The sequence below is a fragment of the Leiobunum rupestre genome, chromosome 7 (assembly GCF_980474605.1).
Source record: "Leiobunum rupestre chromosome 7, qqLeiRupe1.1.hap1, whole genome shotgun sequence".
NCBI classification, from domain to species: domain Eukaryota; kingdom Metazoa; phylum Arthropoda; class Arachnida; order Opiliones; family Sclerosomatidae; genus Leiobunum; species Leiobunum rupestre.
This window is the reverse complement of record NC_143390.1, coordinates 5849418-5974382: the sequence shown is the minus strand read 5'-3', so window position 1 is coordinate 5974382 and position 124965 is coordinate 5849418. Positions and strand designations below refer to the sequence as shown.

The 124965-nt window shown below is 34.1% G+C and overlaps 4 protein-coding genes across 8 annotated transcripts; 2 read left to right on the top strand and 2 right to left on the bottom strand.

Moving 5' to 3' along the window:
* Nucleotides 1–18931: 18931 nt before the first annotated feature.
* LOC149934189 (cx9C motif-containing protein 4-like) lies at nt 18932–40246 on the bottom strand. Of its 4 annotated transcripts, none has more exons than XM_090153992.1 (3): nt 39637–40240; nt 37999–38143; nt 18932–19485 (listed from the first exon to the last, which is right to left on the bottom strand). In XM_090153992.1, exons 1-3 carry the CDS (start codon nt 39698–39700, stop codon nt 19446–19448), a joined length of 249 nt encoding a protein of 82 aa, XP_090010118.1. In that variant the 5' UTR covers nt 39701–40240; the 3' UTR covers nt 18932–19445. The 4 variants fall into 4 exon arrangements, with proteins under 4 accessions (XP_090010118.1, XP_090010117.1, XP_090010119.1 ...); XM_090153991.1 differs by lacking the exon at nt 18932–19485 and adding an exon at nt 36925–37153 and having other exon boundaries at nt 37351–38143; nt 39637–40246; XM_090153993.1 differs by lacking the exon at nt 18932–19485 and adding an exon at nt 37029–37153 and having other exon boundaries at nt 39637–40237.
* Nucleotides 40247–44216: 3970 nt separating this feature from the next.
* Nucleotides 44217–77788, top strand: LOC149934187 (uncharacterized). Of its 2 annotated transcripts, none has more exons than XR_016482322.1 (16): nt 44217–44355; nt 48956–49028; nt 49873–50428; nt 53098–53553; nt 54403–54556; nt 56843–56987; nt 72438–72478; nt 72726–72804; nt 72873–73018; nt 73076–73225; nt 73364–73480; nt 73547–73614; nt 73678–73812; nt 73898–74241; nt 76195–76361; nt 77119–77254. XR_016482322.1 is itself a non-coding variant. In XM_090181002.1 (16 exons), exons 2-16 carry the CDS (start codon nt 48962–48964, stop codon nt 77670–77672), a joined length of 2670 nt encoding a protein of 889 aa, XP_090037128.1. In that variant the 5' UTR covers nt 44217–44355; nt 48956–48961; the 3' UTR covers nt 77673–77788. The 2 variants fall into 2 exon arrangements, 1 of the variants encoding a protein (XP_090037128.1); XM_090181002.1 differs by lacking the exon at nt 76195–76361 and adding an exon at nt 77607–77788 and having other exon boundaries at nt 77119–77264.
* LOC149934188 (uncharacterized) lies at nt 58597–60478 on the top strand. Its single transcript, XM_090153900.1, has 2 exons — nt 58597–58825; nt 58947–60478. Exons 1-2 carry the CDS (start codon nt 58786–58788, stop codon nt 59246–59248), a joined length of 342 nt encoding a protein of 113 aa, XP_090010026.1. The 5' UTR covers nt 58597–58785; the 3' UTR covers nt 59249–60478.
* A 6314-nt stretch (nt 77789–84102) lies between the features above and the next one.
* On the bottom strand, nt 84103–94937 carry LOC149934186 (BOS complex subunit NOMO1). Its single transcript, XM_090181090.1, has 10 exons — nt 94712–94937; nt 93877–94105; nt 93191–93561; nt 91389–91584; nt 89794–90836; nt 89409–89724; nt 88316–88707; nt 87125–87383; nt 84739–84849; nt 84103–84619 (listed from the first exon to the last, which is right to left on the bottom strand). The coding sequence occupies exons 1-10, from the start codon at nt 94879–94881 to the stop codon at nt 84152–84154; spliced, it is 3555 nt and encodes a 1184-aa protein (XP_090037216.1). The 5' UTR covers nt 94882–94937; the 3' UTR covers nt 84103–84151.
* Nucleotides 94938–124965: the final 30028 nt, after the last annotated feature.

The following is a 124965-nucleotide window of genomic DNA, read 5'->3' as shown; positions in this document are numbered from 1 at the left end:
GAATTTTGAACGCATGATACCTTGCTTTTTCTCATAACACCACTGATAAATTCTGCACTAGTTTTTTTTTTGTATTACAACGACCTCAGAATTGGCGTACTGTTTACTCAAGCACATCAAAATGCTAATTTTTGTAAATTTAAAATTGTAGTCTTCTACCTGTTGGTAGGTTGTTCGCTGGTCAATAGTGTTTCAACAAAGGTTAAATTTAAAATCTTAACTGCAATTCGCAATAACCATTGATGTTAAACCTGTTTAATTGTTAGTAAACACAGTTTTCGACTGAGTTTGTAAATCACATCGCGTTTTCATTCTCACGTTGTTGAGATTTTTCACGTTAACTAGCTAAAGATGTGTACGAAAATTACTATACCCGAAATCTCTGCTGCCAAAGGCGGGGATTTTTCGGCCTCCACAGTAAAATATAGTCCGCTAAATAAAGTGATCTATGTGAAATATTATTTGATTAGATTTTTGTGAAATTTATTGTACGCCACTAATATGAACTAAGTGCTTGAAAGGGCTTGTAAAAAAATTAAAATTTTCATAAAAATATTTTATCACTTAAAAATTTAATTTAAAGTAACACCAGTAAGTACCTCAACTACCGCCATTCCTAATAACATCCACTTCTACATCAAATAGATCATGGCAACCCTGTTTTAGAAGGTTTTACAACTAAGGACTAATAATTTAACAGAAACCGGCTAAGTCTATGTAAATTTACTTAATGATTTTTCTGCGAGAGCTTGAGTGCAAATTATGTGGTATATTTTTTTCTGTAGGTGCTCTTATTTGAAAATTGCGCCTTTAAAAAACGAAAGAGGACTAAGGCCATCTATTGATCAGCTAATGAAGTAGCTCGGAAGTTTAATAATGTTAAATGTCAACCGCTTTAGTTGTCTCAGGTAATATTGATTTCGAGTATAGAGTTATATTTTTGGAGTTAAGACTTAGTCATTTCAAATGGTCAAGTTATAAAGCACGACCATTTTAAATGACTGAGGCTTAACCCCAAATTGAACTTTGTATGTACAACGTGTCGTGGAAACTATTCACGTGTAAAATTGTTGCCTCGTGTGAATACTCTCTCGAAGGTACCCTACCTTCGCCAAGGTCTGGGCCTATTGGTTAATCCGCCTGTACAAGAAATCTAAGTTTGAAGCCGGATTTTAAGAAGCTTTTTCATTTTGTAAAATCTCCCTTATCTGCTTGTTTCAACTAGATTCCTTCATTAAGAATATCTCCTAAAATTGGAAAATATTTAAGGAACAGGTCTTATTTTGAATAACTTGGTTTGAACAGTTAACCGAACGTCGACCTCTGAAGAATATTAAATTATTTCGAAGTGAATGATTAAAAACCGAATTATTTTGAATGTCGCTATTTTCGTTTTCTCTATGGGGTGCTGATTATCCCAAGATCTCGGATAATCGTAGTCAAGATCTGTTCAACTCATGCAATATTTATTTAATTTTTCTACGATATTCCTCATGCTGAGTCTTCGTGATGCATTTGGTTTCGTGTTATATTGTCCTTATTCGGGTTAAAACACGAACCGCGATTATGTGTATTTTAAGTGGAAAATGTTGGTAATTTTTCCACATTGGAAATATTCGTGATTTATTCCTCTGAGCCATTTGAAGTTAATTCTGGTCTACGGGTCTCACCAATAACGTTGTCTGAATACTAGAATGAATATTCCAATTATAGAACTTTTATTCAAATACACCGTTTTCAAGTTCAATCTATTTGGCAAAAGCGACATTATTTACAAAAGTGTGTCAATGAGAACGTTTTCCAAATAGATGCCACTCACGAAGTAAAAGTTAGTAGGGCAGAATGGAGATTCTAAATTCTGGAATGAATAAAATTGGAAAGTAGAAAATCACCCGGTGAGAATAGCGATATCTTACGAAGCTTTGGAGAAGTCTAGCGAGCTGATTAATTTTAAAAGCTAAAAGGTGCTTAAAAACTCAAAAAAACTGGGCTTGGGCAGTTCGCGGGATTTCGTTTATGGGTATGTTGCATAGCACCACCCAGGGGCGTAGGAACGTTCTAGAAGTTGGAGGGGGCAAAGTGAAACGAAAAGAGGTCTGGAGAATGGTTTTTAATTTTTAATGGAGTGTAGCTTCTACGAATGCATGTGTACTTTTTACTACTACGTAAATTGGCGGGAAAAGAATGAAATATAAACACAGTTGAGGTTCTATAAGCTTTATATGCTTTTTAAATGAGAATTTGAGCCTTTTGAAGATTTCAAATTACCAAAAAGTTGGAGGGGGCCAAAACATTAGTGGACCCTCCCAGCAAAATTCTAGGGAGGGGCATTGCCACCCTGCCCCCCCCCCCCTGCTTCCTACGCTCCTGGCACCACCAACACACATCAGCAGAAGCTCGAGTTTTTTGTAATTTGTGGGAGCTATGGAACGTTTTGAGAGTATATTTTAGGCAACGGACTTAAATTTTAATTTCATTTCGGGCTTTAATAAAAAATTATTGTCATTCATCACTTCAGGTTAAAAGTCAGAGGACCTAGTTTGAAAATTATTAGTCATAGCAGTATATCGAAGAAAATATTACTCATAGCAGCGAAGATTAGTTATAGCAGAATAGCGAAAAATATTACTCATAGCAGCGAAGATTAGTCATAGCAGTATCGCGAATAAAATATTACTCATAGCTGCGAAGATTAGTCATAGCAGTATCGCGAATAAAATATTACTCATAGCAGCGAAGATTAGTCAAAGCAGTATCGCGAATAAAATATTATTCATAGCAGCGAAGAAAATAAACACAAATATTTTACATACATACACATTTATTCAATAATTTAACGAACACTTCAATATAAAAACATGTAATTGGCGATATACATTTTAATTACAACAAATTTAAAAGATATTTCAATTACATACCGTGAAAGTCCGCCTTTAAAGCTAATTTGGTTTAAAGCATAATAATTACAACAAAGTTTTTGATCGGAATTCAAAATTCGTACCGATAAACTCCGTCTTTAAAGCTAATTTTGTTTTATCAACTCTCTGAAAGTTATTTTACCCTGTACCCCTATATATTCACAGACTGCACTAGTATTTCGACATTTCAAATATACAGTATTTGTCAAAGAATCCATATTTTGAACGAATATATATTTTTCTTAATCATTGAAATGCTTTAGCGAGTAATCTTGCTAGCGAACTTGTCTAACTAGATCAACATAAATAGCAAACACTGCAGCAGATAATATCTATAAATATTTCCGATCTCAATAATAATATTCTTACAATATTAGAAAGCTTGTCTAAAGACTTTCAATATCACATTAAAGAATGGCTAAAGTTTTATATATCCTATAGTGTTCCATAAATATTTATATTGAAAGCCTTTCGAAATGTTTGTGTTTTTCTAAACGATTCCGATTACAATTCTAACTTAGAAATTTCTATAGAAACATTTTGTAAAGGTTTTAAAGCCTTTTCCGTAGATGGTTATTTACAAAACGTTTGCTGTATTTTTAGCTTTTCAGTCCAAGTTTCAACTTTCACTTTTGTTCCTAGAAAATTAAAATATTGATGTTAGCACAATTATGTATGATGCATGCAGATAAACAGTTACTAAGTACTCGTGTAGACAAATGAGAACGTGCTAGTTGGAACATTTCTCTGTTAAATGTTTAGTCTTTTAAAATGAGAAATCAAGAGAAAAGTGTAAATATTTTAAATATTATAAAAATATAACTTAATTTTTGAGTATTCCTTTAAAATAAAATAAAAGTTATTTGTGTTGTCTAACGAATTCAACTAAATGGATAATTCCACAGCCCCGCAGAATAAACCTCTTGGTTTTCATTCGAATTAAATTACTGCAAATTACTCTTTGACAAAAACGATCAAGATATTTGTTCGTCACTTAAATAATGAGGTCTACAAATGGTAGGTATAATCACGGAAATTCACGACGGAATGTCAATGCGAATCACCGAAAAATGGTGATAAATTACTGAATATTTTTTTGGAAATCAGTAATCAAGCGTACAAAATGTTTTCCAAGCGGATTGTGAAATGATAGTTACCCTTGGTTGCATGTTGCTGTATTTGTGTAAGGCGTTATCGACTCTTCCCCATAGATCGTATACGTCTCCCGTCAGCTTGACGACACTCGGGACCAGCTCTTTACCAGCACCTAACGCGAGTCTTTTTCTCCACCAGTTGATAACGTTGACACCCATCTTGAACTTCTCTCGGTTATTAATAGCCACAGCGGCCGTTGCTGCTGCCGCTGGAGCCGCTACTGGTTGGTTGCCCACCAATGGGAAGAGGTTGGGAACCATGTTGCCCACATTCTGAACTACGGTGGGCATCATGGAGACGAAAGAGGCCATTCCCAACATCATCAACATAGGATGCATCATGGCTCCGAGAATGTCCATGCCGGGAGCCACGGAAAAGAAGAGTCGTGGTTTCGCAACCAGCATATGTTTCTTGGTAGTTGTGGAACTCGCTTCAATTCTCAGTCGCGATGTAGGAAACATATGAGCTCGTCTAGTGGAAAATAAAAAATATATGCGATGTATTAAATTACTGAACTATGACGGTTCGATGTTGGACGCAATTATGTGCCAATCTTTGGAATGAGGCTACCCAAGGACGCGTACCGTATCTATCCTAATACACCCTACACGTAGGCAAGTACGCATGCAAAAATGTCCTACACCGCCGTTACCTTTGAGCTTTTCTGTTGTAATGAGTATGAACAATTAATTTTTAAATTTTTTCTAAGTAATTGGGATTTACTTATTATTTTGAAGTTGATTATTGGAGGAGACTTTCTCTCTTGTCATAAGCAGTCCGTAATGTTACTGATTCACTAACGGATGAAACACTTAATTTTAAATTAGTATTTAAGTATATGCTTATGAACCAAAAATAAAAAAGAAATATGACATAAATATACATTTATTCAATAATTTAAGAAACGATTTGTGTAAAACAAATAATATGATTACCGGCTTACAAAATGGTTGCAGCAAAGTAATGGCCACCTTGAGGGTTTATTTTGATTAAAATGAAATGTTATGAGTATTACTATTTTCGTTAATTTTAGGATTTGTTGCTTTAACGTTTTAGTTAGTTAACACCAAGAACCCATAAATGTAATCTAGATTCTATACCACAGATACTATTTTCTTAAGGACACACACTTTAAATTTTCAGATCACTTTCAAATGACATTTTCAAGTTTTTCTCTCTAACGTTTTGGGCGATATCTTGCCCCACAACTGAAATTAATACTTCAGAAATTGGGTGACAAATTACGATATAGGTTTCTAGGCTAACTTGAGCTAAATATGACACCAACAGAGTACATGAAACTGCTCCTATTTCTAAATTTCCATATAGTTTCTTCGCATTGTACTTTAAGAAAACAATGGTGCCTGGAATTTCGTAAGGCTATACATTTTCAAAAAACGTATAGTCAGTCAAAGTTTTCAGCTGTTACTTTCCATCCTGAAACGAAAATAGCACGTAATTAACGGACGTAAGAGAAAGCACTATTAGGCAATTTTTGGTGTATATGTCACAATTAGACTTTCAGTTTACGTAGAGACACGTAGTGGTCAACGCGAGAAGCTTCTAAGCTGTTGGATTTGAGTCCGCTATGCAGACGCTCTGTGGTTTATCGTCTGCTTAGCAGACAAAAATCCAATAATTTTTAACTGAAAAGGCTAATGGTGGCAAACGACTATTGAGATGACAATATTTCGTTATAGCTTTAGGTGAATGACAGAAAAGTAATTACCCATCGCTGTAAGTTGTGGTATTTATTAATGGCGTTTTCAACTTTCTCCCACAGATTGTACGCGTCTTCCGACAACCTGAGGACGCTGGGATCCATCTCTTTTCCGGCAATTAGTCGCTTTCGCCACCAGTTAAACAAAGTCATTCCTGTTCTGTACATATTTCCTCGATTATTATTAGCAGAGGCCGCCGCAGTTGCAGCAGCGGGCGCCGCTGGAGCCGCCGCTGGTTGGTTGCCCACCAAAGGGAATAGGTTGGGCACCATGTTGCCCACATTCTGAACTACGGTGGGCATCATGGAGACGAAAGAGGCCATTCCCAACATCATCAGCATGGGTTGCATCATTGCTCCGAGAATGTCCATGCCGGGCATGGGAAAGAAAAGTCGAGGTTCCGCAGCCGTTAAATCCTGCTTTTTGGTGGAACTTGCTTCTATTCTCAGGCGCGATGTCGGAAACATACGAGCGCGTCTACGGTAAAACGAATGAGAAGAATGAACAGAAATATTTAGTTTAAAGGCCAAATATTCAGATATTCCCAACGAGGTAATGGGTCCAATAATCGTACACATTTTATATTTCCAGAACTAAAATCCGTTTTCCAGAAGGAATTTCATTTGTTTCATGTGCAGAGGCTTTTTCAGGCCTTTCTAACTGAAATCTCCAATAGGGTGTGCTTTCGAAGTACGCGTCGGTGGGCCCTTAATGTGGCCCTTCTTTAGGCGACGATCCCCATAAATTTTCCCATTCTGCCCTCCCAAAACTTCCATCGTTGGTAACAAAGCCAAAACAACACGTATCCGAAAATTTTACATGTTAATGAGCCTGATACCAAGTGAAAAAAGGTTCAATTTAACCGTTGTACCATAGCAAATTTTATTTTAAAACATCAAATTAACTCCATTAACTAAACATGAAAATGTGATCTTTGTTGTGTACCATTGCCATAAGTAACAAAGAATGGTAAATTGCGAAAAATTTCAAAATAAAACGTTAGATGTTGTCAGATGTGGAAATATTACTTTCCCAAATATCTTCGGCGCAAATGAAAAATAGTAAATAAATACTTCTTATAAACAATAGTTATCTCATTAAATTCCAATTGCACAGTTAAATTATCTTTAACACTTTTAAATTTTTTCTAATTACCAAGTTTTGGAGTATCTCGTACCATAGACTACAAAAAGGTTTGCTCGTACGCACCGTGGAGAAATAAAAATCTATACCTAGGGGTCTAAACAAAAGCGACATAATACGGATGAAATGATGACTATTTTTCCAATAGGTAAAATTATTTAAAGTGTTGCTGGATAAAAGATTAAAGCACACATATAAAATAACTTATATCCACTATTACTGTAATTGAAATGATGTAGGCTTAGTATTTCTAAAGTATTTTTGACGTGCCTTAACATTGATGAAAGATAAACCTATAAATGAAAATGATTAAGGTTTTTGTCAACAGCAAACCCTAAGACAACGTGTAAAATTTTAATTTGAAAGTGATGAATTAAAGCTCTACTCATACCTGTTGTTGGTGTGTTCAGAAGGAACCTCTTCATCTTCTATCGCGTAATCGTCATCGTCATTTCTCTTAAAGTTGGGTACGCCGTTCGCGACTTGTAGTACCAAAACGAAGGCTACCAACGTTACAACGAAACTCTTCATTCTATAATTATAAATTCTAAGTGAAATTGAACCAGCGACGTGTTAACGAAATTAGAATCTCGTCCAAACGAAACGAAAACAATAAATCAATTTCGATTCTTAAAAAGTTGGCGAATCAGTCTCTGAATAGCAACGAGGGCGATAATGCTGCTTCCATCTGTCGAAACGACGACTAATCTGGCAAGTTTTGTATCCCCTTTCTTTAATGGAACCGCTGCTCTCCGAAATTAGAACAGCCTTCTTCGATTACGGAGTAAGCTCCCATAATAGCGCCAGAAAATCCGACATGGGAGGGTATTCTACATCCCATTTAACTACCGAAGACGCTATATTGATATTCAGCGAATTAGCTTAGTGGCTTCCAGCGGAGGACCTACATATCAAAGAAAAGTAGGAGCGAAAATTTATCTCGTTCTTAGAAAACGCGGATGGAAAATTATTTTATTTTCCGCTTAGAGCCAGCAATTGACCGACACCATTCCGCTAAAGCACAGAGAAACCACTAAGCCTGTCATTCCGCGTGAATTGAATTACCGTCTTTACTCTTTTTCTCGGCGATGGGAAATAGCCAAAGGTCATTAAAGGGATTCTACCCAAAACGTAAACGCAACACTATTACCGGTATATCCTCGTTACGTCTAAGGGTGTCGTGATAAATGCTAAGTTTATGACAAACACGGGTGTTGCGCTTGGAATACTAAAACGCCCCTTGCTGATACTACCCGTAGATAAAATATGAATTTCAAACGAGAAAAGAATCAATACATTGTTCTTCCGAACAGGACAGCTTATATTCTTATATGTTGTTACATTTTTTATGAAGGCTTTATGTTAAATAAACGGTTTTTTCCTAGTTATTGTCATAAGTAACGTAACAACAATGAGTATGGAAATTAAGACAAATTATCGTGAATCAGATTTCCAGAGTTATTGTTCAATCATTAGTTCAACAAAGAGCCCCCTAGTGACCAATGCTAAATATACTACTTCCAAGGACGATAATATACTACTTCCAAGGACGATAATATACTACTTCCAATGCGAAATATACTACTTCCAATGCGAAATATACTACTTCCAAGGACGATAATATACTACTCCTTTTGGTTGGGCGAGAGAGTCAGTGTCTTATGAGATTATTAAAATTATAAGTATTTAATTTTAATAGTTAAAATTCATAAGTGAATATTTTCTCGGTTTCAAAATTATTCGGCAATTATTGAAAAGGGAATTATCTCTACAAAGTGTTAGATTACGATTGTCAATGATAAAGTTGTAGATAATGCTCTAAAACCCTTCAAAAATTAAAACAAATTCTATGGCAATGAAATCTACCACTTCGGGAATTTAAATGTTGGGCCAAAAAAACTTTCCTTTATTTTTGGTAATGTTACTCTTCCATTTTATTAAAAACAGGTTATCTATTCAATAACTACGGAAAAAATGTAAACTTTCAAAAGTTAGAAACATTTTAGAAAAGGGCAGCGCTTTTTTCAGTACATTATATTAATCACTCAAATGTTACATTCATTCAATTAAAACTATGAATATTAATTTACTCTTTATTTAATCTTTATAATGATAGTTTTTTTTTAATAATTTAAATGTTTCATTTAATAAAAAAAATTGCGAAATGAAGTTAAAAATTGTAATACAAAAAGTTGATGTATTAATTAACAGCTACCGGGTTGTGATCAAAGTTCTGGCAGCATGCTTGGTCGGGGGCCAGACAGTTTACTCTTAAATTGACAAATTCTTATTATTCTAAGATGTTACCCAGAACCTACAAATTGTATAGCGCCAATAATTAACGTTTTCTTTTATATTTCGAGAAAACATGCCAGGTAAGATCGTTTAATTTTTTAATTTAGTTCTTGAAACTTTAATTAAAGCTAACTCTAACCATTTAATTAATTTAATTAATAATAAACACCGAAAACGGTGGTAGACAAGAAATAAATTATAACAAGTTCCCGATAGATGGCGTTACTATATTAATTTTAATTCTTATTAAAAACCGGATAGGCAAGTATTTCTGTATTCTAAAAAGCAGTTTACGTTCTCAGTAACCTAAATACTTTCTTGATGTTTCTGTCACGAACGCCAGTACATTTCGCCCAACTCGCCTCCGCCTCCTTCGAATAAGTGCTTGTATTTTGTAATTTTATTGCCATTGTAATAGCGAAGTAATTGGGTGCTTAAGGAACGATCGTTTCTATATGTCCGCACCGCGTTCCTAATTTATTTGCGCATCTGTTCTTGAGAAAACACTGATGATCACATTTAAATTACAATGTCTTTATAGAACGGAAACAAGCTCGTCATCGAAGATCAATATGTGTATTTCTCACGAATTATGTACGTAGACGTAGGAAGATTATGGTGACCATGATGATTGTCAATGAAACGGGCCTGGTTGATTTCCAAGATTTTAATGAACGCAATGTTTTAAATGCAACATAGTTTAAGCTCAGGCTGCAATTCGCAGCACGGTGACAATGGATTCTTAGACATTCCTAGTGTATTAACATATAATTTCCTGCTAGTTTAAGTTTAATTGCGTGCCTCGCCTCCCCCAAACCAAAATCCTCGCTACGCCACTGCACCAAAGATTTATAAATCACTAGTTGAAAATGACAAAATTAACAAAGGAAAGAAACAAATAAATTTTAATTTGGAAAGGGAAAAGCTAAAGCAGAACCTGCAAAAACAGTTACAATTTTAAAAGGCCTCCCGATACAAGCCAAAGATGGGCGTATATCTGAAAGACTAGAAAGAGAAGCGATTTTGGTCATGTCCGGCGGCAGTTTCATCGAAGGAGCGGAGTTCCTTCCTTTCGTGTCGCGATCTCGTCCTTCAATTTAACTAGATTCGATTTTTTTTCATGGCCTCATTATTAATGTACGAGAGCTATAAGAAACGAGTTCGGGAAGACCCTATAGTTCCTTGTTACTCAACAACTTTCCGGAGATGGGAAAAATCCGATGGCGGAATTGCTTGATAGCCATTACATCACGATTTAATCGAAAAATCACCGTTTTCCTCTTTCGTTGGAGACTCAATGGCGCCGGTAAAGTTTGCTTTTGAATGGAGAGGCCGATAAATATTAATCTTCAAATACTTGGTTTCATTTAGTTTCAATAATTTTCTAAATACAACACCTGTTTCATAGAATAGAGAGGTTAAGCCAACGCAAGAAAAAAGGTATGGAAATGTTTAGAAGTGTACAATCTACACTCCAACAAATTTCCTCTTTTCGAGGGTTTTCTTATCGTGTTATTTTAAGTTTACGCCATCAGTGAAATGTTTGAATTATCTCAAAAATACACAAATTCTTTAAATTGAATTTCTCAAGTAAAGCAAAAATCAAATCTTTACCCTACTAGAAAAGCGAAAGTGCAATCTGACCCCATCAGGCGTGCAATAATTCAACGTAATGGTAAGATCAGACCTTTATCTTTACTTGAGAAGTTCAAGAACGTATCACCCTTTGAGAATACTATGGGAATTTTGATAAGTATTGACGATTTGAATTTAAAATGCGACGAATTTTATTTAAATCAACGGCACGCTATAAAGCATGGTTAGAATTAATCATATGATCTACATGAAATGGTTCGAAAGTGGCGATCTGCTAATGAGCATTAACACAGGTTTCTGGTCGAAAGTAACTCAGACCTAGGAGCAACAAACTCAGCACCCCACACAAGGAGAACGCAACCCGTCAAAAGTCGTGCATTTTATTGTGTACATTATTCATTGGTTAGACGCTTTAGGGCCTGCTGCCGTCGGAAGGGGAAAATCCGGAAATTGTCTTCCCCCCGCCCGTAAAACGTTCAGCGTAAAGGCTCGTCCTATGAAATTTGTACACAACACTGCGTTAGCGTGTTTAAAGGCTAGCTGCGTTCTCGTTGTGTTTGTTGCTCCTAGCTCAGACTTAGAACAATTACAAGCATAAGGTTCTGATGACCGTTTCAAGGCCTAGACAAAGACACTAACAAAGTCGTTTTAAGACTTTAGTAGACCCTGAGCACGGTGATTATTCAGCTTATGGCATAAAGCTGCTAGGCTTTATAACAGTATCTATTTCTTTACATCTTGCCAATTATCGCCATCTCGCAGTAAATTGTAACTCGCTGTACTGCTCTAATTTGTTATACACTCCAAGTTGTAGTTGTTTATATCAAGTTTAGTGTTCTTTGTTGTAGTTGATTTACTATCAATAGATCATCAGATTCGGAGTATTCAACATTGAAAGGGACATATAAGACACGCATATGCCAACGCCAAACGCCTGCGTTAAAGGAGGTCTGAACTTAAACAAAAAATCGTCTGCTATCACGCGCGACGACTTGTTATAAACGTAACTAGCTCCAATCATCCTAGCTTCCGTTAAACCTGGTAATAGAAATGTGAAATTCGTTGATCCACCAAAAATATGGAAGTCCCCCTTAATGTTAGAAATATGCAAATAGGGGAACGCCACTTGTTTCGTTTCTATCCTGTTAAATAATTGGTGTGTAAATTTTAAGGTCAATGATAAACGTTTTAAGAGCATATTTGAATATTAATGTTTGTTAATTTGTATTTAAATTAAAATAAGGTGACTTTTAACGCAATATTGTTTTTTAATATAACAGGTTTGTTCGAATTCGAGATTGGATCTTAAGTTAAAACTCAGTGCCAGTTTCTCACCTAGATACCAACTTGCGTGTATTTTATATGTAACAGACATTTTGACATCGGTGTTATTTCAAAACATATTTCCTACCTTGTTAAATCTATCACCCTGGAACGTCATCAAAATTCGTCTCGTGGGTAATTTAGATTGAAAAAACCAATGCTCTATTGTTGAAAAACTATATATAAAGTTATATTTTTTAATAAATTCTGCTCTTCGCCCATGATTTCATAAATTGTAAAAATTCCTTAGAGTGAAATTTTTAGTTCTCGAGAAAAAGGTATCATTGTTCAATCCCCCAAAAAACTAAAATTTTAAATGCCGTTATCGACCTAACGGTGATATTTTAAAATTTTCGAAGTTGCAACATTCATATCAATAACTTTCCAAATAGATAAAATTATTTATTATTACGTGGTTTTGAATAACGGTTAAGTGTTTACAAGATACGAGGCAACCATTTTTTGTTTAAAGTTACCATTTTTGAAATACTCTTTCGGTATATTTGCAGATCGAAATGCTATAGCTAGTTTTCAATCTTTGATTTGTATCTTTTGTTTCAGTAATAAATACAAAATTACCAATACGCACGCTCGATGGTCTATTTCAATATATTACGTAAATGACGATATTTGTAACAAGTTTAAGGCCAGCTAAATTATACATTCGTCACCCGCTGGTTTCAAGGGGAAAATAAAACATCGTCATTTGTATATAACGTTGTTCCCGTCTCCTTTTCTTCAGGCGTCTCTCGTTTTTTTCTGGAAGGTTAAAAAATAATACTTCCTGGTGGGTAAACACGACGAATGAAGGCAATAATCCCATAAAAATCAAAATATTCCGACGAATTTTCCTCTTTCTTTCCCAGAATAACTGAAGTCTCTCGGCGGGAGCTAACAAAAATTTGCCGAATAATGATGAAGTCGGCGCGGCTCATCTCATTAATCTCGCTGGGTCTCTCAAACAAACCAGCACAGCGACATCGGCTTGATAACCCATGAACTTAAAAAATAAATGATAATTATGGAAAGGTAAAGACTTTTTTCGTACCAAAATGCGATTGTTATAAGTTAATAATGCCTCTAATTAAATAGTCATATAAGCCCTTTCAAGGTGGAAGAGAGTAGAGGTCTATTTGGACAAACATATCTGCAATAGGCAGCATAGTCATTTGACTACTAAGAGGCATCAAACACTTATGCGGTTGTTTGTAGGTAACTTAAGGTAAACGGTAAATTTTCGTTCGTTCTAGTTACAGCAAGAAAACTACCGTTTGGTTTAGCGTAACTTGCTAAATAGTCAAACCATAAGGTCGATTTTTTGTTTAATAGATAAGGTGACCTATGCGAATATTGTATTTTTCAAAATATGAAAGATTTACACAACATTGTATAAAAATATTGATTTTAAAAGACAAAGTCTATACTAGTATAAGCTAAATAATAAATAGAACAAACATAAAATCTGTCTGTAATTATTCGTCTCTGATCGATTCCAAAAGTCAGTGGGAAAAAATGACTTTCCCGTTATTTCGTAAATATTCGCTTCCCCTGCTTACTTGACTTTAATACAAAACAGAATCACTTTACAAGCTGATAAACGGCCTATGTCTTGGTCCTTTGGTCGAGGGGTATGATTCTCGCTTAGGATGCGAGAGGTACCGGCTTCAAATCCCAGATGAACCCTTTGCGCGGAATTATATTTATTGGGAAATTGTTCTTATATTGACGACGCGGATAAACGGCTTCTACCTTGGTCCGTTGGTCTAGGGGTATGATTATCGCTTAGGGTGTGAGACTTCCCGAGTACAGATCCCGGATGGAGGCCTAACACGGAATTATTTTTATCGAGAAATTGCTCTTATATTGATGACGCAGAGCAATGCTCACTGTCGTGGTCCGTTGGTCTAGGGTTATGATTCTTGCGTATAGTATGAGACGTCCCGAGTTCAGATCCCGGACGGACCCGTTGCACGGGGTTATTTTTATTGGGAAATGTTTCTTATATTGACGACGCTGATAAACGGCCCCTATCTTGGTCCGTTCGTCGAGGGGTATTGTTCTTGCTTAGGGTGCGAGGGGTCCCGAGTTCAGATCCCGGACCAACCCATTGCAAGGAAGGATTTTTATTGGGAAATTGCTCTTATATTGACGACGCGGATGAATGGCTTCTATCTTGGTCCGTTGGTCTAGGGGTATGTATCTCGCTTAGTTTGCAAGAGGTCCCCGGCTCAAAACCCAAACGGACCCATTATATGGAAGTATTTTTATTGGGAAATTGTTCTTATATTGATGACGCGGAAGAACGGTCACGGACGTCCCCGTTGGTCTAGGGTGATGATTCTCGCTTAGGATGCGAGAGGTCCCGAGTTCAAATTCCGGACAGACCTGTTACACGACTTTTTTTTATTGGGAAATTGTTCTTATATTGACGACGTGGATGAATGGTCGCTGTCGTGGTCCGTTGGTCTAGGGTTACGAGTCTCACTTAATTGCGAGAGTTCTCGAGTTCAAATCACGGATGGACTCGTTGCACGCCTTTTTTTTATTGGGAAATTGTACTTATATTGACGACGTGGATGAACGGTCGCTGTGGTGGTCCGTTGGTCTAGGGTTATGATTCTCGCTTAGGTTGCGAGTGGTCCCGAGTTCAAATTCCGGACAGACCCGTTACGCGACTTTTTTTATTGTTAAATTGTTCTAATATTGACGACGCGGAAGAACGGTCGCGGTCGTGGTTCGTTGGTCTAGGGTGATGATTCTCGCTTAAAATGCGAGAGATCCCGAGTTCAAATTACGGACGGACCCGTTACACGCCTTTTTTTATTGGGAAATTGTTCTTATATTATTCTTAATTAAGGCAATAAATGTGTTTAAATGACTTTTTCGGAATTGGGTTGACTATTAGAGAATGGGTTTTCGCAGATCGGCTACAAGTCTGTTCAATTTCAGAAAATACGATGAAGACGTTTTGGTATCGGGCTTGCCTCCGATTTAGTAGAATTCGAGATTGAGACAGAAAAATATGTTAAGCCCTAACTTACATGGTTTATGTGGTTGTTCGGTTTAATTTGGGATATTACAGCAATATAAAAATATGATAATACATGACTTGGTACAATGAAGCCAAGGATAAACGTTTATTGAAACTTGATATATTTTATTGAAACTTGATATATTTTATTGAAACTTGATATATTTTATTGAAACTTGATATATTTTATTGAAACTTGATATATTTTATTGAAACTTGATATATTTTATTGAAACTTGATATATTTTATTGAAACTTGATATATTTTATTGAAACTTGATATATTTTATTGAAACTTGATATATTTTATTGAAACTTGATATATTTTATTGAAACTTGATATATTTTATTGAAACTTGATATATTTTATTGAAACTTGATATATTTTATTGAAACTTGATATATTTTATTGAAACTTGATATATTTTATTGAAACTTGATATATTTTATTGAAACTTGATATATTTTATTGAAACTTGATATATTTTATTGAAACTTGATATATTTTATTGAAACTTGATATATTTTATTGAAACTTGATATATTTTATTGAAACTTGATATATTTTATTGAAACTTGATATATTTTATTGAAACTTGATATATTTTATTGAAACGTGATATATTTTATTGAAACGTGATATATTTTATTGAAACTTGATATATTTTATTGAAACGTGATATATTTTATTGAAACTTGATATATTTTATTGAAACTTGATATATTTTATTGAAACTTGATATATTTTATTGAAACTTGATATATTTTATTGAAACTTGATATATTTTATTGAAACTTGATATATTTTATTGAAACTTGATATATTTTATTGAAACTTGATATATTTTATTGAAACTTGATATATTTTATTGAAACTTGATATATTTTATTGAAACTTGATATATTTTATTGAAACTTGATATATTTTATTGAAACTTGATATATTTTATTGAAACTTGATATATTTTATTGAAACTTGATATATTTTATTGAAACTTGATATATTTTATTGAAACTTGATATATTTTATTGAAACTTGATATATTTTATTGAAACTTGATATATTTTATTGAAACTTGATATATTTTATTGAAACTTGATATATTTTATTGAAACTTGATATATTTTATTGAAACTTGATATATTTTATTGAAACTTGATATATTTTATTGAAACTTGATATATTTTATTGAAACTTGATATATTTTATTGAAACTTGATATATTTTATTGAAACTTGATATATTTTATTGAAACTTGATATATTTTATTGAAACTTGATATATTTTATTGAAACTTGATATATTTTATTGAAACTTGATATATTTTATTGAAACTTGATATATTTTATTGAAACTTGATATATTTTATTGAAACTTGATATATTTTATTGAAACTTGATATATTTTATTGAAACTTGATATATTTTATTGAAACTTGATATATTTTATTGAAACTTGATATATTTTATTGAAACTTGATATATTTTATTGAAACTTGATATATTTTATTGAAACTTGATATATTTTATTGAAACTTGATATATTTTATTGAAACTTGATATATTTTATTGAAACTTGATATATTTTATTGAAACTTGATATATTTTATTGAAACTTGATATATTTTATTGAAACTTGATATATTTTATTGAAACTTGATATATTTTATTGAAACTTGATATATTTTATTGAAACTTGATATATTTTATTGAAACTTGATATATTTTATTGAAACTTGATATATTTTATTGAAACTTGATATATTTTATTGAAACTTGATATATTTTATTGAAACTTGATATATTTTATTGAAACTTGATATATTTTATTGAAACTTGATATATTTTATTGAAACTTGATATATTTTATTGAAACTTGATATATTTTATTGAAACTTGATATATTTTATTGAAACTTGATATATTTTATTGAAACTTGATATATTTTATTGAAACTTGATATATGTTATTGAAAAACCTGTTTCGGGATAAATATAGGATAATCGGCAGGACAGTGGCGTAGCTAGAGGCGTGTAACATGAGGCATGTGTCCCCCCCCCCAAAAAAAACGTTTAATAATAATAATCAGCTAGGCTTATACCAAAGATACCGCTATAGGCCCAAGTCATCTTGCGACTTTTATTTCCATTATTTCGGGTGGCCGGGTTACAATGCGTTGGTGGGTGGTGGCAAGCCCTTCATGCCAACAGCTTCTTACACTTACTATTATCGTTGACCTCTACAAGTTCTTATGGAAAGGGGAAATCGCAGAAGTCGAGGGAAATCCCTTTTAACTAGTGGGAAGATTGCGTGCAAACTCTACGCGGAAGAAGTTGTTACTATTTTTTACCCAATGCCTCAACCTAATAACGAACCCGGCTCCTCTTGCTGCGAGACGAATGTGCTAACCACTGTCATTCACTTTGGTGTAAAAGGTGCACGAATTTGAGAAGATGGTTAGTGAAGTTGCAAGATAAACAATTATGAAATATTTTTTATAAAATTCGAAATACACGTTTTGAAGTCTAATAATTGTGGGCTTATTTTATTCCCATGTATGAGCGAAGAAACATGAAAATCAACTCTTTTATTGAAATTATATTATATAAACTTAAAATTCTTCTGAAGAGAGAAGGCGAAGATTATCCTTATTATACGGTTGCCGAAGATCCTCCTCCAGTGGCCCGACACCAGGCTTGGAAATAAGCGGTGGTCACTGGGTCAAAGTTTATTAATTGCTCGGACCAGTTTTTTTATTCACAAGCTAGGGGTTCACTGGTCCAGCGTCCAGTTTATTAATTCCAAATTATCTGGCGTATTATTAACCAACTGGTCTACGTGACCACTTAAATAATTCAAGAGTTGGGAGTCACTGGCCAAATAGACCAGTTTAGAAATAAACCTTATTTCCAAGCCTGCCCGACACCCTTTTTATACGGGGCATATTCAGATGACGCTATCCTAGCTTAGCTAGCATCTCCAATCTTATTGGCTGAAGTCATTAATTATTAGGGCACTATATCTCGAGCAATCGGCTACTTGACCATCCGAGCCGGATTAACACTTTTGGGGGCCGGGTGCAAAGTAGATTTTTTAAGCCCCTAAAACAATTGTTGATTTTATAAAATGTCTTTACGCTTGCCCAACTTGTTGAAATGTTGCACTAGAATAGTTCAGCCAATGCCTAAGAATGAGTTCATTAACTCTTTAGTGGGATAGAAAACGGATCCACAGCTGAAGCGGGGAGGCAACATTTCGACAATATGGCCAAGGTTATTTTATAAAAAGAACTATTCAGACCTTACTTTTTAAAATAATAATAAAGAAATAATTGAAAATTATTTATTTCGAAGACAGGGGCCCACAAACCTCGGGGGCCCCTGTGCCATGGCAAAATTGGCACATGCCTTAATACGGCCCTGCCCTCATACTCCCCTCATAAATTGACACAGGACGGTGACTGGCGAAAGGTATTTTACGAAACCCACAAGGTGACTGTATTTTTGATATTTTTTACTAAGGTTAAAAGGTGGTGACGAATAAAAAATCGCCACTTGGAAGATGAACGTTTTACCACGGAGAGTTTAGTTTTAAATACCCTTCAATAACTAATAATTATGAACTATGAACTAATAACTACCGAAATCGTATATACTTTAATTATTCTTGACTGTACAATGAATGTAAGGAGGTATATAAAAATATTGCACTGTTTGGTCATTAATTGGAGACATAAATCCCTAAAATACTTATATGGTATAACACGAACCGGCGTGTGCTAAAATAGATTAAGTTAAAAAGAACCAGTAAAGTTTCAGTACTGATAAGGAAGTGGTTGGGGTAGTTGTTCGTATTTTTCCCAGCCGGACTGAAGTAATTTCCAGGCATTTTTGATCCTCGGGGACATTCGGTCCATGTCGCTTCGCCAGCGGAAGAAGGAGGCGTACTTGGGAGCTATGGCCTTCTGGACCATCTGCGGAAACATCATCAGAGCCGAGTGAAGGCCGAGCATCAGGAGAATGGGCTGCACAGCTTGCCCCATTCCCGCCATCATAGGGCCGAACCACATTCTCGGGGCTGCCTCCAAATCATCCGGGTTTTGTCTCAGTTGCTCTTGGAGCCATTGTCGCTCGAAGTCCGCGGAAGACGGCTCCACAAAATGCCGTTGCAGAGTTTCGGCGATGATCAAGTTGAAAAGGCACAGAAGCAGCAGAATCATCGCTGATAGTTTTATCGGATTTCGGTTCGCTCGATTGCTCAATATCAGCATTTCTTCGGATTCGACTTTATCGAAATCTGACCACTGAAATAAGATAGAACAAAATAGAGAAGTTTAAATATTTTTATTTAAAATTTAAGTTAAATAAATGTAGAAGTACGGAGTGCTGCTCTTAACGCCACCACGCTAAGGATATACCTCAACTTTAAAACAAGATGTCACGGACATTTAAGTACACACACTCCCCCCGATGTATTAACTATATTCTAAATATTAAATTTCAATTTGAACAAATTTCCAATCATCTTGTACGTTAACTTAATAAACCCAAGAGGAATTTTATTGGAACAAAATTTCGAGTTACTTGCTTTTGGAAATAAGGTAGCGAAACGCGATCACGTTAATTTAAATAAATTTTTAGACAAACCGAATTTTTCGAAATACCTGGTTTTTAGACAAACCGAATTTTTCGAAATACCTGGTTTTTAGACAAACCGAATTTTTCGAGTTTCCTGGTTTTTAGACAAACCGAATTTTTCGAAATACCTGGTTTTTAGACAAACCGAATTTTTCGAAATACCTGGTTTTTAGACAAACCGAATTTTTCGAAATACCTGGTTTTTAGACAAACCGAATTTTTCGAAATACCTGGTTTTTAGACAAACCGAATTTTTCGAAATACCTGGTTTTTAGACAAACCGAATTTTTCGAGTTTCCTGGTTTTTAGACAAACCGAATTTTTCAAAATACCTGGTTTTTAGACAAACCTAATTTTTCGAAATACCTCGTTTTGGAAATAAGGTAACGTAACGCGAACGAGTTAGATGGCGCCAGTATCAATTTCTTAAGAAAAATTCAAATTCAAATGTCACAATAGTGCGTACGTGGGTTGTGGGAGGTAGTGGGGTCCCGCGAATTGGCCAGATATCTCACTTAAAATTAAAATTTCTTAATTTCAACAAAAAACGTAGTTCAGAAAAGATCAGCACTAACTAAAAATATAATATATTGATATTCAACCAAATCGCTCTTAATTTAAAAAAGGGGGTAGATTTTAAGGTGAAAATCACAAAAAATTACTAAAATGGGCAAATGCCCCACTTCCGGGGCCCGATCTCACAAATGTTAAAGATGCAGACGAGGGCATGATATTTCCAATCGATTGAGGCATGATTGAGGTATCATGTCTCTTTGTACCTCTTAAAGTACCGATAGAAACCGTGTGAACACCGGCGGCGGCGGATACAGTACCTGAAACTAATACACACAAATCCCCCAGGATTGTGTTTAAAAAGTTAGCTTTGTGCTACGAACACCACCTAGCGGAATAGGTTGTTTTCATTAATTAATCTTTAACAATGTGATAATAAATAACAAAATTAATTTGTGAATTAAATTTAAATTGAGCAATAATATTTTAAGGATTAATACATTACTTAAATCTCCGAAATTATATTTTTCTAACTGACAAAAAAGGATATACAGCAAAACTATCCTGAGAGTTGCAACGCTATATAAAAATTGAATCGTAATTTAATCAAATTAATTAATTTCAGTGGGCTTATTACTGTGAACAAAGGTTAGGTTTATATAGGAGCACCTAAGCATACTAGTGTGTGTAGAAACTCTCTCGCTTCATTACCTAACGTCATAAATTAATAATTTTTTCCATAAGTGTATCAGTTTGTCGATGTAATTAATAATAACTATGTGTGGAGTGACGTAGAATTGATGTCATAAAACAGATTATCCCGGCACGGCTTTCTCGGAAATTGAGACAAAGAGCGCGTGTTAGGTCTGACGTAATTATGGAAATGACTCTTAGTGAAAATTTAACATGATAGGGAGCTGACACAATTACGCTAACTTCAATAAAAAATATCAATTGATATAATCCATTAACAATTGCCTGTAGCAATATAAACAGCTGAATTTGATCTCTTTCACATGGACAAAGTACCCTTAAACGATCCCGCATGGTTTCTTACCTCTTGGCCAAAGACAAAGGCTTTTGTGTGGCTTAAGTTGATTAACCGCGATTGGGATGAAAGGATGGGTTGTTCCTCTCCCATTTACATTTCAAATGTAGAACGCGACTTTCGCCTCGCAGGGATCTCGTACATCAATTACAGAAACAAAGACCGAAAATAATGATTCCTTGAGTATGGGAATTAACACAATGATTTCATTTTCACTTCTTTGTTAAATCCACCCAGTTTTCGTTACATTGCCATTAGAACGCGAATTAGGATAAAATTCCTCTTTGGCGTAGATTTCATTTCGTTTTAAAACCGAGCGGTCCGACATATATAAAACTCCCGTTTCTTTCTAGAAGAAAATGATTTTATGAAATCTTGAAATAAAATGGAAAATCCCGAAATCTGGGCGAAAATCACGTCTAAAATCTCGAAATCAGTCTAAAAACCAGAAATTAACACGAAAAATATGCTCTGAAATTTCGAAAACCATTTAAAAAAACCAAAATCAACACGAAAATCGTACTGTGAAATCTCAAATCCTGTCTAAACAAGGTGTCCAGGATATTTAAGTACACACAATCCCTCCGATAATTTTCAATTATCTTGTACATTAACTTAATAAACCCAAGAAGAATTTGATCGAAAATGAATTTTTCGAGTTACCTGGTTTGGGAAATAAGGAAGCGAAACGCGAACGAGTTAGATGGCGCCTGAATCAATTGGTACCACATTCAAATATCACAATAGTGCGTACGCGGGTTTTGGGGTCCCGTGAAATGGGCAGATATCTCCCTAAAAACTAAAAGTTTTGGATGCAATCGAAACCGTAGTTCCGAAATGATCAATACTAACTAAAACCAAGTCAGTCTTAATTTAAAAAAATTTATAAACATTTTAAGTCAGAAATCACCCCCGATCTCCAAAATTCATAACGGGCTACCGTGGGCATAATATTTCCTTTCGATGGAGATATACCTGGCCCTTCTAAGCCTAATTATTGGAAAGTCATGTGGAATACGGCGGCATCGGCATCGGCTACACTGTACGTGGGCCCAGTACACGCAAATCCCTTAGGGACTGGGTGTAAAAACCAGAAATCAACACAAAAACTGTGCTCTGAAATCTCAAAATCAGTTTTAATTTCTGAAATCACTTTGAGATTAAAAATCCCTAACGCCAAATTTGCCATTGTCAGCCCCTCGTTTAAAACAGTTACTTAACAAAATTTAAATTATCTCGACTTTCAATTAAAAGCGAGTATGAACTTCAACAGAAGCTAGGGTGGTTTTCGTCAGTTACATTAAAAAAATATCGTAGCTCGTTTTAACAGATAATTTTTCGATTTATTTCAAACCGCCTTTAATAGACATTTTATACGGAGTACCATAAATGTCCACAGAATATTTAAAGGTCAACAGAATCGTTTGAAGAATTTGGTTCCAGTGTCAGGTAGCTCCTCGCCTTCCGCCACGTTTCCAAAACCCGTGATTATGTAGTTCCACCTTCAAAATTCAATCGATTCTGTTGCCCTTTAAAGAGGCAAATGGAAGCTCAGAAAATTGGAATTTTGATTTCTATAAAATGTAACACCATTCGATAGGAATTTGGCTAATAGGTGATCTAGAAAATTTGGCTTTTAATATCTCTTAAATCATTAGATTCATTGCTTATTACGTGCAACGAATTATTTATATACAGGGTTTCCATACTTTTTTTAGCCGTAGAAAATTATCAGTGACGATGGTCTAGAATTTAAAATTCTAAAGTAGTTTTACTAAAACAATCAATTTAGTTACGGGCATTTTAAAGGTTTCATTCCGTTTTAGTCGCAGACAATTTATTTAAAACCAACTCTACTTTAATATTGCTTAAATAAATATCGCATTATCTAGAGAACTGTTTCCAGTATATGAGACAGGATCGACTTAATGCTCCGAAATTGTAGTTACTAAAACTTGTACAAAATAAGCTGTAAACTTCTAGTCTTAAATTTGCGGATAGTTAATTTGTTCCTGGTCACGTGTTATTTTAATAATATCATAAGTAACATAATAACAATAAGTATGACACTATTTTTATCATGCTAATTTCCTGACCGAACCTTTTTCCGACACTGACATTATCGCCAAGTTCCGACTTGGAGTTTGACGGAGTTTGACTCGAACAGAGTAGCGCGTTATCGTTATTTTAAAGATGAAAAAATTAGCGAATAAGTAGATTAGTCCATTATAAAAAGGGATAATAAAGCTAAACCCTAAACAAATTTGAAGAAATTTAAAAACTTACTAATAGCTCGTACCGATAGGTCTTCGAGCAAACAAAATTTGTTTCGGGCTTAGCTTTATTATCCCTTTTCATCTAATCTACTTATTCACAAATTTTACCATCCTTAACAATGTAGTTCATAGGTGGTTCCTTTTAACTTAACAGTAGTATATTTGGCCTTGGGCATATTTAGACAGTACGGGTCTCTGTGCTCGGAACTATTTCAAAGAAAAATTGCACACAGTCTACGCGTTCTCTCTACACGTTTTCATATACAGGTTTAATCTCTCTACGAAAACTTTGTACGTCTAAAGATAATTCAGCCATTCTTGATTAAAGACAATGTGAGATACGTTTTTCTCTACGTGTTGTAAGAAAGACCAAAATAAGCGTTCAAGCTTAAATTAAATATTATGATTAAGAAAAATTGTTAGTAAGACAGTCCACTAATTATCTTTTATTAAAATATTGATATTTCAATTACTAATCATTTCATTATATTTCAAATATATTTATAATTAATTCGTAAAGTTATAGTTTTGAAATTGGCTTAAAGAAATCCAAACCAATTAATAGAAACCAAATCAAAGACACATAAACAGAAAATAAATTTGTTTTGAAATAATAAAAGAGAAACGTTTTTTACCTGAGCAAAATTTGAAGCGCTGTCGTCTTCTTAAACGAAAATACAACAAACGTACGAAACGACGCCAAGAAATTAAGGGAAAAGCGAGATCATCGTCAAATTCGCCGAAGATTTTCGGATGAAATTAAAAATAAAATCGTTCGAAGAAGAGCCTTAATTCACGAGACGAGAGAAATAAGAACAAAATAGTCGTCTTTTCTTATTGGTATTTCTCGAAAATGGGTTACTAGGAATATTCAGACGCAAAAAGAAACGTTTGTTTGAGACACTCTCGAATCTAGGCCTAGGTCGAGGCTCTTCGCTTCGGGGGGAACCAGCCACGATAAATTCTAATTGAGCCTCCAGGGAGGGGGTCGCGGCCGGCGAGGATGCGAGTGCCGCCTGGAAACATTCGATACTTTTATTTCCTCACTGACTCTTTTCCTGCTTAAAAGAACTTTTTGGTTTTTCCCATTATAATAGACTATAAACACCGCGATTCCAGGAGTTCATCAAAATTGGAGTGCTCGACTCCGAAGCAGTCTATCCGATACGCGGACGTGATACGTCATCCTTGAAAAATAAAAATAAACCACATTCACACTTTGCCTTGATATCGATTCTAAACGTTTCGAAGGAGTTGTATGAACCAGGCTAAATCGTATTAAACCGATTCAAACCGTTTTTTACCGCTTACGTGTGAACGTAGCAATAATGTAAAGAAAGGGGAGAGGCGAATCAAAAGAAAGTCCAGTCTTCTGCCCCGTTAGTTTGCGGGTAAAATTGAAGTCTTTCTTACTTTGTTTATTTTTTATATTTATCTTGATTTTCATTGGTTGACATTCGTTTTCCAGCGACCATTTAGTTTCGCCTTTGCACGATAGGTAGCGCATTGGTATAGGGTGAATTTTTAATTGAATTCGAAGTTCAGAAGAATTCAAACCATTTTGGCTTCTTTCACTGCATTTTATTTTATTTACACTTGTAATGTCTAAGAAAGATTTTTACGGCCGTGATGAAGCTCGTAGAAATGGGCGTGTCTTAAAGCGGGAAATCTCACGAGAAAAACTCTCGCGCCTCGCTACCCTCATTCGAAAAAAACTCGTCATAAAGCCTAGTCACGGTTATTATATTATTAGCTTACCTGATTATCTCTTTTATAACCATACAAATACCTGAAATATGGTATCACTACACTTCTTTCGCGAAGAACATTATAATTACTTTAAAATATTAAGTACGATAACAAATTGAGGTTTTTAAATCCATCGTTTCATAAGCCTATTTTGCGCGGGAAGATCGCCTATTTGTTACCATGACGACGCATTCTTTTCGCGTCAAGCCTCGAGCCAATGAATTAGAAATGTCGTGTTACGTCTTACACTTGACGTAGTTAAGCCCCGCCGTTTACTCGACGCGCTTTCGTATCACCGTCCCAATAGAACCTTAGACATTCCAAGTGTATACCTCTATAGTTTCCTGATTTACCATAATGAACGCTTTGTAGCAACATTCTACTGTCGGGAGAATGACTTGAGACGACCATGCTAGAAATATTCCCCCTCTCCGACACGAGAGGGGGGAAGCCAGAGAAATCGGATAACAAACTAGAACGATTTTTGAAATTTTGTCGTGGGTTCCGATTAGAACTTTTAAAAAACCCTGCCTTTGGCGAAAGTTACGCCATCGGTGCCAAACTGGTGAGCTAACACTCCATTTTGCCTATGATTAAATGGCCGACTTTAGCTCGACGCTAACGCGGTTTTTTATAAATCTTTAAAGTAACTTATGTTTAATTAAAGTTTTAGAATGGCTCAAAACTGCGTAATCAAATCGTGTAAGAGTACATACTCAAAATAAAATATCTTTTCACAGTTTAGTGTTAGAAATAGTTTTCTTTTTACCATGATTTCCAATCGCTAAGAACGCACTAGAAAACGCGTTTCTTTCAAATCATAAAAAGAAAAAATGAAGAATAGTTCAAAATTCCTGAATTAAATATTTAAGGAGTAATTACTCAAACAAAAACATATCTTTTCACGGGTTACTGTTAGAAATAGTTGTTTTACGAGCAATGGTTATGGGGGAAACCGGTGCACAGTAATAGTTTATCGCGAATATCTACGTTAGTATTGTATGTACGGCTATAAACCCAATTATGAACATTTGGGTCCGGCTATTTCCCACAAAAACTGTTCTATGAACATTTTACATACGAGCAATCGTTGTGTCGTATTCGCGGTTTAAACGTTGTACCCGAAACGCGTCTTACAATTTTCCGCCTTCGTTGACTTAAAACGCATCCGCCGCTCTTCATGTAACCGCGTTTAAAATTTACCACCCAGCTAACTCTTGTTATTTTTGCAAGAAATCGCTTGAAAATGAAGCTATTGTGAAGGTTGTGTGAGACAAAATGATAGGAAAGTCGGAATAATGGGTCACTTCAATTTAAGTTCATATATCAATGCTTTGAAAAGAAAACACGACACCGATGAGACTGTTCGACATGTAGAACGCGAACGAATCAACCTACCAAATGAAATAAATATTCAACATACAAATATTCCCGTTTATTTGAACTTAAATGTAATATAAAATCGTCTTGAAAAATCGTTTATTGCTTTATAACATTCAATAATAATATTTTTAATGCGCCATGTAGATAATCGAACATCTGCTCGTCTAGGTAAAGTTTGCGTTGTCAACGCGCGTATTAGAAAGCAAAATGAGATTTTAGAACGTAGGTTGTAATTCGGAACGATATTAAAACTTTTCGCGAATTTGGTCATCAGTGAATTATAAATAAACCTTGAAACTTATTTAAAAGCTAGTTCCATAACTTTTCATCCATTATTCTTTAAAGTAGACGAAAATTTTAAGGCGGTGAATCTTTCCCAACCTTAAGCCTCGGGTTTTTCCGTTTCAAAATACGCAGTAGATTAAACCGAGGCTTAAGACTGGGCAAGATTCACTGATTCAGCGCCTTAAAATTTTTGTCTACATTAAAGATACATTCTGAACGAACCAATGGATGAAAAGTTATGAAACAAAATTCGTGAAAAGTATTAATATCGTTCCGAATTACAACCTACTTTCTAAAATCTCATTTTGCTTTCTAATACGCGTGTTGACAACACAAACTTTACCTAGACGAGCAGATGTTCGGTTATCTACATGGTGCGGGAAAAATATTATTTTTGAATGTTGTAAAGCGATAAACGATTTTTCAAGACGATTTTTTATTACATTTAAGTTCATATAAACGAGAAAAATTGTCAGTGGAATATTTCTTATATCATTTGGTAGGTTAATTAACGTTTAATTATCGCCAACTTTAAATTAATTTCAATGGGGTGGCGGAAAACTTTTAACCAAGTTACGCGCGAGCGCGCCTCTAGAGGCAGCGCAGATGGCGTTACTGTCGTTTTAGCCAAGAATCTAATCGGTACCTTGTCAGCCATTCGATTAAGCGTTCTAGTTTGTTATCCGATTTCTATGGGGAAGCAAAAGCTTCACTGTCATGCCGTGCAATATCGAGTCTAGGTTAGAAATTTAAAAAGCCATAAGAACGTTTTTTCTTAAACAAACTTATCAAAATATAAGCAAACGATGCAAAAAAATTATATTAAAATGCCAGTGTCATTTTTTATAAAGACATATTTACGAATAACGACGAGGAAAACTAAAAGCGTCTGCTTTACCCTTTAGAAGCTAACTATCTAGATTTCAATGGCGAACCAAAGGGGGCGTAGCGATAGTTTTCGGTCGCGAATAAGATAGTGGGCTGATTTTAATTTTACATGTCCTTCTGTATGTCTGTCTATCTCGCTATAAGCGTCCGCACCCTTTGCCCTAGAACGCTCAAACTGGACAAATTTGTTCATAATGAGAGAAGTAAGCGAATCACACTACTTTTGTGTTATCTCCCAACCTGTGAACCGCGGGCCAGGATTTCCAGTCCTCTCTTTTCGTTTTCCACTTTTTGAAAATAAATTTTAACATCAATTTCGCTCAAAATGTGATAAGCGTGCCCATCTCTGTTTCCAACGCAATGTTATATTGCGCGATCGTCTATTCGTAGCATCATAAGTAACATAATAATAATAAGGATGAAACATTCTATTGTTTTAATGCTGATTTTCTTACCGACCCTTTTTCATGAAACTGATTCTTTAACTCAGCTGAAACTTGTCACTAGTCCTTAGTAGTAGTACATTTCGCCTTGGCCATATTTACACACCTGGGATTTTTGTGCTTAGAACCAAATCTTGATGGCGCAATTGGGTGCTTGCTCGTAGAATAACCCAGCCTTGAAACGGCCGCCATTGCATTAATTTGACGTCACAGATGACATGGCAAAATGCCACAAGTTCCTGCGGAATAAACACGAGAACGCCTTGGGCGTCTTAATGTCATGGAAAACCCATACGCGTTACCCGAGCCCCCTTTTATGTGCTATAAATGCACTAATAAAGGTATGAAGTTCCTTCCCCCTTTTGGCTAGGTAGGAAGATATTGAAAACTTGCTGCGGGCGCCCCTGACCCAAGCCACACCCACGAGCAGGCTACGAATAGCTCTAAAAATAAGTTCGATTATAATTTTTGTTAATTATTATAATTACACTATTATGTTACTTATGGTAGCGTTCAAATACTTTCACTGACGAAACTAAATATATATCATTATCGTTTTTTAAAGCTTAAATTTTTTATAAAAATGTGATTATAATTATAATTGTGTACGTGTTTTAAAGCTCGAACCTTTATTAATTCGTTAGGCAAAGGCTTACGCTTCAACCAAAGATTCAGGGAATCGCTGCGAGGAAATGGGACACGAAAACTCGACGCCCGGCAGGAGGTGTCGAAGGTTAATTGAACTTTTCCAACGTCAAACCACAACCTTGGAATTTTGACCTGCATAGCTCGAAAATAATTTTCAATCTATATCAAAAAAATATTTCTTTGGTCTTAAACTTTGTGACTATTTTCCTATAAGTTTTCATGAATGGAGGGGGGTGGTTTTAAGCCGGAAACTGTGAGATTTTCAAGTCTCAAACATTGGCAACCCTGTTTTAGATGCAAAAATTTAAAATGCGGTTTCGTCTCCAAAATAAATGTTTCATTTGAGCTTAATTCCTTAAATTAGTTGTAAAATGACCGAAATTTATTGTTCAGCACTTTATGTTAACACTTTTAAGACAAAACAGCGTATTTCTATAAGTTCCCAAAAGATAAAGAACGGTTGGAGAATTTACTACACCAGAAACTACATTTTCTTATGCTCAAGCTGCAGGGTTGGCTGTTTTTAACGGTTAATCCGTTTAGACTAATAATTCTTTTTATGAAGTACTGTGGCCTTATGGTTTTAATGTCACAGTATCATACTTTTACAATTCTACGAGGACGCACTACAGTCGCGAGGAATTTAGCTTTTTCTAGCGCGCATGCAAATCGCTCGTGCGAAGAATATACTAATAAAGCTGTGTCTTGTAGCATTTTAACAAGTTGGGCAAGACCACTTTTTATTTTATAAAAACTAATTGTTACCTTCAGTAACTAGTAAACGTAAAATCAACGTTGAAGAAAAATAAATCAAAGCTACAGCGTTGAGAATCGTGACAACTAAATTTAGCCATGACCGACTTTGATTACGCGCTGCGCGCTACATAGCGGCCGACCCAATCTCTTTTATTTCGCGAACAATAATTTTCCCGCTGGGGGAAAGTGGCGCTGCATCCACACAGATTTCCTACATTGACTTCAATATAAAAACGGCGGTGAAATTCAAAAGATCTAATTACCCAAATAATTTTATAATTTTTTAGATTAAAGGTTATTTTTCAATGTTATTTTAATAGTTTTAAGCAGGGATATATTTATTTTAATTATATTTATAGTTTTAAAAAAGGAAACAAATGTCGTATTTTGCCGTAAGATAAGGCTAGAAACGTTTATTGCGCAATATCCTGTTATAAATAACAAAACCATTGGATTTTTTGGGATACGCCTTGTATCATTGATAGTTCCAACAAATGAGATATCAGAATTCTGAACAATCTGTACAATATTAAATGCAATTGGAAATTAAATTCCTTTAATTTGTGTGTTTTCCTCGAAAGTGGTTTGTTAAGTTCTTTCACTTTTCAAATCTTACTGAGAAAGTGGTCTAATACAGATGGAATCAATTTTTCGCAGATTAGCTTGGCATGATTTTCATCGGCGGTGAACTAAAACAGGAGAGACCTCCAATTTTAAAGTGGATCGTTGGTTTTCTGGGAAAACTAAAAGTGCTTCCAAAATTTTCAGGCAGTTTTCTGAAATCTTGTCATTTGAGGGTTCATTTTGTCTTGGTTCACATCTTGAAACTACGCAGTCATCTCGGTAAACTGTTACGTTTGGTGGTGGGCTTGATGGCACCGATGATGTAATAATCCCTTTTTTTAAATGTTTTCGATGGAGAAAACCACTGCCCCTGGTGTCTAAAATATCGTTGGCTCCTGACATTTGTCGTAAAGCGCTAAAAAACATCTCAACTGGATCGCTGGTACGTTTACGAGTCAACACAAACTCAAACCCAAACCCATTATTCAGTAAGTACTTTATGCAAGCTACAGTGGCCTGGGTTGTTAAAAACTGAAACTGTAACTTTAAAAATAATTTAGAGCGGCCATTTTTTCATATTTACTGCGGTCTACGCATTTTTTATTTTTTTTTGCATATCGTAAAGTTGAATGAAATATTTCAATGCTTCTTCAGATTTTGTGTCTAACAACTTATTTCGGAAATTTTTGGTGATATGATTTAATGATTAGGGTCAAAACTGAGGAACAGTAGTGAGGATGTAGAATTTCTGGTTTCAGCTCCTTTTATCCTCAGAGTCTTCTCATAATCGCTACATTTGTCTTGTGATTATCGGTAACTATCCTGGTGATATAAAGGCCACAATTTTCTACTTCTTTAATCACATAAAGTGTAAAAAATACAGGTCGTGCCCCATCGGTGGTTTTATAAAGATGAACGCAGCTGGAAGCCTGGAATTGAGAAGGAACTAGCTAGACCATTTATTAAAAACATCAATAGCTGGTTCGCAACAGCTGGTTCCTTCATCGATGTCTTCATCTAAAACTTTGCCATCCAGGTATTTCGTAGTATCTTTTAAACCAAATACTTGATCAAGTTTTTTGTCATAGATCAGTTGAGCCTTTATAGCCATTTCATCAATAATGAGAAACACAAGTATCGTGAATTTCGAGCTTGCTTACTTCCGAAACGAGCCTCTCTTAAATTGCCTTTGTGATGCCAGTTTCACCAACAATTTTACCAACGTACCTGTGTAGGGTTGATTTCGATGGTCGTTTCAGAAAACCAAGTTTTGTAACCCTTCGGAGATCCAAAGTTCCAAACAGCGGATAAACTAACAGTAGTTAGATGCCACGAAGGGCTTTGTAGTTTTTAATGAGATCTATTAAAACTACTGCTTGTTAAAGTTGATCTTCCTCGGATTCTTCCACGTCTTTAATTATAGATGCTAGTTGTTGAAATGGCTTCGTTTCAAATATATTTTTTTCCTCTCTCAAAAAATCGACTTGTTCTTGTTGGTCTTGTAGCTTATTATTTAGCCGCCATATTTTCGTTTGGAGATTGTGAATGGTAGTTTTCAGCCGTTATGTTTGTGAAGGTGTTTCTTGGTCTAAATGTATTTTTTCAAAATTTTTCGTAACTCCTGAACAGCTGGGCTCTGATGAAATTGAAGTACTGTGTTCTACTCGAGCTTGTTTTTGAGGTTTTGCAGCAGAACCTCTATCTATAGGTTTCCTCTTCTTCGGAATTCACGGTTACAGGTAACCTAAATCAGCCTAAATTAAATAGTTATTATTATAGTAATGAAGTTCCAATTTTAAAAAGAAAAATAGTTATAAAAATAAAACAATATTTACAAACCTTCAATGTAATCAGAAGCCCAGAAACGCAAGCTGTAAACAACATCTGACGCGGATTTCGAGTTAACTTGGAAGTTTTATCTCGAAATATTTTAGAGCCATAATGTTCGGAGATTTTCATTTGATGGAAATTCCTATTATTCCTGAAATGCATTATTTTCTTAAACGCGACTCCCAAGTCCAACTACAGCGTTCGAAAATTGCACTCTCGAAATCCTAACTCCCTCCTCTCCCTCAATCCCGTTTTTGCGTTTTTCTCCTGAAATTTAAAATATATTGTTCAAGGTCCTTCAATTTATTTCAATTACTTCTTTAGTTTCTTTGGTGTTTAAAACATTTAAACTAAAAAAAGTTAATAAAAATACTTGGTACGTCTTAAATCAATTAATTAACGTTTATTTTGGAGTTTTATTGGTTAATTTACCTCGGTTAAAAGGTAATTTGACTTAAAAAACCTTGCAGGGCATTTTTCTAATTGGAACCATTCTCCTAATCCTAATGGTTCTCGAGATAAATTTTGAATGAAATTGAACTAATAATTCAAGGTCATCATAAGCTAAAAATTTCAAACTCAGTTTAGAGTGTCACGACAATTTTGATCCATTAGATCTGGTAGTTTTCGATTTATAAGCCCTTAAATGTCGTGTCTTGATTAGAATACCACACGACCTTATGGTTTTTGGTCTAACATTTCTCGGCTTCCCATTGGTCAAATTAGATCGGGTCAAAGCTGATTAGACTGAATATTAAACCTAGAACACATTTCTAATTGAAACTATTCTTCTAATCCTAACGGTTCTTGAGATAAAATTTGAATGACCTTGAAGACCTGTTTCAAGGTCATTGAAATTTGCATTGTCATTTGTCCCCCTGCACCCTCGATGTAACCTGAAAATTTCAAATTCTTACATAAAACACATTTTGAGTAATTGGCTCTGTATCGTTTTTTGGTTAACACCCTGTATGGCCTTCTTTATTAAAATAACTCTTTAATTACGCCAGAAAAATATTTTAGTTGAATAAGTCCGAATTCCCCGCCTTTATTTTATACAAAGAAGAAAATTTATGTATGGATGCAGAGCCCCTAGCGGGAGTTTCAAGGCATAGAAACATACTCAGACAGGTCGACAGTTAAGCCCGTTATGTGGCGCGTAATCATTTAAAGGGAATAGAACCTCCAACGCGTTCTTTATGGAAGACCCCATCAATTTCCTTTATTCCCTTCACAATCAGCGATTATCAGCGCCGCAGGTGTGAAAAGCCATGGGAGGCAGCGGACAATATTGGAACCCTCGGAGGGCGCCGGGAGTAGTGGCTCACTCCTGTAATCCCAGGCGTCCGGGAGGCAGAGTTTGTGGATGGCCGTGTGAGGACGACCACCAATTGTGACATCAAATCGTCAATACCGGTGTACAAAAAGTCGTCAACTGATTTCAAGGGTTCAACCCTGACTCTGTTGACTAGTTACTGAACGTACCCATTGTTTGGTTTGTTTATAAAAACCTTGGGGTTTAGGTTACTTAAGTTTTAATTAATATTTTGATAACAAAATATGTGCTTCGTTTAATCAAAGATCTGTGGTTTAATCTACCCACATAATTTTGGTACATTAATTATTCTAATAGAATTTTACATAAAATGGCAAACCGAACTTAGACTTAAACTACAATTAGTTTCAATAGACCCTATAACGACTGCTTTCGATTTGGGCGAAAATTTTAGGAAAATCGTGCCGATTGTTGTAGGAGGGATCTACAGTTCTTTAAATTTCGCCACTCCCGCGCAAATAAATTAACGAGAATCACTCGTCCGCCGTTACATCGAAATTTATATTATTCGGGATAACCGTGCTAATAAATTAAGGAGTTGAGTGAAAACAATACAGTTCAAGGTTCAATGAAATATAGATTTTATTCTGGTCTTTAGACCTTAACTACAATTCCAACCTAGTATCAGTTTAAGTACGTTTCTAACAATTATCTTATTGTAGCCACTGAATAATTATTTAACCATTAACATACACTTTTCAAGTATCACAATTTAAATGAAAAAATAGTCTTACGTTGTTCTTCCGGTCTTTTGCCTTCGGTCTTGACCACGCACTTAGCACAATATGGTTCAAACACAATAACGTTAATAATTCACTTTGAATCGAACAAACACATGGACTCTCAACTGTACTTTGGCCCCGGGCTCTCTTTTCACCGGTCCCTCTGGGCAGTCCGACAGCCTCTCGAGTCGTTTCCAATACTTGATTCTCTCAATCAATATGACCGGGACGGCTTTATATACTGCCCCCGCGTTGACTAAAAAATATAATTTAAGGAGAAAAAAAGGGGGGGGGGGAGGGGTTGATAAAACAAAGGTGGTCTTTCCTGACCTTGAATAGAACACCCGGCTTGAACTATAGATGGCGCCAGGTTTGCGGTCTATAGTTCAAGCCTGGGGTTTTCAACTAGAATTAGGGCGACTTTCTTGTGTCGTATAATCTGAACCAAAATTTTACGAATTTTGAGTTTTTTTGAACGGAATCGGTTGAAATCGTTATAACCCATAACAAAAGAGGGGCCGCAGACGAGGCTTAAAGGGCAACGCAAGTGACCATGCAGGGGGTAAATTATCTTATAGATAAAAAGAACGAGTGCGCATGCGCTATCTGCCATAGCCTTTCCCTCTGTAAAAAAAGCAGAACCATATTTACCGAATTTATTTTGTATAAATGCGCCTCTCGCGGTTTTTACGCAAAATCCATGCATTCTTTAGTCGCGAAAATGGCCGAGGAAAGTGAAGTCTCCGTGCTTACCGACAAATCGGATCCTAAACTTCTACAAAATAAATGTAATAAAAAAAGATAAATATTATGTCGGGGTATAATGATAGGGAAATTGTTAAGGGAGACGGGATATAGGAGTGTGTGTGGTGTTGAATTTTCTTAAAGGGGCTACAAAGTTCGGTGGTAAAATTTGTGTAAAGTCAGTAAAGTGCGAAATTTACGGTTAACTCTGCCCGCCTCTGCCAAGACCGAGTGAGGGGTTGGGGGGAATGAAAATCATGCTTAATTTTCTTCTTTTTTTTTGCCACCGAACTTTGGAGCCCCTTTAATCCAATGTGAGGCTAACGGCAGAGATTTACCGCGTCCAAGGCCTAATGTTTCAACTTCCATTATTAAAAATATTCAATTCACAAATAATTTTATTCCAAAACATTGTTAAATCGAAAATATCAAAGTCCAACTCTCGGAAACTAACCCAGTTCTTTTCTCCATAATAAATAAATTAAGCTAGGCTTAAATTTCTGGGTTCGTTGATTGCGAGCTAACTCAGCGAAGAAAATCGAAAAATTCGCGAATGAGAGCGAAATTGCGCCACGTGGCTACACCAAGGAGAATAAGGCTTTCGCGCTGTATAAAATCATCCTAGGAAAACCTACTTACGGCTTGTTGAAGAAAACTTAGTTCCCCCCCTGCATTACCACTTGCGTTGCCCTTTAAAGGGGCTCCAAAGTTCGGTGGTAAAAACAAAGAAAATTGAGCAAGGCTTTCGCGCTGTATAAAATCATCCTAGGAAAACCTACTTACGGCTTGTTGAAGAAAACTTAGTTCCCCCCCTGCATTACCACTTGCGTTGCCCTTTAAAGGGGCTCCAAAGTTCGGTGGTAAAAACAAAGAAAATTGAGCATGCTTTTCCTTGCCCCTAACCCCTCACTCGGCTTTGGCAGAGTTAACCGTAAATTTCGCACTTTACTGACTTTACACACATTTTGCCACCGAACTTTGGAAACCCTTTAAGTAAGACCTCTGGACGGAACATCCTGTTTGTGACGTTTTGAACCGCGTGACCGCCATTGAAATATAACGGATGTTCCGTCCAAATGCTGAGTTGCCAGGTAAAAATGTTAATTTTCGAGCCCCCAAATTTCATCATGGGTCTATTAATTTAAACAAATAAAATTAAAACTAGGTTTAAACCAAAAACAATCCTGTGGGTTTCGGTTTTTTCCAACCCAAGCAGGATCGAGTGTATTTTTCTCAACAGACCTTGTAACGAGCTGTCACTGGTCACAAAGTATAGAATGAGAAAATAATATCTGATCATGGTCCTTAATATCAGAAGAAAATAGGGGGAAGTACGCTTCTAGTCAGCTTTGGAAAGGCGTCACTTTTCACGAATTTTCGCGCTAAAACGGTTTGGCGGGAAATCGCGGATGATTACATCGTTTAAAAAATCAATTTTTCTTAAATTGAACAATTGTGACATATTGTACTTCTCATTCTCTGCTAATTGAGCTAAGGCGTATTTGCTTTCGTCGTTTATAGCCGTGTTGAATCAAAACAAAATTGGAACTACTTTTTCAGTTTGGTTTATTATGCGTAAAAAGGCATTTTCGTGGGTCACACGACGACTTCTACGGCTCAAAGCTACAGATACGTACTTCCCCTATTTTCTTCTGTTAATATTGATAAATTTAACAATGACAAGCTTTTGTTTTATTTATTCATTTTGGGAAACTCTGGTACATACATTTCCAATATTGAAAACCATTGTATTAGTTCAGGAAAACCATTTCCACAATCAATTTGATTTTATTTTTCTCTGTACATAGGAACTAACAAGACTCTTTAAGAGCCAAATATTTATGATGAAGAATATTAGACTAGCAAGAAAAATATAAATATAGGTATTAACACATTTAAATTCCAAATAATAGGCAAAAAGTAACCACAGAGCTTGCCCAAACACCCAAATAATACATAATTGGGCACCTTTGAACAATGAAAGGTATAAGTGGGGCAAGAAAACTGGAACATAACACATAAACCAAAGAAAATATTGCGATGTACAAACTTTGTTAAACATAACAAAAATGAAAGTTGTTGAGAAGAAAGAAAAAGGTAAGTCTGTTACGCCATGATATCTTAAGGCGAACACCACAAATAGAACTATCTGCGGGAAAAAAATTAAATAATTAAAAAGTCTATTTTCATTTAGGTCAGAGAGATATATGTAATAAAAATAAGGAGAAAAATTATGCCTAATATCTTTCCTAATAAGATGATATAAAAAGGCTTCGTTTAAATATTCATTTCCATAAAAGTAGTATGATAAGAAACTTGGTAAAGCAAGTGAAATGAAAGCAATACCAAAATATTGGAATTTTTTTTCACTTGGAATTAGTAATTGTTTAAAACTTGGGTGTTTATTAGCATTTAACGTTAAATACAATGCTAGAGAGTAAATAACTGGATAAATTTTAAAATGTATGGAGAAACCAAAGATAATAGCCGATCGTATAATTTGTTGTTTTAGTAAGAAGTACACTGTTAAAAGAGTTAATAACGTCATAATAGAGTCTGAATTGCCTCTAGTACATATCACAATGGCAAATGGATTGTAGAACCACAAACATGCGCAAAACAAGGGACTTAATTTATCACTTTCCTTTTCACTTTTAAGTATTTTCACTAGTTTGTAAATTACAACTCCAGTCAAAATATCAAAGATAGCAAAGACAATTTTTCCAAAGACTTTGTTAATGAAAATGTTTCCACACATTAGCAGAGCTAGTAAGGGTGTATACCGATAAGTGTGTCTTAGATAAGGTGATGTTCCATTAGACATAAATGAGGCTCCATCCGAAACTACACTGTAATCAATATCGGTGTATTTCACCTCCATAACTAAATCATGCCAATCACCATACGCTATCATTATTGTTCTAATGACTGCACTTAATATTAAGTGAATCCTGAGAGACATGTTTTTGTTATTAAACTGTAATGTTCTTTTACTTTTGAACTTTACTATCTTGTTCAAGTGATGATGATGCTGGAGTTGATTTAAATCCCGAACAACAAAGAGATTGAGGCCACCTCTTGCAACATAATTCCATATCTTTGAACTCCTTTTCACACTTTTCAACTTTGTAGTTATACACTAAAAACAAATATACGTTTATTTAAAATTATTCAAATAAAATATTTATTTCAATCTTTTTTATACTATATTATTTTTGAGGTAACAATATTTTCTAATATGTGATTTGAATAATTTTAGATAATAAGTCAAATAAGCCTTGATTAAACTTTATTAATATTTCACAAAAATTCATTATTCAGATAATGCCAAAGGAATTAGGGGGTCATTCTAGGAAGCTGTTTTAAAATCAATTTAATAAAGATACTATGGGTTAGTCTTTTTTCAGGAGGGTCATTCCACTTTGGAACACTTTACCTTTGATCCATTTCTCATTTTAAAATCAACTTAAAAACCATCTTTGCCTCACATTTTAAACTTAGCTTTTTTATACATGTTTCCCGCTTAATATTGATTACTAAATTGCTGTTTTGAAAGCTCTCCTGATGCCTCTCTGTATTCCGCTTTGGCTACTTCATTTAATATAATTATTTATATAATAATTACTATAAACTCTGTGATATTATCTTATGTCTTTTAACTAAGTACCCGACTGATTGACTATAAGATCTCAAGAGCTGTTAAGGCTACCTAGCCCTAGTTCTTAAACAACAAGGAACAAAAAAAACGTGATTTTATAAACATATTTATCTAAACAATTTCCACACCCATAAAATGTCCTATTAATTAAAGTAAGGTTTTTTTATAGTAAAATTTCTAATGCTCATTTCCCCCTGCCCTTCCAATTGCAATAAGTTCTAAAATATTAGTTTAAGATTCATTTAAAAATGCAATACATTTAGGAATTTTTAATTCGTTTACAAATAATAAACTTAAGTTTCCAATGAACTTTCACTCATTTGTAGATATTAGGAAAATTGAATAGACATTTAACAGAAAGTCTTAAAATTTCAACTTTATTCCCCTTTTGCAAATGATTCCATGTAGTCTAAGATGCGAAACTCCAACCTCTCTAACCTAAGAGTTCCATTTAGGAAAGTAGTGCCAAGTACGATTTCACGTAAGATGGGTTTATAGTTGAAATCAGACTTTTTTTAGGTTTAAATACTTTTTATATTAATAAAATTTTTAATTTGTACAGAAGTTGAACAATAAAATTTTGGAAGCAAAAATTTTGTAAAGGGCTACCAGATCTGAAGATAGAACATATAAGTAATTCATTGCTTATGTCTAAGAAAGTTCTGAGATTTTTAAGGTAGGCATTCTGCGTCAAAATAAATCAAGAAGAAACCGGAATATAATCTTGGGTGAAAAGGTATCTCAAGTTCTGAATAGGTTAAAGTGATACATTTTGAACAAAAGCAACGAAGGCGCATAAAACATTTTGTCAAGACACTAATTTTGTAAAGTTCTATGATAGGTTATTTTTGACACTATTTTCCTATCTTTGCTCTTTGTATACTGATACTTGACAGTTAAGAAATTTATAAGCCTTCTATTACTCCACAAAAGACACTTTATGATTTGAACTATTCTATTTTATAATCTTGTACCTTTAAGACATTTCTGAATGTTACAAGCTTGTGCTTGGCAAGGATCTACTGGTTCTTTTTTCATATTTGCTTTGCACAACTATTGCAATGATGAATAGATTGACTTTCATGGAAAAATACTTTTCAAATGAGGGCATGAGGCAGAAGCCCCAGAAAATTGGTAACTGCAATTATTTAACTCCAGAGAGGTGAGAGGAGAGCCGGGTTGCCAGATTCTAAGCGCGGGATTATCGTATTATAGAGTCTTGATTCGGATGATCGGATCGTACTAGATTACAGCTGAAACAATTAATTAAGCCCAAAAGTTATTTAAAGATAATCAAAAACAGTTTGTCCTATACTTTAGCTCCCCGATTCGTGGCGACAATTAACCTTTTCTAAAGATCAGTGATCAGCGCAATACTTGCAGATATAAAAATGTTTCCGCTCTAAATATCGTTCATCTGGCAACGCTGGAGAATGCAGAAGCCAAATGGGAGATTGTAAATTGGGGGGGGGGGGGGGGGGGTTCGCTCGTAAAATCTCAGAAGCTCAAATTATAGTACCAGAAATAAATAAAATTATCGTAAGCTTGTAAAATGGCGGTAAATTGGAATTTTTTATGAAATTTTGATGTTAAACTTTTTCAAAAATTTTTACAAATTATCTTACTTTACCGTACGCGCAAGCTGACTTATTGGAAAATGAGTACTATATAGTACGCCATTGAAAATAACTAGCTCGAAATTATCGACGTCTATGACAATTATCATACGTCTGGCAACGCATTCGAAACGTTCCCTGCTGCAGTTACATCAAATTCCGGCAGAACTGATGCTCTAAATTATTTTCACGAGTGTCAATTTTCTCTACAGGCAGTCGTCTACATCAATTCTCCTCTCGCCCTTGGAACGTAACGTCAAGAAGAGACGAAGAATTTTAACGAGTTGCTTAAACTGTCCAAAATTAAAACATCCATCCTATGCCATTTGCAAACGTGCTATATGTGTGGAAGACCAAATTAAACCAGCCATCTGCTCAAAAAAAGTAGACGGCCTGTATCAGCGTGGGAAATAAGGTGGTGGCAGTGGGCAAATGAAAAGTTTAAAAATTGCCCGGACCAGTTTATTAATTAAATCGTAGGGGGGTCAGTGGTCCACTGGACCACTTAATTAATTCAAATTGGCCTTAAGATTTAAGTTTAGCAGACTACTTGCCCTCTGATCCCTGACCAGTTTATTTATTCCAGGAAACGGGGGTTGCTGGTCATATTATGTCCACTTTAATAAAATTCCTTATTTCCCACCCTGGCCTGTATCAATTAGTGACACCATAATCTAGTTAGCAACCAAACAGGGTGGGAAATAAGGATTTTATTGAAAGCGGACAAGTGACCAGTTACCCCCCCTGGCCTAGAATAAATAAACTGGACCATGACCAGTGCACGTCGTCTGCTACATTAGAATAGCGGGTTTTAACTTTTAACCATTTTTAATAGGGTTAATTCCATTGAGTTGGGAATAATACTATCTAGAGCCCCAGTTCAAATTTTCCCCATAGGCTTTAACACAGCATTAGTGAAGATAGGAACGAAAATCATGGGAGGGTTATCAACTACGACAAAAGCCACCTATGAGCGGAAAATGCAACTATTTAAATGAAAAATTCTTCGATGGCCCCTGCCGCCACCTATTAGCGACTTTGTGAACTATTATAATTTAAATCTAAAAAACAAAACAATGAAGTTTCTTGGTAAATCATATTTCATTTTGAAATAATTAATAAAAGATTAAATTGCACTAAAACAAAATAAATTATGTAAAAAATGAATACAAATAAATTATAATGAATATAAATAAATAATGATTATAAATAAGTAAATAATGATTATAAATAAATAAATAATGAATATAAATAAATAAATGATGAATATAAATAAATAAATAATGAATATAAATAAATAAATAATGAATATAAATAATAAAGAATATACACTAACTATTACCGTTAACCTCAGCAAGTTTTTATGGGAAGGGGAAACCGAAGATCTCGGGGGAAAACCCCTTTAACCAGTGGGGAGAGAACTTACTAACTTTACACAGAAGGAGTGGTTCCGAATTTTCACCCGAGGCCACTAGCTGGGATCGAACCTGACTCTACTCCGCCACCCCTCTTTCTACTGTACATTTCTGTAAAAAGTTATCTAAGTATTGGTCTAATAATTTATTTTCTTCTTAAATAGTACCATGCCAGCTCTAAAATTTGTATTTAAGAAAAGTGAAGGTGTTGCGGTGTTTGTGAGCATTTTAAAGTGGTGTTTTTCCTGAAGTCTTCCTCTGTAAAATGATCACCGCAAACTGCATCTGTTGCGTTTGGAACCCAGTCTGATCTTCCAATGGCTTTGAGCCATTTTTGCAACAAAGGATTCACTTTACCTGGAAACCTTATTGTAATTTTGAATAATTTAGAATAAAAATGTCTTCAATTTTTTTTTTGGAATATTAGTGCTGCTCTTACTTATGCCAAGAAACTTTTTTGTTTCTGCCATTATTTTCGCAAGACGAAACTGCGCATTTCCTACCCATTATGCTTAAAATTTCACTCAAAATCTATGAAAAAATAGTAAAGAACTCACAAAAGAAACCTTTATTGTGTGAATAAAGAGTTTTCAGATATACATGACTTTAATTTAAAAAAACGCGTTTTCAAAATTTTTCTTAAAAACGCGTCGCTTTCCCTCTTCAATTCAAAAGTTAAAATTATAATAGCTCACAAAGTCGCTAATAGGTGGCGGCAGGGGCCATCGAAGAATTTTTCATTTAAATAGTTGAATTTTTCGCTCATAGGTGGCTTTTGTCGTAGTTGATAACCCTCCCATGATTTTCGTTCCTATCTTCACTAATGCTGTGTTAAAGCCTATGGGGAAAATTTGAACTGGGTCTCTAGATAGTATTATTCCCAACTCAATGGTTAATTCTAGGGCTATGCAAGTACTCGAACATCATCGATTACTCGGCATTTTTTGAAATCCATACTCGAACTGGACCTCGAATAAGTAATTGGAAAACACTTGTCGAATATCGAGTACCAAGAAATTGAATAGTTGGGTACCCGATTACTCGAATAAGCTGCTGTAAGTTCAAAGACGGGTGTTTGCCACTTTTTGGGGTGGAAATAATAAACGGTACCTACAAGACGTACAAACAACAAATGCTTTGAATGAACTTTGGGATGGATCACGGTTTTTAATACGTAGTTTTCTTTTCTTCATGAATTCGGATTTCGGCCGGCGTTAGAACTTAGGAGTCTTAACTTCCTAAGCAATATACGGACAGATGGTACATTAATAATTTAAAAAATGTATATTGTATTGTTATTTTACTATTAATTACTATAATTAGGCTAGTAGTTTAGTATACTAGTCTTTTTATATACCACTAGTCACTATAGTGTTACTTAAGTTCTGGAAACTGTGGTTCATTTAAATTTAAGGAATATTTTTCAGCATTGAAAGCTAGTTAATACTCATTTTAAATTTAATTTCCTAATTACTCGAATAAAACCAGCTAATAATCAAGTATACTCGATAACCCTACTCATTAAAAATTTTACTCGAAGTTTTTTCTGAATTACTTGACTCGAATGAGACAAAGTTTCCCCTTAATCAAGTACTCGATACTCGACTCGACTCGAATTTTCGATACACGACATGATTACCTAAAACCACTACTCGCACAGCCCTAGTGAATTCGAATTGGAGTGTACAAACATGCCACAGCCGCCGTTGCACAGACCTTCAAATCCAAAGACTTATAATATAATCATTTAAAAAAATTAAAACACCTCGATTTAATTAAATGGTCCAGTGGACCACTAACCCCCCTCCGATTTAATTAAATGGTCCAGTGGACCACTAACCCCCCTCCGATTTAATTAATAAACTGGTCCGTGCAATTTTTAAACTGGTCATTTGCCCACTGCCACCGCCTTATTTCCCACGCTGCAACCAAAGACTATATTTACGCTTCGCTACATAGACTGGCGTGTTAAATGTCTCAACTTGCAGCATTCGATAGCAGACGCTGGTCAAAATTTCCCCCGCGATACAGCAGTGCTAGTAGCGGCGCCTCTAACGGCTGGTCAAAGGCATCTCCCGTGTTTCGAAAGTGTTAACAGGTTTTTTGTATGGAGACGCCTGTCTAGTAAGCGAAGCGTATATATTCTTTGCTAGCAACTGCCACTCAATGTGCTTAGGCATAAAAAGGCTCCGCACAATAAAGTGCTTGCTGTCAGGTCATTTAAAAAGAAAATATATGGTGTTGCCCGAAGGCCTCAAACACCGAGCATGGGCGCACAATAAATATCTAGTAATGTCTTTTGCATGATGTTAAATTAGTTGATTTGACTCTTTTCTTTAGTCACGCGCTTTGAAAATCGCTCGAGTTTTCTAATTTCTAAAATATTACATGGTTTTCCTAAAATCTGACTTTGTTAATGTTTAAATAGTATTAGTAAAAATGCTATAGTATTCAGGTGCATGTTGTTAGGAAAATTAAAGGTACAAATAAAGGGCTTAATAAGCCTCAAAGTTTGGGTGAAAGTAACCAAGTTATTTCACATTCTTTTGTTTTCATGTAGTAGTGTTTAGGTAGTCTCAATTATTTTTAATTTAATTTCCTTTTTATAAATTGTACTGTTATAAATGAAATAACTGAAGAGTTACTTCGATATTTTGCACAGGTAAATTCCACCGTAGTAAAATTTTCATTTTAAAGGCCATAATCAGGAATGAATTAAAATATTTTGGGCCTTGGTTTATAACCACATTTGCAAAGGCTTATGGTCATTGGATTCTTTATATTTATACTAGTTTTTATTTTTTATTAAATTACTTATTGAAAGTAAAATATTATTAACAAGCGTCTGAGCTGCACCATGGATTAAATAAGGTTATTTAATCCATGGCTGCACTTTTTTTGTTGTGGAGTAACAGATATAATAGTAAAAAACACAATTGAGAATTACTTAAGTTTTTTAAAGAGTGAGATAAAACTATTGAGGGCGCAAAAAAAATAAATAATTAACCGTCTTACATTTCTTTATGGATGATATAGGTATAAATATTAAAATTTGCAATGTTTTTTTCGTTGTAGTGGATCATTTTCACTATCAGCAACACTGTTGCTTCTGATCTATTTAAATAGGATATCCTATACTGCCCACACTATATAGCATTCTAGGTGTAAAATGTTGCCTTATAGATCCTATAATTTATAATTCCCTTTTAAATGAAGGTAGATAAAAATTGCCTCTAGCCTATTGAATGAATACCAATTTCTACTTTTATCCACTTAAACAATTCATTTTGTCGTAGACTTAGAGAAATTCTTAAAGCCAACGTAAGGGGAATAGCACAGGGAAGGGTGAAATGTTGATGATGAGGAAAATTTCCCAAGTCGGAAGTGATATACATAGTTTGCATCCCTACATCATCAATAACGCAGTAAGAGTAAATATGTAATATTTGTAATTTGAGCAAGAATTTACCATAGAATAACGCCATTTTGCTGGTGTAGATTTCTTACTAATATGCGAGGGTTAACGCTTTCAATCGTCTGTTTGCGGATTTTAATTATTTTAAAAGGATTATAAGAATTTAGTTTCACGTTAAAAATGGTTACCTGCCTTGTTAAAAATTGTTCAGTTAGTTCAATTAGAGGCCGAATATTGTCATTTTATTCGATACCAAAGGTAATTATAAAAGGGATCACCACAAAGACCTAATTTGATTAACTTTTTCCGGTCGTCATTTGCTATTTATTTAAATAACCCGGGTTTAAAATCTTATCTGGTTTTGCTTAAGGCCCATAACAATATTATTTTAAAAACTTTAAAGCATATAAATCTAATTTTCGTCAGTTTTGTTGCTTCAATGCGATAACCAACAAAATGGATACCTATTTAGTAGCTATGTTTTGAGTTTTTGACCCCCCTCCCATTTTCCATGGAGACCATAGGCCACTCCCTTCGGTGCAAACTATGTATTCCAAAGCCACCTAGCCTTCCCTGTTTCGTGGGGTAGAGGGAAGGTGAAAATTGAGATATAATTTACTGTTTTCAGTCAGTTACAGGCAACATAATTCCACCATCTATTTATCTATTGTTAGAGGTGACAAAATTTCAAATTGTGCACAGGGGAAATGGCTGAGAAAAGCAGCTTGTAACTGAATACGCTCCCCCTAACTTTTTTCCCGCCACCTTGTGCCCAACCACTTAAATATCATAGAGTTTAATAAATTACCCATTTTATTGTTGTGAAATTCTGTAGGAAGTAAAACCTGACACATTTTTTTTAAGTGGGGGGGGGGGGGTAGGAGGAAAAGGGACCCTTTTTAGACAGCATGGCTGCCACCCTCACCACTTTGCGACTCCAATAGTCACTGATGTATTTTCTACCAATTTTCATGTTCATGATGATTCTATTTGATTAGTAATTTAATTAGTTCAAATTTGTAAATCCATTTGGTCAAACATTTACTTCTGAAATAAGTTTTATTTGTTTCTCGACTATACTTGAGCGAAGTGAGTGCGCGGCGCTGTCAGGCGCCAATACGCAAGGAAAACACGTGTTTTTGGCCTTTTTGGAAGCTGCGGCTTCGGTGCATTCACCCAACCCTTGAAACTCTTGTACCTTTTCCTGTCAATCAAATGCTTCAAACCTGTGCTCATTTTTGTTCCTATTTAAGTTGATACGATTTCACTAGGTACGATTACAGCAGGCTCACCGTCAATGCGCGGAATGGGGCTGGGGCGTGTCAAAAAAGTGGTGTCGACGGATACACGACGCAAATATTTTTTAGAAAAACGTTACTAAACTCCTAAAATGACGCCTTTTTTAAAAGCTAAGTTGATTAAAAAATTATCATTTGCGGCCGGCAAAAAATTGGTTTCGTAATCTACGCGTCAAGTGCTACATTCTCCGCCACCCAAAAATACAAAAACACAGTAATTCCCTAAAATTAGTACATTTTTAACTTTAAGTTAATTATTATTTGCGGCCCAAAAAAAAATAGTTTCGTAATCTACGCGTCAAGTGCTACATTCTCCGCCACCCAAAAATACAAAAACACGGTAATTCCCTAAAATTAGTACATTTTTAACATTAAGTTAATTAATTTAATTATCATTTGCGGCCCAAAAAAAAATAGTTTCGTAATCGACGCTACATTCTCCACCAAAAAAATTGATGTGTTGTAAGTTTGGGGGAAAAACAAATACAGCTAACAAGTCAGGCTTCATGTTTTGCTAGCAAATAATGATTTAATAATAATAATATTTATTTATTTCTTAGATATATACAATGGGTTTTGAATATTATTCTGGCCAAGTCGTAACACGACTTTTAGGCCACAACGTTCAATTTTACAACTTCAATAAAGATTTCCCTTACCAAAAAATAAGTTGGCTAAAAACCACTTATGACAACTTGTTTTTCAACTTGGTTTTCAGGTTGTATTTGGGACAAATGCCTACTTAAAAATACCTTAAATCCTCTTTATTAATCAACTTATTTCCAACTAAACCAGAATCAACATTTACATTTAACTACTTAAAACCAACTTAAATCCTACTAGGGAAACATCTAAAATCCAACTTGAAAATATGTAACTTCCTGACTACTAAAAACTAACTAATTATAAACTTTTCAAAAGCAGTATTTTCCTACCAACTTAATAACAACTTATTACCCCTTTAATAGTAACTTGAAATATGCTGACAACTTGAGCCTACTTAATACCAACTCAATATCAACTAATAATGTGTATACGAACTAAATACAAACTGAAATCCAACTTATTTTTTGGTAAGGGTGTTCATTTTTCACAGACAATCATTACAATAACATGAGACGTAAAAACATTTGGGTAGTACCAACTTGTTATTTTCCATGTACTATTATTTCAGTGAAAAAATTCACGATTTTGACCAAACCAACTCCATTAAGGGTTTTCGAGTATGATCTACAACTTACTCTTTGAAACTTTTGTCTACCCCCTAGCGTTCAAACAAAAAATGGACAAAGAAGGGTTACTGGTGATAACGTATACAGTTATTTTAGACCTTAATACGGCTAGGCTTGAGTATCTCACGCAACAAAAAAAAGAGTTACAAATGGTATATTGGATTAATTTTAATTTTTAGGGGTAACTTTTCACTATATTATTTAATTAAATAATTCTGAATTCGACGTTTGAACATATTGAGACTTAGCGTGGAGCCACAGTTAATATGATTAAAAAGTTTTATTGATCTACAAAAAATAGAGTTTAGTTTCAATTCCGTTCGGGCATAGGGAACTATAAGAATATGGGTTTTGCGTACGAAGTATTTCAACTGTTTGCTTTTTGGAAGGTAGTGGAGCCACTTAAAAGCCTGGCTCGTTACGGAAGTGCATTTTTGCTGAAATGTAAAAATAAACTGCATTGGTCAGGTTATAGTGTATAGAGGGGCTTAGTGGTCATTTCAGTGCATTTAGCTACTGCTTGAATCCGTGTTCGTTTCAGCGATCTGCTAAATCTCACTTCCCCCAGTTTGTCCTTGATATATTCATCCGTCCTAAATATTTTGTTAATTAAATGCGGTAGACTGATTTGCCCCCTTCATTTGTATTCATCAGTTTCTTATTTATGTGGCCTATTTTCATTGCCGTAGTAACTAGTAATGTGATTATTTTTATAACAGAATTGTTATGTTTTGCATTGTGATCTATGACGTAGTAAATAAATAAATAATCAGCACCACCTTAGGCCTAACTCATCAAGTTACTTTTAAAGCCATTAATTCAGGTGGCCTGGTTACAATGCGTAGGAGGGTGGTGGCAAGCCCTTCATTCCACGCGAGCCAACAGTTCCCTACACTAACTCTTACCGTTAACGTCAAGAAGTTTTTATGGAAGCGGAACCTAAGAGCTCGGGGGAAACCCCTTAAACCAGTGGGGTGATAACTTGCAAACTCAACGCAGATGGAGTTGTCACCCAGTGCCACAAGCTGGGATCAAACCCGGCTCCTCTTTCTGCGGGGCGAAAGTGCTAACCACTGTCATTCACTTAATTAACTACTATGCTATGAGAAAGCACCTAAACTTTCAAGGATCCTCTTTGTTTTTAGATGGCTCAGGGGGCAACACAGCACCTAATAACTAATTAGTTCTTTTTAAGTTTATAATACTGAAGTAATGCAATATTGTTAATACTTCCCCTTTAAGTTATGAAATCCCTTCTTACTGTTCAATACATATATTAGTTGAACTCAAATTAATAAATTTTATTTTTATTTTTAGCAAAATATGCAAGCTACTCACAAACCTCTTATCCCTTTTAAAGTGAAAACTGATGAAAAGTTTTTTGAATCAGGTGAGTGATGTAATTATTGTATGTAGTAACTCTGTACAGGGGTGGCGATCTAGCTCATCCTCTTTTTCCAATGTTTCGTACATTTTAGTTGAGTTGGTTAAATCGCATTTTCAATGAACTTTTTGCAGTCGACAAAAAAAATTAGTCTCATCTCTACGCTCCTGCCTTTGTTGAAATCAGTCCCTTATTTTTTAATAATTTTTTCCCTTAACAGCCAAGAGCAGAAAGTCTCTTTTCTTGTGGGCAAATTTTATCCCCCTACAGTCCTGCACTTCTCGATCTTTTTAGTAGTGACGGCATGGGCAGCTCGACAAACAGCTCAGATTGTTCTGAAATAGAATATACAAATCAACCATCGTCAAAAGAGGTAAGGTCTGAGCAAGTAGTCACAAGCTGTTCAAGTAGTCACTCGTCAAAACATCGAGTACAGGAGGAGAGGGGTGGAAATTCTCTGTTTTTGGTCTTTAAAATATAAAATCCAACCCTTATTTACTCACTATAATTCCTAATGTAGTGTGTCTATAATTCCTAATGTAGTGTATGAAAGAAAAGTATTAAAATAATCTCGAGAAATACTTCTTATATAAAATGTTAATTAGTAATTTGGGTTAGGCATTACAGATCTTTGAATGTTACTATACTAAATTTTAATTTACTGTTTTAATCACTCTTATGATGTACAATTTATCATTAACCATTATTATAACCATTTTTTGTAAATGTTAGAGCCAAAACACTACAGCCGTTAGCCCTCTTAGAACTAACATTAAGTGTTTGAATTGGTACAGAGCTGAGCAGTGCTAAAGGCGATTCTGTTTCTCATATACTTCAATATGTACTTTAGGACGACGTTTTAGTTTTTCTGGTAGTGAAACTGATATTTCTACTTCAACTGAAAATTTAACTGCTGAAGAGAAACATGTTTTACGAAGTGGGGTGCGACAAGAACCCCAAGGTGAAGAAACGAATCTGAATGATGAAATGGACCCTTCTCTCTCTAATACTTTAATTATTCATCATAACACACCTTCGGACAACTATAGTTCTCATTTTTACTCCAAAAAATCTCCAAACATAAGCTTAGGTCTCTCTGGTAATATGTTTCGCTTCAAAGAGTACAGTGTCACATCTTCCGGAGCTCATCAACCTACAAATTTACCACCTCCAACTTCTTTGGGTTTCAATACGCCTAAGCACACTGGAAATTTACAAGACTTGAAAATTAACTCTTCTAATAATGTTCGGAGGCGCAGTAGTGGTAGTTCTCCTCGATCTAGTGGAGCGGGAAGTGTTCCATCATCTCCAAAGGGTTCACCACGACACGCGCAATATCCACCTTTTTCAGCTAACACTCATCTTAAATTTGAAGGCATTTCCACTGATGCAAGTTCCTACTCGGGGTATGTACTAAGAAATTATAAGTATTCTTAAAATTATGCCGAGTTGTACCAAAGGGCCCCTTTTTTTATGAAAATTCAGGACTGTGGTAAATAGTGGCCATAAAGCACTATTGTGTGTAAAAAACAAAACAAATATCTTGGTTCAATTTTTTTAACTATATTTTAGCATCATTTTATTAGCAACAACCAAAATAGTTAATATATATATATATATATATATATATATATATATTATGAATATTTTTAGTAAAACCCTTATTGCTCAGTATTTCCCACATTGTCCAGTAAAGTCATTATTGTCCAGAATGGAAATTAGAAAACCTTGTTAGGGGTTGGAAGATTTTGATAATTTTTCTATCAGGGCACTAAGATGCGTTTTTTTTTTCAAAAGTGTGGTTTTTAAAGATGAAATACGTGGCAGTTTGAAATATAATTATCTACAAAACCTTTAAATATACGTGTTGCTGGTTTCTATATATATATTGGCCCCTGATTTTACTTCAAATAGGCATAAATTATTCTAACACTCAAAATTTATAAATTGGGCATGAAACCAAATTGTTTTTTAATCACTTCCATAACAGTATGCAACTTTCCAAAATGTGCAATTGAATTAAATTTTAAACTTTCCTGAAAATAGGGGCTTTTTAAGCCAATTTCCACAAAATTCATTTTCAATTTCTTTTCATCCCTAAAGTCTTATTGCAGTGCTTTTAGGGTATAAAGTATCCTCAAAATGCCTACCTAAATAAATTTTTGACAAAATTTAATTGATGTAATAATCTTAACAAAAAATATTTTTTGGTAAGTGGAAGTTAAAAGATAAATCAAAAATTGTAAATCATAAAAATGTGGGACGTGTTATATAATGGTTTTGAAAGCAGAGTTTCCTAAAATGTCACTTTTTTCGAATATAGGCCATGTCACTGGTAAATAGTGACAAATAATGGCATATAATGACAAATAGGGGAAACAAATAATTTTGTACTCTTAGAACACTTCATTTGCTATCACTTTTAGCAATGAATAAAATAAAAAATAGCCCAATTCTTGGCAACACCACGTAGGATAATTACAAAAATAGCCTAAAAATGCTTTTATGGTATTTTATACGAAACATTTATTAGTATTTTTACTTTTTCTAATATTTGCCACTATATGTCAATTTGTCACTAAAAATCATTATTTGCCATGTCACTTTTTGCCACTATTTGCCACAATAAATGTTAGGTGGTATTTACCACCTGGGAACACTGTTTGAAAGTAATGGACCTACAATAACTATCAGTTTCATGACAACATTTCAAAAACGAAATCGTTCAAAAACTTATGATGTAGATTTTCCATAAACAAAACTAAAAACTAACATTCTTTTGATTGTTTACAGTAAAAAAAATTTAAAAAAAATTATAACCAAATAGATGATTTTCAATTCTGATAAGTCAATTTGCGAGTAATAATAAAAGCTTTATTGCTTGGTTATTTCGATCTTTCAATTAAAAACTCTTTACACATTCAATTTAAGTGTGTCACATATCTTCAACATTATTTTTCAGAATTGCACCAATAGCAGGTTAATTTTTTTTGGTATATAGTTTAGGCGGTCGATCATTCCACATGAGATATTTCAACCATGGGTTAAATGATTTTTATGAAATTTTAACTACAACAACTATGACCAAAAGATGGTTAAATCGAAATTTTTTCCGAAAATGATAATTAAGCAGTTGTTAAACTAGAGCCTATAAAATATCTATCACTTAGTCGATTTTTGTCACTATTTCCCACTAACACTTCGACCAGAGATCTATTGTGCTACCCACTTGAGGTAACACATAGTGTAGGTTAAAAAATTGTAATTATAATTGGCTAAAGGAACTATTACATTTTAAAACCTCTCTCTTGGATTTTTTTGTTGTTAGTTTGAGTTGAGTACAAACTTTTATTTTCTATTTTAAGACATCATTATTTGCATAAAGTGTTTTGAACTCATGAAAAGCAAAATTTAATAAATTATAAAAAAGTTTGAAATTGCAAACCTCAGATTTTTACCAAAATTCAAGACCCAGCAGCATGTGCAGAAAATAAATCACAAAAAATTATTCTAGAGTAGTTTTGGGAGTGCTATGAGGTTAAGAAACATCATGAAATTTTAAGAAAATGAGTTGTAGATCACCCACAAATCTTTGGGTCTAATTGAGGTATATTTCAATCATCTAGCTCATTTTTAAGGTAATTATTTGTGTAGAAACATTTTGTGATGTTTGAAATTATTATAATTTAATTATTCTGATATCTGAAATAACATTTTTTGAAAATTGGATTTTTTAACCTTGGAAAGCTTCCTTAATATATCAAACATTTTCTTGATTATTAATTTAATTTGTTTTCGACAAAGCTGTAGTCAATTTATTGGAGCCCCACTCAGTACAGATTTTTTCCAATTTTTATTTCTTATATAGGACTAGTGCCTTGGGTATTAGCCTAGCTGATTATTATTATTATTATTATTATTATGTTTGTATCAATGATACAATGTTTTTCGTTAACAAGACTTTGTAGACTGTATAGAAATCAAGAACCTTTCATACATAGAGATGTACGCGTTACAAAATACCATTATTAGGTAGATAGCTTTTATAGAAATTGCTTATGGTTTATTTCACCAGGGAATCTCAAGCGGATCACTCAGTTCAAGAAATAACTGAAATTCCTAAACACTACTTGGACCAGTCTGAAGTCTTAAAGCATTTAGCCAAAGAAGTTCATCGTTCAGGCAGTCGCCAACCTTCACCTTCTTGTATTGATTTTGTAAATAAACAATCGAAATCTGGCTACACTTATACTCCCGAATATACAAAGTGGTATAGCCAACCGAAAGACTGTTCGATCGATAGTAAATCATCGACATGTAACGATCCTGGTGGTGGTGCGTCTGATGACTCAAGTAACTCGAGCACTTATCGCTATTCTCGTCTTGGTAAAAGCGGTCATTTGAGGTCCAACAGCTTACATAGAAGGCTATCAATATCTCGTTCGCATCCAGATCTTACTCATATAGGACTAGGTGTTAATAAATCAAAAGACGGTGTAGATACATCTTATCATGATGGACCTAATCAGAGGTATTACATTTGTTTTGTTATGTTTCTGTCTCTTCATGTTTTTATTACTTCAAGTTACGTATTACTATTACCTACTTCGTTTATTGTATTGCAGTAACTAAAAGGTTTTACAGGAAATCTACGTCTCTAGCATATGCTTTTAAAACTAGTGATCTCATGGAGTTGAGAGAGGGTTCATTTTTTAAAACCTGCATTCCAAAAATAAACATTGAACTTCTGCCTGTGCTGCCAAGAAATTAATTTTTACTTCTTTAATTTTTTATGTTTTCCACAAATTTTAGGCCTAAGAATTTAATGATGATAATAGTGTAACAAACTAAGCCGTATGTGCTAAGAAATTTTGTTACATTGGATATTTAAGGATAAAATGTACCCTAGTAAAGACAATTCTAGTCTAACATAAAATTATGTCTAGGGACTGCTTCTATAGATTGAAATATATATTTTATCTCTTGATATGAATATGACTTCTCACTTTAAGTATTAACTTCATCTATGGAAATTTTAGTAACTAGATGTTGATTTTACAAAAGCAATAGCATTCAAACATCGAGATAGATCTAATGTCACCTTGCGGCTAGAGTTTGTATTCCTCATCTTTAAACTAGGGTCAGTGTCGTCATACCAAACAATATTAGAATAATAATAGAATATTGCCCTTTTATAGGGCAATACTAGGCCCTAGCCATTACATTTTTCTTCCCTCAACTACATTTCATTAAATTATATTAGAGTAATGATAAATTATAATTTTAATTTCAATGTGGAAAAAGTCAAACATTTAATGCGTTTAGCTATAGAGTATACTGCTATACTACATATAGGCTTTAATTGAAACATTTCCCTCAGACCAAGGACAAGAGGAAGAGCAGCTGTTACAGAGTTTGACTCAGAGACACCATCATCCCAAATGCTTCATATGATAGAGATACTTTCAGCTGATAATGCAAGCTTGAAGAATGAACTAGAACACTTTCATCACAAAGTTTCTAAGCTTCAAAGTGTAAGTTTATGGAACAGCTAAATAGTTATCTTCCCAAATTAATAACTCCTATGTTTTATAATTTTTCCTACATTATAATTACACTATTTTCTTTTTTTCATTCATTATCCGTTACAATTATATGTTTTGATATAGATGGCAATCAAAATATACAAAGTTAGAAAACATATTTCAAACAAAATTTCCTCAGTAATTGCTTTCCATTAGAGATGAGTCGGGCCGGCTATTTCTTAAACCCGACCCGACCCAGCCCGCCAAAATTCATTAAAACTGAAACCCGACCCAACCCGCCAAAGTTATTTATTTCAAAAACCCGATCCGACCCGCCAAAATTCTTTAAAACCGAAACACGACCCGACCCGCCAAAGTTATTTATTTCGAAAACCCGATCCGACCCGCCAAAATTCTTTAAAACCGAAACCCGATCCGACCCGCCAAAGTTATTTATTTCGAAAACCCGATCCGACCCGCCAAAATTCTTTAAAACCGAAACCAAACCCGACCCGGCGCGCCGAAATTGAAACCCGATAAAATTTGTAAAATTTTAAACCCAACCTGCCAAGGTCCGATAAACTTGCACTTTTTATGGTTATAGTATAAGCTTGTACTATATGCGAGCTCCCGAATTCAAAAATTTCAATTGCTATGACTAGTTGACTACCTAAAGGTTTTCAAAACTCATTTATTTAAGTTTTAGCGAAAAATATTTCATTTTAGAACGTATGTCTCTCTACGGGCGAGTAAATCTAAGAGTGAAAAGGCGCCAGGGTATATAGACCAAATATTAAGTATTTTTTCCAATTAGTAGGCTATGTAGTCTGTACTCTGTTGTGAAACTAGCTCTCAGTAAAAAAATTGTGATGGCAAAGGTAGCGATTAAACGTTTTTGAGTCTTATCATGTCGCTTTTGTTAACAAGCAATAATGAAATAATTCGCTTTCTGCATGAAGAGATTAGCGGTTGCGAATAGAATAGAAACTCAGAAGGCCTGATCTTTAATATATAAAAGCCCGACCCGACCTACTCAGTTTCATATAAAAAGCCCGACCCGGCCTGGCCCGAAAAAAAAATATAGAAAATGAAACCTGACCCGCCAAAAACTTCAATATCCAAAACCTTGTCGTTTCTGTACGGTTTCTTACTTTCTGTCATTTATGATTCTAAATACCAATGAACCTGACAACCTATTCTGTAAATTATAATTGGCTAGCTTCCACTGTATCATTGCCACGGCAGAACAGCGTGGAGTTCTAAGGAGTACGGCAGTACTCGGTGATCGTGTCAATTCTCGGTAGCTTACTCTCTTTAGGCTCTTTCCCCCTGGGTCCCCATTGAAGGCTAATGCAATTTTCAAGTCAGCAGCGACGGTTAAAACAGCGGACTGTGTGATCTTGGCTAAGTTGGTTGGGTTACGTACAGTGGGTATTTTTGGAAAGAGTTACTGCAAGTGAGTGTGAGACTGCAGTGCAGAGTTGCCAACTCCACGGTTTTCCTGAGGGTTACAAAACATCTCCAAGGTACTGTCCAAGAAGTAATGTTTCAGTGATCCAGGACCTGCAAGTTACTGTTTATATTATGCTTGTTGAAATAATGAACAATACCTTGCAGGTCCTGGCTCTTGGATATATTTCCTTGAATATGTTTTATTTAAGCGCCCATTGCATTTCATATAGGCGGGCAAAAATTGCTCGGCCACTGGTTTTATAAATTTTGGTCATGGTATTATAAATTCTTACTAACAATAGTTAAAAACCAATAACCGACTCCAAGTTTCCTTTTGAATCAGTAGAAATTGAAATGTGCAGGTTTTTCAATTTTTGTTAACGGGAAACTAAGTTCCTATGTTGTCAACTCTGCGGCGACATTTTTGCTTGGTCTGCACTCTGCAGGGGAGTGGGTTATTAGTGACCCCCGCTAAATAGAAACGTTTTCCAACAACTCCTTTACATAATAAAAGTCAATAAATGTTGGTAAAAATATAATTTTTCCTTTGTATATATTTTTCATTTTCACTCCCCCACAGGTCAGTGACCCTCATGAAAAATAAACATAAGGAGGTCAGGGTTAATAAATACTACTATTTGCAAGTCTGAAATTTTCTTTAGAAATACAAGTATTTGAAACCTATATTTTTCTGTAATTTGGACAGAATTGATCCTATATTTTCCAAAAATTATCTCCTTTAAAATCCAGTAAATCAACAAAAAATTTCCTATTTTTTCCTATAACTACTTTGAGCGTTTGTGTTCACCCTTTAGTAATATATATATATATTTTTTTTTGCAGTTTGAGCTAGAAATTCAAAAAGTTCATCAATCTCATGAAGAGCTAGTTAGGTCTTCAGATAAGAGAGAAAGGCTTGAAAAAGCAATTCGATCTCGTTTAGAAGGAGAAATACGCAGGCTCATGGAAAGTAACAGAGACCTGAAGGGTAAGTTTGTCATGTGACTATGATTAAACTATTCAAACTACATAAATAGCTTAATGGACATCATGGTTTGGATGTTTTAAAACTTAATTGAGAAAAAAACTTAAAGTATCATAATGAATGTAATCAGTGAGCAATTGTGTATTCTCGTAAAATCTCACTAAGGATCAAGGGGCAAAATGGATCAGCTAGTTTTTTAATTTTAATTCTATTGTTTTTCCAGGATATTCTTACGTTACGTAGCCTAGCCTAAGTTTGATTACAAACACTGTTTTGTCATGGGTAGCAACTTTTCTCGTACAAAATAATAATGAAAAAGAACCTTCTATAAATTTTGTGACACTTTTTAAAATAAATGGGAAGTTATTATTAAACTGAAGTTACGATACGTTGTCTAGGGGAATTAATAATGATATTATGATTATTGTTAAGTGTCAGCATTAGATAAATATAAATAATAATGAAATAGTGCGAGAGTTAAATTAAGTTACGAAGTTATTTAATAAATGAGAACTACTCTAATATTTAAGGTTTAGTTAATATAAAAACAAAACACATATGGCTGGTCAGGCCACAAACTACACATATTTAAATAACAATCCAAGTTTGTTAACGAAAGTTCTAGTCAGGTATAAATATAATTGTTAAATAGTTACAACGGTTTCCATCTGGAAAAGCACTCGGTCCGATATCGTCTGGCAACTACACGAAGGGCATTTTGCCCATCCCAACAGGGCGCGCACAAATCACATATTGTCCGTATCACCGTGGACTCAATTCTTGTCCAAAGTCTAGCGCGCGAAAAGGTTTTAACCCTGTTGGGCACAATGGGTCACCACGTGACCATTTAGCGCACGAAAGTGTCCGCTCTCTATTTTTCTATTGCAACACTGGTTGCAACTCGATGGAAAGTTTTAGCAGCGTCACTGGTAATACCCTATATATTTACCGAAATATTTTAGAATTCTTTAAATTAACAAATTTCCTAAATCTGGGTGAAATCAGCATGGAAAAAACAAGATTTCCGCAAAAAAATCTTTCATCTGTAATTCCAATTTTCAAAATCAATGAGATTCTTAATCATGAAGCATTTAAAACCATTCATCAGCTTTATTAATTATATTCTGCATTATTTTGTGTCTTGAACATTCCATGTTTCTTAATTGAAAAAATTTATTCAAGCTGCATAAAATTACATAATTTACCAATATAAAGTTTTATTGGTATAAATTAAACAACTACTGCTAACTAGTTGGTTAGACCATAACCCGATCATAAGATCCCCATAAGTTAAGGTATTGTTCATGAGAAATGTAATTTATTGGATTGCTATTGTAGTGCCATCTTCATTTGTCATAAATGTATTTTCTAGCTTTCAAATATATAACCCATTTAGGTTAACAACTTTAAATCTCTTTATCTCTTTAAAACTGAAGTTTCATAAGAAGTACCATCAAAATTGAAATGATTGTTTATAATATTAAATTTTATGTTCCGATTTAATAATTATTATTGTACCGAAGTAAGCGTTATTTTTACATTCAAAAGTTTTTCATTGTCCTATAGCCCTTTACCTAAAATATAAACAATCTGGAAGAGCAGATTTTTTTAAGTTTCAAAATCTTCACGCATACCTATATATGTGTACTGTATGTCGTGATAGACTTAATAAGCCTTGTCCCTGTAACAATACTGTGAAAAAGGAGGAAATTATAGAACTGAAAAAGCAGATAGCTCTATTAAAGCAATCTTTAAAGAAGCAAACAACCTTCAAAGAGATAATTGATAAACTGAAGGTGACATGATAACACAACTCAGTACAATCAAGACAGCCCATGCAGGTAAGATCACAATCATGGAAGACAGAAATGAAAATATTGCTGGAACCATAGTTACTGAAAAACCTGATCATACGAACTTATGCCTCAGTGTCTAACAATAATCTAACTGCTTCTCTGGCAGGAGGCTTACCAAGACAAATTTCCCGTAAGAAAGACCAAAAATCAAATATGGTTAAATCGACTAATAGTAAGCCGCAACCTTCCATACAACCTCGATACTTAAGAAACAGAGGCACAATGCCTGAAGAAAAAAGAGGATTGTGCCATATTAAAACAACTTCACATTATAATGACTACTTCGTGGGAAATTGTGCAAAGCATATCACCGAAGATATACTACAGACTTATCTGGAAAATATGGGGTTAACTAAAGAGAATATATGTCCAACAAGAAAATCCACTGATGTTATAAGTGTTTCGTAACACAATCTTCCTCCCCAAAATTAGAACTCTTGAATACAACGACCTGGCCTAAAGGGATCTATTGTCTTGGTCTTTCTGGTACCCGCTCAGAAGACAAAATATGGGGATCATGTGAAGATGAAGACTCTGTAAAATATGCTAACATATCAATGGGAAAATACCTAATACGCAACTGTGATTCGGAAACAACCTGTGAGGATATAGATAATCATCTAAAAGATCTTGATATCAAAAACACTTGAATCATCCCTTACCAAAAATTAAGTGGTCTAGGAACTTGGTTTTAAGTTTGTATTTGGGACAAATACCAACTAAATACTAACTAAAACCATACATAAAAACAACTTATTACCAACTAAAACCATACTGCCAACTTAATATCCACTTGGTGGGGTGGCGGAGTTGTTAGCACTTTCGCCTCGCAGCAAGAGGAGCCGGGTTCGATCCCAGCTTGTGGCACTGGGTGAACACTCGGAACAACTCGTTCTGCGTAGAGTTTGCAAGTTCTCTTCCCACTGGTTTAAGGGGTTTTCCCCCGAGATCTTCGGTTTCCCCTTCCACAAAAACTTGTTAAGGTTAACGGTAATAGTTAGTGTAGGGAGCTGTTGGCTCGAACGCGTGCCATGCAGGGCTTTAAAAGTCGCTCGATGACTTAGGCCTAAGGTGGTGCATTGGGTATTAGCCTAGCTGATTATTATTATTATTACCCCTTTAACTAGTTTATTGAAAAATGCTGACAACTTAAAACCAACTTAATACCAACTAAAATGTGTATACCAACTAAATACAAACTAAAAGCCAACTTATTTTTTGGTAAGGGATATATCTCAGAAGAATCCAAATTCCTGGCGAAAATCCTATCTGATATCCTGTGAATCTAAATATGACAAAGTTATTATGCGACCTGAGTATCGGCTTAGTCCCCTCTTTATTCGTCGATTTAGGGATAACAAACAAACTGAATCTACTGCTGCTGATGAAGTATGACAAAGGCTTGAACATTGCCCATCTCAACATCTGCAGTATCAGGAATAAAATTGATCACATTAAGGTTATCATGGAAAAATATTCTATTGATATTCTTGGACTAACAGAAACCTGGCTTCGTGAGGACGAACCAAATAACTTTTTAGAAATCAGTGGCTATAATCTTTGGAGATTAAATACTTTAAGCAGGAATGGTAGACTGATTTGTCTACTCCAAGAATCATATTCCCTTAAAAATAATTAATGAGCGCATAAGCTATCTGGAAGTTATTCCATTGGAAATTCTCTGGCTTACTTTTTCTGAGATGAATTCTGCTAGCGTTATAATTTTATATATTCCCCCAGTTCATGATATTCAAGCAGCATGTGAAACTCTACAAACCCATCTAGAAAACCTACTACTTAATTATAGAAACCCTGAAATTATTATTCTTGGGGATACTAATTGCGACCTGAATATGGATCCTAAATTAGCTAAAACGAATCTACTGTTGAGGAAACTCTGACTTTAAGAAATTGATTGAAACTCCAACTAGGATAACCTCTACTCTAACATTAACGTAGACTCCCTTAACTTCCCATAGGGGTTTAGATAACGTTAATGCAGAAAGAAGAGCCAGAACAAGGCCCAGTAAACGTTTGGTATTTCAATAAACGACACTTACGATTGGTATCAGAAAGGTTGAATCACGAGAAAGGCGAAGTGGGGCCGACATTGTGCTCATATGGTAGCCAGGATGCGTCTGACTCACATTTCTATGAAATATCCTATATACTACGATATAAACCACCATAGTAGAAAACCCCCCATGAACAAAGCACCGACCACTCCCGTTGGGGCTATAACAAAAGAAGTGTTAGGGTTTATTGAAGAACAACAACTAAACTGATGTTAAACGAAGTTAATTTATTAAGAGCTAATTTATTTACAAGTTATCATCACTGATTCAGCTAGGGAAGTGGCAAGCCACACGCGTTACAGCAGCCGATCTTAGTTAAGGGGAAACAGGGTTGCCAGTCAGTTCCCATTTTATACATGGAGGTATAACACACTCGATTTATGCCAAGGACTAATTATTATAGTACAATACTCCCCCTCTTTGACATAAATACAATCACAATATTATTATTATTAATATTATTAAGTACATATTATTGACAAAATATTAGCAGTTAACCCTTTACATTTAGTATTTCGACGTTATGTATGAAATTATGTTTCACTAAAATCTTGGTTAGTATATCCGCCGCATTTCTTTTTGATTCAACGTATTTCAATGTAAAGAGACCCTTATCTAAAGCATCTTTCACAAAATGACACCGCATATCTATATGCTTTGATCTTTGATTTTCAATACAGTTTTTAGTATAAAATATAGCTGATTGACTATCACTAAATACTTTAGGTTGGGTTATAGATACATTAAATGGTTTTAATTCCTCGAGAATGGGTAGAAACCATAATAGTTCTTTCGTGGCTTCTGAAATTGCATAGTACTCGGCTTCCATGGATGATAGCGATATAGATTTTTGTTTAACTGACCGCCAGGATACTAATGAGGAGCCATAAAATACTGTATATCCGCTTTGAGATATTCTTGTGTCCTGATCAGACCCCCAGTCACTGTCACTATAGATAACAAAATCCGATATCTGTTCTTGATGATAAACCAATCCGTAGGTAGCGGTGGTTGATACATAACATGCTAATCGGCGCAATAACTCCCAATGCTTGTAGCCTGGATTGCTACTAAACTGTGATAAAGCAGTTACGCCAAACAGAATATCCGGTCTAGTTCTTTGTGCCATAAATAGAAGACAGCCAATCAGGGACTTATACGGTACGTTCTCCATTTCCTGTTTCTCTTCTGTAGTGGTAGGGCTGTCCTTCCTACTGAGCCTCTCTGACGGATTTATAGGTAAATAGACTTTTAGATCAGCTCGTAGATCAAACCTCTCAATGATACGTTTGATATATGATTCCTGGTGCAATTTAAGACTACCATCAGATTGTACAGCAAATTCCACTCCTAATAGCTTCTTAATGGGTCCTAGTGTCTTCATTGTATATCGGGAGGACAATATCTGGTAAATATTGCCTAATATGGTGCTATCTTTCGCCAACACCACCAAATCATCAACATAAACTAGGACGATTGCTTTATATGGTAAAAAATAAACGCAGTTAGTACCTGCAAGTTTATGAAATCCAAGTATCCCGAAGCTTTGGTCACACTCTAAATACCTTCCCCTACCGTAATCTGCGCACTGAGTGGTGTGTAAGTGAAAAACCACTCTCTCTGGTTACAGAAATGCTTTGTGGCCGCAGAGTCCATAATCCAGTCATTAGTATCCGTGAAAGTACAATGTGCTGAAGCATAATAGGCGCCAGTCTGCGGTTTCGACGATCCTCCACGTGAACTTCCTCTTGTTCCACCTCTCGACCCTCCTCGCATCCTTCCTCTGCTTTGTTGTCTCCGACTTCTACAGTCTGAAGATCTATGTCCAGCCCGATTACAATTGTAACATGTTCCTGCAAACCCTCTTGGTTGAAGTTGTTGATCCTATTTTGTTTGATCTGTCTTATCGTCCATCTTGCCTTTATTAGATGATCGTGCCATATAGGCGTCAGAGGTATTATCATAATTCATTGCTTTCTGAGTTTGCCTTCCAAATTCTGCTAGCAGCATTTGTTTAATCGGCTCCGGTTTGAACCTCAAGTCGTCCAGTTGGTAAATATTAGCAACCAATGACTCGTATGATGAGGGTATTTGGTTGCTAATATTTATACGCAATATCTTGATCTGCTATAGTCTTCCCCGCGTTTTCCAACTTTTTTCAAATGGTATACACGACCAATAAATACAGGCATACTCTCTCCTTCTATATATTTGATGCCATAGAATTCGTTAAGTAATGTTGATATTCGTGCTCGAGTTTTAGGTTCAAACACGTCTTAGTGTTGTCCACAGATTACTCGCTGTCGTTGAATCGGTTATTATACTTCTCAAGTCTTCAATCACCCCAGATGCAATGATGGAATAGGCCTTTGATTCTCGCAATTTATACTGTTTTATGGCTTCTATTTCCCTATTAGTGCTTTCTATAGTAGCTACCGGGCATGTTTCTATTCCTGTGGCAATCTCCCAAAGGCCTTGCCCTCTGAGTATCAGTTGCATATCATACTTCCATGTGTGATAATTTAGTGAATTCAATTTAGCCACTTGCCCCACCATTAATACAGCATTTCCATCCGCCATCTTGTTCTTGAACTGACGTCGTACAAAGAAGAGCACGTTTTATCTATTGCATCTTAAGCCTTGGCCAAACGACATGGTTCTGTAAATCTGGCCCATGAATATGTCAACCACGCTCTGCTACCACATGTTAGGGTTTATTGAAGAACAACAACTAAACTGATATTAAACGAAGTTAATTTATTAAGAGCTAATTTATTTACAAGTTATCATCACTGATTCAACTAGGGAAGTGGCAAGCCACACGCGTTACAGCAGCCGATCTTAGTTAAGGGGAAACAGGGTTGCCAGTCAGTTCCCATTTTATACATGGAGGTATAACACACTCGATTTATGCCAAGGACTAATTATTATAGTACCAACGTAGTAGCAAAACTACTACCGCTCCAGCTAAACCACGTTATGCACGATGTCCACTACACTACTTCTGCAACTATTATTGATAACATTTATACCAATTACCCGGATTGTTTCCAACAGACTGGAGTCATAATAGGTTTCTCGGATCATTCTATGATTATTACTAACAGAAAGAAGAAATTCCGTGTTCTACTTAAAGAAATTAGCACTATAAGAAATTTTACCAAAATGGATTCTAATAAATTTGTACAGGAACTTCAAATCAATTTAAATTCACAGTTATAATCTTTTGCCTCTCCCTCTCAAGGAATTGGAATTTTAACTGATCTAATACATACCACGCTTGACAAGCATGCGCTGTGTCGGGAAGCCTCGGTGTGTTTTTGTTTTAGTTGGACCACGTGTGGAGAGATGGTGCCACCAGTCCTGCGGCGGGTATCTTATCTTGTGCTCAAAAGTCGGCAGCGGCGGGTTTTCTGAGACGTTATAAGGGACGTTTGAGGAAGGCCGGCCGTCATTGTGATTCCGAACTTGGATTATGAATGTACCTCTTTTAATATCTCCTGAATATCGCGGGTACGCTTTTGTAAATGTGTTTTCGGTTGGTGCAATAAAGAACTTATTGAGACAATCATTCTGTGTAACGTGGCGTGAATTCAGTTTGGACTAAAAAGAAACTCAGTGATCAAACCTTGATCCCTCTTACCCCTACATTTTTGGAGGCACCGCCGAGATCTTTTTTTGCTTGGATTACTTCTAAAATTAAACACAATATGCATGTACGTGATGTATTAAAAAGGAAAAGTAATTCTTATCCAGGCTCTCATTATTATGAGCTATTCAAAAGGCAGCGTAATCTTGTTAATAACATTATTCAGTATGAAAAGAAAATGTTTTTTCAAAACAAACTTAAACAGTGGAGGTGACCCACAGTAAAATTTCTGGAAAACTGTTAAACCCTATTTAAAAGCTAAATCTAAAACTAATACTCCGGTGCTCTTGGACAAAAAAAACAACTAAGACTAGAACATCCACATCAAATTGCTACTCTATTTAATATTGCTTTTAATCAGACCACTGAAAGATTAACAACTCATGCTGTTACAGGTAATCCTAACCAAGGCATTGTTGCCCCTACAACTTCGAATGCCACCCTAAACTCGTTCAAGCTGGTAACGGAACGTGAAATCTGCTTAATATTAAAATCGCTAAGTCCAAATAAATCTTCTGGGTTTGATGATTCGTCACCCTTAATTCTACGCAACCTAGCTGCTATTATTTCTGAATTTGTTGCAAGACTAATAAATTTATCACTCGAGTCGGGGATTTTCCCCAGAGAATGGAAATGTGCCAAAATAATTCCAGCATATAAATCTGGAGACATTGAAAATCCGGACAGTTATCATCCGCTGTCGTACTCCCAATCCTATCTGTTAGGACATCTAGTGTGCATGAATCAGAATGCAGATACTTTAGCAGACGTTAGTGAGCTAAAGGTGATATGCAGTGCCATCTGGTGGCAAATGGAAAACAGCTCATTTTGGAACTCATCAGATTATTCTCTTGGTACTGAAGGTAGCTGGTAGATAGATAGAAATATGCTCCCCAGTGATTTGATTAACTAATTATAGTAACATGTATATACTGTAAATAATAGCCTCTTTTATTAAATTAATAAACCTTGACGATTTAACAGCACCTTGGGCGTTTTTATTGTTATGTGTTTAACAATTGGTAGCAGAGCGTGGTTCCCGAGGTGACGTAACAGTTTAAAGCACACCACGGCACATTGCCGATTTACGCCAAGGCTTCAGAACGGCAAGTTGTAGACCTAAGCCTAATAGGCCGAGTTTTGAATAAACCAAGATGGAGGGTAGCTCAGAATTAAGGAAGGCTATGGATTTTGAGAGATTAAATGAAGATAACTATAATACCTGGAAATTTAATATGAGAATGGCTTTATCTACTGCTGGGTTATTTGGTCTAGTAAATGGAAATGAAAAATCGCCAGATCCCAAAACGGCAACTAAGGCTGACGTAGATAAGCATAATGATAGGGAAGAAAGGGCCTTTGCCAGGATAGCATTATCAGTAGATGAGCCACATCAAAGAGTTATTGAGAATTGTACAAGTGCAGGAGATATTTGGGAGACATTAAGAGATCTTTATCAACCTAAGTCAAGGGTCAGAATTGCTTCCCTGAGAGCTGAATTTATCAATTTAAGATACACACCACCAGAGGCGATGGCTTGTTACATTGCGAGGGTGAATAATACGGCTGGCCAGTTATCACAAGCGGGAAAGACACTGGGCGATGATGAAATCGCATATCAAATGATTTATAAATTACCTCCTGAGTACGATAATGTGGTTAGTCGGGCTTATGACAAGGAATAACTTGGTAAAGGGAATACCAGCCGTTACTATTTCTGGACGAGAGTTATGCACACCTTGTTAATTGGCTAAATCGACAAGAGCACCATGTAAAGGCATTGATGAGATCAGAACGAAACAGCTACTTCAGTTAGTCCATACTGTTAGAAAGTATACGATTACCAACAGACTTGCTTTGCAATGTAAAACTGGTTAATTTAATTAGTACTATAAACAATATATTTTCACATCCAACATTTAGAATTCGGCATAACATCCTCAAGCCTAACCTATCATCACAATATACTAAGGAGGAACAACAAGGCTGCCAACAGGCTCAAGGAATATTTTAGACATAAGTTATCACTAGAGGTCGCGCTAATATTATACGGGGGTCAAGGTCAGCTAATTACAACACATACCTTCGTCTGGGGACCATCTCCAGTCACCTCATTGGCGGGGTTGTTTGATTAAAATCAAGTTGATTTAAATCAACGACCTGTTTTGTCATTATATTACACTATTACCTGCCACTACCACGACGATCCCTTCCCCACCTCATTTTTGGTGTTTTGAAAATAATGGACTCTCGGAGGCTGAGAAATAAGGAATTGTTTTAAACTGGACCTGTGGTCAGTAGAGCCTAGGTAGTTTATTTACAAAACTGGCCACTGGCCACTTACCATTTTTAACCTTCAAAATCAGGCTTTCATAATTTATGGTCAAATTATCTACTCTTGACTATGTGCTAGGGTATAGGCTTAATAGGTTAGTTTATTTCAAAATTTTGGAGTGTTAAATATAGAACTAAATCTTGAAGGGAAAAACTTTGAATTAATTAAGTTTTCACCAGGGCCACTAACACCCCAGGCATTTAATTTTTAAACTGGCGATTGGCCTGTGATAGTGCCTTATTTCTCACACGGTTTAGTTTTACTTACATGTTACTCCTTTGATACAAATATACTTATTTCTTGGAATAAATATTTTTGACATAATAAAACTGTCTACTATTGAATATTATTTATACAAAAATAATAATTATATCAATAAGCTTATATATTGCTTTTAATAAGTGACAAAAACCTAAAAATTAATAAAAAATAAAAAATCGATTAAAATAAAAAAAATCGATGTTTTTGATTTTTTTTTTAAAAATCCAAAAAATTAACAACCCTGCTCATTGGGAGGTGCCAGATACTATATCACATTTATAGTTGATTTCTCCCGCAAAGCTACGGTCTATAAGATGGTATCGAAAGGTAAAGCGTTGTAACAGGTTTTGTGAAACCGACGTTACCGTTATGTGTAGATGATACACTTTCGTATAATATAAGCCCGTATCCGAAGTTAGATATTGAAATATTTATTAGTCATGGAATAAAGACTAAAGGGAAACTAAACAAGTACATTTATTCGTGAGAAAGACTTACAGTATGATTATGGTACAGTGGTATATTTACATCTCTTTACCTTTCCCGTAATGACCTTTGTTCTTAGAGGGGGTCCGAGGCTACGGCCATCGGACCAACGACAAACTCTTAAGTCCTGCATCGAGACTTCCCAGTTCGGATGGTGTACTCTCCCCAGACTCTGAACATTATTCTTATGATTGACCAACGATCTTCCGCTATCCTCAACTGACTGCCATCGCGGAATCCCTTGACAGACCGACAATCTTCAGCAATCCTTAATCGTCGGACATCAGACTCCCATGTTCAGCGTCCGGTCTCGAACTCTCGATCCTACTTCCCCCAGGTCGTTCTTTCTTCTCCCACTCCTTTATGGGGAGTTTTGTTTTTTTTACGTGATGAGCGTTAACCCCTCTGATGTCACTGGCTTCTGGCGGAGATAAGGAACTTTGGAAGCTCCCCAGGGGGCCTTTCTTTTATCTGTTTTCCCGCCACTCCTGTCAACAGCTAGATTACATTTTGCACCCCTTATTTATTCGCGGGAAAAAACCAGTTCATCACAGCGTATGATAAATATTTGACATATAAGGCATGGGCTGCATGACAAACAGGAATGAAGCTAATGAAGTACGAACTGACAATGGTCTCGAATACTGCGCGAGTAAGTTTGAGGAATGTTGTATAAAAGATGGGGTACACATTGAGAGAACCAACGTGTATACACCAGCTATGGATGGAGTAGCTGAACGGTACAATAGAACAGTAATGAATGGAGTACGAACTCTATTGGAAGATTCAACCTTACCTCAAGCATTCTGGGCAGAGGCATTATATGCTTTTACCTATCTGTGTAACAGACTACCACATATAAAGGTCAAGGATCAAGTACCAGAAGAAAGATGGACTGGCTATAAACCCTCTGTTCGTCATCTCAGGCAGTATGGTAGTCTCTCATTCGTCCATATTCAAAGTCAGTACTGCAACAAATTATCACGAAGGGCCAAACCAGGTAGAATGGTTGGTTATGCGTTTAGGACAAAAGGGTACCGTATATGGTTACCACACGAACATAAGATAATAGAATCGAAGCATGTTAGATTTGACGAAACCAAGATTGGCCCAAAGAATGTAAATGGGTTTGAAGATGAGGAGACATGCAGAGTATATAATGAATGGTGGCCTTCGTGGGAATACAGGACTGAAAATGTAGAGATTTATGAGGAAGCAGAGGAGAATGTGGAAAAGGTAGTCACGGAAGAAACTGTAGAAGAAATGCAGAATGAACCTATTGTCGATCAACAATCAAAGACTCCCGCGAAAGAAGTAACAATACGAAAGGGGATAGAATTACCCTCGGGTGGCGACACGAGGAAAGAGCGAGACGAACCGGAAATAGGATAGATCACTATTATTATGATGAGGATAACGTGCAATATAGGTCCCTGGTGGAGGTAAATAGAGTCCTAGAAGCACGAAAGCAAACTGAACAAGCTGCAGCTGTACAAAGTCTCAGAGGACAGGACATAGAACTAAACTGCATAGAGGTTCCAGAGACATATCAAGAAGCTATAGTTAGTACAGAAGCTGATAAATGGCAAAGCGCTATGAATACGGAGATCGAGACAATAAATGAAAGAGGGGTTTGGGACGTGGTTCCAAGACCTGAAGGACGGAAGATAATTGGCTCCAAATGGGTTTATGCACTCAAGAAGAAGGCATCCGTGGAAATTGTCTGATATAAGGCCAGACTGGTAGCGCTAGGTTTTAAACAGAAGTATAAGATAGATCATGATGATACATATGCCCCAGTGATTACATTTTCATTGGTCCGGATGTTACTATTGATATGTGTTGTCTGTATGGGTTGGTGCCATAAGCAGATGGATGTTAAAAATGCTTATCTTTATGGGACATTGGAGGAAGAAATATACATGGAACAGCCAAAAGGGTTTATCGAAAAAGGAAAAGAAAAACATGTCCTACACCTAAAGAAAGCATTATATGGCCTCAAACAGAGTGGGAGGCAATGGTTTTCCGAACTTCATAACACATTATTGGCACTAGGATTCGAAAGAATCCACACTTGTAATTGTGTCTACAGATATGGATATCAAGCTTTGATTATTGTATATGTTGATGACATAATCATAGTAGCCAGAGATGAGATCATCATGAAGACAGTAGTAGACATGTTGAATGGAAAGTACCAGATTACGGATTTAGGAGGCGTTAAATATTTCCTTGGAGTGGAATTTGAGTTTACCGAGGGTGGCCTGTTGATACACCAGACAACCTACATACAAAGGATGAAGACTATGCTGATAGGATCATTGGATAATGGTGCAACGCATCATAGAAAGAAGGATGTACCATTGCCCGTCGGTACCATATTAACCGTGAAAGATTGTTCAACTGAGCAAGACCCAAAGACAAGTGACTATCGGAAAATAATTGTGATGTTGTCTTATTTAGCCCACAGATCATGTCCGGACATTTCATATATTATAGCAAGATTATCAAGGTTTTGTGCCAACCCAGGGGCAAAACATGAAGAGTATTTAACAAGAGTACTCCAGTATGTATATGACATAGAACATTTGGGATTACTATATCACAAATCCAATGTGATTGGGATTGATGTCTACGCTGATGCATCATGGGGCTCAGATTTGGAAGAAAGAACGTCAGTTAGTGGATACATTATTAGAATAGGTGATAACCCAATTGTTTGGAGGTCAGTAAAGCAAGACTGCATCGTATTGTCATCGATGGAGTCAGAATATATCGCGTTATCGGAGGCTGCCAAGGAGACAGTATGGATATCAAGAATAGTTGCAGAGTTGAAGCCATTTCTTGAGTTGGTTACGGTAGTTCCAACAGTAATTCATTGTGACAACCAGTCAGCGATAACATTCGTAAAGAATAACATTGAAAATGGAAGATCGAAACACATCCAGTTAAGGTTCCATTATGTTAGAGAGAGCTATGCAAAAGGACTTTTTGACTTGCAGTATGTGAATACTAAGAACAACATAGCTGATATATTTACGAAGTTGTTACCGAGTAAACAATTTAATAATCTTTGTAGGAAAATGAAACTAGTATAAAATTAATATGTAACAATGTTCATTTAAATAATACATTCTGATTATCATAGCAAGGGGGAGCATGTTAGGACATCTAGGGTGCATGAATCAGAATGCAGATACTTCAGCAGACGATAGTGAGCTATAGGTGATATGCAGTGCCATCTGGTGGCAAATGGAAAACAGATCATTTTGGAACTCATCAGATTATTCTCTTGGTACTGAAGGTAGATAGATAGAAATATGCTCCCCAGTGCTTTGATTAACTAATTATAGTAACATGTATATACTGTAAATAATAATAGCCTATTTTATTAAATTAATAAACCTTGACGATTTAACAGCACCTCGGGCGTTTTTATTGTTATGTGTTTAACACTATCAACAACCTGTGAGAAAACTGTTTACCGGCAATCATTGAACTCTAATAATTGTTTTTATAAGTATCAATCTGGGTTTCGCCCTGAATATTCTTCAATCACAGGAGTTTTTCATTTATACAAATCCATACTTATATATTTTTTATATTTTTAATACTCAAATAGAACGAGTAAAGACTTTCAAGTACCTCGGTATCTGGTTTGACGAGGGACTTTCCTGGAATTGCCATATTGATAAAATCATTGCCAAAGTTAGACAACGCTTTTGGATTATGATACCGTTACAATGTTTTGTCGATCCTATCAATCTTAAGACTGTATGATGCAATCGTAAAACCAATTTTCGACTATGGAAATATTATTTATTTTAATGCCCCAAAGTCCAGCCTGGATGAATTAGAAATCCTCCATAACACCTGTGCCAAGTTGATTCTTGGAGTGGCCAAGAGACCTTCATCTACAAAAGCTCGCGCTACTATTAACTTTAATACCCTGTTTTATTCTTATAAACAAGCATTAATTATTTTTATGTTTAGAGTGAAAACTCTACAAACTACTGACTATATCCTTGAGTGGTTTTCATGTCCCACTGATTTGAATAATACTAGGGGTGCTGACAATAATTTCTATGTTGAAAACTTTCAGACATCTCTTAGAGATAAAAGCACTAAATTTAATGGCATTAAGCTCTGGAGTAGCATCAACTTTAAATATAAAACTCTTGATAGTATTAATAAGTTCAAGGCTGTCATATCTGAAATATTGACTTAAATTACTTGTTTGTGATTCTTTAACTATTGAAATTCTTATAAGTGTATATTAATTTAAAATTTTCTGGACCCTTTTGTAAACAAAACAAGTGATTTAAAAGGTTATCCAATTAAACATTTTATTTATTATTATTATTATTATTACCTCTCATGCGGTCATGATGCCTTTCAAAAAATGTTATAAAAAATATTCTAGTTTAGAACGAAGCCAACAAGTGGTGCAAAATTACAATACCTACAGGATGTGTGATCATGAAAAATAATTATCAGACTCTTGACTTATTGACCTATGGGAACCTTTTGATAGATTTGTGATTCCACCTATCTCTTAAAAAGCATGGTAATAATGAAGTTAATATTATATATAGCATCATTTGTTAGTGTTTGAATATAACGCTAATGAAACCTTCAATTGTTTATACTACATTAAGTTTTATTTTACCCCAATTGTTTATTTTAAGTAACCAGTGGTCATTATAAAGATTGGCCCTTGTTTTAACGCTTTTGGTTTTTATATTTAGTTTTCATTTTTTTTAAATTGTTTGGCCTTTTGTTTTTATTTAGAGCAATTAGATGCAGCAACTGCACAATTATGTAAACGACCTGTAAGTATTTTATTTTCCATTTTCAATTTGTTAAATAGGTGTATAATGGCGATTGTTGTCACACGTGTAATTTAACACGTTGACCACTACTTTCCTTTAATTGCTATTCTCTGCTATGTTAAGTTTGTTTCCCTAAAGAAATTCGTCAATTTCAACCTTTTTGTTCATAATTTGGTCTAGAATCAAGCAACATACAAATTGCTAATGTTGTTTAACATAAAAATTAATATGGAACATTTTTATATAGCTGACAGAAGTTGATGATTCTGAATTAAGAAAGGAACTAAGTAAAAGAGATGTTATGATCGCCCAGCTTTTATCACAAAGTAAAGAGCACAATTGTTGAAATTTAATATTTTGTTGTATAGATTTTATTATATTTTTCACATTCTAGATAAAGAGCTTTTGGCTGAAAAGGATAGGCATGAAATAGAATTACAAGCTCAAAGAGCAACTCTTCAAGAACAAAGAAACCATATTGATATTCTTGATAATGCACTTACAAATGCACAGGCAAATGTTGTTAGGCTTGAAGAGGAGGTAAATAGCAATATTTTTTTAATTACTTCAGTCTCTTAAATTCAATATTTCTTATAGAATCGGAAGAAACAAGTTTATGTAGACAGAGTTGGAACATTGCAGCGAGCGTTAGCTAATGTACAGTTAGCTAGTGATCGACGTCTGACAATGGAAAAAAGAGTAAGAGCTCAGCTGGAAAAAGAAATTGAAATGCTCAAGAGAGAAAAGGTATAATTTATAATTCCCTAAATAGTATTTTGATGTAAAGCATTTGCATTAGAAATTTTAGCTTTATTGGCTGAGCAGAATCATCAGAATGATAAAATAACTTGAAATAAACAAATTTAAATTTCATTTCATTTTTAGGATGGAAAATATACCGGAGAAGTAATGGAAACTAATAATAGTAATGCTGAAGAGTTAAAGAAACTTTTAAGACAATATGAAGAGAAAATTATTGGGCTTGAAGCTGAAGTTACCAAGGTTAGTGTGGCATTTAAAGTAGTTTTCCTACGTCATTTTTGTATTTAAATTGTATTTATTTTTAAGTGGGAGCAACGATATGTAGAAGAAAGCACCATGCGACAAATTGCAGTGGACGCTGCAGCAGGAACAAAGTACTTTTATCTAATTCCTTTTATGTACTGGATTATTTTATAAAAAAAAATTGTTAACTATAGGGATGCTAAAATTGCTGCATTAGAGAGAACATCTCAAGAGAGCGAAAAGTTGATTGCACAAGCTAGAACTGAAAAGCTTCGTCATATGGATGAAATATATGCTGCACAACGAAAATGTACTGAGCTTGAAGGAAAGTAAGTTTGATATTTATTTTAATTAATGTATTTATAATTTTTAATTTATTTTTCTTAACAAATTCAATTTTGTACTTCATTTTAGAATCAAAGACATGGAATCTAAACTTGCCGAGCGTGATGCAATGATTAAAGTTCTTCAACAGCATTCTCAGGAAAAAGATGTTGTTTTACAAAATGCAGTTAGAGGGCGTCCTCCTCGTCACACCAGAGCTGCTAGCTCAGTTGGTATCTCCAACACTACTACTACCACATGTACATCAAGCACGTTAGGTGTAAAAAGTGGTTCTGGGCATGGGAATCACAGTGCTTCTTTGGGAGGCTCAATTGGAGGATCTGGTGGAAATAATGGAGGTTCTGCTTCAATTAGTAGCAGTAACTCTTCTTCTGCCACGCTACATAGACGTGTTGGTAGCAAAGATGAAATGGGTAAGCAAATGCAGAATGTGCCATTTAGGTTTTTTACTACACCCTAGGTATATTTGTCACAACTACTTTTTATATAATGAATGGTTTAAAGCCATTAGTTAGCTCTGTTTATTTATGTTTTACATAACTTTGTGTCTTGAACTTTCTATATTTCTAAAATTTTTAACAAACAAAACAATTTATTCTATCTCCCCCTAAAGTGGCACAGTTTTTTTAAATGTTCCAAATTTAAAGTAATTTTCTGTAGCAATGGAATAATTACTGATAACTAGTTGGTTCTGCCTATCTCTTAATGAGCATTTATCTAGAACATGAGGTAATTATTTAAAGTTACAGCACATAATTTGAACAAGATGACTGGTTTACATGACAATTTGTAATTCTGTTTAGATTTTACTTTTTTAGTGCATTTCTTTTTCTATATAACGTTTAAATAGGACTAGGAGAATGTGATTTAAGGTCTTGCCACATTGCTAGTGCTAAAGTCCTTTTACTAAAGAAGTAATAATACGGTTTATTAGGCCTGTTCTCCTCGTGTATTAAAAACTCCAGAAGATAGCAAGCAAAAGCACTTAGGATATCTAAAACCTATATTTTTATTCAAGCGGTGATTCAGCAATAACTATTAGAATAGTTTCAGAACTGCATACATTAAAGGCCTATTCACTTAAATAAAAACTTTTTTCTTAATTTGATGTTGCTCTGTTTGAATTTGGAAAAAAAATTGTTTCTTTTTGACCATTATATTTAATCCAAATATTTAAATCTTTAATTTCAATGGTCTTTCTTTTAACCTAATCAAAAATTATTTTACATTTAAATCTTTTACGGTAATTCTGGTATTTCTTGTGGGAATTGAATCTAATGTGTTTTACGAATCTGACCGAAGTGTTGCGATAAAATTTTTACTTGAGTGAATAGGCCTTTAGATTTCGTAAGCTTACAACTTAAATGGTTTTGCCATTAATCAATTATTAATTTATAAATAAAAAATATGATACATTAATATTTTATGACATTTCAATAGTTTTAAATGTTTACTTTTTAAACTACTGGTATTAAAGTTATGTTAGAAAGGTTTGTAAATTGTATTAACAATACTAGTAAGTTATGAAAAAAATGGTACTGTGAGTACTTGTTATAGGTGCAAGATTTTGCCAAATTTCATAATTTTTCTAAATAAATAAGATGATTCTCAAGTGTGTTGGCAGATAACGGCACAAGTTTCAAAAAGGGACTTTAATAAAATTTATTTGATCTAAACTTTTCTTTTATAATTTATTTTAGATGCCATGTGCTTCTTATGGGGAATTAGCTTAACAGATTGGCAAAAATAATCTTAAATTTACTACAAATTTCGGATGATATTGCCCAAAATGGCAAATTATTAAGGGGCACTTTGGATACTTCCATTTTAAGAGTATGCTGATTACTAATAATAAGTTAAAGCTTTTGTATTTTTAGAGAAGGGTTTATAATGCTGTAAATATGAATGAAGTAGTCTGTTGGCTTGAAGAGTGAGAATGTGTAGTGGCGTAGCCAGGGGTGGTCCACCTTGGGCAGCACTTTTTTTTTGGAAGAAATGTATTGAGAGGGATGGAAAGAGATCTAACTACGTCACTGCACCAGGTTCTTCGGGACAAAATAGGCCTATCAACATTACTGCAGCATTTCAACTATGCTTCTAATATGCACATCTTATAAACATATAATACCCCAAAAGTTCTTTGTATAGAATGAGGTATGTGGTACCGATATAGTCTTAGCCAAAAAGCAAATGCATTGTTGTGGATCATTGTGGTTTCTGGTGTACAATGTAAATAGCTATTGGTACTTTTTACGCTTTCAATTGCTTTTCAATTCTTTGGTGAAATTTGCATGGTTTTTCCTTCTTTCCCTTACATCTTGGTTCTTCTTTCTCTTTTCTTTGCTATATTGTGTCGTTATATCCAGTGGATCCGACACTGTCTTGCTGTGGAGGAAGCTGGCGTGTTCCTAATGCTCCTAGAAGAAAATACTGGCCACTCTCAAACTACTCTTTCTGCATTTGAAATTCGCCTTTTTCTTTTCTTTAAAAAGATTATTTCTGTTTACTTGCTTAAATAGCAACATTTATTTAGGTCAGTACATTTTTCTCTTTTTTCCCCGCACTGGTACAAGTATCATTAATCTAAATTTGCCCTAGAGTGTACAAATAAGCTAGTCACATGAAATTATCATTAAAAATAATCTTTACAGGATTTATATAATTTTAATGTAATTTATTGAGCTGCTGAATGTGTAAGATTAACATTATTCTGCAAGTCAGGATGTCAGACAATATTTAGTCATTTTTTCCCGCATTTAAGATTATTTAATACCTTTGGTATCATTTTAAATCTTAAGTGGTGTTACTTGTTTGGCAAAATAAAATAATCTGCCTATAAAAGTATACATGGTTGTAATCTTTGCTTGAAGCGAATGGAACTGGTTAACTTTTTAGTTAATCAAGACGCATGTGTATCTTATGTGTCAAATATCAGTGTCCTGCTGTACAGAAAATATACAGTGTATAGTAGAAGAAATTTTAGTCAAATTTACACACTGAACAAGGAAGTTATGCCTTATTCTGATCTGATGGGTAATATCTGAATTAATACCCCTTTTTTCGTGTGAAGAAATTGCATTGAGGAATTGTGTGGGTGGGTATTCATGGTGCTGACATCTAACATGAAAAGAAGCTGCTGGTGATAGTATATAAGCTTTGACATAGGCTGAACCATAGTGTGCAAAATTTGAATGTAGTATTCTGATAATTTTCTTCTGTTATAACTATAGCGAGCTATGTCAATTGCATGAAAGGTTTTAACTTTATATATCTTATATCTTTTGATATAGTTGGATCCAGTTCTTTGTCTCCTAAAGTAAAACGCTCTACACCTTCATCAATCTCTAGCGCTCTAATGGATTATGAAATAACTGAAGATACAAAGAAAACACTTGATGAACAACTAAAGGAACTGGATTCCCGTCTTTCAAGCAAAGTAAATGCGCAATAAAATATTTCTCAACTTAATTAAGGTGTTTTTGTCCTAGTTGCGTGTCTTTCTTTTTTTCTTAAGTTATTATTTTGACAAATGAGTGTTTATACTAAATGAAAACTTCAGTATGTTAAAATTTCAGTATTAGATCATTCTTATATTATAACAATAAGGACTTGAACTATTAATTTCTTCTTAAAATATCAAACTGCATTAGGTAACTCCCGTCAACTCCAGGGATTAGTGTTGTTCTTGTCACAGTGTTAAAAACCAGTTTTATTGACTAACATTTTGAAACTTGGTTATTTTTGTAAGATAATAATTTGGTTTTCGATTTTTATGTAGGATTCTATCATCAGTGCCTTACGTGCGGAGAAAGAAAAATATCCCAGTCATTTCTGGAGGGTTTGAAGCAATATTTTATATTACTGGAGACTGGAAGCAGCCAAAAAGCTTTTATTTTAGATCACGATCTTTCTGATATTTATTTATATTTATGTCGAATATATTACTTTCCTAGTCACAAAGAAATCTCTGGAATAACCTTTCATTTTAAGGCAGTTATAACTTACATTCATATTTTTCAGCCTGGGCATACTCAAAATGTGCATTTTGCGTTTAGTTATTTTATCCTTCTTTGAAAATTGTACTTAAAATATTTCAAGTATAATTTTACAAAATATTGGAATCTGTATATCGGTACTAGATTTTAAATTTAAAAAAAAAGGTTTGTTGATTTGGTGTGTTAGAATTTTTATGTAGTATGTGTTCCAATTAAGTAGTAGCATTTTTATTATCAAGCAAAAAATGCAGTGTTCAAAAACCGCTTATTAGTATCTGTGATTGGTTGCAGAATAAGCGTGAAACCAAACCATTTGTCAGTAATATAGGCACGCATTTTTAAATTTAATGCTATAATTTATATTACATTTTTAAGTAGTTTTCGCAAACCAATTTACTTTTCTTTTCTTAGACTTAAGCTTTTAATGAAGGCAACCCGAATTGATATTCTTACAAAAGTCTTCGTTCAAATTTATCTTGCAGTACTAAATTTTATTAGCACCAAAGTATGAGAAATAGATACTAAAAAATATATGTAATTTGAATACATTTGTATTGCAATTTATTTTAGATTGGGTTTTGGTAAAATTTAACACATGCAGATTACGGTTTAGAATCATAACTGGTCAAAAACTAACCAACAATTGCAAGCCTGTTATAAAATCAGGTTTTACTTAAAAAAAAATATTGATGTAGGGCCCTTATTTTCAATTGCATTTTTATTCTAATAATTCCAAAATTAACATTTTACAGTATAGACAATTCCTCAACCGTGTGTTGTGAAATATTTAGCTAAAGACTTATTTAAAATATGTTAGAATGTGCTAGTTCTATATTTGATGAGGTCTTTTTGAAAAAGATCATAAAACCTGGTTATTCAATTTCAATGTTTAAATATTCTAAAATGAAAATCTATGCTGGTCATAGAATTTTATGAAATTAGAACACTTAGGATAAATTGTAATTTAATGTAGTTAAAAACCTGTGCCAACCGAATATTTTATTAATTGTTAAGTCGTTTTGTATTTTTTTGTAATTTTCATGGTTTGTTCAGTGTGTTCTTTTTAAATCTAGTTAAAAATAAATAAAAAATTAAATGATTTTCATTATTAATAAAAAACGGCAAAATTGCACTACAGCGGCCTCATGTAAATTAATTAACTTAATTTTAAAAATTTAGTAATTTTAGGGAATTAGTGTTTTTGTATTTTTTGTGGCGGAGAATGTAGCACTTGAGGCGTAGATTACGAAACTAATTTTTTGGGCCGCAAATGATAATTTAATTAACTTAATTTTAAAAATTTAGTAATTTTAGGGAATTACCGTGTTTTTGTATTTTTTTGTGGCGGAGAATGTAGCACTTGACGCGTAGATTACTAAACCAATTTTTTTGCGGCCGCAAATGATAATTTTTTAATCAACTTTTTAGGAGTTTAGTAACGTTTTTCTAAAAAATATTTTCGTTGTGTAAACTCCCCGTATTGGCGCCTGACGCACTTTGAGATTGCCCGTATTGGCACCTGATGGCGCCGCGCACTCACTTCGCTCAAGCGCTGGGGGCGCGCAGCGCCTCCCCAACCCCATACTAAAAGCGATGGGCCATCTATAACGCGACCTAGAGGACAGTACCAAGCCTTACGCATCAAGTATATACTTTTAATCTCAACCAGAAAAAAAGTGGCCCAAAAATAGAAAACACCTAGAAAATGAACAAAAACTGTAATAGATTTGATAAAGTACGGGAATATCACTTTGTAGCCCAAAAATACAAAACACCGAGAAAATAAACAAAAACTGTAATTGATTTTATAAAAAAAAAAGGAATATCACGTGGAATTCATTAGGACACCGAAACTGTGGTGTCGGCGAACACACGACGGAAATAAATACAACGAAACACGTGAAAATGCCCAAAAATTATAAATTTAAAATTACATTTAAAAATTAAAAAATCATTTGCGGTCAAAATAAAAATTACCCTCGGCATCTGCGTGACAAGGTCTATCAGGCGCAACCAAAAAAATATAAAATTCAATGAAAATGAGAAATTTTTAAAATTAAACAATTAAATAATCATTTACGGCCAAAATAAAAATACCCTCGTCATCTACGTGACAAGGTCTATCAGGCGCAACCTAAATTAATATAAAATTTGATGAGGCCGCTTTAGTGAACTTCACCCAAAAAACATACCATGGGGTCCTACTTCAACTTTTACTTCTTACTTTCATATGTGAAAAAAAGGCTTTCCTATTCCATGTGTTTTTCGATTAAATATGGTTTTCAAACAAATGAAGCATGCTTCAGAATGATATGAACAGGTACAAAATAAAACCAATTAGAAAACAAATTTCTGTACACAAGCCAGGAATGGCTTAACAGACAAATAACGATTCATTAAATAATTGTATAAATATGAACAAAAACTGCTTTAAAAAATACCACAGAGCAGAACCATACAGCTGTGGACCAGTTTAGATGAAACACTACACTGGTCTAGAGCCTGACTATCAGAAAAAAATTGGATGACCCTACCACGATATTGTTTCTTTATTCAGTAGTCAACACAAAGGCAAATAACAAATTTCTGCTTGAAAGATACTGGCAAACACGCCCAGACTTTCGAGTTTGGAAATAGACACCGGCCCCTACTCCAGAGCCGGTCTTAGAACCATCTATGAACAACACAAGTTCAACTTTGGTTCCAATAGTAGTAGTTCCATCAATACGACTTGGAAAGGTGCAACGCTAATTTTCTGAAGACGATTTAACGTGTCTTGGTTTCCCTAGCGTTAGCAAAGTAGGAGGAATCTCGTGAGAAACAACCTTAACGTTAAGTAACCGGGTTCAAGAATGTCTAGGGGTATGATATAGGTAAATATACAACGAGAGTACGGGTGTCCAAAAGTTTTTATATATTGTAAACCAAAATAATAATAACAATACAAATGTCAATCAAATACTTAAACACTTAATAATAATAATAATAAGCATGCAATAACACGAACATCGCGGGGGGAGGGATACGCGGGCTCTCTTTCTATAACAATAGTTTGAAGCCTGTGGCTTTCGCTCACCGATTGATGAAACTGTCTCGTGCCGTTCAACGTCGCTCGTTTGGGTCTCCTTATCCCTTTGGCTCTGTCCGCTCTTTAACTCGGTCCACTCTCTGGCTCGATCCGAACTCTGGCTCTGTCCGATCTCGGGCTCTGTCAGACCTCTGGCTCGATCCGAATTCTTGCTCTGTCCGAACTCTGGCTCGGTCTGACCTCTGGCTCGATCCGAACTCTGGCTCTTCTGTCACTCAGGAATCTGAGGACTTACTCAGGACTCTGAGGACTCAATCCCTCTCTCTGACTCTGCCATAAAATATCTCTAACTCCCTGGTTTTGTTCAGCACCATTTCAGTAGGCGTGGTTTAATTACGGAAACTGACATTTGGTGGCTTCTTATTGTAGAGATTATTGGCTGTAAAACGTTTGCGTTTAAAAGTAGAAAGATGAAATCATCTGGTGTCTTTCCCAGGAAGAAGGTCGCACGACGGTACCACATGTCGCCACGTGGTTTTCGGGAAGGGTACACGTGGTTGTAGTTTTTATTTTTAAAGGTGGCCGTTTGAAATAACGCTTCTTTCAATAGTTTACTATTGACGTCCGAACGCCGTACAATAGAGAGCGCGCATCTTTAAGTCATTTACGATACAACGCTGAGTATTCAACAATAGAGAGAGAGAGAGAGAGGGGTTATAGCGCACAATGGATGAGTCAAGATGTGCATGCTTTCCCAGCACCGAACGCTGGTTAGGGGAGAGCCACATGTAGAGGGGAGACGATACTTTACACGGACAACAATAATACATTTTACAAGAAAAATACTAATGATACCTTTTTACGACTTGGACACCCGTAAGAAATTGAAAAATATAAAAGGGACTTAAAAACTAAATGTCATAAGTTTTAAATAACACTAATCTAAATAGGAAATATTTTAAATGCAATAAGTTTTAAATAACATTTTTAAAAATGAGCGTTACAAAGGGAATGCTTAACGTCTTTTCATTGATAAATTTACGCTAAACGTCTTTTCATTGAGAAAGTAACTGACTGGAGTATTGACGAAACAAATTGGTGTGGCTACATACCCAATTAGTAGACCTCCACCCCCCATTATGGTACAGCCTATAGGCACCCATAATAGCCATCTCTATACAAAAATTGCATAAGAATATGAAGGAGAATTTCCAGATAAGAGCTTGAGACTGTTCTCATAGCTCCAGTGGCGTAGCTGAGAACTCAGAGGCCCCCCGCAAAAATCTCTATCGGGTCCCCCTTTTTAAATTTTTTAAGGTTAGCTGGGCCCCCCGAAGCTTGGGGACCATCAGCTATGCCACTGCATAGCTCCTGTAATGTCAACAGAAGCCAGCCTCTGCAATAAGCCCAGCTCAGATTGCACCATGATGAGTTCAACCCTTGACCACTGGACCATTACCACATTATTAGAGATAATTGTTATAATAATCATTGTAAAGATCCAATAGACCACTAAGCAAAATAACATTTTGGCTTTTTTGACAACATGGTCAAGGTGAGGCTTTGATGTTAGTTTGCTGTCGATTATAACAAGATACTTGACCTCGGTGGAATCCACAAAAGTAGATCCAATGAGGGAAGTAAGCTAATATAACCATTGAATATAATACACTGGTTTTGTTTTGTATTTAGGAAATGGTATAAACCATACTCCATGGACGGCGCCTATCACTGTTGCAATTAGGAAAGACTGATATTTTAAAGTGAATTTTGATTAGATATGAGTGTAAAACAAACTAAACATAATAGAAACACTAAATCTAGCTTCGCTTGCCAAAATAAATAATATAGAGTCGGGATACTTCATGACTAAAATTTTTAATATTTATATTTATTTATAGTAAAATAAATGAAAAACAGCGAGCTTTCGAACCGTGGCCCCTCGTCAAGCCAACAAATATATATATATAATTTTAACATATCGCCATGACTAAGGGTTTTTAAAATTAAATTAAAATAACTTTTTAGATACTAATATTAAGATTAATAACCATGATTTTTATGTCCTTAGAATAAGAAAAAAAATTAAGAGAAGCTATCATTTAAGGAGATAAATCAACATTATATAACTTAAGTAGATTTCTCTAAGGCTATATCTGTACCTTCCAATGCTATAATCAGTCAGCAGCTCAAATTATACATGTTCAAGACATATAATTCGTTATGATGATCATATACTCCCAGAGATTAGCTTGTAACAAATTAGTTCTGCATTTGCCTCCATTTTGTCTTAATTTCGCTGTTTGTTTCACCGAACTTGATTTGAAGTAGGTATTTTTTTACTTCGTTCAAGCTTTGGGGATGGTGTAAGCAGTGTTCACTTTCGGGCAATTACAGCAAATTTTTATTTTTAGGCATTTTACAATCAATTGAAAAGAATTGGTTACACTATTTTCAATGATACCACCAAAAACCATAATAGAAGAAAACAATCTTAGATAGCATGTATTTTTTGCATGGTGCTCTGCAGCAGGGCCCTGCAAAACTTAAAGCCAGGCCTTAATAATTATGTATGCCTAACAAATAATTCCCCTTTATCTCTAACCTGTTATGGGGAAAAATGACAAAATTAATTTTTTTAATCTTTATGTGGTGCTGGATACAGTCTTGAGATTTTTGAAATGGGCGCAAATTCTTCCATATTAGCCAACTATAAAATTATGGAAAAGTGGAATGTATACATATAAAATTAGCAAAGCTAATTGAAAACATTTTAAATTGCATACAGTAATCTTCTGAAATGTCTGGAATAGCCATTCGATTGGTATTAGTTCTCTCTCTCTCTACCTATGCCAGTGCTGAGACGTGGTTTTTAATCAAAGGGGATGCTTTAGATGAGAGTATGTAACTGAATAACCACAAACCCAAGTTTCTAGAATCGAACAACTTGAACATTGGCAGCCCCTAAATAAAATAATTACTGAAACTACATGGTGGTGGTTCTTCAGCTTTACAGCGGTTATTTAAAGACTGGGCAATACAAATAATTAATAAGACTTAAAATAGGTAAAAGGGAACTAGTTCGCTTTCTGGAGCATGATTGAAAAGAATGAGGTTTATGAATTAAACGAAGAATTTATTAATTTTTAAGAAATTAATGATTAACTTATTAGAATTTTCCTCAGTAACTATGCTCATCTCTGGCACAACTTTCAATTTTAAATCTATTTTTTAAATTAATCAGCAAGTCATTTTTCTTTTCTAACTTTATTAATAATATTTAATTATAAACAAAATAAATTATGTTCGTCTAGCTTTAACCTTCTTCCTATTTCCAATATTTTCCAAACTCCCAACAGATGAATTAGCCTCTGAAGTTGATGTGGTTGTCAGTCTTGTAGGACTTAACAATGATTGAACTACATCTCCTAGCTGCCCAAATACTGGCAGCACTTTATTGTAATTAAATATGAGGATGCTTATTACCAGTATTAACGGTAAAACAAGAAGGGACCCTTGCGCCATTTCTTGTTCAGAACTTTTAGGTCGTGGATTAAACGTGAAGGAAAAATGTCTATAAGTAGCATTTGCTTTAAATGAGGCTGATGGCAGATCCAAATGATACTGGCTACTGGCTAAAGAACTGTCAAGTCTCAGCAGGTAGTTTCTGTTGTCAAGAGGTAAATATGGAAAATGGAAAATGCAGGTTTGCCCTAGGTTTAGAGTGTGGATGGCTTGATCTGGACTGTCTTCTCTGAACAAACGTACCTGAAAAATTAAACAAGTTTAATCTCTTAACCTCTAAACTACTTTGATTTTGGTACTTATTAGTACCACTAATGGTAGCAAAATTATGTCAAGAAAGAATACATTGAGCACATAATTACCTTCAATGTGGGAAGATAATCAAGACTGGTTTGCACATATCCACTAACACCCATTTGATTAAACCGTCTGAATACGACCAACTGAATGTTATGAACATCTCCCTTGGTAACCTGGAAATACTATGAATTAGTAATATTGAAATTGTATATAACTTTTATGTTATTCAAATTGAATACAAACTAGTTATTATAATCATCTAGGCCTAATACCAAGGCACAGTGGCCGGGTTACAACGCGTAGGAGGGTGGTGACAGCTCCCTACACCCACTATTACCATTAACCTCTACAAGTTGGAAAGGGAAACCGAAGAACTTGGGGGAAAACCCCTTTAACCATTAACACATTATTTGAAAATACTTATGTTCGTATACAACTTAAAATAACCTATGTTAAGTCAAAACCATTATTAAGTAGATTCAGATGTAGATTTTTGAACCAAAAACCTTTCACCTCTTTCGTACTTCCAGTAGTAGTTTAGGCTTGCCATTGGTTACGGTTTCAGGAACCCAACACCTAACCCAGAACCTGACAAATTGGGTCAGATTGGGTTTCACCCGATATAGAGGCAAGCCAAATCAGGCCCGGGCGGCTAACTGGCGATCGGGGGTAACTCAAATTAGGGGCCAAAGAGGAAAAATTTGGCATTAATGGGAAATGGGGCCCAGACGATTGCATAGCCGGTGGGGCCAACTACTAGCCAGTCCAGCCCTGAGCCAAATGCATGCTTTCATTTTGAGTCGGGTAGGGTTTGAAGTAGCCCGAACCCTGATGGGTCTCGAGTCTAGTTTTAGTTCTTAGCACCAAGCGTCAGTAGCCAGGGCTACGTTCAGCAGCAGTCAACGGAAAAAAACCTGATGGCTTTGATATTTTCCACCGATGAGCTTTTTCGTCATAATGACGTCGTAAGTTGCTGAACGCTTTTATTCAGTCATCGGTGTTTTTAAAATGTTGTAGCTTTTATAGTAGTTTTACGTCAGAAATGACGTCAGTCATCGGAAAAACCGACTCCTCAAGCCGATGACTTCGGTGAGTAACCGATGACTGTCATGTCAAAACCGGAAACGCGACAAAGCGTACAGTAGGAAACCGATGTCACCGATTACTAATCGGTGAGTCCGATGAGCTCTGCTGAACGTACCCCAGGTTTTTGGTTCAGAGGGTAACTAATTGCTAAAAACAAAAAATAATTTATTTTGATACAAAACAAATCTATGTAGACATGAAACGTAATAAGTTTTAATTTATCTAGTTAATTGATACATGCTTCAATCAACCTTTTATTTCTTTAACATGTCAATTTAATGATTCGGATGTACTAAAATGTTGGAGAGGGAAATTACATTAGGCAATAATAGAGATCAAAAGCAAGTGAAATAGGAAATTTTTTGTCAATTTATAGGATTTTATAGGAGATATTTTTTGGAAAAATAAAGGAAACCATACAATAAATTATTAAATTCCATTTAATTTACAGGAAAATATAGGTTTCAAGTACTTATGAAGTGAAAATCAATGGTATTTAAAGAGCATTTGATTTAATAATTGGTTGAGCAAGCAATAAGATGTTGGGGGAATTTTTTTTTTTGTGATACTTTAGATGACTGAACATTTCGGTGTCAAAATTATTTTGCCGGAATAAAAACATAGAAATATTACTTTTTTTTAATGTTTCCCTAACCCCATTTTCCGTTTGTCGTATAGTAGGATACACAAAATAGTGAATTTTTATTGGTTGGGGACAAAATATACTCTATTTTTCTTGGTAATATGTCCTCTAGGTCGCGATGCTATGATTAGCAAGGATGGAGTTGGGGTGATGCAGCGCGCCCCCAGCATGAGAGTGTAGCGAACATGTGGCGCCAACACTTATTTTAAGATTATATTTGGGCATTTGTCCACGAAACGTTTTTACACTCGTCGTGTGTTCAGAGATAGGTGCACTAATCGTATAGGACTTTGGGCTCACCCTAAAAAGGGCCCTTCCTCCTTCTGGTTTAAGGAAACGTTTAATCCCTGGTTATTTGTCCGCAGAAATGTTCCACAGTCGTGCAAAATGTCAAGAGGAAAATTAGTTTTTGTAACATTTAACTTACGCAAGTTTTACCATTAAATTAAAATTGGGAAATGCTTTACTTATATTGCATATTTATTTATTTTATGCCCATCGTGTATCCTACTTCATCTACAACAATTAAGCGGGCCAAATTTTGGCAAAAAGAAACGCTAAAACACAAATTTTACAAAATTAATGTCTCCACACATTTTCATTTCCGCAAAATAATTTTGACACAGAAATGTTCAGTATTGCCTAAAGTATCCAAAATAAAATAAAAGTCGGACGGGTGTTGATGTGTTTGTATTTTGTCAAATATTTCAGTTACTTACCTTAATTATAACCTCTTTGGGGGAGACCCTTTCCACATGCTGATTTTCATCACTGTTTTTCTTAAGGTGAATATTATAGCTACAATGAGGCTGTAGCCCTCTGATACGGAATCTTCCATCAAGCTCAGTAAGAGCTTCTTCTTGATATGGTTTGCAAGCTTCGGATCCAAACCCAGTAGCTTCCATAAGCAAACCAGGTTCTGCTTCACCAGTTAGTGAGGTTGCTATTCCAAATCCACTGTACGCAACTCTATTACCTCTGTAGTCAAAATTGTTATTTATTAAACTAATCATTTGATTAGAAGAATGAAAAGATATTAGAAATAATAAGGGTAGTTATTCTATCATTGGTATGCCAGCCTTATGACCAAAATTAGTTAAGTGCCCAGCATAATATGATTGAATAGCAAACAGGTTACATAATGCAGTCAGCTGATCCAACTGAAATTTTAACCACATAAACTAGGGCCAACATAATGTTCAAATGAACTTTAAGCAAAAACTACAGAGTCGTTACCAAACTATAGAAATTTCAAAATATGGATTTTTCGACAAATATAATACAATTTAATAATAATGAAATATTATTAAAAATACTATAAATAGATAGATAATAGCAAAAGTTGCAATTACCAAAGGTGTGCCAGTTCCAATGCTATTGATTTATTGAATGATGCACTAACTTTCTGGTTTTGCATTGAAATGTAGGTAGAAGAGGTAGCATTTCCATTGAGTGGTAAAAAAACAATATGCCTGCTGACCTTCTCCAGTGCTTATTAGTTCTCAAAGTTCTCATCAGGCAACACTTTCTACTTTGGAACTTCACTCCCTCCCCAATTTATACCCTCCCTACTCCCCTCTGAAACTTTCATTTCATGAGTAACGTTCATTGCAAAAACACTTCCATTACCCCATTTGGAATTAAGTTACTTTTGATAATAGACATCTTTGTAATACAGCTAAAGGAAACAGATTCATTGTCAGGTTAGTAAAAATTTACTATTTTAAATGTACCAGTTCTCCTGAATAAATTTCCCAAAATATGACTAAATATTAAATATAGGCCCCATCATGCATACAAAACAAATGAAAACAGGATACGTCTGCACTAACAATTGTAAGCACATTAATTAAGTTCATATACCAATATTTGAATATTAAAAGTAATTTCAGTACTTTAAGCAATCTTACTTGACTGAAACTTCTTTAGATTCTCCTTCTTTGATTAATATCATTTTGGAAGGAGGATTGAACTGATACTCCTTCATTACAGGTCTCAAGAAATATTCACCAGGCCCTAGTCCCAAGAATTTGAGTTCACCATCAGACTGAGTCACACTGTTTTTTCTATAATCCAATCCACCACTAAGTGAAACTAGTACACCATTGAGGGCATTATTACTGTCGTCCACAACTTTAACCACAATTTCAGCAAGCTTGAATGCTTTAAAATGTCCTAACGTATTTAATTTTGTAAAAGTGTATCCTTCTTTTTCAGCTTCCACAATAAACTTCGCATCTTCATTAAACGGTCCAATTGAGAATTTCCCATCTTTTCCACTTAGAGTTTCTCCAAGGGGTTTCTAAAAAGGTTATAGTTTCACTTCATTTTGCTATATTTGACTAATATTAGTAAATCTCAAAATTGAAAGCTATATTTATTATAATTGAAATTTCATAATGTAAAATTATTAAAACAGGATGTATTTTAAACCTTACAATTTGCATACACTCATTTCGGTATTAAATTCAAATAAAATTGCAATAATGTTTAAAAAAATATAAAACCAAAACCAAATTGTACAAATACTTTCACTTCAGGAATCAGGACCATAAGCAAAATATTATAAAAGTATGACATTATTCAATATAGTTTAATTAGTCTGTTGGATAGTGATTGAACCAATGAAAGTTTTAAAACAGGAAACTTGTTAAGTACTTCCTATTTCCTTTATTTGACGGAATCACTCATGGTTAGTTTGATATTAAATACAAGTCCCAAATCAATTTTGGGACCAAATTCAAAAACAACTATCTTGAAGAACAAAACCAGTGTTTATAATAGTCACTTTTATATTCTGATCAATAATTATCATAATTTTACCAAAGTAAAAGTAATTTTAAATTGGTTTTGGTTAAAAATTCTGGCGACAGATTAGTCAGTCATCATTAATGGGAAGAGTAGTAACAACTTGATGAGAGTTATCAGTACTTAGGTATGAGACTAAGATGTGTCCTATTTATGATCGAATGTTATTTAAGACAATATTAAAGACATAAATACCTGTGGTTCAATATCTTTCTTTGTTGAGTTGTCTAAAAAGATGGTAATACGAACACCAGAAAGAGGTGGATTGATTGTACCATGAATAAAAAGACCCATTTTGCCTTTGAATGTTATAGCATTTTGCATGCAGTCATCTTGAATTTGAATTTCCATGAACTGAGGTTGAAACAATAGACTCTGAGAGTATGGCTTGACTGTCAAAACAGACTGAGGATGCACCCAAACTGAAAATGTGTATGTTCGTTCTGGTCCTTCATTTAAAGTAACGTTTTCCATTTCCACAATGCCATTCCAATCTCGAGAAACTTCAAGTCTGGCATAAAAAATGAAGTATGAGAAAAATTTAAAAAACAAGATGTTTTGTTAAAAATGGAGCATTTACCTAGTATCAGTAACATTGTCAGTGACAGTTACAGTTCCAGTAACCAAATGTTTAGTAGCAACAAGTGAAACAGGTGTGGATTGAGATGTTTGGAACACAAAGAAATCCTCTTGAAAAATATGGCAATCTACAGGAGTAATTTTATACTGTCCGGGTAAAGGAAGGCAATCTGTGATTGTTCCTTTTGTCAACTTAGTAATTTTCCTTGATTTATCAGGTAAAGTCAGCTCAACATTTGTGGAATGTGACGAAATGAATGTAATTTGATATCCTACATGTTCAAGTTCCAAACCCGTTATGTCCTTATCCAATACTGTGAAATCTAACACTGATTTTTTCCAACACCAATCGTTTCTTAAAACCGCAAGTTGGTATTGTCCAGGCAGCAGAGACGTAATAACGAACTTATCTCCATCAACAGGAACGATTTCAAACCCATCTCCATTTCTACGAGATGGATTAAGTCTCAGCTGCAAATTGCTACAATGCTCCAGACACTTCACTCTTCCCTTCACAGTAGCAATAAACTGTGCAAATCTCAAATTAAGATATGGTTTATGGTTTATGACAACTTTCTGCTTATTCGGAGAAAACTGCAGTCCAGATTGAGATTCTTCTTTTGAGATATAGGGTTCAAAGAAATATTCACCCAAAGGTAAAGCTACGCAAAACTCTCCCACATTATTAGTCGCAATAATTGTTTCTTCTGATTTTCCTTTTTCCGTGACTTTAATAGACCTCTTAGCTAAACTAAAATCCGAATCCGACATAGAAATACTTAGCGTACCACACACGTCAAATTTTGTGGGTGAAATATCTGGAAGTTGCGGAGTGTTTGGGGTTATTTTAACTGTTATAGGCTCAAAGTAATAGTTTTCAGCTACCACTTCCAGTTTATAAGATCCAGTGACCATATTTTCTAAATGGTAAACTCCATTTCCATGTGATGTTCCTTGATGGCTTTTATCCAAGTACACTTTCGCCCCACTTATACCCAAACCAGTATTTGTAACTACCTTACCACTGACACTGAAACCTTGAACCTGAAAAGAAAAAAAAAACTTTATAGTTAATTTTGAGCCACAAAATATAAATTTTATGTAGTGCAATTTTGCCATTTTATGTAATAAGGTTCTTGTGTGCTGTGTCAATCTCTGAGGGCCACACAGAATTAGTAGAATTTCTGCACATTATTAAATTGGAAAGGGTGCCCTGTACTCTGCCACCGTAAAAAGTAGTATGTTAGCTATTTCTTAGGGTTAAATAAGGGAAAACTAAACTTGTGTTTAAGAAATTACATTCTTATTTTTTTTTACTTATTTCATTCTATTGCTAAAATTAAAATGTATTAGAATTTAACAAAAAAAAATTAACAATTGCACATTGAGTACTATTAAGTAAGCCTCAAATTCTTACAAAGACCCTATAGAAGAGCACAAATTTTCAAGAAAAGAGCACATGAGCCATTCTTTTGTATCATGCATTCTCTAGACATGGGATCTAGAATATGAGTTCCGTTCTAGTCTTATTTACTTTTGGCGATATAGGTAACAAAAACCTTTTGAATTGAAATGTAAGTTAAACATCAGAATTACCAAGAACTTCTTGTCTAGCATCACACTTGAATGAGTTACTATAAAATCTACAGAATTCGGAGAAACGTCAAATTCAATGTGCTCCCCTTTATAAAAAGGTATAACTTGATACTGTCCAGGTGTTAGAGATGGAAATGTGAATATGCCATCATTTCCTGATGTTGTATGACACAAGTAACGATGTTGACTTTGAACTCTAAAATGCACATTGAAAATATTTTACTTATTTATAATAAAACATTTTCAGGGAGATACTTAATGGTAAAGGTTTTAAAAAAGTGGGCCCAAAGGAATTTTAGTATTGTTGATAGGTAAACCTAATAATGTAATAATAATCCCTAACCTAACATACCATATTGATATTATTGAGGGTGGTGTGGACAATGAAACCTGAATGCTTTAACCAGAGGTACATTTTGCTGCCCTAGCGTTAGACTTTAAAGCAAGTGTCGGCTCAACGTGTTGTAAGGCCTGAGAGTGGCAACTGGCCAATTAGTTCCTTACAGTGTATTAGCTGTTTCTTCAACAGATGTACAGTACTGCTTAGAACAAAGTTCACTAAGTGAGCGCTCGCTTAAAGCGGCGCTTATGGGGGAGACACATGAGCTAGAGCTACTGCGAGACCCCCGTTTCGCTTTAAGCGAGCGCGCGCTTAGTGAACTTTGTTCTAAGCAGTACTGTAGCTAATGTTAAACCAAAATACTAAAGCTACACATTGACCAAAAACGCGGGAGATAAAAGTATCCCTTGCGTTGATTGGCTTGTTTCTAAATTTATTAGAAATATATTTGGTATGGGCATATAATTTAGAATAAAGTCCACTATGAAGGTACTCTACAATGGTTCTCTGATGACGTTATTATTTTGCAATTTTGAATTTTAGCTTCCTTTACCATTAATTATCAGATGGATTCATTGCCATCTCTAATAACAAGGGCCTTATCATAATACAGGTGGCAATGATAGAGCCGACAGTTGCTTTAAATATCAAAATTCCATATAAACACCAGTCTTGGGCTCTATAGTAAAAAGTCATGAACATCGGTAACGAGTTATTTAATCCTTATGTAATAACATTTCCTTGAAATATCTCTAGCTGAACTGAACAACGACATAAACAATATAGGCTAGCAAATACTATACACTCATGGCCTCTTTTCAAGTTGAGCCACAATTTACAAAAGTCACGATCACGAGCATATTTCCTACCAATTAATGTATTACCAAAAGTGTGCAAGTTCCTATACTTTCCAATGTTTAAGATTTAATGAATGCTGCTATCGAGATCGACCACATAGAAGGCTAGGCTAGGATGGACGATGCGAAGCCTTTTTGTTTGGTATTAAAACATAGATAGATGGTGGTAGCGTTTCCGACGAGTGGGAAAAAATCAACAGGCCTGCTAGCTTTCCCCAGAGCTTCCTTAGTCCTTGAAGCTCCTGCCTGGCGACACTATTTCTACTTTTGTACTTCATTCCCTCCCCAATGAATACCCCCTCCACCCCTCAGAGCTTTCACTTCGCGTGTAAACATTCATTTGAAAAACAATTACATTGACCCACTTTTGGAAATTACGTAACTTTTGGTATTACTTAAAAAAATTCCCAATTTTATGGTCCTCAATTACCGAAATTGATATTCAGACGAGTTTGCCATAAAAGCCCATATTTACTATCAATTGGTATATCAACTTAGAATTTCTTGGCCTCAAAGATATTGAATCCCATAATTTTGTGGGCCCCAATTGCCCAAATTGATAAGACCCTTTACTCTCTAAACTTAAATAACAAATTTACAATTACCTGAAGCCTTCCTTAATTCCTTTGTCACAGCCTTCAACATATCCAACTAAGTTGTCCTTAGAGAACAACATGAAATGAACACCTCTAATTGGTTCCCCATCACTTTCAACTTTTCCAGAAACATCATAGCCCGTAACTACAAAATTTGAAGCTACTTTCTCGTTGTCTTTAGTAACCAGCAACAGCACCTCTTTCTTCTCAAACCGCCAGGTTGGATGAGAAACTGAGAGCACATAGTCGCCCGGGAAAACTTCACCAAATTTATACTCTCCGCCTAATTGAGTAACAGTTTCCTTGATAACACTAGTTTTTACATTTTTCAAAGATATTTGCACACCAGCTGGGCCACTTAGACTCCCTTTACTAACAACCTAAAAAGAAAAATTATTTTTTACTCAGAATTTCACTTTGAAAGTCGAAGATCGCAGAGATCTGCAACCAGACCAGGAAGGTCAATTTTCAAGGTGGGTTTTAATAAAAATTAAGTTTCCCAAAAGTGAATAAAAAAATTTTTCCTTCATTATTTTTCCTTTTGTAGAATAAAGAATGATTTTTTCAGTGCAAAACATTTAAAATCTGTTTACATTCTATTACATTTTTTTTGCATCTACATTATTAAATGTTCAAAGAACTTCAAATTTATTAGCGCAAATTTTAAAATATATATTCCTTTTAAAAACAAATACCTTGCCAAAAATGGAGAATCCCATGAAGTTAAAGTTTATGTCTTGACCTTGACTGCAGGCATCTGTGGTTCCATCAACATGAAGTGACACACTAGATGGCTCAAACTTCCAGCCTTCGGGAGGTTCAACTTTCAGTACATATTCTCCTTTATCATACAATGGTATGAAGTAGTATCCATTATTCGGTGCACAGTCAGTTTGATATTTTAAAGAGCCTTGTTTAGAATACCTGTACAAAAACAAATGCTTATTAGCATATTTTTGAACCTGGGATAGCCAACTTTTCAGTGAACCTTTCTAAAACAGTACAGATTTCAACTGCAAAAATATTTTATCTCATGAATTTTATTGCTACAAAAATGAATGCTTGGACAACACAGCATTGAATTATGCAGTTTATGTCAAAATAGTACTATTTGCACTGATCAACTAGGAAATAAAGGGTTCGTACAATAATGTTGAGCCGTCTAGTTCAGACTTGGTTGTTTAAATACAGACTCGTTTATTGATACTATGCATTATAGTTTTAGTCCCAAATTTATTTATTGTTTGTGTTAAGAGTTTCAGAAAGTTATCTATCCAATTCTTGAAAGTATTGTTACTGACACACATATATCAATATCTAAGGCTCTACCACTATTCTGACAAGTTATTCAATATGATACAAATTAGTCGAATGACCAATCATCTTTTCCTAAAAGACTGATCTAGGTAAAAATAGAATAGAGGCAGGTCAATAGTTTCCACCTCAAGATTACAGAAAACACCACAAAAAAACTAAAAGCATTTCTACATATTTCTCCAGTTAACAAAAAGTTAGACAAGGGCCACTTACAGTTTCAATTCAACTTTTGAAAATTTTATATCAACACTGTTCGATTTCACAAAACCTCCACAGCCTAATATTTCACTTGATAACACCAGAATGTCTCCAAAGTGAAAGACAAAAATTACAAAAGTAACAAGTATAAGCGAAGCTTTCAAAAAAGGGATTCTAAATATCATATTTATTTTTAAAGGAATTCTTAGGCTATTAAAAACGTGGATTAGTTGCGAAAATTCAAATGGTTATTACTAACAGAAATAGAAGCGGACGATTTTATAAGAAAAACTGTAATAGGACTGTACATATGTTTTGGGTAACGCTAACAGAACATTATCAAGAATTAAATAACCTTTTCAGTTTACATATTGTACAATCGTTACTGATAGCCTAGCTGATATTTAGCGATTTCATTTTGAGTGCAGCTCTCGAGTGCTTGAGATCTACCCGATCAGCCCGTAATCCACATTCACACTTTTCTGGCTAGTTGCTCTCAATTTGATTGATCAAAACTGGCATTCAAACTGAGTTTACGGTCTAGTTTGACCATAGTCGCAATTCTGTACTTGTTTTTCGTTTAATAATATAATGACTTTTCAACAGGAAAAACCATTGAATTGGGAATAATACTGCTAGAATTACAATTACTAATCTGATAAGAGTGTACGAAATTCATCTTTATAATTAGGTGGTAGCGCCATCTATATTTTGTAAAGTTATACGGCGAAAAATAAATAATTATTAGTTAACTCACCGTAACTTGAGTTAAAGGGAATAGAACCTCCAACGCGTTCTTTGTGGAAGATCCCATCAATTTCCTTTATTCCCTTCACAATCAGCGATTATCAGCGCCGCAAGTGTGAAAAGCTATGCGAGGCAGCGGACAATATTGGAACCCTCGGAGGGCGACAGAAATACCAGAGGTTATATTCCCTTAAAAAGGGATCGTGTTCACAAAATAAAATAAATTTTTAAACAACTTCAAAGGTTTGTTTGTTACGAGAAATCATACATTTCATTTTCGCATCAGATTTGCGAAAAAATTTAATTACAATATAGTTGCCACCAATAGAGACAGATTCCCCCCGGTAGAACGATAAAGTTGATAAAGTTTCCTTATGGAACTAAATTGGTCCCGCGCCAGCCAGATTCAGTTGTACCAGGAATTCATACCTCGAACTTGGAATGGTTATCCGGCCGTATTCCCTATGGTAAGATCTCGGGGACCGTTTTCGGTGACGTGTATGAGAAAAAAAATGGCCCCCTCGCACGCGTCTCCCCTCTTTAGGAGTTTTTACCCCGCGCAACCTCCCGTGTTTACAACTGTAGTTTTTTGTTGTTCGACTCCCCGGCAATTTCGAAATTTAGGGTTTGAAACCCCACCATTCAGCTCGCTCTCCCGACCTCTCCATGTGGAAGGATTAAGTCCGGCATTGTTATAGCGCTATCAAATTGTCAGCAGTTACAATGCCCTTGAGAACCGCGAAGTCCGAATGACGAGGTGACCGTCGCTATCAATAGAGTGATAGCGAAGGGAAAAGCAAAAAGATGTTTGAACCTTTTTCGACACAGGGGGATGAAATTATCTGAAACTAGGATTTAATACCATTGAAAATCGTATGAGAAAACACGTATGCTCTGACGCCAAAATGATGGAAAAAAACGGTCCCCTAGATAGAGACGGAAATCGTGCGAGATAACCATTCCAAGTTCGATGTATAAATTCCTGGTTGTACCTCTATTTATTCCCAACTCAATGGGAAAAACAATAAATATTAGGGTTAATTTGGCTTAGAAATGTAATAGTTGTAAGGTTTACGGTGCTATTATAATTGAAGGGGTTGAACATTTGTAACGTCATTAAGGTGGTCGACGTATTTTTAATTCATTAAAAAGAGGATGTCGGAAAAGAATTTTGCGTACAGCCCCTTAGCAATATAAAGATATGGGACCGAAAACTACCGCTACGCCCCCTTTTGTTCGCTATTTAAACCTAGATAGGTAGAGGCTAAAGCAGACGCTATTAGTTTTTTCTCATCGTTATTCGTAAATAATGATACTGGGATTTTAATATAATTTTTGCATCATTTGCTTATATTTTGATAAGTTTATTTAAGAAAAATGACATGGAGAAGATAGCGCCGTTATCCCACTTAGACTAATTTTCGTCGCGAATACACCGTCTTCATCTGATATTCGATATTAAGTTACTTATGCATAATGCCGTAACTAGGGCGGTGCCAGCGGTGCCCAGGCAGAGGGGGCGCAGACCCTGGAGTGGTGCAGAAATGACCGGAACAGGACTAAGGTATGGGCCATGCATGGTAGTTAGGGTACAGTTATAGACTTAGAAATCTCATCGGTAACTAGAATGCTGCCGCCTACGGCAGAGCTTGTCGCCAGTTCGTTTTGAACCTTCAGCCAATGAAAGGCCGTAGAGTGGTTCCGCCAAGGAGGATAATAATCCTCCTGGGTTCCGCTACTATCACGGGAGCTATGTGACGTCATTCTCTCTGGTGACATTAAATTCTTGGCAGAACCACTCTTTGAGCTCTGATTGTCTGAGATCTGGCTATCGTTTGCCATGGCGTTTGGTCCATTTGCCAGTTACACGGCAGCATTCTAGAACCCTATGAGATTTCTATGGTTATAGAAGCTCGCACCGGGCGCATAAAAGACTAGTTACGGCACTGCTTATCCAAATGTTTTTCTTAGGAAAATTATAATTCGGGTTTTTTTTTATTTACCAGTGTGAAAGTATTACAGTTGTACATCTAAATATTTATTCGCGACCGAAAACTATGGATACGCCCTCATTCGGCAGCAGACGGAAGCAGTTACAGGTCGCGCATTAGCAGACAGTACTAACAATCAAAGTTTTAAATCGCGCTGAAATATATAAAAATATATAATATTTTCCTCAGAAGTTACTAGTTTTATTATTAGAATACAACACAGAATGTCATAGACCCCAGATGTATTTATTTTCGGCTCTAGCAGACGCTACACACACAAGAAGTGGCGGGAAACCTAAGGCACCGCATCGCCACCTAGAGCTGTTTCGGTCGCGAATAACCCAACTACAAAAGACAAAATTCATGAGTTTCATACAAATTGATTTGACCAAAGATAATTTAAACTCGTACCCTAGATTCGAATACTGAGAGCTTTCCCATTGACGGTTTTGTTACGAAGCGTTTACCCTTTTCCGGCACGTGACCTCAGAAAAATCGGGCTCCATCGGTTGTGGCACGGCCAACTGCGATCACGCGCTGCATAGCGCGGCAGCACGTGATCGAAGTTGGCCGTGGTTGCGGTAAGGCGCAAACCATGGAGCGAATTTTTTCTGAGTTCCGGCGGGAAGTGGGTAAACGCTATCGGCAACGCGCGAGAGAGTGATTTCGAATCTAGGGAACGAGTTTAAATTATCTTTGATTTGACTTAGCTAATGGACAAATTACCGCAAGAGGGACTTGTAACCCGGGGGTTAGAATTTTTTTTAAATGAGATTCCCTATCTTGAGAAGTGTTTTTCGAGATAATTATTGGCAACCGAATCGAGTCTTGAGCGCTAGCTTCTCCGAGGTAGAGAGAAAATACCCGGCGACTCCACGCCAAACACAAGACGTGCATCTTATTTATTGTCACTCCTCTTGCGACGCTGTTTTCATGAACTCACTGACGTCACGATAGAGGGGCGCGCAGCTCTCTACTAGCCCGACTACCGCCTGTGAATTTTCTCTCTGAAAACCGGCTCAATGTTCCAACCTCTTTCAGTGCATGATTTTAAAAACCTTGGGTAGCGCCTATGATCTAGCGTCTGCTACATACAAATTAACAAAATCATAGAACGTTTTTTTCTTAAATAAGTCTATCAAAATGTAACCAAACGATGCAAAAAATATACCCTTATTAATAAAGTCAAATTTTCGAATAACGATAAGGAAAAACAAATTAAGTCTACTTTAGTCGCTACCTATCTAGGTTTCAATGGTGAACCGAAAGGGGCGTAGCGATAGTTTTCGGTTTCGAATATTTCTTGTAAGAAAGGACTTATGTGGCCTCTAGTGAAGGGAAGTAAGTTAATTCGTAACCTAGATAATATATTTAAAGGGTGGGGTTGCATAGTACGTCACTTGTTTTGGAAAGCTATAAGTTATGTCCGGGTCACGTAATAGAGGGCAAGAGCTAGCGAAAATGTACGTTATTCCTATTTCCTCCGAGCGGCGGATTTTGGAAGCTGATGAATAGAATTGGGGAAGCAGACGATATTTTAATAAAGTTACAATGCAAGGTTCTTAAACTAATACTCGTGCAAAGCAGACTTGTAAACAGTGACCATTTTCACGAGAGTCCGATTAAGGCACACCCTTCTATCGGTCGATTTCCATTAAGTGTCCACGACTAACTCATCTCTGATTTTTTTACCCTTGTCCCTTTTACTTCATTTCCAAATTTCCTTTTTCCTTTTTCCTTAGTTCGCAACTCCACTCATTTTAAATTAGGCTAATATCAACTTCATAACCGTATTTACAATATAATTTTAGCGGACTCGCCACCATCTTTTGGATAATTTATTAATTTTTATTAGCAGTCTCGCGATTTTTTTAAGAAGATTTGAGCTGCCGCACTGCAGCTATTTACAAGCATAGAAATCGGATAACAAACTAGAACGATTTTGGAAATTTTGTCGTGGGTTCCGATTAGAACTTTTAAAAAACCCTGCCTTTGGTCCATGCTTTTCGTTTGGCTGGCAACGAAAGTTACGCCATCGGTGCCAAACTGGTGAACTAACACTCCATTTCACCTAAGATTAAATGGCCGACTTTGGCTCGACGCTAACGCGTTTTTTTAATCTTTAAAGTAACTTATGTTTAATTAAAGTTGAAGAATGGCTCAAAACTGCGTAATCAAATCGTGTAAGAGTACATACTCAAAAGAAAACATATCTTTTCACAGGTTAGTTTTAGAAATAGTTTTCTTTTTACCATAATTTCCAATCGTTAACAACGCACTAGAAAACTTGTTTCTTTTAAATCATAGAAAGCTAGTTTTTTTAAATAAAAAATGAAGAATGGTTCAAAATTCCGTAATTAAATATTTTAGGGGTAATTACTCAAACAAAAACATATATTTTCACAGGTTACTGTTAGAAATAGTTGTTTTACGAGCAATGGTTATGGGGGAAACCGGTGCACAGTAATGGTTTATCGCAAATATCTACGTTAGTATTGTATGTACGGCTATAAACCCAATTATGAACATTAGGGTCCGGCTATTTCCCACAAAAAAATGTTCTATAAACATTTTACATACGAGCAATCGTTGTGTCGTATTCGCGGTTTTAACGTTGTACCCGAAACGCGTCTTACAACCTTAGAAATCTCATAGGTAACTAGAATGCTGCCGCCTACGGCCGAGCTTGACGCCAGTTCGCCTTGAACCTTCAGCCAATGAGAGGCCGTAGAGTGGTTCCGCCAAGGAGGATAATAATCCTCCTTGGATCCGCTACTATAGCGGGAGATAGGTTACGTCATTCTCTCTGGTGACATTAAATTCTTGGCAGAACCACTCTTTGAGCTCTGATTGGCTGAGATCTGGCTATCGTCTGCCACGGCGTTTGGCCCATTTGCCAGTTACACGGCAGCATTCTAGTTACCTATGAGATTTCTATACTTACAACTTTGCGCCTTCTTTGACTTAAAACGCATCCGCGTTTAAAATTTACCACCCAGCTAACTCTTGTTATTTTTGCAATAAATCGCTTGAAAATGAAGCTATTGTGAAGGTTGTGTGAGACAAAATGATGGGAAAGTCGGAATAATGGGTCACTTCAATTTAAGTTCATATTGACTGTCGTAAGGAATAAATGCAAAAAACCAGTATCAATGCTTCGGAAAGAAAACACGACACCGTAGAACGCGAGCGAATCAACCTACCAAATGAAATAAGAAATATTTAACATACAAATATTCCCGTTTATATGAACTTAAATGTATTATAAAATCGTCTTGAAAAATCGTTTATTGCTTTGTAACATTCAAAAATAATATTCTTAATGCGCCATGTAGATAATCGAACATCTGCTCGTCTAGGTAAAGTTTGCGTTGTCAACTCGCGTATTAGAAAGCAAAATGAGATTTTAGAAAGTAGGTTGTAGTTCGGAACGATATTAATACTTTTCGCGAATTTGGTCATCAGTGAATTATAAATATAACTTGAAATAAGTTTCAAGGTTTATTTAAAAGCTAGTTTCATAACTTTTCATCAATTGGTTCGTTCAGAATTATTCTTTAAAGTAGGCGGTGAATCTTTTCCAGTCTTAAGCCTAGGTTTAATCTACTGCGTATTTTGAAACGGAAAAACCCGATTACTATCGTTAAATCTTGGATTAATAATATGATATTTTTAATACGAAACAAATAACGAAATACGTGGAATTTTTGGCGTTAAATAAGCTTAGAACGTATTTCGTTATTTGTTTCTTATTACAAGGAGCGTTCGCCAACATTTAACCAAGATTTAACGATAGTAATCGGGTTTTTCCATAGATATAGGAAACGTATCAGTAGGTAGATTATACCGATTTTCGGCCACTTGGTGCCCATTGGTGCCGTTGGAGCTTGTCTTGATTTTTTTTTTCGGAGTTTACCTATCCTAGGGTTGACGTCCATTTTGTTTTTCTGGAGCTTACCTATCCTAGGGTGCCCGGTGGTGCTTCTCTTGATTTTGTTTTTCGGAGTTTACCTATCCTAGGGTTGACGGCCATTTTATTTTTCTGGAGCTTACCTATCCTAGGGTGCTCGTTGGTGCTTGTCTTGGTTTTGTTTTCGGAGCTTACCTATCCTAGGGTGCCCGGTGGTGCTTGTCTTGATTTTTTTCTTCGGAGTTTACTTATCCTAGGGTTGACGGCCATTTTGTTTTTTCTGGAGCTTACCTATCCTAGGGTGCTCGTTGGTGCTTGTCTTGGTTTTGTTTTCGGAGCTTACCTATCCTAGGGTGCCCGGTGGTGCTTGTCTTGATTTTTTTTCTTCGGAGTTTACTTATCCTAGGGTTGACGGCCATTTTGTTTTTTCTGGAGCTTACCTATCCTAGGGTTGACGGCCATTTTGTTTTTCTGGAGCTTACCTATCCTAGGGTTGACGACTATTTGGTTTTTCATAGCTTACATATATTAGGGTTGAAAGTCATTTGATTTTCCATCGGTACTTAGAGGACCGAGAAAAATATCCATCGGTACTTAGAGGACAGAGAACTAAACTATAATGGAAAATTACAAAACAAAAATCGTACGATTTGGGGAAACGACTGTTTGCGTCATTCTGTTTGGAGATAGGGTAAATTACGCATTTCGTGAATATTGTTTGTTTAGATTGCGTATACAGTGCGTGTATGAACCAAAACTAAATATTATACTGAAAGCAAAACTTGAACAAATGGGGAAAACCCGTGTTTGTAAGTCACACGCGCTACGGAAACTGGTATAATACGGAAATCAGACTTCGGTTTCGTCACGTGACTGGTATTTCCATCGTAACCCAAAAACCTAAACGTCCACGTGTAAAACCCATACGTCATAAGGACAAACTACCACTAAAAGACACATAGTTCTATATTTTTTGGGTATAATCGGTATCGTCACGTGACTGGTATTTCCATCGTACCCCAAAAAGCCGAAGCGCCCACGAGCAAAACCCCATACGTCATAGGGGGGTAAAATGCAACTAAAAAGCACAAAGGTTGATATTTTATGGCTATAAAAACGACGGGAATCGAATCAGAAGTGTATTTTATGATGCTACGAGCAGTCAACATCATCTAAACATATTCGCCGAAAAGACTTTTAAATGTAAGTATTACTTTACAATAAATCATATTTTTAATTTACTATTTTTCGATATATTATTTTAGTTTTTCTAAATAAGACTTTTCCCATTTAGGGACAATGCAAATATATTCGAAATCTCTTCAAGCAAGTCGGTCACCGTTACTCCTGTTTGTAAAATTAGACTTGGATTTACAGATGGATCCACTAGCGTCGTTTTAAGCGAAGACGAATATTACCAATTATATCGAATGAGGGATGAAATTAAACAATTTTTCCAGAACGATGACGCAATTCCGATTTCTCAATTCTTCAACGGAGCGACACATAAACGTATCGAAGTCAAGATTTACCAAGATTTCAAAGTACTTAATATACGCGAAATGACGACGGGAAACGGAAAAAGCTATGGAATGTTATTTTCTACAAAAAATGGATTTTGCATAGGATCTGGCGCGTGGGAAAAACTCATAGAAAAGCACGAACAGGTTGTGTTAATGCTAAACGAAAGTAAACGTGTTTTCGAAGCTATTAAACAGATTGTTGTGCAACAGCTTACCACGTTTATTAAAAACGCTTGTAATGGGTGTCTTATAGACCATCCCTCGCAATTACAACATGAATGTTTAATACACGACTGGAAAGAACGTGTAGACATTAACTTTTCAAATGCTGTTAATAATTTAAACATCGAATTAATAACGGAGGTATTTAATAAATCGACATTTTTAAGTTTTGGATTTTGTAAGCAAATGGTTACCATAATTGTTTGTACATCTAAACAATATTTATAAATAAAGAACATATAGAATTTCCTGATATAAATCTTGGAAAAATTATTTATCATCTTCAATATTTACACGTATCCGAAACAGACGTATAATTTAATGACGAGTTAGATTCAAAGATTAAGTAAATAACAGCAGTATCTTTCCATAAGATAAATAAATTTTCCAGAATTGATATCACTTTCGATATCAGTTTAATAATTAGTCGAATAAATAATACGATAAATAGTAAATATATGAAATATATAAAAACGTCGATTTCTCAAGAAACAGTAATTATATTAATAAATATTCCGAATGATAAGAAATACGTAGCTCGTATTTATGGTTAAAGTTCATTTCCACAGGGGAAAATTTCATATATAAATAGTGGATGCTATAAATTTAAAACATTACAAGAATTTGCTTTCAAAGAGACAAGTTCCTCCCATTTAAAAAGTTTTTAAGCATCGTCTTAAAAATGGTTATATGTGACATCTGCCACTCTAAATTTTCGTTGAATAAGAGTTTGCTGAGGCATAAGTGTGAAAAACATGAGAAAATAAATTTCCCTTGTACGTTATGCCCACAAACCTTTACTAGACGCGATGTTTTAGCTAATCATTTTAAAAGCCGTAAGTTTTCTTCCCACGATCAAAGTTCACCCCGAGAAACGCGTATGTCCCGACCGAAACCGCGTTCGATAAGTAAACCATCAACCTCCAAGTCCGTTAAGAGCGGTAAATTCGTCACTCCGGAACCATCATTGTCACACGTAGAGGATGTGCCCGTCGAACAGACGTCCGTCACCAACCTTGGCTCTCAACCGTCAACGTCACACGCTGTGGATGAACACGTCGACCAGTTACCAAGCGACTCAAGTCAACCAACAACGGAGTCCCATCCAAAACGTCACCTACCCGGTTATTATCCTCCAACAATTCCAGTTAAAAAAGCTCGGATCGCCAGTGGTCCACTGTTTTCATCTAAAGACGAGGATGCTCCCGAAGACCATAACGTTCCATCTACGACTGTCCAACCATATACCGTATTGGAGGAATTTAAGGATTTATTTTTAAATCAGAACGAAGAGGGTTTACAAGAATATGTCGATGAACTTGAATTCCCTATGGGCACAGTTAGCTCACAAGAAGGAGCAGACCTAATTAAAGTTGTCAATGAATTAGAGAATAACCAAGTAATCGCTGAACCAGTTGTACCAACACCACAAGACCAGCCTATTCCAGACCAACTTGAAGAGATCGAAGCATTAGGTAACGCTATATTTTGCGCACGTTTTACACCTGGATCGATAGTAACAGACCCCGAGGAATACATAAATCGTCATCGACGGGCTATTGAAAACTACCTTAGAGGAAAACTGTCTAAAGTCCACGGGATAAAATGGTATATCACTATTAGAGCTCGCTACACTCACGAATTAGTGAACTCGGATCAGGATGCGGAATTTCTTGCTTATCATCGAAGTACTATGCAACAAACGTTGATCCCGGATATCATACAAAGACAAATTGACTTGTGTGTCGAAGTGATAAAAAAACACATGGAAGATTTTGAAAACCAGGGAAGTGGGTGGATTTTAGATCGGATTATGTTTATGCAAATTAATATTATTACGTATTTACCTTTAATTGGTGGATCTTATATTGATGTACCCGAAGAACTCGAGAAGAAAAATGCCATCCTGAACGTGAAAAACAAGGACAACAAATGCTTCTTATGGTCGGTTCTAGCTCATTTGCATCCGATTCGTTGCAATGATCATCCATACCGCGTTCAAAAGTACGTGACATTTGAGAACGAGCTAGATATTTCAGATATTGATTTTCCATTTGAACTAAACGATGATAAGTTAGAGAAGTTTGAAAGGAAAAATAATATTTCAAACAACGTATTTTGTTATGAAAAAGAAGTGTTTCCGCGATATATAAGTTCCAATCGGGTTTCAAAGGATCGTGAAATCGACCTTTTATATCTCACACGAGGCGACAAAAAGCACTTTTGTCTTATTCGAAGCTTAAGTCGGTTATTGTGTAATTTCACGAAATTTGGACACACAACATTTTATTGTCGTTTTTGCCTACATCGTTTTTCCGGGCCAAAAGCGAAGGTAAATCGGGACAATCACGTCGAAGATTGTAGGAAGTCCCGTTAACGCAAACGGGGATTATCGGTGGCGAATGGGTCGAATACCACCCCATTTCCAGCATTAGCAACAATTCAGCGTTAACGTTTTGCATTAGTGGGAATTCCGAAGCGTACATCGACCTATCACAAACTCTCCTTCACGTTCAGGTGGATGTGAAATTGGAAAACGGATCTTACCCTAAAGCCGCCGTTGTTACTCCAGCGGGTGTGGTTACGACCCCGGCGGATAATGTAGCCCCCATCAATTTGTTTTTGCACAGTCTATTTCCCGAAGTCCACTTATTTTTAAACGAAAAATCAGTTACTCCTTCCGCTCAGAATTACCCGTACAAAAGTATGATTCAAACTATGTTAACATTTGGAGACTCTGCTAAAACGAGTCATCTTACCAGCGGCCTATTCTATCGCGACACGGCGTACGAGTTCAACGATTTCGTGAACAATAAAGGTTTCTTACAAAGAGCCAGCTTCGCTCAAAAGGGAACTATAGATATGATCGGCGCTCTTCATTTAGATATTTGTCAACAGCCGCGCTTCCTTTTGAACTTGGTGGATTTAAAATTTGTTTTTGGGAAATCAAATACCGAATTTTGTTTACACTCTGACGTAAAATGTAAATTGGACATTAAATCAGCTTCGTTGTATTTGAGGAAAGTCAAGTTAATTCCCGAAATCCCACTATCACACGCCAAAGTGTTACAAATGTCGAGAGCGAAGTACCCAATTTCCCGCACGGAAGTGATGTCGTTTTCGATTCCGAGAGGCAACATGAGCGTCGTGCAAGATCATTTATTTACAGGACAAATTCCGAATAAAGTCGTAATCGGGATGGTTGAGCAAAACGCGTTTCTGGGTGAACTTAAATCGTCGCCATATAATTTCCAGCACTTCAATTTAAACCACATTGGTTTGTTCGTCGACGGCAGTAGCGTACCACATAAAGCCCTAACACCTAACTTCGCGGAGCGTAGCTACATCCAAGCGTACACCAATTTATTTCTTCAAACGGGTCAGTGGAACATTGACGAGGGAAACCAAATAAGTCGCGAAGATTACGCCGGTGGAAATTGCCTTTTCGTCTACGATTTGACTGCCGATTTAATGAACAATGCCTCTCATTTGCATCTTGTTAAAAACGGAAATTTGAGGCTGGAAATGAAATTCGCTTCCGCGTTACCCGAAACGATTGCCGTAATTGTTTACGCGGAATTCCAGAGTTTGATTGAAATTGATAAGAACCGAACCGTAATCTTCGACTAGAATGGACACAATGCAGCTAACGAGAATTTTGGAGAAAGATAATTTCACCAGAGACTTATTTCGAGGCGTATTCGCCCCGGACCAACTACCAAAGTTCGTGACGACGTTTCCATCTCTGTATATCGTGAACACGGATACGTCGAATGACGATGGTCAGCACTGGATAGTTTTGTATTTCTCGAAGAATAATACAAATACCGAGATGTTCGACTCCTACGGTAACCCCCCAGATATGTTTCGCTTTAATGACTTTGTCGAAAGAAATAGTAAAACTGTGACATTTAACTCTTTACAACTTCAAGGAAATCGAAGCGTGACGTGTGGAGGTTTTTGCGTGTATTTTGCTCTTAATAGATGTAGGGGTGTAAAAATGTTCGATATTGTGACTAGATTTTCTAAAAATAAAAATGTAAATGATAAAAGAATTTATGTATTCAAGGTATTCAATAAATTTTCAATAACTTAGTAAAACTTCTTTAATTTACATTTTACATTCAAAATAACACCAGTGGGTTTGTTTGGTGATCTCCGCAGTCTACATTATATCAAAGTAAAAATTTAAAAAGTTAGTTACATTTTTACGTTAAATTAAAAATATCATTTAAATAAGATTATTTACATTACGCTTTAAGTTCAAAATATATTTTTAATAGAAATACAATAGAAGACTGAACTATTGGCGATTTAAAATATCGATCCAGTAATGACCATGCGATAGGGTTCGAATGCCGTCCCCCAAAATATACCTTTTATTATCGCATGGATTAAGAGACATTTTGTTTTGGGAGACGGTAAATAGCTGATGCCTCTGATTGACGATCCGCTTCATAGAATTGCTCGTAATTCGAGTAGTAGAGAGTAACTAAAACTTAGCACTTTTTTCCAAGATGGCCGCCAAGATGGCCGCCAAAACAACCCCCCACCCCCCCAAAATATTTTCAAAAACAAAAATTTTTGTCCTTGGAAAAATTAAAAAAAATATTTTAATTTAAATCTCAAATTTCACCTTGAAGATGATCTTTGACCTCGACGCCTGACACCTGTCCACAACCACTAAGCCTCGGTCTATCAAATCAACAAGTTTGGTCACGATCGGACAAGGTCGAACCGAGATATCGGCGGTAATATGTGACCCCAACCAAATACTTATGTTAATTTACTTTTGGTGTCATTTTTTTCGTTTTTTCGTTTTTTCGCCGTTTAAAATGCTAATTAGTTATTTGCGAGATGGGGAAACGAATTCGCGACCTTCGCTTTATACCCTTGGCAACTTTTGGCCACAGCCAATCACGTGATATCCTACTTACCCCTGTTGAAAATTAAACTTTATTTACTTTTTGGAAATAAATAAATATACAATCAATACATAGTTTGCATCCCTACGTCATCAATGACGCAGTTCCAAGTATAGATATAAGAACCAAGAATAAATATTTAATTTGAGCTAGAATGAACTATGCCGCCATTTTGCCGGTGTAGATTTCTTAGTAAAACGGGAGGGTTAACAGTTTCAATCGTCTGTTTGCGGATTTTAATTATTTTCAAATGATTAAGAAATTAGTTTCACGTTAAAAATGGTTATCTGCCTGGTTAAAAATTGTTCGAGTAGTTCAATTACCAAGGGAGAGCGAAAATTGTTTATTCGATAGCGAAGGTAATTGTAAAAAGGATGACCGCAAAGGCCTAACTTTGATAAGCTTTATCAACTTCTTTTCGTAGATATTTCTGTCGTAATTTGATATTTTATTTAAATAACCCGGCCTTAGAATCTTATCTGACTTTGTTTAGGACCCATTTAAAATTTGAAAGCATAAATCTAAATAGTTTTGTCGCTTTGACGAGATTACCAACAAAATGGCTACCTATTTAGTAGCTACGCGCGAAATGGTTTGAATTTTTGATCGCCCTCCCAGTTTCCTTGGAGACCATAGGCCCCTCCCTTCGGTGCAAACTATGTATACACATTTTAAAACAAATTACAATGGGGCTGGTCAATATCCGCCCGAGATATAGCCCCTTATGTATAACCCCGGTCGAAATAAAATACAATTTAACTTACCCCTGTCGAAATAAAATACATATTTTAAAACACAACAAATAGGCCTGATTGTTCAATATCCGCCCAATAACTTATGTTTTACCCCTGTTGAAATGAAACTTTATTTACTTTTGGAGATAAATAAATAATACAATAACGACATAATAAACAATCAATACATATTTTAAAAACACAGCAAATTACAATGAATAAAAGCGGTATTTATTTAAGTAATTGTTTGTTTTTATTTAAATAATAGGCTTATTCACTTTCAATTATTTAAACATTTTGCAATCTTTATTAAACTATTGGTTATTTAAATAAATATTGAAATATAGCCGAGCTTATTTTATTCATGGATTAATCTACTGCCGAGCACTAACTTTTGCAACCCAAAAGACTATAATTTTACCCAAATGGATGGCTGGTTAATTTTTAATAGTAAAATAATATATTCTAAAGTTGGAAAAACATTTTTAAGTTACATAATCAATAAGAATTCCAAGAACCATTTATTGAAAATAAATAAAAAATAATTAACTTTTTTAAATTAAAAATAGCAACATTGTAAATAGAATTTTCTCTGACTATACACAGTAAACGAACGGGTATTTATTGGTGGCTAAATTAAAACAAAATTAAGTTTATTAATTTGAATTATTTTCAAAATTAAACATTACTTACTTTGATTTATAAGTTTATTTTTCTGCTGAACAGCGTTACCAGAAACACGCAAAGCCATCGTACAAGACACGGTATATGAAATTCGGCCGGATTGCGAGCTATATCTTTAAATTCATAAATAAAAAACTACCTCTAGGATATAACTGGTTCAATTGCATTAACCTTGTAATTTGATACCCACCCCTTAATTATTTTTACGTGTAAATGTTATCAACTACAATTACAGCCTTCTAAAACTAGTTTGGATTTTTCAACAATTTTCTAACAAACGATAAAATTATAAACGCAGATCACGTTTCACAAGGAAACATTCAACAGAGCCAGTGAGAAGAAAAAACTGGTTTTTACAAACAAATGCTAGATATTAATAAAATATCAATTTATAAATCCTCTAATTTGAAAAAAAAATTGTAAATAAAAATGAATGTTTTTAAAAACAAAGCTTATTGACAATTTACTTTTTGAAGATAATTGTTTATATTACTTAACAACTATTAATAATAATAGTAATAATAATAATACTTCTTTCGCAAAAGACTAAATGTATTGGCTACCAGGATATTGCAATAAATAAGATAAAAAAATTTACACCAATAAAATTATTTTTTAAACAATTGCAAATTAAATTATAAAATTAATAAGCATTTTAAAAATAAGACAATCTCAAAATATGTACAAACTAGCCTATTTAATTAAGAGATAATTAGTAATATGAAAAAAATTAAAGGTTGTAAAAATAGAACATTAAAAAAATTATAAATATTATAAGGATACAATTAAATATATTTATATTTACCTTAATCCGTAGAAGATATTTCTTTACTACGAAATTAGGTATCAGGTTTGAAATTCGGGCTAAAACTTGTAATTGTTAAATAGTATAATTAAATAAATATAATGATAAATATTAACTAACAAATTATTTGATATTATGCTGTTGTAATGTGTTTACGTTGTTAAAAGGGCGGTTTTTATGCTGAATTTCCCTACACATTTGAACAACAGCATCATTGCTAATAATGGAATGGATTTGGTTTTGAATATAAAAATGTTTTTAAATTTAATTGTTTTCTTAATTTTACATTAACTGTGGAATTCAAAATAGAAATATTAATTGCAGAAGCATGTTCCTTAAAAAAGAGGATATTTAAATCTATTTTTTTAATTTTAAACCTTAATTAACGTGTCATTATTAATTGTGTTTAATTCACAATGCGCTTCTGATTTGATCTGTCTGTTTTAAAATTTAAATATTCAGTTTTTCATGTTTGCAGATTGAATTTCGTCAAATAAAATTAAAAAAATACTGGTAGAGATAAAAATATTAAATTAAAATTGATAAAAAGTAAATTAAATCTTATAAAGAATCTGGAGACTCTAGTTGATTGAAGAGTAGGTTGGTTTCTTCGTAGTACACCTCTGACAGGTGGCTCAAAAGTTCTTCCTCTTCTAGCAAAACGTATTCAATTAATATTTCACACATGTTTTCAATATTAATATAAAATTACTCTTTCGTGTTTATAATTTCAATTCTTAAATTACACAACTTAACAATAAAGAACCGATATCATATTAGTGTTCTTTTCGGAAATGTGGTACTGTAGAACTCAGGATTAAACTTTTTAAAGGCTTAGACTACACTACAGTAAAACCCAAAATTTATTAATAGGGCGTGAATCACCAGATATTATCTATCACACAGATAACACTTCTATTTTTTCGAGTTAAAAGTATAAGAAATAAAAGGTAATTGCCATGGTACATACATACGTCTTATTTTATTTATTATTTATTTATTTATGGTTATTTACTGTTTATTGCTTTGAAAAGCAAGTTTTCTAAAACCACCTCAATTTGTTAACCATTGGATAAAATATTTATTTGAACCGTGTTGTATTTAATAACATTTTTACATAATTTCACCGCTAGGTTTAATTATGGATTCATATTGTACCCGATTAATGTTTTTATTGCATTTATCAGAATTACGTTAACATAACATGAAATATTTGACTTGATTTCATATTGTCTCGGATATATTTTAGAATAAAATGTTTTAATTTTTATTAATTTTGTGTAAAACATTATGGATTCATATTTTACCCGATTAATGTTTTATTGCATTTATAACATGAAATATTTGACTTTATTCCATATTGTCTTCACGCGTACGGATATTTTTTTAGTATAACAAATTTGTATTTGTATTATTTTTGTTTAAAACATTTGCAGTTAAGGATATAAAAACAGATATAATTGGATTGAAAATATTGCAAGATAGTTGGAAGAGAGCAGAAAACTAGAAAGCGTGTTTACAAAAGGTTCTTTTAAACGTAACTTAGTACATTAATTAAGTATTTTTAAATATTTGAATATCGGAATTGTATTTTGTTGCATTAAAAGTAGAGTTTAGATGTTTTTCTAGTATTTTTCTATGTATTTGGATATCTGAAATATATTTTAACCGATTTAAAGTAGAGTTAAGACATTTTTGTAATATTTTCTATGTATTTGCGTATTGGAAAAGTATTTTAACGTATTAAACGCCAAATTTAGGTGTTTTTGTACTATTGTTCCACCTATATTTGCGCATTGAAATATATTCTAACGTGATGAACGTAGAGCATTTTCCGACCTTTATTTACACATTGGAAAGTTAATTTATCGTATTAAAGTTGATTAAAGAGTTTTTATAGTATCTTTCTGACTATATTTGTGTGTAAAAATTTAATTTTACCGTATTTAAAATATAGATAAGTGGTTTTTGTCTTATTTTTATAACTATATTTACATATTAAACATTTTTTTAATTTTAATTTTCCTATTTACAACACTATCTTTAATATATAAGTTTATTCCTAAATTTATAAGCTTGTTACAATTGACATATCATTTTCGACTAATCTTACAAAAATTCTTTAAGAAATAATATTTGTAATAGGAAAATCGTGGATGTTAAATTACTTGAAATACCGTAAGCCTATGTAGTATTTTTCTACCTATATTGGCATTTCGGAAATATATTTTAACGTATTGAATGTAGAGTATAGAGATTGTTGCAGTATTTTTCTTCCTACGTGACTACACCAGAAACGTCAATGTTATTCTCCTTATTAATCAAGCCGACACTGAACATATGTTTTACACTTTGTTCTACGACGTTTTAACATAAACCATTTCAATACATTCTTAACTTATTCCATACGCTATTTAAAACACATGAGATAAAGATAACGAGGAAACAAGTTGACTCTGAACAAATATGTTTTACTCTACGGGAAGGATGTTGTAAGATTAAATTCATAATGGTTAATGTGAAGTATTTTTCTACCTTTTTTGGTATTTCTTTATCTATATATGTGTATCGGAAATGTGTTTTAAAGAATCGAACGTAGAGTAAAGAGTTTTTTTTAGTATTTTCTGTCTATATTTGCGTATCGGAGTTGTGTTATGTCGTATTGAAAGTAGAAGAAGAAGGAATTTTTATTTTATTATTCTACCTATTAACATATCGGAAATTTATTTTATCAAATTTAAAAAAAAGGGATTTTAGTAGTATTTTTCTATCTATATTTTCATATTTGAAATGTATTTTAATGTATTAAAAGTAGAATAAAGTTCCATAAGAATTCATCTTTCTAACAAGAGTCTTACCAATCATACATACATCATCTAATCTGGAATTTATGTTTAACAAATGGATGAATTCGTGTTTACAAAAGGTTCTTTAAAACGTAACTTAGTGCATTAATTAAATATTTTTTAATTTGAATATCAGAGTTTTTTAAATTTAAAGTGTAATACCTAGAAGGATGTAAGACAATTTTTCCGAAAAAATAATAACAATTTTACAAGTATATTTAATTTCAGCTTCCGAGTTGAAAATTATCTTATAACTGTATTATTCATTTTGAATTTTTGTTTAAAAACAAAATTTGGAAAAAAGTTATGTTATCAATTTTATTCAAATAAGCAACACTCGTTAGTTGTAAACTAGATTAAGTGTTAAAAACTAAAACCCAAAATTTGTTAGTAAACCATGATTTCCAAAAATTTACATATCAACCTCACAGAATGCTAAGCTTATCAGACAGTAAAGAGAGTCATAAAATCGATTGATTTAAAAGTTATTATAAATCCTACAAAATAAAGGTGTTTCGGATAGTTAAATTGTTCTCTTGGTAATTTGTATGATCGCTTACATGTATCGACTCCATTTTTTAAATTTCAATTAATTTAGTTTTTCATGATATTTATTATAAAGAAAAAATATCCAAAATAATGCAATAAAACCTTTAAATAATATTTTACCTCCGCTAATCTCGTAATGAGATTTTATCAAACCGCAAAATCTTCGTCACGAAATTTAAAAAAATATATAAAATATTAAGAAATGAAACATCTACATTTTAAGCAAAAAAATAAAATATTGTATCTATCTTCGGGGCAAACGTTTCTAATATTACGCAAACATTTAAAAAATTTCTTGTGGTTTCGGGCTACTATTTTTTGCATTGTAACACATTTTTCGTATACAGTACCTGTTTATTTATTTGATCTGCTTTAAAATACTAATTGTCTGATTATTATAGGACAAGAAAATTAACACTTATACGAAAATATTAGTATAATTTCTACTAAATCATGTTTAGATGGATTATGAATTAACCGTTTGAATAATACGTATAAGAATTAATCGTTATCGAGATGATTAGGGTTATTTCAAACTTTAAATACTTTAATTCGTAAAATATTTTAAACGTAACAAGGAAAGACTAAGTAACATTTACCCCGGAGAAAACAAAGCGCATTCTAGCCAAGGGCTGTACTATTAAGGAAACGTAATTGACTTATTGTCGTTTTTACCTGAGAGTAAGAGTGAAGGAAATGGAGCCAATCAAGCCTATGGTAATACTGTGAGGTTAGTGGGTGGCCGATTCTGTCCACCTTGGTATTAGGCGATTATTAATGTATTATTTTTATGGTCCGTTATTCAGCGTTAACATTTCACTCCTATACGCTTAAATAGGATTTATTGACCGTCGTCTTGATTGTTGGCTACTGTTATAATTACTACAATGATTACAAGAACTTTAATTTATTTATTCCGAGAGATTGATTTGACATACACTTTACAACGATAAGTTATTAATGCTTTAAATTTTATTAAAAATGGTGTCCTAGGTAAAATATTTCTAAGTCAAAAACACCCTTAGATAAATGGTCAAAGTTTAAATATTTTATTTAATTTAAAAATATAAACAGATTTGACATATTATATATTACATAGAGTTGAAATCTTTGAAAGATGATATAATTATTTTTAGTGTTTTTTAATGAAAATTATAATAAAATATCGCATTAAGAAACATTTTCATAGAGTGAGTTTTTAATGGAATATGCAATTATCAATATAAAACTATCAATTTGATATTATAGGTTATGTTGTTGCAAATGTGATTATTAAATTTTATTCCACGTGAAATCATTTTTTAGTTATTACAACTACTTTAACACTAACACAACTTTGTTTATTTCAAATAATGTTTGGAATATAGACTATTTTCTAAATCTTCCAGGTTTTACTGGTTTTATTAAAAAATCTATTGCTTTTGGTCCCAGTTTATTAATATTTTGGTAAAGAATATTTTTTCACATACAACGAGACAACCCGAGGTGGTTCTCACTGATTTTGTTCAAAGTTGGGGAATAAAGTCCGAAATGTAACACGAAAACAATAAAGGGAAAATTACGCTAGGCTTCCGTTTTGTTATGGAAACCAAAAAAAAATGCTTCTGACAACTTAAAAGAAAAGCTCAACGTAAAATAACATGGGAAAATAACAATGTTTAATTATCTGACCGAGTAAAAAAATCCTATTTATTTTGAAAGAAATCTTGTTTCGTTTTGCAAATAAGCGCATATTAATGTATCTCTTTGTGTGATAAATTCGATATTATCATTGTTATTAAAAATTATGTCAAATTCATATTAAACGAGTAAATTTGAATACATTTGGGCAAATTAAAATAATATTGAGTAACTTCTTATATTATTGAATTATCTTAAATATTTTTTACTTGAATTCGTATTAAATTGGGAAATTTCGAATACATTTAGGTAAATTCTTGTATCTTGGCTAAATATAAAAAATATTTTGTATATTTGATTAATATTGAATAAATTCAAATAATACTTGGTCGATTCAAATATTCTAGTTAACATTTAAACAGTTTTGAGTAAATTCCAATAGTATTGTGTCAATTGATATAAAGATAAGTAAATAAAACGTTGATTATATTTATATTTTTATTAGATTCCAATTATATTGGGTTATTTGAATTTTTATTTGTATATTCGAATAATATTGTGTGAATTCCAATAATATTAAAACAATTCAAATATTGTTTTTTTTTATATTTTGATTAAAATCCCATAAAATTGTGTTAATCGATATAATGATAGAAAGCGTCTCCGATAAGACGTCATTTTCTAAAACTATAAACGTTCTTCAAACTACTGCCAAGGTTGAAATGTTTAGGATCACACAATTTCGGGCCATTACAAAAAGTTGAAGACCTAAAAAGCAATTAAACGTTCTAAATTACCGCCTCACGAACAATGTGAACTAATTTTATCCTTAAACGTAACGATTCGGCTCGATTTGTGAGTTTTCTAATGCCCTTCTTTTGTTTCTGAAATTATCCTCGCTTGATAGAGTAAACAATTTAAACTACAAAATATCATTAAGTTTTTGAAAGACGTACAATTATATGCCGTATTCATTTAAGTAAAATATAGACACTCGGTGCAGTTCCTTTTAGAGCTGTTCACACGTTGGTCAAAATATAACGCTAGTTAGGTATTTGTTGGTATTTCGTTTAAAAAAGCAACCGGTTAATAATTTTGTATGGAAATATAAATTTAGTTTGAGGCCGATGCTATCAATTGTTAATAAAAACTTATGCGTAAGTGACTTTTTATCACTATATTATTGATTAAAGCAATACCAACTGTGCTTCCCTGTATGGTGTTTTTAGCATTTCGATAAAAGATCTGTTTTCCACGACGAGTATGGTTAATTTATAGACCATTGTTCAACTCTATGAAAATTCGTTATTCACGAACGGCATTATTTATTATATAGAAAAAAAAAAATAGTATTAACCGGTTGCTTTTTTAAACGAAATACCAACAAATACCTAACTAGCGTTATATTTTGACCAACGTGTGAACAGCTCTAAAAGGAACTGCACCGAGTGTCTATATTTTACTTAAATGAATACGGCATATAATTGTACGTCTTTCAAAACTTAATGATATTTTGTAGTTTAAATTGTTTACTCTATCAAGCGAGGATAATTTCAGAAACAAAAGAAGGGCATTAGAAAACTCACAAATCGAGCCGAATCGTTACGTTTAAGGATAAAATTAGTTCACATTGTTCGTGAGGCGGTAATTTAGAACGTTTAATTGCTTTTTAGGTCTTCAACTTTTTGTAATGGCCCGAAATTGTGTGATCCTAAACATTTCAACCTTGGCAGTAGTTTGAAGAACGTTTATAGTTTTAGAAAATGACGTCTTATCGGAGACGCTTTCTATCATTATATCGATTAACACAATTTTATGGGATTTTAATCAAAATATAAAAAAAAACAATATTTGAATTGTTTTAATATTATTGGAATTCACACAATATTATTCGAATATACAAATAAAAATTCAAATAACCCAATATAATTGGAATCTAATAAAAATATAAATATAATCAACGTTTTATTTACTTATCTTTATATCAATTGACACAATACTATTGGAATTTACTCAAAACTGTTTAAATGTTAACTAGAATATTTGAATCGACCAAGTATTATTTGAATTTATTCAATATTAATCAAATATACAAAATATTTTTTATATTTAGCCAAGATACAAGAATTTACCTAAATGTATTCGAAATTTCCCAATTTAATACGAATTCAAGTAAAAAATATTTAAGATAATTCAATAATATAAGAAGTTACTCAATATTATTTTAATTTGCCCAAATGTATTCAAATTTACTCGTTTAATATGAATTTGACATAATTTTTAATAACAATGATAATATCGAATTTATCACACAAAGAGATACATTAATATGCGCTTATTTGCAAAACGAAACAAGATTTCTTTCAAAATAAATAGGATTTTTTTACTCGGTCAGATAATTAAACATTGTTATTTTCCCATGTTATTTTACGTTGAGCTTTTCTTTTAAGTTGTCAGAAGCATTTTTTTTGGTTTCTATAACAAAACGGAAGCCTAGCGTAATTTTCCCTTTATTGTTTTCGTGTTACATTTCGGACTTTATTCCCCAACTTTGAACAAAATCAGTGAGAACCACCTCGGGTTGTCTCGTTGTATGTGAAAAAATATTCTTTACCAAAATATTAATAAACTGGGACCAAAAGCAATAGATTTTTTAATAAAACCAGTAAAACCTGGAAGATTTAGAAAATAGTCTATATTCCAAACATTATTTGAAATAAACAAAGTTGTGTTAGTGTTAAAGTAGTTGTAATAACTAAAAAATGATTTCACGTGGAATAAAATTTAATAATCACATTTGCAACAACATAACCTATAATATCAAATTGATAGTTTTATATTGATAATTGCATATTCCATTAAAAACTCACTCTATGAAAATGTTTCTTAATGCGATATTTTATTATAATTTTCATTAAAAAACACTAAAAATAATTATATCATCTTTCAAAGATTTCAACTCTATGTAATATATAATATGTCAAATCTGTTTATATTTTTAAATTAAATAAAATATTTAAACTTTGACCATTTATCTAAGGGTGTTTTTGACTTAGAAATATTTTACCTAGGACACCATTTTTAATAAAATTTAAAGCATTAATAACTTATCGTTGTAAAGTGTATGTCAAATCAATCTCTCGGAATAAATAAATTAAAGTTCTTGTAATCATTGTAGTAATTATAACAGTAGCCAACAATCAAGACGACGGTCAATAAATCCTATTTAAGCGTATAGGAGTGAAATGTTAACGCTGAATAACGGACCATAAAAATAATACATTAATAATCGCCTAATACCAAGGTGGACAGAATCGGCCACCCACTAACCTCACAGTATTACCATAGGCTTGATTGGCTCCATTTCCTTCACTCTTACTCTCAGGTAAAAACGACAATAAGTCAATTACGTTTCCTTAATAGTACAGCCCTTGGCTAGAATGCGCTTTGTTTTCTCCGGGGTAAATGTTACTTAGTCTTTCCTTGTTACGTTTAAAATATTTTACGAATTAAAGTATTTAAAGTTTGAAATAACCCTAATCATCTCGATAACGATTAATTCTTATACGTATTATTCAAACGGTTAATTCATAATCCATCTAAACATGATTTAGTAGAAATTATACTAATATTTTCGTATAAGTGTTAATTTTCTTGTCCTATAATAATCAGACAATTAGTATTTTAAAGCAGATCAAATAAATAAACAGGTACTGTATACGAAAAATGTGTTACAATGCAAAAAATAGTAGCCCGAAACCACAAGAAATTTTTTAAATGTTTGCGTAATATTAGAAACGTTTGCCCCGAAGATAGATACAATATTTTATTTTTTTGCTTAAAATGTAGATGTTTCATTTCTTAATATTTTATATATTTTTTTAAATTTCGTGACGAAGATTTTGCGGTTTGATAAAATCTCATTACGAGATTAGCGGAGGTAAAATATTATTTAAAGGTTTTATTGCATTATTTTGGATATTTTTTCTTTATAATAAATATCATGAAAAACTAAATTAATTGAAATTTAAAAAATGGAGTCGATACATGTAAGCGATCATACAAATTACCAAGAGAACAATTTAACTATCCGAAACACCTTTATTTTGTAGGATTTATAATAACTTTTAAATCAATCGATTTTATGACTCTCTTTACTGTCTGATAAGCTTAGCATTCTGTGAGGTTGATATGTAAATTTTTGGAAATCATGGTTTACTAACAAATTTTGGGTTTTAGTTTTTAACACTTAATCTAGTTTACAACTAACGAGTGTTGCTTATTTGAATAAAATTGATAACATAACTTTTTTCCAAATTTTGTTTTTAAACAAAAATTCAAAATGAATAATACAGTTATAAGATAATTTTCAACTCGGAAGCTGAAATTAAATATACTTGTAAAATTGTTATTATTTTTTCGGAAAAATTGTCTTACATCCTTCTAGGTATTACACTTTAAAATAAAAAAAACTCTGATATTCAAATTTAAAAAAATACTTAATTAATGCACTAAGTTACGTTTAAAAGAACCTTTTGTAAACACGAATTTATCCATTTGTTAAACATAAATTCCACATTAGATGATGTATGTATGATGGGTAAGACTTGTGAGAAAGATTAATTCTTATGGAACTTTATTCTGCTTTTAATACTTTAAAATACATTTCAAATATGAAAATATAAATAGAAAAATACTACTAAAATCCCTTTTTAAATTTGATAAAATAAATTTCCGATATGTTAATAGGTAGAATAATAATATAAAAATTCCTTCTTCTTCTACATAACACAACTCCGATACGCAAATATAGACAGAAAATACTAAAAAAAACTCTTTACTCTACGTTCGATTCTTTAAAACACATTTCCGATACACATATATAGATAAAGAAATACCAAAAAAGGTAGAAAAATACTTCACATTAACCATTATGAATTTAATCTTACAACATCCTTCCCGTAGAGTAAAACATATTTGTTCAGAGTCAACTTGTTTCCTCGTTATCTTTATCTCATGTGTTTTAAATAGCGTATGGAATAAGTTAAGAATGTATTGAAATGGTTTATGTTAAAACGTCGTAGAACAAAGTGTAAAACATATGTTCAGTGTCGGCTTGATTAATAAGGAGAATAACATTGACGTTTCTGGTGTAGTCACGTAGGAAGAAAAATACTGCAACAATCTCTATACTCTACATTCAATACGTTAAAATATATTTCCGAAATGCCAATATAGGTAGAAAAATACTACATAGGCTTACGGTATTTCAAGTAATTTAACATCCACGATTTTCCTATTACAAATATTATTTCTTAAAGAATTTTTGTAAGATTAGTCGAAAATGATATGTCAATTGTAACAAGCTTATAAATTTAGGAATAAACTTATATATTAAAGATAGTGTTGTAAATAGGAAAATTAAAATTAAAAAAATGTTTAATATGTAAATATAGTTATAAAAATAAGACAAAAACCACTTATCTATATTTTAAATACGGTAAAATTAAATTTTTACACACAAATATAGTCAGAAAGATACTATAAAAACTCTTTAATCAACTTTAATACGATAAATTAACTTTCCAATGTGTAAATAAAGGTCGGAAAATGCTCTACGTTCATCACGTTAGAATATATTTCAATGCGCAAATATAGGTGGAACAATAGTACAAAAACACCTAAATTTGGCGTTTAATACGTTAAAATACTTTTCCAATACGCAAATACATAGAAAATATTACAAAAATGTCTTAACTCTACTTTAAATCGGTTAAAATATATTTCAGATATCCAAATACATAGAAAAATACTAGAAAAACATCTAAACTCTACTTTTAATGCAACAAAATACAATTCCGATATTCAAATATTTAAAAATACTTAATTAATGTACTAAGTTACGTTTAAAAGAACCTTTTGTAAACACGCTTTCTAGTTTTCTGCTCTCTTCCAACTATCTTGCAATATTTTCAATCCAATTATATCTGTTTTTATATCCTTAACTGCAAATGTTTTAAACAAAAATAATACAAATACAAATTTGTTATACTAAAAAAATATCCGTACGCGTGAAGACAATATGGAATAAAGTCAAATATTTCATGTTATAAATGCAATAAAACATTAATCGGGTAAAATATGAATCCATAATGTTTTACACAAAATTAATAAAAATTAAAACATTTTATTCTAAAATATATCCGAGACAATATGAAATCAAGTCAAATATTTCATGTTATGTTAACGTAATTCTGATAAATGCAATAAAAACATTAATCGGGTACAATATGAATCCATAATTAAACCTAGCGGTGAAATTATGTAAAAATGTTATTAAATACAACACGGTTCAAATAAATATTTTATCCAATGGTTGACAAATTGAGGTGGTTTTAGAAAACTTGCTTTTCAAAGCAATAAACAGTAAATAACCATAAATAAATAAATAATAAATAAAATAAGACGTATGTATGTACCATGGCAATTACCTTTTATTTCTTATACTTTTAACTCGAAAAAATAGAAGTGTTATCTGTGTGATAGATAATATCTGGTGATTCACGCCCTATTAATAAATTTTGGGTTTTACTGTAGTGTAGTCTAAGCCTTTAAAAAGTTTAATCCTGAGTTCTACAGTACCACATTTCCGAAAAGAACACTAATATGATATCGGTTCTTTATTGTTAAGTTGTGTAATTTAAGAATTGAAATTATAAACACGAAAGAGTAATTTTATATTAATATTGAAAACATGTGTGAAATATTAATTGAATACGTTTTGCTAGAAGAGGAAGAACTTTTGAGCCACCTGTCAGAGGTGTACTACGAAGAAACCAACCTACTCTTCAATCAACTAAAGTCTCCAGATTCTTTATAAGATTTAATTTACTTTTTATCAATTTTAATTTAATATTTTTATCTCTACCAGTATTTTTTTAATTTTATTTGACGAAATTCAATCTGCAAACATGAAAAACTGAATATTTAAATTTTAAAACAGACAGATCAAATCAGAAGCGCATTGCGAATTAAACAGAATTAATAATGACACGTTAATTAAGGTTTAAAATTAAAAAAATAGATTTAAATATCCTCTTTTTTAAGGAACATGCTTCTGCAATTAATATTTCTATTTTGAATTCCACAGTTAATGTAAAATTAAGAAAACAATTAAATTTAAAAACATTTTTATATTCAAAACCAAATCCATTCCATTATTAGCAATGATGCTGTTGTTCAAATGTGTAGGGAAATTCAGCATAAAAACCGCTCTTTTAACAACGTAAACACATTACAACATCATAATATCAAATAATTTGTTAGTTAATATTTATCATTATATTTATTTAATTATACTAATTAACAATTACAAGTTTTAGCCCGAATTTCAAACCTGATACCTAATTTCGTAGTAAAGAAATATCTTCTACGGATTAAGGTAAATATAAATATATTTAATTGTATCCTTATAATATTTATAATTTTTTTAATGTTCTATTTTTACAACCTTTAATTTTTTTCATATTACTAATTATCTCTTAATTAAATAGGCTAGTTTGTACATATTTTGAGATTGTCTTATTTTTAAAATGCTTATTAATTTTATAATTTAATTTGCAATTGTTTAAAAAATAATTTTATTGGTGTAAATTTTTTTATCTTATTTATTGCAATATCCTGGTAGCCAATACATTTAGTCTTTTGCGAAAGAAGTATTATTATTATTACTATTATTATTAATAGTTGTTAAGTAATATAAACAATTATCTTCAAAAAGTAAATTGTCAATAAGCTTTGTTTCTAAAACCATTCATTTTTATTTACAATTTTTTTCAAATTAGAGGATTTATTAATTGATATTTTATTAATATCTAGCGGTTGTTTGTAAAAACCAGTTTTTTCTTCTCACTGGCTCTGTTGAATGTTTCCTTGTGAAACGTGATCTGCGTTTATAATTTTATCGTTTGTTAGAAAATTGTTGAAAAATCCAAACTAGTTTTACAAGGTTGTAATGAGTTGATAAATTCTACGCATGACGATAATTAGGGTGTGGTTATAAAATCAGTTTTAGAATGTTGAACCAGTTATAGCTCGCAATCCGGCAGAATTTCATATACCGTGTCTTGTACGATGGCTTTGCGTGTTTCTGGTAACTTTGTTCATCAGAAAAATAAACTTATAAATCAAAGTAAGTAATGTTTAATTTTGAAAATAATTAAAATTATTAAACTTAATGTTGTTTTAATTTAGCCACCGTTAAACACCCGTTCGTTCACTGTGTATAGTCAGAGAAAATTCTATTTACAATGTTGCTATTTTTAATTTAATTATTATTATTTTTTATTTATTTTCAATAAATGGTTTTTGGAATTTTTATTGATTATGTAACTTAAAAATGTTTTTCCAACTTTAGAATATATTATTTTACTATTAAAAATTAACCAGCCATCCATTTGTGTAAAATTATAGTCTTTCGAGTTGCAAAAGTTAGTGCTCGGCAGTAGATTAATCCATGAATAAAATAAGCTCGGCTATATTTCAATATTTATTTAAATAACTAATAGTTTAATAAAAATTGCAAAATGTTTAAATAATTGAAAGTGAATAAGCCTATTATTTAAATAAAAATAAACAATTACTTAAATAAATACCGCTTTTATTCATTGTAATTTGTTGTGTTTTTAAAATATGTATTGATTGTTTATTATGTCGTTATTGTATTATTTATTTATCTCCAAAAGTAAATAAAGTTTCATTTCAACAGGGGTAAAACATAAGTTATTGGGCGGATATTGACCAGCCCCATTGTAATTTGTTTTAAAATGTGTATTTTATTTCGACAGGGGTAAGTTAAATTGTATTTTATTTCGACCGGGGTTATACATAAGGGGCTATATCTCGGGCGGATATTGACCAGCCCCATTGTAATTTGTTTTAAAATGTGTATACATAGTTTGCACCGAAGGGAGGGGCCTATGGTCTCCAAGGAAACTGGGAGGGCGATCAAAAATTCAAACCATTTCGCGCGTAGCTACTAAATAGGTAGCCATTTTGTTGGTAATCTCGTCAAAGCGACAAAACTAATTAGATTTATGCTTTCAAATTTTAAATGGGCCCTAAACAAAGTCAGATAAGATTCTAAGGCCGGGTTATTTAAATAAAATATCAAATTACGACAGAAATATCTACGAAAAGAAGTTGACAAAGCTTATCAAAGTTAGGCCTTTGCGGTCATCCTTTTTACAATTACCTTCGCTATCGAATAAACAATTTTCGCTCCCCTTGGTAATTGAACTACTCGAACAATTTTTAACCAGGCAGATAACTATTTTTAACGTGAAACTAATTTCTTAATCATTTGAAAATAATTAAAATCCGCAAACAGACGATTGAAACTGTTAACCCTCCCGTTTTACTAAGAAATCTACACCGGCAAAATGGCGGCATAGTTCATTCTAGCTCAAATTAAATATTTATTCTTGGTTCTTATATCTATACTTGGAACTGCGTCATTGATGACGTAGGGATGCAAACTATGTATTGATTGTTTATTTATTTATTTCCAAAAAGTAAATAAAGTTTAATTTTCAACAGGGGTAAGTTGGATATCACGTGACAGACAAACGTTGCCAAGGATATAAAGCGAAGGTTTCCCCATCTCGCAAATAACTAATTAGCATTTTAAACTTTATTTATATTAGTTTAGTTGA

Bases quoted from the DNA above. Each gene is read 5' to 3' on its own strand.
- LOC149934189 (XM_090153991.1), bottom strand. From the start codon at position 37,966: ATGTCTCTCAGGATTCACTTAATATTAAGTGCAGTCATTAGAACAATA. The intron at 37,154-37,350 runs GTATTGCTTTCA...TTTTTCCCGCAG, and splicing joins AAAAAAATTCCAATATTTTG to ATAGTTCTATTTGTGGTGTT.
- LOC149934187 (XM_090181002.1), top strand. From the start codon at position 48,962: ATGCAAGCTACTCACAAACCTCTTATCCCTTTTAAAGTGAAAACTGAT. The intron at 50,429-53,097 runs GTATGTACTAAG...TTATTTCACCAG, and splicing joins GATGCAAGTTCCTACTCGGG to GGAATCTCAAGCGGATCACT. The intron at 72,479-72,725 runs GTAAGTATTTTA...ATTTTTATATAG, and splicing joins CACAATTATGTAAACGACCT to CTGACAGAAGTTGATGATTC.
- LOC149934188 (XM_090153900.1), top strand. From the start codon at position 58,786: ATGATAACACAACTCAGTACAATCAAGACAGCCCATGCAG. The intron at 58,826-58,946 runs GTAAGATCACAA...CTTCTCTGGCAG, and splicing joins AATCAAGACAGCCCATGCAG to GAGGCTTACCAAGACAAATT.
- LOC149934186 (XM_090181090.1), bottom strand. From the start codon at position 94,881: ATGATATTTAGAATCCCTTTTTTGAAAGCTTCGCTTATACTTGTTACT. The intron at 94,106-94,711 runs GTAAGTGGCCCT...GTTTTTGTACAG, and splicing joins TCAAAAGTTGAATTGAAACT to GTATTCTAAACAAGGCTCTT. The intron at 88,708-89,408 runs GTATTTATGTCT...TAACCTTTTTAG, and splicing joins AGAAAGATATTGAACCACAG to AAACCCCTTGGAGAAACTCT.